Raw genomic sequence first — 121,182 nt, forward strand, 5'->3', positions numbered from 1 at the left:
ACAACAACAACCCTATGAGGTGGGTTGGGCTGAGAGAGAGTGACAGGCCCAAAGTCACCTAGCCGGCTTCCAAGCCTAAGGCAGGACTAGAACCCAGAGTCTCCTGGTATCTAGCCTGGTGCCTTAACCACTAGGCCAAACTGGCTCTAACTGATATAGCACAATATAGATTACTTGATATGGTTCAGCATGAAGCAGCAACTGTTGACAGTGTTGCATCCAATCTTAATCTGTTAATCTTCCAGCAAGGTCACTCAAAAACTCTTGATTTCATGCAGGCAATCAGGCATTTTGTCACAGAATGCAGAAGGAAAACCTTTACACTATTGCTACAGAAGCAGTGGGTTCCATGCACGCCAGGACTCTTGCATTTAGCTATAAGTATTAGATAATATTTGTCTGATCATTTGGCCTAAGGTATACCCAAAAGTATTTAAGTAATGTTGGTGGTGATGGAAAGTTACCTGGAGCGCTCACAGGTGAGCACTGCTGCTTTCCTAATGACTGGTGTCCAGGGTGTCTGGGAAGAAGGGTAAAAAATTCAAGATGGCAGCCATTATCATGTAAACAAAGCCCCACACCTTTTGCATGTGCATTGATGTTGCACACACATAGAAAAGGGCAATCATGCAGTTGCAACCTCCATCTTGACTTCTTGTATCCCCCTGCAGACGCCATTGGATTGGTGCGAATTTAAAACAGCAGCTGGACTCAGTCCCCTGGTGTGGCTCAAAGCCTTGGGCCAGGGATAAAAATTGAAGGTAGCCTATAAGAGGCATCAGCCTTTGGGGCTAGCTGGGTGCTGAGTGTCCAAGCAGCTTCAACTACCCAGAGTTGTCAAATGTCGGTCCAGTCCATATACGGCTCTGGAATGACACTATCATCTGTGAATCCAGTTTTGACTAACAAATTTCAGGTAGGATCAGTCAAACAAGCCCTTCCTTATAGGTATAAATTGTAATGCCCTTGCATCTCTAGTAAAATGAGAACTTCTTAGAAACAAAGTTGAGTAAAATTGTGGGAAGAGATAAAACTAATTATCTTCCACATTAATAATACTGATTACTTTAAGGTAGGTGTACCCAATCAGAGGTCCTCCAAAAGTTTTACAGTAGGTCCACAACCCTTAAAATTCCCATCCAGGATTGCCAGATTAACTGGAAATTTTAGAAGATACTATCTCAACACACCTGGAGGATCTCCACTGAGGATGATTGAACAAAGGCCAAATTGAATGATATCAGAAAATATATGACAAGATTTCCTACTATCTTCCTTAAAGAGAGGATTTAAAGAGACTTAAATTAGGCTTCTGGAACAAATGTGCAAAGTGCTTAGCTATTTCTCCTGCACTGATTTCTGTGTTTGAATTATTGGCCTTGTAAGATAAAACCTCAGCTGTAACACAGTTCTTTGAATTTGTAATGGCTGCAGTTAACAACCAATTGAACAAGGAGGAGAAGGAGGAGGCGGCCATGTTGGCAGCAGCTGGGCTTCGGCATTCATGAGGATCTAAAAAACCCTTTAGGTTTATTTTCATAAAAGAGGAAAAACTAGCAGTGGAATAGAATTGAAGCATCACAGAGGTTCCACATCTGAGGGAGAGAAAGATAAACTCCAGTGTCATTCATGGAACATGTACTTGAAACTAAACTGCAAGTCTGCCCCTTTATAAGTTCATATGAATGCTGGAAATATTTTATTTGTGGTCCTGGAGAAAGAGATAGAACCAACAATCCTTTGACTTCATAAATATAAATAGAAGATCCCAAGTTCAGGACTATACTTGATGGCTAAGAGAGAAAACGGAACAAAAGTTTTTTTGTTTTTTGCTTTTGTGGGGTGTTTTTGTGACAGTAGCAATGGTGCCACATAGCTAACTGCCTGGGAAGAAGCCAAACCAAATTCTGCAAGCACCTCCCAGAGCAGACGTGGCTAAGCTGAATGATCCCAGAATGAGAACACATGCTCAGAAATGAAAAGAAGCCATCAGTGACTTTGCCACACACCCTTTCACTCTGGCACACTTACTTCAGATTGCCTTTGCTGCACTCTCAGTCCTCTCAGCAAAATATCTAACTCTATTTCTGTCTATCAGAAATAGAGATGTTGGCAGCCAAAAAGAGGAGGTCTTCCTCAATTAATTCTTAGCTGAACAGAGATCTTGGTGAGAGAACCTAAATGATCCTCTGAATCAACCAATACAGTGGACTCCGTACTTCAAGTGGCAAAAAATCATTTCAAGTGTGGAAGCAGAACGTTAAACAAACAAATTAAATAGAGCCAAAATCGAATAGGTTTGCCAAATCTTGTTAGATATCAGCAGTATCACTCCTTGCACAAATGTTTGTGTAATCTCAAGTGCATCTTCAAAGTGCTATACGATTCTTTTGTTGGGTTTGTTCCAGACTACTAAGATTGACATTTGTCTGTAAATTTGTATTTGTGTGTGTGTTTGTGGTATGTTATCATAGCAAAGCCAAGAAAATTTGCTGCTGAGACTAAGGACAAAATGGTGCCTCTTTTACATTTCATATACAAAAGCTGACTGGAATGGTTATTCAATCTTTCTTCAAATCTGATAAGAAGACATCAGGTAGGTTTGGAGATGCCGAGTGGCAACACAAGACCCATTGTTTGGTCTCCAGCACAGAACCCTATTACCTCTCATTGTCTAATGCAGTGTTGTCCAAACTTGGCCACTTTAAGATGAGTGGACTTCAACTCCCAGAATTCCCCAGCCAGCCATGCTGGCTGGGGAATTCTGGGAGTTGAAGTCCACTCATCTTAAAGTGGCCAAGTTTGGACAACACTGGTCTAATGGTAGGGCTGGCTTGAGATGCTGCAGTTGCTATGACTTTCTGTTACTCCGTCATGGCACTACCACATATCTTGGGGGCTAAGCAAGGATTGGAAGAGGACATAGTATAGAAATAAATGTGCTGGCAGCAGAAGACAAAATAATTCAAAGTCTGTTATCCCATTACTGATTTTAGAACAAACAGGTACACTGTGGCAAATCTAAGCATAAAATACTCTATCTATTCAATTTGTACAGGAACTGGTCACTGACCGTGGGACTGACATATCTCACTCAAGATCTACTGAGCAAGCAATGCAACTATCACAAATCTCTATCTGAAGTTTAAAATGAAAGCCTTTTGGGGATGTTTGCTTTAAAATAAAAGACTGCTGCTAGAGACCTATCTCAGGCTGCAATTCTGTTTTAGCCTTGAAATAACATAGATATATTTAGAGTTTTAAAATGTACTTGGTTAAAATCCATGACTCAGATGTATTTCAATGAAGACTAAATAGTGATTACACTAGCCTAAGGATATGACTTTCTCAAGCCTTCTCATTTTGAAGATTTTTGTGTCTTAATGCAGCAAATTTACTCTTGAAAATAATAATACTAAAAATCTTTTGGAAGGAAAAGGAAGAAAGCTATTCCTGTGTATTATCATTTTAATGTCACCAAATCCAATTGATAGTGATAAAGTAAAGCACCCCTCCAAAGCATCTTCTGGAGAAGGCAACTGTTTTAACCTTTCCAGGATGAGTGTATTGTTTTGCAAAGCACCTGAGAATATTTTACATACTCCTCCTTATGACAGCTGAGCTGCCTATGATTTGTAGTTGGTCTGGAAAGCTTGGAGTGTCCAGCTATTAGAAGTTAAGCCAGAAAGTTGCTGATCTGAAGATGTGACAGGACAGGACACAAGAATCTCTGTCACTACCATACAATTGGTGCATTGGATTAAAAGCCTAGACTGTAAGTGTTGTGGGCTCAACAGATCTGGGGAAAGACTGTAGTAGGAGATGGAATTTAATAGCTGTGCCAATGACTTCAAGAAAAAGTGGGGCTGGTTGATCGAAGGTTGATTGACTATGTGCCATCAAGTCCATGTTGATTTTTATATAGATTTTAGACAGATAGATTTTCTCCAGGAGTTAGGAGAAGGGTACCTCTTTATTCTGTAGCTAAAAAAGATTACTAAAAAAAGTTTCAGCCTTCTCTTCTTAAGCATTAGTAACAGGAAGGCATTGCAAATAAGGAGGAAGAAGAAGTGGGAAAGCATTATTGCAGAAAATAGTTTATGCTGTTTTAAAGGAACATGTGCCTCAAGCCAGCTGTGATACCTCAAGGCAGCCCTCAAAATGGCAGTTTTCCAGGACAGAGTGAAACAAAGCCCAACCAGACAAACTTTGATTTGCTTTTGATAAAACAACATGATGCATGAAAGAAAGCTTCTAAATTAGGAAAAGATATCCCCATTTTATTGGTAAAGCTGGACATAATTTTGTATTATAATAGTTGTTTTGTGGCTATGTAGGCTATAAATCTGATTACTGGTGAGAATTGTAGATAATCTGCTGATGTTTTCACCTGGAAGTATCTGTTTTGGTATTGGGCAGTCAGACTCCAGATCAATTCTGTTGTGCAAAGGAGAAAAGATAGGAGTTCCTGCTTGCTTAAAACAGTCATGCATCAAGACATTCAAATTTTAATTATAAGTTTTCCAAATTCTCTCTTATCCTGATATGCAATGTTCTTTACTGCATAGCAGTGAACTATATTTTACAACACTGGGCCTTAAAACAGATTTTTGTGTTATCTGCATATTATAAATATAAAGGAATAGAGGAGAAATTTGCTTGATTTGAACTATTATAGCAATGTGCCTAATTCAACCACCTGATCTTATATGCAAGACAGAATGTCTTCTGCATTAAGATTCACTTTTCCATACGTTGCAGTTTGCATCTCAAAAGAAAAAAAGTGTACAACTGCATATATTAAGAAAAAATGTACACTGAAATGCATATGCTCTCCAAACATTATATTCCTGAAGAGTTGTTTGTAAGCAACATACATGCTAAGAGAATTGTGTATAAAATGAAATATTTTAATGTGTGCAAGAGTACTTATTAATTTTCATGAGAATTTTTTTCCCACAAAGATGCCAAAACAAGTTTACAGATTCCATGTTAAGGATTATTGGGAAAGATAATACAGAGCAGAAGGTAGAGCAATGTGGCTTTTTGAGGCCATCTGCCCACAGCTGTCACACCTCTACAACAGGACTCTCGAGCTAAGGACTCAAGGGAGTTACTTTTTCTATACCAAGCTGCTTACACAGCTGATGACACCAACTCATAGAGGATGTCTGTCAGTGGTTATTGGTCATGATAGCTTCTGGGTTTATACCGTTAGTTGCCACTTGAAAGGGACCATTGTAACCATCATTTCAGCTCCAGAGTATCAAACAACTCTTCCCAACTCATTTTTCTGGGCAGGTCAGTACTCTCTCCAGTCAACTAATGGAGGGCACCAACAGTGGCAGCTGGTGCCCCATCTTCTCTCTTTACCTTACCATATTACCTTTCTCCAGCAAAGGGAAGAGGGAAGAAGCAAGCTGCCTTGAAAGGAAACTCAGGCCAAAAGAGATGAGAGTTCTGCTAAACTCTTTTTGCACTGCAGCATTTTATCTGATGCAGGAGCCAAGCTGATTTGCTTGCCAAGTTTATCAGTCAAGCTTTCCGGACTCAGAAGTCTCTTGAATATGGAAAAGCCTAGAGTATTATTTCAAAGCAATGCTATCTCTTGGCTGCAGAGGTTTGTGGAGGAGCCTAAATGACAGGTATCAGCTCCAGCTACCCTTTGCCCAGTTCTGGAACTCATGTGACGACAGCTGCCATGTAGGACAGGCAGGAGCTTGGCTGTTCTCAGGATCCCTCACCTTGCTGGCACTGCTGGGAACTGTAATTCAACAGCAACTGAAGGATCATAGGTTTAAAACAACTGAAATACTCAGATATAACCATAACAGTATAATGCATCTAGACTTGAATATCAATGTATTTAGACATAAATTTTAAATTATAGGTTCAAATGTTGCAGTAGGCCTTGGAAGAGGATGGTACAGTAGAAGTTTCACTAAAAGTGAAGTTAGAAGAATAAATCTGCATCCGACATGATACAGCTGCATTGAAAATAATGTTGAACCTAAATTTGCTTTTACCTAATTTCTTGAACAGGCCAGGAACAACCCAGAATCACTGTTATGAGCAAAGAGCCAGTGTAGTGTAGTAAATAATATGTTAGTCTTACACCAGAAAGGCCCAAGTTCAAATCCTCAAGTCCTCATTCAGAGTTCACTGAATGACTTTGGGCCTGTCACTTTTTCTCAACCCAGTCTACCTCACAGGATTGTTCTTATGCTGATAAAATTAAGGTAGATCCCTATATATTTCTATCAAAGAAAAGGTGGGATAATATATAGAAGTAAAAAGAGGCTTTCCAATTCTTAATTTATTTTCTACAGTACTTCTGCCAATACCAGAAGAAATAGTTGGAACAAAGAAATTCCTTGGAACAAGGAATAAGCTAAGACTCTAGGCTAAAACATAAAGACATCCCATAGATAAAATAAAGCAGGACTTATAAACCAAAACAAACCAAGATTTCAAATTGTGACTTGTGGTGAAAAAATAAACCATGATTTTTGTCTTAATATAGGTTCACACATTATATTAAATCAAAACTAAATAAATCATATTAAGGCTTAACATTATGTGGGAGCCAGCCAACCAATCCCTGGAAAAGACACGGCCACATTAAAGAGCTGCAGAGAGGTGCCATTTTTACTTTGGTGTGTTCCAAAGGACCTTTTAAGATCAAATCTGAAGAGCTGAATTGTCCAGTTTCATTTTCAGCCTGGAGTACTTATCATTTTTCACCTACTGTAACACCATTTGCAGCTGAATTTTTGTAGCTTTATAAATGCCAGTAGGTGAAAAATGATAAGTATTTTTATTGTGTGTTTTTTTAAAATGATGTTCTCCATTAGCATTTCCTTTCCCCAATTCCTTAATTTTTTGCCAACTTCAAAACCCAGTGAACTCAAAGAGAACACCATGGCCCAATCCAGTCTTAGCCTCTTTCTCTCCAACTGACCAACAGGACAGTGCAAAAAAAAAAAAAAATGTTATCCAAACAGTGTCCTGTCCCAGTTTTATAAATCGGTCATGGGTTAGGAAAATCTTCTCCAGGACCAGGAAGCTCAATCTTTATTGGGGGAGAAAATAGCTGGTTTGAACCTAGGAGATGAAGTGAGACAAAGGTTCCCATCAATGCGGAAATGAACTGCCCACAAAGTCTGCTGAGCCTCAACACTATTAAAGTAAAATACCAGCTTTGCAACAGTTTCAAACAAATGAGACCAGAGTTAGATATATATTTTCTCAGCTCCCAAAACAGACAATGGCAGAAGAGCAGTCAGGCTCAGAGTCAATCCTTAAATCATGCAAAATATTCAAACAATGGGTTCAAACATGAGGCTGATCATGATTTGCTTTAAAACACTGTATTGAATAAAGCACAATTAGCTGCGTTCCCATATTATGCTAAATTTTAAGCTGTGTATTACAAACTACCCAGCATGAGAAGCCAAAACTGAACAAAGTACATTATGGTTTAGATCGCTGCACAAACCAATCCATAGGATGTAGGATGTTGCCGAACTAGGAACTGACCTCACCGCATTTATTTTTATTGCTATTTCTGTGTGTATATGTACATTTATTGTAATGTTTTTATATTATTACTATACACACACACATACATTACACTTAAGACTCTTCAAAACCTATTTAGTTTGTAATATTGTATATAATCTAAACATCAATATAACTACACTGTTGTTGTATAAAATATATCCTGGGACAGGCATCACTACACAGCTGTCGTTCATGACTAGCTGAGGCTGGAATCCCCACTCATTGTGAACCATGTCATAACATGTAGGGCTTTCTGAATTTGACTTTTTTTTTTTTCTTGATCTTTAATGTTAGACTTTATTAGGAACAGGAATTACTGTAGTCAGCCAAATAAATTTTTTTTCGCCTCTGCTGAATTCTTTCAGAAAGATTGTTTCCTCTTTTTTTATGCAGCTCTCTAGATTTGCAGAGGACAATATAGAAAATCAGTTTTATTACAAATTTCCTCCAGTTAACTTTTCTGATACTGTACGTTGGTTTTGCTTGAATTCCAGTGTGTAGCCAGAGAAATGTCACTTACCTAATGTGAACGTTAGAATTTATGCAGAATTTATTTTCTGGTCACTTAACTTTTCATATTCAGTCTGGGATATGAATTAGCTAATACACAATCTTTTCCATATCATTTGACTATTTTCATAATCATATGGGTTCTAGGCCACTTTTATAACATTCTGCAAGATCAATAGTAACTAGTATTTATCAGTAATTCTGATAATCATGAAATCCAGCTCTTCTCTTAAGGCAGAAGTAATAAAACAGACTGAACGAAACTGCATATGGCATAACTTTGCCTTTTAATGATATATTTAAATTTGTTTTAACCCAGTTTAGTTCCATGGCTTCATAAAGATAATTAGGAATTACAACTGTTTGGAAATGCCAAGAAAAATCCTTATTTCCAACCCCATTTACACATATTTCCTGTCCAAGGGCTGACAACAATATTAAATGAAACATCATTCAGGTTTTAAAAAAGAATAAAATATCCCTGATTTATCCAAATAAAAAACTAGAAAAGGAGATGGTCATTGATTAATTAAGATCAGCTAGCTCACTGTTTCTCAATATTAGCAATTTTAAGATGTGCGGACTTCAGCTCCCAGGATTTCCCAACCAGTATGCCGGCTGGAGAATTCTGGGAGTTGAAGTCCACACATCTTAAAGTTGCTGAGATTGAGAAACACCGAGCTAGATTAACAGAATGTTCTGTGAATTAAACACATTTTCACAAAACAAACAAACAAAATTTGGATTTCTAGAGCCAAAGGCCTCTTCTTCATAACCGCCTCTAGATCTGAATATTAAAGATTGTAGAAGAACAAAGTGAATGGATATATCTTGTTTACTGGCTATCTGATGCTCAGATGATAAAAGTGGTGTGTTGATTGGGACCAGGAATGAAATCATGTCAGATGAAATTATTGAAGGTAAATGATCCATAGGACAAATCTCACTTTTGTGACTGCAATTTAGAGAATTGAAATTTGTAAACACTTTTCAAAGGTAATTCAGCACAGAATACCTTATAGCACTCTAGCTTGCAGAGGAAGATGCATGTTCTTTCCAAGGTTCATAACTGAGATGTAAAACCATTAAAAGAAGTTTGAGACTTGGGAGCAATTTCAGACAAAAAAGCTATAACGTGTATAGTTAGAGTCCCATAAAGGATTTCCATATACTCATTTGGGATCATGCTTATCTCTCCACAGTAGGCTGCCCCAGCTGGTATACTCCAAATGTGTTGAGTACAGTTCCCATCATCCACAGTGAGAGGCATTTGGCACGGCAAAGTCAGTGGTACAGCTGGTTACATGTAATTTCATTGCATGATGATTACACTGTCTCAAGACAAACATATGAGACGCATTACTCTTTAGAAATTGCTGTCTTGCTTTTGCACCCATTCTGAGTTCATCTGTTGAACCAAAAATAGAGCTATATTAGATTTACATAAGGATGTGGACCTGTAATTGCTGTGCATCCTGGACTCTCTTGTGCATGTTTATCTGGTAGCAAATCCAGTGATCTGCAGCATTAAGAACTTAACCTGCACAATTTGTACAGTGTATTTCATTACTTGCATTAGTGGTAGCAATCTGATTTTATTGCCAGCAACTGGGAGGGAGCAGGGAAATATGAGAGCCAGGAAATGCAACCAATAAAAGTTCAGCTTGGCCAAAGCAGCCTTAAACATCATCTGGAATATGACAACTTCAATGACTTTCCAGTGTAAGTTAAGGATCCTGGAAGCAGCTGCAGAAAATGTTCTTTTCCCCCCCTATCCAGCACAAAGGAAAGAAGTAGAGACACTGGCAAGCTGAGACATTCACTCCATGCTGCAGATCTTCACTTCTTTCCCCTTCAGGCAGATCTTCCTTAATAAATCCAAATCTATGCAGAGCTAGACAAGTCTAGTTATGTTTGAATTCTCAATTTCTATACATGAACCTAGAAAGTATTCAGTTCAATCATCATAGGCAACGCTGGGGCTAAAGTAGTTTGTTTTTAAAAGATAGTAGCATTTACATATACAAATGAATCATTTCTCCCTCCCTCTTACACTTTGCCCAAAGTACAAGTCATTTTATGTGGATGCAGGCATGCAATCCAGTTATAATGCAGAACAACCCTCTTGTATGGTTGAATACATAGATTACATAGAAAATTAGATAACCATTCTGTTCTGGAGACTTTAAAAAAATTCTGTTTGAAAAGAAGTCGCTGACTGAATAATGAAACACAAGATTTGTTCTCTTTACTTCAAGTCTGGCTCGCCACGTCTGCATGTGTAACATTCCTGTATTATACTGGGCAGTATGTCAGTCATTTTGTTAACACTGTATATGAGAGGAATTTACAAGCTGCACATCACACATAAATGCAGCAGGCTAAAAAACACAATCCTGCTAATTTCACCATACCAACCTTTTTCAATCTGGTGCCTCCCAGATATGTTGGGATTATAATGTTGGGAATTCCCAACCCCCACGGACAGCAACAAGAATTCTGGAATTGCAATCCAGAATTCTACACCACAGCATCAATTTGTAACATCCTATAATCACACCAAGTACCTGAAGCATCGTATCATCAGAGCTGGAAGGCGGAGCATTCAGGCCATCAAGTTCATCCCACTTCCTGCTCCTTTTATCTTCTCATGATATCACACACTCTCTGACAATTGTACATTACATTCATTTGCTCTGTAACGTTCTGGCTTCTTATAGGTGTTAGTAACAAGGGAAGCATAATAACTCCAGATGTGTTCCTGGGGTCTAAGTCAGTATTCTTCAACCTTGGGAACTTTAAGGTGCGTGGACTTCAACTCCCAGAATTCCCCAGCCAGCCATGGTCTAAGTGAACAACTTGAACTCTGGGAGAAAATATAACAACATGAAGGATTGTCATTCATATTTGTCATGCATTGTGTGAGTGCATTCATAACCCTTTTCAATTGCCCTTGCAAGTGGGAAGGGGGAAGCTATTATTTTCATGACCTGCTTTGGCTTCCCCAAATCAACTGACTGGCTGCAATGAGACCCAGAATACTGATTAGATCTGGCTCTGTTTTTTAAATTAATCCACCCACAGGGCAAACCTCTTTTCCCCACATAGAACAACCTACTGCTTAGAAGTAGGTCATCTGAACCTCTAATCAACCTAACCTAAGGTCCACCAGGAGCCACTGTAATGCCTGATAACATAAGTGAAGAAATTAACAATTGTTTACGCATTAGGAAAAAAAAACAGAAATCCACAAATGTGCTAATAGCCATTAAGATTAAATACAAAATCTGAAACCTACCATATCAGTAGTAAAATTTAAAATAACAGCAATTCATTGAAGACCAGCAGTGAAGCTATAGCATAAAACAGTTAACATCAAACCATGATTATCAACAGTCCCCAAAAATACCAGTTCCATACTTTTCCTGTTTTTGTATCTTCACATATAATGAAGGAATCTTAATTCATTTCATCATTGCTTATGGACAGAACTCTCACATTTAACATCTTCCAGTCTTCCACACCTGAGACAGTCAGGATGAAAGCTATCCATTACTTCAAACGGATCCCGTGATAAAGCCATTGTACTCAAAGTCATACTTCTTCCAGCCCTTTCCTGTTCGTTGTTTCTGCTGCCCTAGTTGAGTTTTGTGTCTTTTGAAAGGTTGGATGGTGGTTATCTATATAGGTCTCTTAGACAAGGTTGTTTCAAACACACACAGTGTTAACAGTAATCCATGTAGGGACTGTGGCCAGGGTAGAAAAGAGATTATGGATCTGCATGCTGCAAGTTTATTTATTAATTATATTGAGTCGGATGTACATAAATGGCAAATGAAGAGAGATTCTAGCTGTTGCACCAATTAGAGGACACTAAGTTAGTTCTGGTGTAAAATACACTTGTGTTCATTAGATCTATTCATCAATAGATTTAATTTGTGCTATCCCTTTCTGATTATCAACAACATTATTTCAGGATGGCTCTTTCTCTAATTTAAATTAATTGCCAAACTTTTCTAAGTGGCAGAAAACGCCAGGGTCTCAGAGAGTTTATCCAAATTTTTCTTCTTCTGTGAGAACACCAATGGAGTCTTACTGGCATTTTGCTTTTTTGTTGGTTTGTTTGCATGTATTTGCAAATATACGGATTGATTATAGCGCAGACACCAAAAGCCAACATTCGTTGCTTCGTCATTAGCGCTCCAGGGGAGCACCTTGTAAACAGAATGCAAAGTCATGCCTCTGAGTCTGTTATCTAGTTTAATTCATCACCTCTCCTACCTCATTTATAATTAATTATATAGAAGATATATAGAAGAAGATGCTCTTTCCAAAATGAATAAACTAGCAAAAAGTACAACATTTAAAAATGTAGTAATTATTCCCAACTGAAATGACATTTATCAGTTAATTGAAAAGGCACATAATATCTGCAAGGTGATTTTTTTCCCAAGGGATCTCAGTTTCAAGCTTTTGGACATGCATTCCTCCTAAGCAGCACTGCAGGTAGTGACAGATTACTACGTGCATAGAACAGAGCATCATATGATTGACTGTCCAGGAAGCAAATTGAATGCAATTTAATCTCAAAAGCCCCTGAGGGTTCCCTCCTACAAACTAAGCCATTGACAAATTACTGCATTCTGGGACTGTTTTAATATTTTTCCTTACTACTTTCTGAATAGAGCTTCATAATGGAGTGAAGGACAAGGGATTTTTATTTTTACAAGAATGAGAAGGCACTACTAAGAAGTGAACAAATAGTCCTACTGTGGAAAAAAGATCAAACTTATAAACAATGTAAATCTTTTTAATTATTTTCAATGTTTAAACATATCCAGAAAACAAGTTATATAGAGAGGGGAAACACACATGTAATATGCTACTATATATACCTTTACCTTTATATAGTGACAAGAGGAGCTCTGCACATGCTCAAAGTACTCTATTCTTTATTGATATTTAACTCAGCTTATAATTATTGCTGTTCACTAAGCAGGGTTTCATCTGCTTGCTCTTGCTTGCTTTTTTCTTTTTCTTTTTCTTTTTCTTTTTCTTTTTCTTTTTCTTTTTCTCTTCCTTCCTTCCTTCCTTCCTTCCTTCCTTCCTTCCTTCCTTCCTTCCTTCCTTCCTTCCTCCCTCTCTCTCTCTCTCTCTCTCTCTCGTAATAAAAAATAAAGGAACTTCAGCCTGCAAGCTCCTTTCTTCCTCCCACCTCCTGCTTCTCGTGGGGTGGGGAGGATGAAGGAAAAAAGTGGCATAACAGGATCTTAGGAAAGAAGGCTGGTCAAGAGAGGGAGCCGCTGTTCTGGAGGTGGATCAGCCAACCCAAGCTTCCATCTTGACACATGCCAATGCAGCTGTCTTTCCAAGGGAGAGGCAAGTAGGAGGAGACGCCCCATCAGATGGAAGCAGGCTTGGCAAGGAGGAGTGACCACGTCAGCCACCACACAAAGCAGCAAAGGAGGGGCGATAGGAAGTGGGAAAATTGGGGCATCAGAGAGTGGCATGATAGCAAGAGAACCTTAGGAAGCTGTGGACACTCAGGAGAAATGAGGATTGACTTGCATTTAATGTTAAACATGCTTTCTTGGAAACAAGATCCCTTGGAATCAGATGAATTCAGAAGTAAGCAGAAAGCTAGTTGAGGTCTCTAAAAAAAAAAAAATGAATCCAGACTAAGAGAACAAAATTCTTTCTTAACCTTTACTACAAGCAGATTACTTCTTGGCCTCATATTTCACTACTTGTGAAATGGGAATATTATCAGCCAACTTGAGAAGATTATTCATGAAGTTAAAGGAGACCAGAACTCTAACTCTGTTTCAAATTCTTATATGCATATGCTATCTAATTAGAAGATTAGAAGAATTTAGAGCGTGGAAAGGGAGGAAAAGCCAACCAAAATATTCTCAGAAGAGACAGGAGGAGCCAGGGACTCAACTAAAATAACTACAAAACCACAGAGAGCAGAGAATGTGAAGAAATGAAGTATTATGTACACACGGGCATATGTGTGCGTGTGCTTGTATATCTACATACGCATCCCTAGATTGGGTTATTAGAGAACTGATGTGCTCAACTTGGGCTACGGATACCGTGAGTTATTTATTATTAATTGTAAAAAATAAAAAATCTGTGAAGAGGAAGAAAGCCGTTTGACGATGGTGATGGACTGTTTATGTGGGCTCCCCTCCACAGACACATTGGCATGGAAAGGCTGAAAGCAGCAAGAGAGGCTGGCTAGACAAAATTATGGTGACACCAAAGGTTGCAGGAGCAACAGCAAGTGTGGCTTCATAGAGGGAGAGAAGGGCCCATGCGGGCATCCAGGAAGAGCCAAATATCCAACTCTTCCTCACCCCTTCCCCCTTTGGACTGAAATCCCAAATTAGCTTGTCTCAGAGTTGCTCCCTCCAAATGACGGAGAGGGAGGGACAGCCAGGATGGCTTGGGTTTGCGAGGGGCCCCAGAGGAAGCACCATACAAGAAGTGGGGGGGGGGGGCGGGAGGGGGGAAGAAAGCGGGAACAAGCGCTTTTTGCGGCGTCAAAACCGTCCAGCTTTCTCCTTGGTGCTTCGGTTTGCGTCCATGCTCTCTCTCTTTCTCTCTTCTCCCGCCTTCACCTTGATGGCAGAACCTGGACAGCTCCCCCTTTGAACGCGGCGGCGGGCTCCGCCGCCTGCCCCGCAAGCCTTCAAGTCTCCCAAAGGGGCCAGAGAAGACGAGTGTGGGGAGGAAGAGGAGGAGGAACGGGGGAGGGGGGGAAAGACCCAGAATCCAGACAGCCACATTTTCCTTTATAAAGCTTCAAAATGTCCACGTCTTCAAAAAGAATGGTACCAATTTAACGTCCCCACCTCCTGCCCGCCTCCCTTCCCTCCAAGCAACCCACCCCTCTTTCCCCCTTCTCCCCCCCCCGCCCACCATCGGCGCGCGCGCGCCCTCCGCGCGTCTCCCCCTCCCCTCTCCATCTCCACCCTGCACAGATCCCAAAGTAAGGGATAGGTTGGAGGGGGCAGGTCACGTGACGAACCCGGCTCCTCGCAGCCCACCCCCATCCACAAGCCAGCTTTGCTAATCTCCCATTGGCTGCGACGCGTTCCACGGCTCTGCCGGAGCAGGGAAACTCCTGCCATATAAATAGGGCCGTCGAGGGCTTTATTATTTTAGCATCCCGGGCAGCAGGTTTCTGCTAAGTTTGGAGTTACTCGCCCCAAGACTGTATGCCTGCGTCCCTTAGGTAAAAGCTCACCATCGGCACCCAGGGACTCTGAAACACAAGGAGTCTGCATGTCTAGTAATTAGACATGCTCAGCTTTGTGGATACACGGATTTTGTTGCTGCTCGCAGTAACTTCATGCCTAGCAACCAGTCAATGTAAGTGCCTTTGGATCTTATTTGCAATCGGGAGGGGAGCGGGGAAACTGAATGAAGAAAGAAAGGCTGGCCTTGGGGTTGGAGTCTTGAGAAGACTCGCTCGAATAATTCTGGGCATATTCCACCGTTTAGAAAAACCACCATTTGCCCCATTCAGGTAGACTGCTCTGGTGTTAGTAGTTGGGATCTCTTCGTTATCCCTTTGCAGCGGTTAGAATTGACAAAGGCCTTCTTGCTTCGGTCAGACGCAGCGAAGAATTTAGATTGATTTAGGACGTATTGCATTTCCCCCCCCTGCTTTTCTTGGCTCAGGTCTAGCGATCTTGGCAAAGAGCCAAGCAGTCTCGCTGCCCCCTCCCTCCCCGCTCCTACAGACCATTTCTGGTTTCGGAAAGAGAGTTTTGGAGTTTTAAACTGAACCCAAACTCGAAGTAAGAATCGAAAGAAACGCCTTGCATTTAGATTGACACCGAGAAACAAAGAACTCCTAAAGTATCTTTAGAGAACTGTTAACGTTATTATTCATCTTAGGCATGCCCTGTAAGGAATTTAGAAAACAAGAGGTGACCAAATATTTAAGAACAATTCGCCTTCTAGGGCGTTGTACATAATCTTCGCCTGCAGTTGCTTCGGATGCTCTCAAAGCGCCCTCTGGGGGAAGGAGGCGGCAGTGCAGGGCAGGGTACGCGCACCCTCAGCAGACAGGCTTGTAAAGATAACAATTTTTTAAAGAAAATTTTGCTGGATATTATGTTCCTAAGCAAGGAGTCCTTGCCAGCGGTCCTCTCAGGATGGATTTTTTAAAAAAAATCTTGAAAAGGAAGAAAATCCTTTTTATAAAGAGCCACCAAGTAAAAGTGTGTTTCCTGATATTTTTGTCAAGAACCAAAGGTATATGCTGGATGGATATTCCAGGTCATTACACTTTATATACCCTAAAGACTGCTTTTAGCATAAGACGTTAAATGCTCAGCAGAATGGTTTTATAAAATTCTCCCAAATAATCTTAATAAAGAGTGCCTTGTTTCTAGTAAATTATGGAGTGACCATAAAATTTGATAGTAACAATTATTCTCAGATTAATTTCAGCAAATCAATATCTACTTCTTTATCTTGGTAAAGGTAAAATTATTTTGCCAAGGCCCCCAATTAAATTGCATAACTTAGCATGGGTTTAAATTTGGGTTTGCCTCGTCCAAACAAAATTTTAACAAGCTATTACCTCCTATTTTATGGGCCTCATTTCTAGTACTGTAGACAAACATCAGAGCTACCTCTGTACATTCTGCATAAGTCAAAATCTTGACAGAGCAGTCACAGTTTAGGTATGTTTTAAATCCATGCACAAATGTGATGTTCCTGTTATTCACATAGCGCATCCATTCCCCAGTTTTTGTAAAAACACTTTCCATTTTGTATAATGCAAATCCTAGCTGGCTGTCCATAGCTGACCTTAGTTGGTTTCAGACACTAAGCAAGGTCAGCCATAGATATTACTTGGGTGGTAGATTGTCTGAGAATTCCTGGGCTATAGGCTAGACTGGGAAGTTGAAAACAACATCCTGGAAAAGGAATGGCAAACCAATTCCATACGATTGCCAAGAAATTTACATGGATGCAGACTCAAGAGTAAAGCTCAGCTTTAGGTAGTCTCTTCTTTCCGATTAATTTGTGAGAGCAGACTGCCACGTTTTACATCAGACAATTAGATTTGGTGAAATCAATTGGCAGTAAGAGATTCTGCAAACTTCACAAGATAGAATTTAGCAGTAGTTTTTTGTTTTTAAAATGGCAACATTATCAGTTTGCTTCAACTGTATTAGGGATGTCTATAAGGGATGTCCTCTAGCGGCAAGGAGAAAAAGTGACTTTTTCTAACCAATTAGTATTTCTTTCTATCATTAAGTTCTCCTTCCCTTCAAGTTTCACTTCCAAGCATCGCATTTTCAAAAACAGTATGTAACTTTATTCAGTCATCTGATATGAGCCATAATTTTAATTTATCCTTTCACCAGGGTAATTACATACGTGCTTAAGATAATAAGAATTTGCTAAATTAGTTACTTCCACTATGAAGTAATGATCTGATTCAAATCAGTTATCAATTTTCAGTGCAATAGAAATGTGCCAGCATTCTTATTAAATTTTAGAACAATATCAATTTGAAGAGGGAGGAGAATTATAGCTTTTTCTTTAAAGAAGTCTGAAGTATAGATTAAGGCTGCCATCCTAAATACACTTAGAATGCAATTTTACAAGCACTATCCTGGAATTACATACTACTGAACTTAATGGGGCTTACTTCTGTGTATGACCTGCCAAGAAAGGCCCACTGAGTGCAATTCAACATATCTGACTCAGTGTGAATAAGGTTGCGCTTCTAAACAGTTTTTGAACTTCGTTACCCAGTATTGATTCTCTTTGATTAGCTAAGCAGAATTACTCCAAGTAACCTGGCATGATGAGCTCATGGTACATTAATACATATGTGTTGATATAAGTTTGGTACTTATTTGTACATAGCATTGCAAGATCCCAGGGGATCTCTGTCAGAGAAACTTCTCTTATTTTCTGCAGTAATCCAGGTTTTATCTACATCACCCAGTAGTCAGAAATGGGTGGGAAAAGCAATTATTAGAAGTGCAGCATAGGAAAAGTAGTTTCTTGTGGTTCATCATGGAACAGTTTTTGTGCAAAGCTGGTAGATTTAGTGATTTAATTATAAAAAGAAAGCCCAAACAAAGGAACCAGAATGTAGAATTTTCAAACACGTTACATGATAATGGAGTTTCAACGGTATTGCAGTTGGGACCTACTCAGAAGTTTTGTGCATGCGCAGTTGGACTTTATTTTGAAACAGCAGGCGTCTCCTTCATGCCACATCACAATCTACATGAGGAAATGTAATTTGGACAAAAGTCAAAACCAGTTGGCTTTGAGAATCTGGCTTTCATGTGCCTGGAAAATGTGGGGTGAAATCTTCTCCCAGTTTTAAAGAAGAAGAAAATAATTTGTGAATGACTCTAAGATCTTAATTCCAAAAAGTTACTATTCAGCAATCATCTTCAACTTGTTCTCATAACTGAAAGAATACTGTGAGCAGAGGAGGACTTTTCTCTGTGTTTAACAAAATTAGTTCAATGTTATGTACAGGGAAATAAAGAGAAATATCTTCAGTTTGAATTATTTCAAATACAATATTACCTGTTTGGGGCTTTCTATATCAACAAAGTGGTTCTAGCACCCAGAAGAAGAAAGGTTACATAATCAAATTCTGAATGGCCAAAAAATATGGGTGCAGATGTTCAGAAGGTTTTCCATAAATTTGGATGCATATTTTCAATGTACCTCAAGCCCCTTGGAGGATTTTCTTGAGGAATAGGCTTTTTATGTGTCCATGATTTATAATCTAAGAAAACTCAGGAGACACCTGATGCTCTACCTATGGAATTTCAAACATAGCTTTTGATGTTTTATTTATAATAAAATAAATACATATTTTATTTATACATTTTATTTATTTACCTTTTATTCAACATAGCAACTGAATCAGAATCCTGTTGTTAGAAAAAGCCCCCCCTTCATCTGCCAACAGTGTCCTGCAAGGATCAGTGTTAAATCAGCTTTTTCTAAAAGAAAAAAATGATATTTCACATTTGTATTTCCTACAATCAAGCATGTAACAGTGTAAAGTGCAGTACTTCAAATGCAGAACAATTTACAAATTAATTACCTGTTTCTTCTTGTTATTTTTTCCAGATGTAAATGAGGTCAGTATAATTATTTTAAAAATACAATACAGCATTTAACAGAAATAATAGACAGTCTTTTTTTTTTGGTATGGCCGTTTACTAACTACTGTTCTACTGTTCTCAAAACCTGCATGGGTAAACTGATTATTAAGTTTCATGGATATTGCCCCAAATGTACCCACCCCTAGTTTCCTAATGGGCTGTCCTTGTAATAAAAAAAAAAAGTACCTTCATAGGTGAATGCAAGATTAAGAGAAGAGTCACATTGCATGCATAGCTGTTTTGGATATTCCTTGCTAGCTTTTGGTCTAGGATTGTGCAGCATGAATGAATTAAGGTATGCTTTTTAATTATATCTAATTTTTTGTGAAGTAACAGATACTAACTTAATTTTTCTCCCTTTCCAAAATTTGAAATTGTTTAAGCTTGTTTGTCTTATAATAACTTGATTAATTCTAGCATCTAGAATGGAACATTGCTAATTTAATACTTTCTTTAATTTCATTTTTATTCCTTTCTAGGCAACGGAAGGACAGAGGGTAAGCAATTTTAGGAGTTTCTTATATAAAAATTATGGATTACTAATGATTTTGTAATGATTTGTTAAAGGGCAACTGGGGCAAATAAGGAGAACTGGTACAAATGAGCCTTTTTAAAGTATAAAATCAGATTCTATGTACTTTAAAGTCAATCCAAACTCAGGACCAGAATTTGGAAGTAAATATTCATTTTAAAATGCATATACTTAAAGGATACTACTGAGATTCATATTTTGTCTCAGGAAGGCTTTCTCTCAAACAATTGTGAATAATTATACTCTTCATTGGAAATATGTTTCAGCATGAAGAGTGGGATTTCTGATTTATTAGGATTCAGGTATAAGCATATGGAATTATAAGCATATACTTTAGAAGCATTTTTCTTCTAGTGATATTGTTATATCAATTATAATCAAATATCAATTTAATTTGATGATTTAAAAATATTTCTAAGGAATATACTCAACTGCTTTGGAGACTAATATATAGTAAATGAATACCAGGTGTCTAATGATTGACACCACCTAGTAAAAAGTAGATTTTTACTCATACATACATCTCCACTCATTTTTTTAAAAAATTAGAAGTAATTTACTAGCGTGTTTAATCTGATTCCTGGATTAAATCTTCTCTTGATGGATTAATAACTATCTTTTGGCAATACCCATAGAGGGGAGTTTTTAAACTATCACATATTTAGTAACAGGTAGTTTTTATTAATACCATAATCATTCTGTAAATAATTGTTTGAGGATTCATTTCCAATTAAGACTATTTGTGTTTCTTTTTCAGGGTCCAAGAGGAGATAAAGGGCCACGAGGAGAAAGGGTAAAGGATTGTTTTCATTTGGCTGGATATCATCTGAATCATTTTGATTAAAATAGGAAAAAGCATAATCATCTGCACTGTGGAAGGCAAACAAACCCCCCAGATTTCAGTATTAACACTGCATCCCATTCACAGTTATCCAAAACTGAGCTGCAGTTTAAATATCTTGGCAATCTGAAATCACAGAATTGGATCAATGCTAAGTAAATGAGGTTTCACTCCCTGTGACTGAAGATTTTTAGTGGGACTAAAATAATGATTTTTGTCTACCTAAAACATCTATCTTGGCCAAGATACATGTTCTTTATGTGCTGTAACTAGTCCCTTCCAATTAACTGTTTATTCAGAATTGTTACTTGATGTATTTGTATGACCGCATGTTTCCTTAGATAAATCATTTAAATGAAATTGTTCTGTGTAAAAGGGAATACATTTATTTGGGAAAGCAGGTATCCTTTAGGAAAGCACAAAGAGGTCTGAGGGAAATGTATAGTTTTATATCAACATTTGGACTGTAGAGGTCTTAATGTTACAGTTTGAAAAGTCAGTGGCACAACTTTATTATTCCCAATTCCTACTTAAATATCCAGGATTGTTAACTGAGTTTTCATCAAAACTGAACTTGCAAATCATTTTTACTTATGGGGGAGACTCCTGCTTGTTATAATTGAATTAATTAATAGAGATTCATGGGGTCTAAATGAAGAAAAATAAAAAGGAATTAGAGTGCTAAAAAGTGCTAAAACTATCTCTATAGAAATCATATGTTGCAATGACAAAGCCTCAACTTTCTGTAGCCCACACTCATAAAGTTCCTTAGTTCAAAAATGCATCATATACAGTGGATGGAAAGGATCCCCTGGCATCCCCATTATGACCAAAAATTAAAAAAAAACCATATATAAAACTTGACAGCAGCTTCTGCTAGTCACTGTCAACAATACTATGCTAATATTGTCGACTGTGATTAGCAACTGATTCAGCTTAAGGCAGTTGCCTTTTTTCTGTCGTTTCAATCTAGCCACAGTACCATTACTATAGATTTTACTTCTCAGAGCTAGATTTTGCTTCCCAGAGCTAGATTGTAGTTTAAACCTCAAAAGTTAGCTGACAGTTAGTTGAGATGGCCCTCCTGCTAACTGCCAGCATAGGCCTCCCTTTATAGCCTTTTTGATATAGTTAAAGATAACTAGTGTTTGCAGAAAACAGTGGCTCAAAACCTTGGGAATAGAGATCTTGGCTACAGAGATCTCTCTGAAGATTGGCCAACTGAAGAACACACATTAACAACTTAATGTATTTGCTGCACATGAGATGAGACTCTGTTCTTCTGTGATGTACTTCTTATGCCAGACCCCCAAACCTGATGCCTTTCTGATGTTATTGACTCCCATTACCTCCAGCTAGCATAATAGGAGTTGTTGTCTTAACATATATGGTTAATGACAGATGTACAGTGTACAATGTCACACTGTAAAAAGAATTAAGAAAGTAGCTGTTTGTTAGACATCGAGTCACACATATTTTAACGTATAACTCTGTGTGTGTGGTTATATTGTACACGGCTTTCCACTATACTATGATTTTGGCATATATCCAGTATAATATATACATATTGTTTGCTCCATGCAATGCTAAACATGACTGTGGCACCACATAAAAAGGTAATATGTCCCAGTGGGGCTTTCTGGACCAACCACCCCCAACCTAGTACCTTTCAGTTGTATTAGGACTGCAGCTCCCACAATTCCTAGTCAGCACAGAATTCTTAGCTATAAGTCTAGACTCACTTAAGGTTTGCTGTTACATCATAATTTTAATTAGCCAACATTGAAATAGGCACTGGTGTTTGGCATTTAGGGTATTTGTATTCACAAAATGCTATACAATCTGCCAAACATGTGATTGCCTAGAAGGAGCTTGACAATAACTCCCCTCCCTCCAAGTTTAAGAGCTGGTGTTACCAGGCTTTCTTGGAAGCTGGGATGTGACACTTGGCTAATTGGGTCACATCAAAACAGATTTAATGATGATACTGTGCTAAGGAAGTGTCTTTACTTAACAGTTTGTCAGGAATGCTTTTCCCTGACAAGTTTCTTTATTTAAATATTCACTGTAAAAGTAGATATATTTCTCATGTCTTCCAGACATCATGCTTCTGTCTGAGCTGGAACTTATCTCATCATTAGAACTAATAGTCTGATGCATTGGTGGGAGGTCTTTCACAGCAGCCCCACCCCGTGCTTGCAGTGCAGATGCTGTAAAACTGCATCTTAAATTACTAAGGATCTGAAGACACCTATCATTAAGCTGGAAGTAATTTTCAATCTATCAGACAATACAATGATGTTTGTTAAGTTCTACCTGTCCTAGGTCATGGTAATCTAATGAACCAGAATTAATTTAATAAAAATTTTGTCCACATCCAGCCTCTCCTATTGGAATAAAAGCTGGGCATCATTCATAGATATATCCTGTTATAGAACTTAACTATGATACTTTTAGGCAACATATCAAATGTACACATTTATCAGTAAATAATGCTGTAATTATTAATTGGCCAGTTTTTCAGTGTGTTAAGATACAGTCTCCATTTATTGTGGCAAGCAGACACAGCTTAAAATCATGAAAGTGAATTCAATATTTGATTAAATATTTTAATAGGTTTTTGTTAAACTCACAAGTCTGAGCAATAGTAATCAACAAATGGAATACACATGTCTATTTTGTTTGGCTATGAGCTATATCAGTGGAAAGCAATTTATGCAAGCAGATCAATCCCTATCGTGGTCTTATAGATGAATGTCTGTGATTTTGTGCGAGCAAGTCAATTTGCTCAAATACCCGTGGCTGGCTAGGGGATTCTGGGAGTTGAAGTCCATATCTCTTAAAATTGCTGAGGTTGAGAAACAGTGATTTAAGGGGCAAATTACTCTTCCCTGTCAATGACACTTAGGAGTTAATGCACATGAATTGCATGGTATTGTCCTAGGCCAGAATATATAGGACTGGATCAGGTACTTACACCATGACGGTTAAAGGCTTTTGGAATATTTCCCTCAGTATGTTCAGGCAGCATCTTCATAATTATTCCTGTTTGCAAAGTAGCAGCCTCCAAATGTGCTCAAATTACATATCTCAAATTCCTAGAAAGTTTGCCTTTTGTCATGTTGCCTGGGAATTGTGGGAAGTGCAGAGTAAATGTAACTGAAGAAGGTTGATATCACAACTTGCCCAAGATAATGGGAATAATTTTTTTCTTATGCCCTGCCGTAAGTCATTCTGAAGTTTGAGAATCCCATCTATATATTTTTTTAAAGTCATATTAAATATTTTCATAAAATTCTCCATATATTAAAGCCTCTAGGGCAGTGTCTCTCAACCTCGGCAACTTTAAGAAGTGTGGACTTCAACCCCCAGAATTCCATGCTGGCTGGGGAATTCTGGGAGTTGAAATCCACAGGTGCTGAGGATTGAGACACACTGCTCTAGGGTTTCAGTCCAACAATTACATTCATTTACATGCGAGGCAGTACCATATCATTGATTTCAGTGAGGCTTACTGCTAAATAGTCATGTCTGGGACTGCATCATTAGTCCTTCAGTTTCCTTGAAGTAATGTTTACATGAAGTTTGGATGATTCTAACTTACAAAAATTGTGATGCTAAGAGACAGACATTTTGTGCTGAGCGATATAGGATCTTCACAGTTTAAAAACTACTGTGCAGTCTACCCTAGTTATTTCAGTTTTGTTGTGTTTTGTTACTGATTGTTATCTTTTTCTTCCATAGGGTCCACCAGGTCCACCAGGCAGAGATGGTGAAGATGGTCCACAAGGCCCTCCAGGGCCCCCTGGTCCTCCTGGTCTTGGTGGAGTAAGGCTTCCACATTTTTATTTTACTGATGATGCATTTAGTATCTGAGGATAAATAATATTTATATAATACCAAAGAAGTCACAAAAGACACAGCACTTTAAAAGCAGGAAGTATACCTTTAAATGTAACTTTTCAAGTGTATCTAACATATGTCCTTCATATAACTTAGGAACATTTAAAGAGCAACTATTTAATATACTGTTTTCCATTTTCTTTCTTCACTTTCCTCATTTAATAGTTCTTTGATGAGTTGAGGTTTCAAAATCCCTGAAACTATTATAATACTGACACAAGTTAGAAACCTAATACCATTTAATAGGATGAGGTTGTCATTCTTTTTCCCATGTAATTACATTTTAGAAAAATAAGTATGAAGGACGTGAGGTACAGGTATGCAAGTTCAATGCTCAGTATTCCCAAAGAAGACCTTCTTAGTCATACTGATTTCTGTTCTTGGTCACTTACAGAACTTTGCTGCTCAATATGACATGTCCAAATCAGCTGATATTGGCCACGGACCTATGGTAAGCAAGTGTTTCATTTCATACATATCCAAATTGCATCAGTGGGCACTTCCAAGAGGCAAGATGAAACCTGCAATAAGGCTTCTCAGTATTGCGCTTCAGCTATGTGGTGTATGCCTAGCCACCCAGCATAAATTACATTACAGAACTACGAAGCCCATTCTGACTTTTCAAATACTGTTAGAACCCAGACTTAAGGCTGTGTGGAATATCAGTCAAAACTGTCTTCTACAAAGGATAATAACAAGTATTACAGAGCAAAAATTTGTATAACTGTAGTATTCAACAGCTGAATTTATAGAAATGTAGGATAGTTTGAGTGTTATCTGGAAATACTGAGAAAACATGCATATAATGCTTCTGCTCCCCTTGATTCAATAGACTCCACAGGGATAAATGCTTTCTGCATTCCTTCATTAAGAGAATGTGTTTCTCTCTTCCATTCCCACCTTCAGAAGTGCTCCAGATATTGAAGTGGTTTTGATACCTATTTCTAATATTGCATTTCTCTTCTCACATGTTACAAAACACATGAAGTTGTGAGAAAACAACACTCCTTCTTCATAATGTCAGAAAAGTGATACTTGCTTAAGAGACATGGGAACTAGGCAAAAGATCCCCAGAGCATTACAAGACAGGAACAGTTTCAGAATTCAGCAGAACTGGGTATCAGTAGTTTGTTTCCAGTTTGCACAGAATATCCACCTAGAATTAGATGCAACCTAAGAGAATTCTCAGTGTACATATCCTGCTTCTTCCAGATTAAGGAAGGGTACTATACCCAAAGGACCCTCAAACCAGGAAGCCAGCACTGCTTCAAAATATGCATCTCAGAATAGTTTGATCTCTTGGCTTAGAGTCATGTCCTAGACTTACTGGCATCTATGCCTATTTGATCAGGCAGACATCAGTAGTGATTGGCCTGTGATGGGATATTACAATACCATGCCTTCGCTGCGTCTCCATGTGGTTACAGGTGCTTGCAGTAAGTTTTTGAGCAGTTATCTCATAGTTACCAATCATCTCCATCTCCCTCATACTTGGAGATAGTCTATTTACAGATATTTTCTGTTTCCTTCCATGTGGGTGTGGTTAGAGAAATGTCGTGTTGGCAGTGGCCTCCTTAAATTAGCCAGCAAAGTTATCTCATCAAAACGTATGACATGGCATACACTCAGTGGAGATGTCACTTGCTGCATAATATCAGTCATGTCATATGGTTTGTGGTGATACCTATATTGAGTAAAATGTGGAATTGCAAACGCAGACACGATTCCTAGATGAACCCCAACCAGGTGGCCTTCATATGTATTGGGGCACTCAGAATCCCCAATTGCAAATTCTGGGACCTACAATCTCAATACATTTAGAAGGCAACAGGTAGGGAAAGCTGGATTAGTTTATGAACCTCACCCCTCCCCTTTTGACCAAATATTTTGGAATAAGGTTGTTAGAAAGAAGTCTGTTGCATATTGCATTAAAATATTTTTCTAATCCTAGTTCCATTTAATGGACAGGATTGAATTGCATATTCCATGGTATGGTCTTTTATATACTAAAATATATCAATGGACGTGACCTCTGGTCTTGGATCTCATTGAAGGCAGTGATAGTGCAATGGCGAATTAACTGTTTAAAAGTTTTTATTACCTGCTGCAGTATACTGCAGTCTCAGCTCCATCACTAGAATAAGAAGCAGAAAAGGTTGTATGGCCATCTGGGGAAAAAAGAGGGGGGAATATTAATGTCAATTGACTTAGGCTTCCTTTTTACAGACATGCAAACATTAACATAAATGAACTTAGGAAATTTCATAAAAGGAAAAAATACCCAAGGTGTCCCCTTTTCAGCTACCTGCGGCCCACAAAAAAAACATCTCTAGGGAACTGGAAACACTGGAAATTGTCATGGCAAGGACAATGTGGAAAACTTCCTTCAGTGTACTTCCTTACGTTATCTCGTCTTGGAGTCCAAGTCTTACTCTGAGCAGCTTTTCTCTTTCCTGGCATCCCACCCCACATTGTTTAAGAGAACCCACCCCAATGTCACAGAGGCATTTTGGGAAGATCTTGGGGCAAGGAGGAAGGGGAAAGATAGGAAGCTGGTTTGAGAACATTATTCTATTAATTTATGTTAAGATCCAAGACAGTTTGTGGTTGTTGGGACATGTAACCAGGGTTGCTGGGTCCAGGGAAACTGTGTGCAGGAAGTCATCTTCATACATATGATAAATGAAGGTGGGTACTCTCCTGAAGCAAGAGGGCAGGACTAGGAATGCTATGTAGGCTGCACTCATTGTTATATAAGCAGAACAGGTCTTTATTCATACAGAAGAAACTTATTTTCCGATTCTCCCCCTTTGAAGAGATTTCAAAAATGCATGTAGGAAGGAAGGAATTTTGATCTGCCAGTGGTATCTGTTATGTTGGTGGAAGAGCCCCCTCATGTTATGGTGGATCCTACAGCCTCTCAGTGTTGTCCACCCCCAATGCTGAAAATCACAAGGTGCTCAAGGAAGTAGGGCTTTCTATTTACAGCATAATTAGGATACCACTCTGTCTTCTTGTTCATACAACTAAAAACCTTAGAGGATGCTGATCAGCCAGAAAAAAAAGGGGGGGAGGGGAGTTTTATTGCATTTTTGCAAAAAGACTTTGGGCCAGTTAAAAAAATGATGGTATTTAAGCCAGACATTTGGCCAGCTGCTAAAATCTTCTGGGTAAAAACGAAATGTTCTGAATAAAAAGCAAGGATATTTTTTTCCTCAGCCCTACTGAATTATATGTGTGAGACTATAGGGCATCTCCTGGGATTGCTGTTGCATTTCAGTTTTCTGCATGCTTTTCCTCATGTTTGACAAGCACTTACCGAGCTTGACAAGAACTATCAGATAACAGTACATTATTGCTGTTGATTTGTACTCCTAGTATAGTGAGATCCACTGGGATCCACACTTATCTAATCCAGCTCAAAGTCCACAATTTCTGAAATAAAAAACTCTGCCCTCCCCCTGAAAAAGTTCTGTCCTCAAAAGCAGTAAGGGTGGCGGCAGCAGCAGCAGCAGCAACAACAAAGAAGCATGCAAAAATACCAGAACAGCAAAAAGGATTTATTGATAAATCAGAAGCCAAGCTAAAATGCAAATGTTAACTCTTCTCCAATGAGAAACAATGTAGTGCATTAGATAGACCAATGTAGGGATTAGACATTTTTGTCAATACTATATTAACAGTCTGTTGTAGGGAAAGAATAAGCCAATGTCCTATATTTTCTTTTTTGTTTTATCGGCTCAGTGATTCTAAGCAGTTAATGTAACTTACAATATTGTCCTAATCTGAAGTCTTCAGTTATTTTGGATTTCAGATCCCATAATCTCCAGACATTTGTTGTTGTTTTTAATGCCAATATTACTATCGCATCATGATTCAGTTTTAGACAAATTATTGTATATTTCTGAAAAATTATCTAGTTCCTTATTTTGATATGAATTTGACCTTTTAAATATCTTTTTCCAGGGATTAATGGGACCCAGAGGCCCACCTGGAGCCAACGGACCCCCTGTAAGTATATTCTGATCACTCCCATTGATAGGAAAGGAGTTTCATGAGATACAGCTGTCAAAAGCATGAGTTACTGGTATGAATGGCTCTCTTACCTGGAGTATAGCTGTAGTGTTCTATATTGGCAAACTGAGGAGAGTCATTGTGAGTTCCATAATATAATCCTCAGTTGATGATCTTCTATGATTTCTAAATTTTCTGCCATGGTAGAAAAGCAAATCCTCCCTTGTTTTATCCTTCTGTTTTGCCCACTTCCCAATTTAAGCTTTAATATTCCTGCTAAGAAGGGTTAGAAGTATACTAAGTATACAGTGGCTGGCTTTATACAATGTGCTCAGCCATAGTGTAGTTTATCACAGTATAAATTCAGCCACTGTGGTTTGTAAACTAGTGTTTATGCTTAGCACCATATGTGAATCACAAATTGTGGTTAAAACAAATCATGGCTTAATGCAATATGTGAACTAGTCAATCAATCTTTGAGGGCACATTTCATATACACACACATTCATACATGCCTGGTACATTTCCATGTTCCCATTGATTATGACTTTCTTTAAAAAGAATGGTCCTCTAGTTGAAATGATCATGCGTTTAAAGGATTACCCAGGCCAATTCTGATTTAAAGACAAAGAATTCTAAGAAAGGGGAACACTGCACCTGGATAGCAAGCTGAGCAGACACACAAGTTTCCTAGTCACAGTGTTCCTCACTATGATGAGATGTTTGGTATTTCAGTTAAATTATAGTAATAATTTGGAATATTGCTTCTATCCAAACAGATTAGTAGCATTCTCCTCTATTAATTCTCTTCTTTGGTCATATATTTCCCCTTATGGAGGAAGGGGGGAGCAATCTGATTCCAGTAACTCTGCTTGAACAGGAGGACCATAGCATCTGGCTGCATCACAGTTTGACCATTAGAGGTTTTCCAAACTCATCATTGTGTTACTGAGCCATTTCTTTACTGGTTGAGTCTGTTCAAGCTATTCTCCAGACACTTTTATTATTAGAAGAATGTGTATTTCACTTTTTCTCACAAAAATTGAATGACGTCTTCTTTCCATTCTAGGGTTCTCCTGGCTTCCAGGGACCTCCAGGTGAACCTGGTGAGCCTGGTCAAACAGTAAGTAAAGCAATCTTCTACTATAAGAATGATTCTAATGGTTAAATAACCATTTCAATGCAAGGCTTCATTCACAATATACACATCTTGACAGCGTGCATAACCCTAGTGCACATTGTTTTGCAAGGGACCAGGAGTTTATGAACTTAATTTTTTTCAAATCTAAATTATGTAGGATCTCCTGTGAGAATTGAGATCTTGCTAGAAAGGAAGTTAGAACAATTGTCTTGTATTAATTTTTAAATGAAGAAAAGTACTGAAAATTGAACTGTGTAATGAGGAGCTATGCTTTCATGAAATCCAGAAACCATCTTAGAGAGAATTTTGGTTTAGTTAAGTCACTATTCAAATGCAGTATGAAAGGAGTGATACCTCTTGATTCCCATCATCTTGTTTCAAAACGACTTAATTTTATCACTAGGGTCCTCATGGTGCTCGTGGTCCAATGGGTCCTCCTGGAAAATCTGGTGAAGATGTAAGTATTCATTTACACAAGCCATGCTTTTTACCAGCTGAATTTTCTAATGGGCTTGATTACTATAATATGGGGAAATATGCAGAATAATCTCAGGACAGAAAAAAAATTATCAAGTTTAATGGAAATTTTGCATGTATATTTAGAAAATAGCTTTGAAGATGTAATATCTATGCCTCTTGAGACCCAGAAACAAAAAATAACAAAAATTGGTTGGAGCAGTGCAGGGAAGTCATGGGGATCAATGGCATTTAAGGCCATCTGCCGGAGAGTAGTGGGGTTCCTGGTGCAGTTGGTTGGCTATTGTGGGAACAGATTGCTGGACTAGATGGGCCAGGGGACCAATCCAGCAGGGTACTGATTATGTTCTTATGCTTATGTTTTGAAATGTACGGGTTTAATTAATTTGTGCATTAAAAAGTCAATTGTTCTCTCCTTTACTGTTTTCTTAGGGTCATCCTGGGAAACCTGGAAGATCTGGAGAGAGAGGTGTTCCTGGAGTTCAGGTGAGTATTGTATTTGGGAGTGAAATTATTTGTTCCTGATTTTTACTGATTATTTTAGTATAACCAAATTCATCATTGCATATAATGACAGAAATTCTAGAACAGCCTTCCCAACCTGATGCCCTCCAGTTATGCTCAACTCCAGCTTCCAGAATTTCCATTCAGAATGACTAATGACCATACTGATTGGGGGATTAGGAGAGCCAAAGTCCATCAGGAAGGCATGTCTCAATATTTCAAGTCTGTAATCACAATCAGTAGCTAAAGCCTCTTACGAAGAAGAGAGGCAACAGCTCAGTGGGGGAGCACGCTTTGCCTATTGTAGGTCTTGGTTCCTTTCTTGTCATTTCCACATCAAAGTTTCAGTCACCAGGTAAAGGGGTAAAATTCCACCTTCAGGGAGTATTGGGTAAAATGGGTAAATAGTTCAATCATAATTGGATCTGGGCAGTTTTATACACATAATATTCAGGTTTGAATGGGCCAGTGACTGCCTCAATAAAACAGATTAACAGTTCATTATGTTGGCAAGAGGGGAAACTTGACCCACTTACTGTCCATCTGCCTCCTCCTCTGCATGGCCAGATTTACAGTTCTTACTGCTGTGATGCTAATCAACGTGCACACATTGGGTATAGCACTAGTACCTGTGTAGCCAGTCAACATAGTTGGAGACCTTACATGCCTGAAAAATAAGAAAAAATAAATTACATGCATAGCTATTCAGAATCTAAAAATTCAGAAGCTTGGTTACTTGTTCTGTTCACTGTCTATGCCTAAATGCAGTGTCTCAGAAGTGAGCACAGCAACAGTGTTTCACCTTCTCTCATGCGATCGATGGAAACAAAGTAGAGAGTGAATGGAATAGCATTCTGACCCACAGTCTTATACTTGCACTGTCAACCCAATAAAAGCACAAGTCGTTTTTCAACCTCATTTGTGAAGATACTCAATTTGTAAACTTGTCCCAGGATACAGAGGGTCTTACACTGCATATTCAGATAGATCGATTTCCTAACTGGTCCCTTCTTCAAATATATCTGCTTTACAGGGTTGTGAAAAATAAGTAGCCTTTTCTTTAAAAATTAAGCCTAATTTCTTGTGTTTTTTCAAGGGTACTCGTGGCTTTCCTGGAACTCCTGGTCTGCCTGGATTCAAAGGAATAAGGGTGAGCATTTTATAGAGACAGGAGCACATTAAAATGAGGATGTTTTAGAAGATAATATGTCTGCACTACTTGGTTATTTTGTACAACTGTTCCTGTGAGACCAGAGGTGCACAGTCTGTGGCCAAATGGCCACTCCAAAATTTTAGAGCACACTTGCAGAAGATGCCATCATGATGAACTGCCATCAGAGTACCAGAATTGGAAAATCATGAAATATAAGGAAAGCAATATATGAACTATAAACAGCAGCTTTGTTATTGATAAGAGGATCAGCATTTATCCTTTTCCCTGCACCTGCCAGAAACAGTAGCATTCACATACACCAGAACTGTCCATAATCATTAGTTACCTAGTCTACCATTCTTAGCTACTGTAGCAGGAGATTGCTGCTCACTAGTGTACTGATCAGCTAGCTAATGGGAACTAAAGCGCTGGCTTCCTAATAATGGCAGCAGGAGGTCAGTGAGACATCAGCAATTCATCCTGATCAGCTATCTTGGGGAGGGAGGAGGACAGGAAATGATAGTTCCAACAATTCTGTAGGACGCATCTTTAACATTTAGGGTCATCCACAATCCATAGCCCCCAAATTCCCCACCACCACTGAAGCCCCTTGTAATTCACTTCCAAAGTTGTATTTGTAAATGATTTGGGGAGTGACCTTTTCCTCCTTTGACAACAGACATTTCTTTAAAGAATTTAGTGTTGGGTTTCTGTTACCAGTCACTGCTCCTCTATTCTTTACTTTGCATCAGATTATTATTTCCTTAGCCAGGAACCTGTACTCATGTTTTCTGTAGAATTTCATGCATGCTAAACATTCGGGAGGCAGGGAGGGAGGGAGGAACAGATTATGAAACTATAAAGTTGAAGAGAGCTATCAAAGTTTGCATCTAAAGAAGTTCTGAAGTTTCCCCCAGTATCTTGTATTATATTGAATGCCTATCATTTAAAAAATATTGTTCCAGATTTTTGATTTATATTATATAAAATAAATGTTTCTCCATCCATCATAGGGACACAATGGTTTGGATGGTCGGAAAGGAGAACCTGGTGGTGCCGGTAGCAAGGTAAAGTAACTACTGTAAATAGTAGGTTCTTCTAGGGAGAGCGCGTACTGGAGACCTGTAAGGTCAAAATAAATGCACACAAGAAAAAAAACTTGCTGGTAGAGATTCTAGCACAAACACTGTCTCAAAAAATACAAGCCATCAAAAACTCTATACTTCCAGATATGATTCCCAGAAAGCACATATATAAATAAATATAGTGAGAGAGAGGCCAGCAAATATACACATTGTGTTGTAATCATATATTTACTTTCTTGAGAATAAAGCCAATTGAACTCCCTGAGTAGGCCAGTGCAGAACTGGAATTAGATACTATACTAAGAAACTAAAAAGCAAGAACAAGGCTCTTCTTTAGAAGTTATTATAAACGGGTTACCACTTGATCTTGAGATTAAAAGGCAAAAATCTTGCAAAGAGAGAATAAAATGTTTCAGGTCTCTTTTAAGATAAGTAATCATATTCATTAATTTATTCAGTTCTTTTCTCCAGTTTGTTCAGGAAACAGAGAGGGGATGGAAAATGTCGTGAAATGCCCCCTGGAAAGATAACTTGGAATGTATTGATTCCAGGGTTAACTATTGGACTAGGGTATCAGACTTAATTATACAGCCTATTATGCTTGTCTAGACGTTACTTTTAGAGTATATCCTGGTTTCTCCCCCGAATTGTATTACAATGATCCTTTGTAACTCAACTCAGTCTTCTGATTTTTTTTTCAAGTCAAAGCAAATATTTTGACTGGGAGCTAAAAAATGCAGCAGATCAAAATCATGGCCTGATCTAGAAATTACAGATATATTTGGATTATGTTGCATTATTTTGGGGAAGGTGTAGTGGTGGCCATATGCAGTATATGTATGCTATACATTTTGTTTCTCCTCTGAAATGAATAGAAGAATCCTAGTTGCAGGGAAGTTCTAGCAAGTTCTCATGCTTGTAAAATAGGCATTATCAATTCAATATCCATGACATAGAAAGATTGGATAATACCACTGTACAGTAACTTAACTGTAGAGAGCTAACCTATTCTATACAGCTATAGCAGTAGCTGTCAACTGGTAAAACATTCAAATCAAATCAAATATCCCATTTATATGAATGTGATTGATTTGGAACTTAGTTCTCCCATTGCTTGAAGACTGTAGAGTGACTACTTTGTCTGACAGCAGCCAATATTTATTGTGTCACTTTTATAGTGTTCAAAAAATAATTATAGTTAACTAGCTTAGTAAGAAGCTTTGTTTGATATTATTATTGTGGTTGGTCGCACAGTCAGCCAGGTGTTTAGATTGGATTTGGCGTTTTTGTTCACCTGTTGAGTCCTTCCCAAGGACCTGGGGTAGGCAAATGTTGTTGTTTAATAATATTAAAGGTATTGTCACAGGATGAGGATGATGAGGATGATGATGAGGATGATTTTGCATTAGATGTTAGAAGTATAGGCCTAAATTTACTAGCAATTTTAAATATATCTACAGTAATCTAATACAAATGTTCAAAAGATGTATTTGCTCTTCACAGGGTGAATCTGGTGCCCCTGGTGAAAATGGTACTCCGGGACAATCTGTGAGTATTTTCTTTTTTGTAACTTGTATAGTATTAAAGTAATACAAATTTAATCATAAATACATAAATAATCAAATATTTTAAAGTGTAATTTATTAGTCTCAATTAGATGTGATTAGAACAATAGCTGTTTTCATGTAATGCTCTAGTTGTACATGTAAATCCTATTGTACGTGATTAACTTTGCTCAATATTGCCCCCAATTATGGTACTCAAGAAAATAAAGAAACTTCATGATATTATTCTTATGTGCACACTATGGCTTATTAAATAATTTGCATGTCCTTTGCTTTCAGGGTGCTCGTGGTCTCCCTGGTGAAAGAGGAAGAGTTGGTGGTCCTGGCCCAGCTGTATGTTATTTTCTTCCTGTACAATATTGTCTTTATCTTTATTTGTGATTATTTTATTTTATCCCAGGAATTTAAAATTGACATTTATTTTCTTTAGGGTGCTCGTGGCAGTGATGGAAGCGCTGGCCCTGTTGGTCCTGCTGTAAGTCCAATTATCTTCTATCCAACATGTTCTTGCTTTGAATTATGCAATCAGTGAACTGTCATTTGGGTGTATCTCTGTAATCTGCTCCACCTCTTTTTCTGCCTTTTATTTAGTACATAGCAGGGAGTTTTCAAAAACAATTTTCAGTTGTTTCCAAATATATATCAAGGAGTATTCATTTATTTATAATATTTATTGCCTTTCCACAAATGTCACTAAGATGACATTTGTGACCAAAAACATAAAACAATGAAAGTCATTTTGAACTAATGACTAACACAGTTTAAGAGAGGTGTTATTTCTTGGCGTTTTGGAAATGAAATATCATCAAGTCTTATTCTTAGGGACTTCTGTAGACTGTTCAGCTAAAGTTAGGTGTTTTCTTCCTGGATTAGCCAAGAAGAAATTGGATTCCAACCATATCTTCATAGGAGTGTCTTAATTTTTAAACAGGTAAACTGCATTATAAGCAAAGTCCTTGCACAGAACTAGCTTTGCATGACATTCCCAATGTGGATTTTAGTTTAGTATCTTTGCTCTTTCACCTGAAACCAGATAACCCACCTAAACTGCTATATAGACACCAGAACAAACCTCACTTGAAAGTGGATTCTGTGGGGAGTTCACAACAGCTACATATTGGAGTGAATCTTGAGGTAGAATGTAGTTTCTTCATATTCCATGACCAGTAGTCTCAAACCACTGGTTTTTTTAAGCCACAAACTCTTCAAAAACCCTCAAAGGGGCTGGCAATTTTAGCTTTTCCTGACTGGTAATGTCACCACATCACTCCTGCACCTGCTTCAGAGAGATTGCCCATCAATGCTGTGGGCTGATTTCAGAGTACATTTCTTCTCTTACAACTTCCCCAACTCACATTTGTCCTCCCTGTGTTCATTGCTAGTGAATTTTCTTGTCATTTAAGTATCCCCAAAGATGCATAAAGTGCATCAAAGATGCATAAAGATGCATAGCCATTCAGCTAAATGAACCAGGCTTAATTCCTGTTTATTTTAGATAAGTTCTTCCAACTGTAGATCTCCAACCATTTCTTTGTTCCTTTTATCATACAGGGTCCTCTTGGTGCTGCTGGTCCTCCTGGATTCCCAGGTGCTCCTGGAGCCAAGGTATGAACATGTTTCAGAGTCAGGCAATAACTAAAAGCCTCTTCCTCTAGCATGGATGCTCAGATACATAGTGGCACATCAAGAACAAACAACTTTCAAACAAAGCCATCAAACAGCTATACAGTTTTGATGAAGAGAGAAGATTTCCAGCTACTAACATATGAGAAGGAAGTCTCTCTCTCAACTGTTGGTCCTATATGTTGGAAGAAAAGAGCTTTGATGAGTTTATCTCTATTTTTAAAGGATCTTTGGGGTAAAAAGCTTTTTTGGAGAGTAAATATTTTAAACAGCACTAGTTTAGATAGACTACTGGGTCGCTTCTGTATATAAAACAACTTTGTCAGTCACCATAACAACATGGTAGCCATTTCAAACATCTAAAGGCTAATTAACTCCCCAAATCTGGTAACTGCTTTCTTCGAGCTCCTTCCCCACCACTCTAGTAACATGTCCTTGAAATTTAAAATTGCAGGTAAGGTGGGGTAAAATGAAGTAGTTCCTTTTCATAGTTCCATTTCTTCTCCCCATTTCATAAAATAAGAGCTGCATAAAATTCTGTTTGTTTTTCTGCCAGTCGTTATTATGTTGTTGTATAATTATTTACCTGTGCCTTTATTTCTGTGACCATCATTCTTTAATAAAAGCCTTTTTTGGAATGCAATAGGTATTATGACCACAATATAGATGTAAGAAAATAAATAGGCTTTTAAAATGGTTGAGCCATTCTGTTTTCTAAACTAAATGTTAAAATTACTGTACTAGTTAATTTTTCATCTCATTGAGATTGCCACTACTGATTGACAGATTTAAAGGAATTCAATGCTGCCTGCTGTCTTAACGGTTTGGGCTGGCTTATAGAGATTCAGTAAAAAGAGCCAAGAAAAGTATTAAGCGCATGCTTAAACAGTATTAAAGGGTCTGGGGAAATAAATATATTTTAAAGCCGTCTCCTAAACTGTAACAAGACTGCCTCAACTCCAGCAATAGTTTCTTCGACATAAAGGCCCCACCAGGGAAGAAGCAGAAATACTGCTAGTGTTGGACAAATTCATGGTAAAATCTGCAAAAGGTGCCCCACTGAAAACACTGAGCTTGTAACAGACGTTACAGGAATAGATAGCTTCGATTTAAGCTGCATAAGGCTTTGTGCATCAAACTGAGCACCTTGAATTGGGCTTTAAAGTCAGCAGTAGAGCAGTGCAGGTAACTTGTACTAAAATAAACTACCCATATCTAACACTGCCATCCTGTCCTTGAAAAACTGATCAGTGCCTAATCTCTTTCCAACAGGGTGAAATCGGTTCTGCTGGTAATGCTGGTCCAAGTGGACCTTCTGGTCCTCGTGGTGAAATTGGACTCCCTGGTGCTGCTGGACCTGTTGGCCCTGCTGTAAGTTACACTGAGTCTCTGCCATTGATATTATAGAGCTGGCTGGGGAATTCTGGGAGTTGAAGTCCACACATCTTAATGTTGCTGACGTTGAGAAACACTGTTACAGAGCAATTTTCTCCAACTTGATACTCTTAAGATGTTTAGGAATACTACTCCAAAATTCCCAGGCAATATGAATTATGGGAGTAGCTTCAGTTGAATAAGTTGCACCCAAAGAACGTGAATGTTGATCATATATTTTTGTAAAATGTAATTACATATATTTTGCTTTTTTTTTTTTTTAGGGTAACCCTGGTGCCAATGGCATTCCTGGTGCTAAAGGTGCTGCTGTACGTATGCATGTGTTGAAATGAATGCATTTCTTATGGGGAAGATCACTCTTGGGGTTGCAGAGATGACAATAGCATTGTAATGTGGTTTTCTTTCTCTTCTTTCTTTTTGGACAGGGTCTTCCTGGTGTGGCTGGTGCTCCTGGCCTGCCTGGTCCTCGTGGTATACCTGGCCCATCTGGTCCCGCTGGTGCAAGTGGTGCGAGAGGACTTTCTGTACGTTCTGCTGTCTCAAATGCACTTTCCTTTTGGGTTTGCTATTTTCACAAAGCCTGCAGTGCCCAGTTTTAATAGTGAATGTTTTAGCTGGCCATTAGACTTACGTCTAGTCTCCAAGTCTGCACCCATCTTCTGGCTAAAAGCTATTTAATTGGTGCACAATTGACAGATTTGCAAGATTATTCATATTTAGTTAACTGTAAAACTGTTGTGACTGATAATTGTTCATCTGGATCTGGATTTAATGTTAAGTTAAAGGGGCTGCCTTCCTTCAAAAGGAAAAAGTAAACAAAAAGGAGATTTGTTGACTCTAGAATCCATGAAGTTCAAGCACTATTCTTTGTGAAGGAAAACAGTTCACAACAGTCTTGTGGCTGTTTCTCCATGTTTGATTAACCAGGATAGTCATGCTCACAACTTATCATTTGATTATGCACAATTGTGGGGTATATTGGAAACAGTCTACTATATGAGGTTATCATGGCTTAATCCAGTCCTAAATGTATAAGGATCCTATTTTCCACCAAGATTTCTACACTGTTTAACATTTTGAATCCATACTATAAGCTTAGATGGATATCATTAAATTCTGGGGAGTTTAAAGGAGTCACAAAACTATGCTGTCCAGTCCTGGCTGAAGTCACATTTAAATTCAGCACATCCTAGCTAAATTATTTGTTGTGCTATATATACAGTACAAGGTTTCTTACTTTTCCCCAACTCATCTCTTTTCCTCATCTCTTGAGTGAGTACATTATCTAAGCCAGTGCTGAAATTACCATAAACCAAATTATAAGGAAACATAATTTTGCTAAAATGGGTAGGCGAAAGCAGGAAATAGTTTGTTTAAAGTTGCCTACTTTGTCCCACTCCCTTGAAATTCAAGCAGTAATCCAAACTAGAATCAACTTGATTGGTATGGGTGAGCATCTTAGTGCATGATTTTGAAACTTAGCTTTTTCTGTTACAGTTCTTCTTGAAGAATGTGGAGCTTAAAGAGAAACTAAAGTTCTCTTCTTTGATATTTCGTTCTGTTTGGTTCTAGGGTGAACCAGGTCCTCCTGGATCCAAGGGAGAGTCTGGTAACAAGGGTGAGCCTGTGAGTATTATAAAAATATGGAAGTCCTTTAATTTTCAGAGTGGCTTTTCACCCAAGTGAAACCTCTTATCAAGCTAGTGACTCTTCTGCTCTCTTTACCACCGACAGGGTGCTGCTGGCCCAGCTGGTCCTGCTGGTCCACATGGTGAAGAAGGCAAAAAGGGTCCTAATGGCGAGCCTGGCTCTGCTGGTCCATCTGGAGCTGCAGGTTTAAGAGTAAGTCTCTTGCATACTGGAAAAATAATGCACTAAATATATTTGGGAAATCCGTAGGAAATATTCTGTAGTGTGAATCCTTTACAAAAAGCATATTCTTCAATCTCCTGGCATCTCCAGTTACAAAACTAGATAGCAGGTGATTGGAAAAACCACCCAGCGTTACACAGTGGTATGCTGCTTTGCACTGCTGGCTCTGAGCTAAAGGCACCAACAGACTAAAGCAGATTTCTTCCTTTACATTTAAAATGTGTTTCTTTTACAAGCACATGCAATTGCTGGATTTGGTCCAACAAGGTGCAGAGTTTGATATGTTTAGGCCCAGGGGTCTAATTGAAAGGTCCCAAATACCAAGGGGAAAAGAAGAGAAAATAAAATAAGAGAGTTGGGGGCAATATGCTGCAGTGTTAAATTCTTATGAATGCCACAGCACATTTATTCTTACATTTTAACTGTCTAGTACATGATCTCCAAGCCTTCACAACTTTAGAAATGTATGGTTATGATCTGCTTCTTTCCTGATTTGTTAATCTCCTGAACTAATTCTGAGAAAAGAAGCAATTCAGATGCACAAATAAAGAATGATAAAGAAGTAGTAGATATACATTCATGGCTAATGCTACCTGCTTATGTTGAAATCATATCTTCCATATCATGAGTAAGTTCTGGCTCTTTTTAAATTTTGCTCTGCCATAATCCATAAGATACTGAAAGTAAGTCTTAGAAAGATCCTCACTTTTCGGTTTCAGTCCCACTCTCACTGAATTGAAATTCGATGATAAAATGCAGGAAAACTAACGTTTTGGATCTTTCATAATGTCTCTCTTTCCACTAAACAAAGAGACATCCTTTGTGTGCTCAGGTGCCAAATATCTTCTGTGTTTGGCTGAAGCTCTTTTCCAGTTCTGACCAAAAGTTGTGGTTTCTTTCATAGGGTGTTCCTGGATCTCGTGGTCTCCCGGGATCTGATGGCAGAGCTGGTGGTATAGTAAGTTTTCGATTTTTTTATTCTCCATTTTAATCAGTTTTATAACTTTATCAACTCCCCTCTACCCTATCCCACAAAGCCAGACAGTTGATCACCGGTATTGTGTCCTAATATAAACCTAATGTGTTTCCTTTGTAGGGCCTTGCTGGCAATCGTGGTGCTACTGGTGCTGCTGGTGCTAAAGGTTCCAGTGGTGACACAGGTCGCCCCGGTGAACCTGGTCTCATGGGTGCAAGAGTAAGTAAAGATGGATGATGTTGTGAAATCAATCAGCAGTTTTAGACAGCAGCTGCATTCTGAATTTACATAGCCTTTTTTGTTTTCTTAATGGCCAGTTTTAAAAACATAACCTTTTGAAGAAAATATGTTTATCGTATCTAGTAAAGAGAAATGCTGTACATTAAAGACTTTATTTTGCCTCCCATACCTACGCTGGAAGGCAGGTTATTCCTATTCACATTTTAGAGAGATTGTTGCAAACTCATGTACATTACGTTGTAATCCTGTGCTCTCTACCCCAGCAGAAAGCCATACTGAATTGAAGAATGGGGGCAGTGTTACCTTTAAATATATTTGCAGAACACTGCACAGTTTTGGCGAATAAATCTCATTGAATTCAGTAGAGCATCTCTAGATAACATTCCTTTGATTAATAGAGAACAATGCATTTTATTATTTTTGTGCCCATGTTTAAATATGCATGTAGGGTGGAATTAGGTCTCCCATTCTAGTTTTAAGTAACTCAAAAGATATATTAAGGCTAAATACTGTATCTGTGTGTTTTTAGGGTCTCCCTGGACATTCTGGAAGCCCAGGTCCTGCTGGAAAAGAAGGTCCTGCTGTAAGTATCCTACCCTTGTTCTGCAAAGATTGATTGACAGAGAGAGAGACAAGAGAGAAAGATTAAATGCATTTTATGGATAGCATTTATATTTTTATATTGATTTTCTGTACCACTTTTTTTATTATACTAAGCTTTAATATTTGAATCCTATTTTTCTGAGATAGTTAAATGTTTTAAAATATGGAAAGTTCAAGAATTAATGGCTAAACCCTGAACTTGCATTGCATTTTTATATATATTGTACATAAGCAATAGCTTTGTAGCCAAAGCTACTGATGTAATATTTATTAAATTTTTCTAGTTGTGTAGATCCATTTCCATGTAATGAGGGGGGGGGGGGTATTTGATTTTTTTTTCTTTTTTTGGTACCAAACTAATGAACAGTGTCATAAAAACAGCCATGTGGGAAAGTGATTCGTTCTGAAATGTCTTCATGTCCATTAAAAATGTGTTGCTGTCAATGGAAGCACAATATTCACGCAGTGATACTATATACTACAATACAAGTTACGAACTTTTCTTCCTGCAGGGTGCACCTGGACCTGATGGTCGCTCTGGCCCAGTTGGGCCAGCTGGTCCACGAGGTGAACCTGGAAACATTGGCTTCCCAGGACCAAAAGGTCCAAATGTAAGTACAGTAGAATGTTATGGGCTTGACAAATAACAGAGCAGTGACTTACGTTGCTGTCCATAGCATCAGTTTCGTGGCATCCCATTTAATGGCATCTCCACAATGCATGCCAGAATGATGCTACCATAGTACTAATGTAGTGCCAAAACATCTGTCTTATTTGATACCACTTTGCTGATCCAAGATGACTTTGGATTTAGCTGGCAGTCCCATTTGTGAAGTCCTCTATTGCCCTTCATCATTTGCATTCTTAACCAAGAAAATGGCTGAGCCTCACTGTGACTTCAGTTCTCAAGGAATTTATTTTTAGCTTAGTGCTCATTTTAATTGTAAACCACTTACTGTTTTTAACTCATGGTGGGTTTCAATTATATTTTCTCTCTCTTTTTTTCTTTTTTGGGGTGTTTGTAATATTTCAGTTTTTTTCTTCTAATGCTTGGATGCAGCAATTGGGTGGGTGCAAAATTTATTTCTGTTCATTTCTTCTATGGATATGGTGAACATGTTACCTAATCTTGCCTGGGTGTGAATAAGCATATCCAGCGCCATTGAACTGGAAGAAAATGACAAATACATTTGGTTAAATGCATCCACAGCACTGAATCTAATGATAAGGTACTGTATCAGGTTAAAGCTACAGTGGAATAAACTGCTTTGTAGGGCTATATGACTAATGCCTTTGAAAGTATTTAGTAGGGCTGTAGAACTGAGGCAACATCTCCCTTGGATAAATATAACAGCTGGTTAGAGGGGTGATGATGTGTTGCTTCTCTTTCAGTTCTGCATTTATGTGATTTTGTGTATATACATTTCCATTTTATGTATTTTTTTAACTGGGAGGAGGTTCCTCAGGCAAGATGCCTGTAAGTGTAGCTCAGGTTGCTTGGTGGGGGGGAGTTCATCATTTTGACAATTGTTTGCTTGCCAGTGAAAGTATATGCAGGCTTCAGCATGTGTTGCTGTTTGTCCTTTTTATCAGAACTCCTAATTTGGTCATCCTTTCTTAGTGTGAGAATGGGTGAGCCAATAAATGGATGTTTTATGTATTTATATATATTTATGGTTTTAATGTTTGTGTGAGTCGCCCAGAGTTCCCCCATTGGGGGGAGATGGGCGGGGGAGAAATTTATTAAATAAAATAAATAGGTAGCAACCTTAAACAGGAGAAGCAGCAGATCTAGGAGGTCCATCATGATAGGCCCTCTGCTAGAGCAGAGATCTCAAGAGATGCCCAGTTGTGCCAACCATAGACAATATAAGGGAATGTAGAAGACTAGAGCTACTGAAAGTACTGTGGAGGTAGCTGTTATTAATTTTAATACAGTAACTTATTTCAATGTGTTTTATTTTACCAGGGTGAGCCTGGCAAACCTGGTGACAGAGGCAATGTTGGTCTGGCTGGCCCACGGGTAAGTGACATTAATTTATACCCTTACTTTATAACCTTCCTTTCATAAGAGAAACATGATCTATGTAGGCTAGCCAATATTTAAGAGTCTGCAAGTTAGTGTGAATAATTTATAAAACTGAAAAGGGCTGCTGTATTTATAGGTTCTCTGGCAGTAGCCAGAAGCTAATATTTTGAATGATTGTTACATGAAATGGAAACAAATACTCTCTAAGACATCATTCAGATATCTGAATGATCAGCTTTAGCTTACTTATGAAATTAAAATTTTCCACTGCCATATTGTTATCTTCCTTTAATAAAAAGCCCACCAAGGCAATATTTTGGGGGGAGCAATCTACACTAACAGAATAGATCTATACACAGATGTATTTTAAGACACACATGGCAGAAATTAACTGCTTATAGCAGGGTTCCTCAACCTCAGCAACTTGAGGAACCCTGGCTTATAGAACCAATGCTAAAAGTTTGTGTATCAGATCTCATGTGGAGAGAGTTCCATATTCATTAAAAGTAAAGTTTCCTTCAAGTTGAACTCAGTTCCTGGTAATTCCAGAGACACATTCATGGAAATAATTAAACAGGGTGTATATTTGAGAATAAGATTGTCCACACTATGAATCACTGAAGCTTTGTTGTTCTAGGGTGCTCCTGGCCCCGATGGAAACAATGGTCCTCAGGGTGCACCTGGCCTCACTGTAAGTACAAGATCAACCCTTGTTAACCTTTGATGCTTCATTGCCAATTATTGATTCCTCATCATTTCAATTTAAATATTTATTTTAGGGAAGTGCAGGTTCAAAAGGTGAAACTGGTCCAGCTGGTGCTCCTGGCTTCCAAGTAAGTGAAGATACCTTTTACCCAATATTGCCTTTCTTGATCTTTAATGCTAAAAGGGAATACAGGTAGTCCTTGACTTACAACCATAATAGGGATTGGAAAATTTGTCATTCAGTGGTGTGGTCATTAAGCAGTGCAGTCGTTAAGTGATACATCACATGACCGTGACTTGTGACCTTCCCTGCCGGCTTCCCCATTGATTGTTGGAAACCAGTTGGGAAGGTCGCAAATGGCAATCATATGACCCCAAGATACTGCAGCCATCGTAAATGTGAGATGGTTGCCAAGTGCCCGATCACGTGACCCTGGGACACTGTGATGGTCGTAAGTGCGAGGATTGGCCATAACTCACTTTTTCATCACCATCATAACTTTGAATGGTCGCTAAACGAATGGTCCTAAGTTGAGGACTACGTGTATGGGCTATTATTCAAATGCTATTAAATATCTCAACAAACCTTGATGACTGATAAATAGACAAGTATTTTATCCTACCAAATAAATTCTAAAATTCTTAGTAAGGGTGCTGACAAGGAAAGTAATTAAAGGAGGGGGGGAACTCTTTGCTGAACCTAAGTTGCTAGATCATATCTTGCAAAGTGTGCTTATTAAAAATGGGCATGCATAGAGTTCAAATCACCTAGCTTCAGTGGCTCAGGTTATAATAATTGGAGGCACTGTACTTTATGACAATAGATACATTCAGAGATGTTTGTTGTGTAGTGCTCTGCAGTGCCTCCAATTCACTTCAGAAGAGGTGTTTTGCAACATACAGGAGTGTGAACACAACCCTGGTTGGCAGCTCATTAAAGAAATCAGATCTGTTTGGAGAGTTGCAGACAGGTGCTGTGTTCACATTCCTAGACATTTTGAAGCACCTCTTTCAAGTCAGATCTGAAGTATTGCATCACCCTATGTTCATCATATGCAGGCTTAGTTTGATACAGAATCAGTAAGCATATGTTTAGTGTAAATATGTTTAAGTACATAGAAATGCAGATAATGTGAACTGAGTATTTTTAAAGGAACTTTTAAGGTGGTCTTCCAAAGCCTGCAAAGGGATTTTTAACGCCCCCCTCTAGTGTTGGATTACAACTCCTGTCAGCACCCATCAACCTACCCAGTGGTCAAGGATGCCTGGGATGGGGCCAAGTCATGGAAGGACTTGGGATGGGGAAATCAGTTGCAGAGAAACTGAGCTGTCACATACAGTGATTACTTTCATGTAGATCTGACGCCAAACAGGCAGGTTTTAAAATGGACACTTTGGTCTCCAGTTCAAAACTCAGGAATAACTTAGATTGAATAGAGCACAGTGATAGGGTCAAACAAAGGTATTTGTTTCATTGCATGGCCCATGGGTTCCCTTGTCTACAGCACATAAACAAATTACATGGGATTGTTGTCCCTTCATCTGTTCATTTTTTTTCCCACAGGGCCTTCCTGGTCCCTCTGGCCCAGTGGGTGAAGCTGGCAAACCAGGTGATAGGGTAAGTACTAAAGCAGTTCAGATTATCCCTCAGGCTCTTGGTTTAATCAGGAAAGATTCTACTTTGATGCAACACAGCTTTTAACATCCGTTGGACAAGATGCAGATTGTGTTTATTGATTTAATCTTCCCAAGTCTGGCGCCTTCCAAGTGTCTTCCATCGTCCCCAGTTGCTGGAGCGATTGGGAAAGGCTGAGTTAAGAATTATACAAAGAACAAAGCATGAGGTGGTGATTCTGCCTCTTGGGAAGATGCACTTCATCTTGTGCCTGAGGTGTGGATCTAGCAATCTTCTATTTCCCTGCTATAATCAAAGGACACTAAAATCAGTGATGATAGCATGCCTGGCAGGTGAATACTTCCCTTAGCTTCATTTGAAATTCCCCTTTTTCATATTGTTGGGAAATGAAGGGGATTTCACAGACCTGCCTGCTCCTCTTTTGACCAACTGGAGAAGCAAACTCACTGCTTGTTTATGTTCTGTGAACATGTTTAGTAACAGAAATCAAACGTTAAAATCCTGGCATATAGAAAAGTGGCTATTAAAACAAATGAACTGGCTTAGTTTATTTTGTTGTCTTATAAGTATACAGCCTTCAACAACTGACATATGTATTGGTCACCAGTATTATCTCTCCAAAAAGTTTTCCTTTCTCTTTCCTTTTAATCTTACAGTTAAAAGTAAAGTCTCCTGGTTCCTTATATTCCTTGAACCTAGCTTGACTCCTTGAACTGGTGACTTCACTGATTTGTCCATGTAATTTTCATGGCAACAATACAAACATGGGTTGCCATTGCAGCCTTCTAGGATCTTTTTCCACTTCCCAATACTGGGACTTCCTGCCAGAAAATCCAAGTACTAATCATAACCAGCATTACTTAGGTGTTCAAGATCAGCGAAGGTTGACTTAAGCGCTGCCACTTTCTTGAGCTTAAGTCATTCAAGAACTTAAAAGGAATTTGAACCTTGAGTTCCCATTCACTTGACATTCTTCAAGCCTAGCACATCTTCCCCCAACTTCCAACTGTAGGAGAATTAAAATTCCCAGAATTCCCAAACTACATGGCATTTGGCCACACTAGGTGAGAATTCTGGGAATTGTAGCCCTAATGCATCTAGAGGGCACCAGGTTAAAGAATACTGTTCTAGCAACTACACCACACAATTGTCATATTCTGCCATAAAGTCAAACGGCATCTTCTTGGTTTATGACAACTTCTACAGCATTAGAAAAAAGTGAATATTGTTCTCTTCCATCAGTAGTAAGCGGCTTTTTAGTGGCCAAGGGCTGAATTTAACATTTGGAGGTGATTGAAGGGCACAGAGTTGATGGGATGCATTGCAAATGTGGGTAAGAGTGGGTTTTCAGGGGAATTTGAGAGGTCGTCCATGTTTGTTTTTCAAATGTGTTTTCCTATTTTAGGACTAATATTACAGTTTTCATATGTTACCTATCTCAAAATGGTAGCAGGGTGTGTTGTCAGTTTCCATCAATCATAGCTAGAGGGGGTTCCAAAGACCACGAAAAGGAGACTCGAGGGCTGCCTATGCTGTTTCCCCCACCCACCCCCATCCACCCACCCCACAAACTTGCTTTGAACTATACAATGCATGTTAGTGAACTGTAACAAACACTCGGGCAGAAATGCAGAAAGGTATAATCTGGTTTTACTCCTTTTAGTGATCTCATTGTGTTTCTTTTGTTCAGAATATCTATTGCCTTTTATCCTCCTGGATGAAAATATCCCTAGATCTCAGAACGTCATATGAATTCTGAAATAATGATAAATCCTTTTAAGGAGTGCCTTAACAAATCTTTCTTTTGAGCCTAGGGTGCTCATGGTGACTTTGGTCTCCCTGGCCCTGCTGGCACAAGAGTAAGTATATACTTTTCTATATTTCACTGTATTTTTATATTTGAAATATAGCAGAATACACTACTATACTAGTATTATACTATAGTATGAGAGAGAGTGTGTGTGTGTATAAGTCCTTTATGTTGTAGAAATCAATACTTTAAGATGTCTTCCTATATAGAAAAATAGTTCCTTATATAATTAGATTTTTCTGAACATCCACTTAACTGTAATCATATTCTAAAGATTCTTATAGAATAATATAAATATTGAGATAATATTTCTATTGTTGTATTATTGAGTGTTTTTTTAAAGTGTGTAATGTACATTGTTCCAAAACAAATTAACACTGTAAACATGTCCAGATTTGGGTATATTTTCATTAAACGCTTTGAAATAGTTATGACCAATTCATATCCCACTGATAAAGCATATACACACAGAGACAGCATGTACATATTTATGCTTTAGGTTTGCACAGTAATAGGTCACACTGGAGGAATTAAAGTGTGAACTGACTAGGAAATAAATCTAGATACCTGCTGGTCTGTTACACAAAATTGGTAGTGAATCCCACTGAACTAATGGAACTTTATTTCTGGATCTGTGTCCATCAGGATTTCTAAAAAAGTAAATTGTAGAATTGCTGGAAATTGTTACATACCTAATTTGAATAAATCTTCAGGGCTTACTAAAATGCCCCCCCATCTCTAGTTTAAGCTCAATATATCTATAGATGAACACACTTAGACCTAAACCATCTTAAGTAGCTATGACATCTGTATGAATCAACCAGTATAAGAAATGCAGCTTACAACACCTTTCCAGTTTCTGCATAAATGAGACTAAGGCATCTGGACTCCAATTCACTTTATACCAATCTGCTTCCTTCAGGGTGAACGTGGTGCACCAGGTGAAAGCGGTGCTGTTGGTCCTGCAGGCGCTATGGGAAGCCGTGGCCCATCTGGTCCACCGGGGCCTGATGGTAATAAGGTAAGGCAGAAGGAAGGGTTGCTATTTTTCATGAATCCAGGAGAGGGCAGTGTGATCTTCTTGCGGGAAGAATTCAGTTGGATGCAGCAATGACATCCACGTTATTTCTAAAGCACCAAATCTTCAGTGTGAACATGATAGATTTCAGTACTCCGTCTGTAAAATGTTGCAGTGTACAGAACATGCAAGTGGGAAACATCAAACAATTAATTAGATGCTGAAACAATAAGGCTCAGGGCTTTAGCACATTTGGTTAGAAATGGAGCTTTAAAATATTACGCATGTTACATAGAGAGTTCCTTCTACATTAAAAAGTTTCTGCACATGCTTCGGAAGGTCACATTTCATTTTTGCTTAAATAACACCATGTACTGAAACAAAGTTTATTATGCCGCAGTGGTGAACTGCTCTTTGATAAAGGGGACTTGGAAGCCTTATTCTGTGTCAGCTGATCTACACAAAAATGTGCCATCTTGGCATGACACCTCTTCCTCTAGGGCTACTGCGGAGGATGAGAAGGAAACTGCAAAGTGTCACTAGCTTTACAGGAAGGGGACATTTTCACTGACGGTCTACTACATTTCTTTCAAAACATAATACAGTATACCTGCTCTGCTGAATTTGAGCTGGGAGAGGAAGACCCAACCTGCCCATACTGTAAAAGGATATTATACTGCAGGTTTCTGTAATTGCTATTTTTCTCATCTATCCTGGATTAGACCCAGATCCCTCTGGAATGGAGGACAATGTGAAGCGAATCGAATTTGTCTATTATATAAGTATAAAAGCATAGTTAAGATATATTCATCTACTTCTGACTGCTTGATGAATGCAGGATAAAAACGTCCTCTCACCTATGGTACCTTGGTTGATGATGATGATGATGATGATGATGATGGGCTAAATCCACTGCAGGTTATGGACCATAATCTACCATGCTGGTCCAGTGCAGTTTGATAGACAGATGTCTTTTTACTTTCCAGTCTTAAGGGCTGAGAGACAGTGGCTGGCCCAGAGTCTCACCCAGCTGACTTCTGGCTGCTAGTCCAGCATGTTAACCATTACATCACACTGGCTCTCTTTTTTAAAAAAAACATCCAGCAGAATTTCTTAATACTGTTTTTCTTGCAAAAGTAACAGATTGGTGAGAGTAGCAGGAGAAACCTTGTCTAGTTTTCTTTGGAGTCCTTAAATCTTTACTCTTTTCTTCCCCTGTCCTTGTTCGGCTAGGGCGAACCTGGAGTTGTTGGTGCAGCCGGTACTGCAGGCCCATCTGGTCCTAGTGGAATCCATGGTGAGAGAGGTGCTGCTGGTGGTCCAGGTGGCAAAGGTGAAAAGGTAAGAGTATAGGTGGAAAGAAACAGCTACCCCACAATTAAGTAAATATATTTTACTATAAGTCTTCCTCATGGAAATGACTATAACTCAATGGTAGTACACACAGCTTGTATTCAGAAAATCCCCAGCATGACCAGGAATGAATCCTTTCTAAAAGTCTAGTATGCTGCTGTTAAGTAGGGGGGAAAAGACTTGATCAGGAAGGCCAATAGTCCAGGTCTGAAGCACTCCCTTATGCTAGAGGAAACGGGAAGGGGAGAAAGAAGCTGAACTGGGGATATCTCCAGAATTTGGAATCCCTGATCAAAGGCAGTTTTGCTCAATTTCTGAAGCAGCCTTCCCAATAATGGCAACTTCTAGAATGTTCTATCAGCATGAGCAATGTGCTTAGAATTTATCTAGTTTGTTTTTTATAGTTCTGAGGGCTGGTACTTGTGCGAAACGTATACAGTACAGCACAATGTTATATTAAGAAAGGTTAATTAATTAATTAATTAAAGAAAGGTTTCAGACCAATTTTATGAAAAGGCTGAGAGGAAGAACAGGAGATAATCTCCTAAGACCTATAAACAGAGATTGGGCCTAGTTAGCATTGAGAAGAGCCAAATGTGGGGTGGGGGGGGAGTATTGTACCAATCTTAAAATATCTGGAAGGATGTCACACAGAAGTCGGTCAAGATCTGTTCTCTATTGTCCTAAAGTCAGGATATAAAATAATGGATTGAAGTTAAAGGAAGGCATGTTCTTCAGTGCATGTGTTCAAATGGACACCAGATAGCCATCTATCAGAGATGCTTTAATTTAACTCCTATATTAAACAGGGATTGGAGTAGATGGCTTAAACTTTAAGATGTGTGTGGACTTCAACTCCCAGCATGCTGGCTGGAGAATTCTGGGGGTTGAAGTCCACATATATAAAGTTGCTAAGTTTGAGAAACACTGCCTTAAGCTATCCTTTTCAACTCTCTGTTTCTATACGCTTGTCAGAGAACGCAACCTTAGGTAGGTGTTAAACACATCTTAATAATTGAGAACCTCAAAATCATGAACAATTTTTTTTTAAATAGCCATTTTGATTATGAGTAGATTTGAAATATTGCAGTATCTTTGGAAGGCTCACAATTATTTTCACCAAAATTAGAGGGATTGTATCATCAGTATATCAACGAATTGGCTGAAATGGCTAACCAAGATAAACCAAAAAGGTAAAAATCATCATGACTGGAAGAGAAAAGAAACAACAACGGTATCAGTCACTATCTACCTTCATTGATGTGAGCTTGTAGAATTTGAGATGAGGCTCTTCCCCAGCATTACTTTGAGAATCCTTATCACATAAAGCATCCCACACTCCTTAGATATAATCACAATTTTTGCTTTATTTCAGGGTCCATCTGGCTTCAGAGGAGATACTGGAACAACAGGAAGAGATGGTGCACGGGTAAGCATGTGTCTTTAATTTACTTTATTTCCAAAGAACTAAGTGTGTAGTTCTTTTAGCAACTGAAACATGAAAGCCAGCTAGCACTTAGTGAAAAATGTAGATTTCAACAAGTTGGCTCTTATCCTTCAGTGATCTTAACCCAAAGTCAGGGGCAAACAGCATAAAGATTGTTTAGAGATTAAATCAAAATGCATTTTAACACAGCATGACTGCATTTATTTACGTAAACTCTGAAATTAAACTGTTGAAATTACCTGGAAAGATAGGAACATTGGGGGGGAGGGCAGGGTAATAGAACTGAAAAAAATAAATTCTTTTTTTTTTCTGCACTTCTGTATACTTTAACAATATTCTCCTTATACACTGAACTCTAAAAAAAATACATTGGGAACAAATTATTCTGTTTGATTTTTAGGGAGCCCCCGGTGCTATTGGTGCCCCAGGACCTGCTGGTGCTAGTGGTGAAAGGGTAAGTCTTTTTAGATATTTCCTGGGCATATTCTAGAAAAGATGCAGAATATAGATGTGGAGTGTTGGCTGGAGTGGGTGGAGAAGTCCTTCTTAGTTAGCATTCAGAAATAGTAGGCTTCTGCACACCACATTCTTATGTATTTCTATTTAACATACTAAACTATGTTAAAAATAAAGTAGTTAAAATAAAGTATTTAAAAATAGAATAGTTGCATGTTCATGCCATGATAAAATAGTGGAATAAAATTAATCTTGACTAAAGCCCCATTTATTTCACATTATTGCAACCAAATTCCCCGGAATTTTAATTAATTTTACTTAATAGATTTTAACATTTAATTTCAGATCAGTTACAAAAAGTTTAAAATACTGTACTTAAACGTGCAATACTCAAATAAAAAAAGGTAAATAAAAATTCCACAGATGAACAGAACATTTTAACCTGATACCCTGGAATAGGTAATTACAAGTTTGCAGGGCCAGCACACTGAAACAGCCCTTGCTCTAAAGCAGTGTTTCTCAACCTCAGCAACTTTAAAATGGGTGAACTTCAACTCCCAGAACTCCCTAGCCAGTGGCTGGGGGATTCTGGGAGTTGAAATCCACCCATCTTAAAGTTGCTGAGGTTGAGAAAGCTGTTCTAAAGCATAGTAGGGTAGCCTCCAAATGTTTGTCTGCAAATGCCGTCATCTCTTTCTGTCTATCAAATGATTAAAGTTGGAGGTCAACAGCATCTGGAGGACAACATGTTGCTTATTATTGTAGTTGCTGTGAGTCTTATTTCAGACAGGAAAAGACTGCAGGCTAATGTTAGCAGCTGACTTTAGAGTGAAAGTAGAGAAATAAATGCAAATTATCAGTCCCAAGGAATACAAAAACCTGAAGGCTGATTAGGGGTTTGCCTTGTCTTGTCCAAACTTTGTAACCACTAAGTTTAGGTGGCTCACAGATCCTAATTCCTCTATATTCATTTTTTAAAAAATGGTTTCCAAAGATGTATAGCTACCCTGGAAATGAAACAGATTGGAGGAACATTCATAGAAATAGGTGGATAGGAGGCTTGAAGTAGTTTCCTACTCCTTTGCCTTCTTTTTCCAACTATAAAAGACAAAAGTTGTGAGTAGAACTCTACCAGTAGCCTAGGCAACAGAAAAGAAAGCTTTTTTATATATTAAAAAGACAGCAGAAGGAAATTATACCTTATACCTTAGTCCTGAAATTATGCCAGTCTTGGCTGAAAAATACAGCTGTCTAATTTGATTTCTTTTGAGTTCTTTGATTTAGAAAATAGGTGGCATGCACACATTTGTTCTAATTTTTTGTTCAAAAACTGATTTTAAAAGTCTGTAAACAGGAAGGGCCAAGGGAGTGCAAGTGATGAAAGATAAATTGCAACTTTACAGTGCAAATTCTGTGACCTACATACTTGTGCTTGACAGTAGGGTACAAGTAGAAAGACTAAAGTTGGCAGTATGATGTCACAAGACAATTCATAATTTTTTCATCATAGCAGTTTGTACCAAACACCTAGGTAAAACTTCCATGGGGGATTGTTAACATGGCTCTTTATAGCCTTTTCAAACTGTTCTCCAGGCCTAAAGGTTTCAGGCTAGTTTTCCAGTAAATAGAAACATATAAAAAAGACAGTTCCTGTTCTAAAAACTTCAGGGTTGTTATAATGATCAAATGGGATGAAAACAGATCAGGGAGAGAGGATGCCAGAAGAAGCTATTCTAACAGTAGCATCAGTAGAAAGGTCCCACTGCAGCAGCCTTATGGAATAGTGGTACCTGGGTAGCAGTTGAAGAAGAGCCAAAGGTAGTTGGTCACTCAGTAGAAGTGGGGGAATATGGGGATATGGCCCTATCTTTAACTAGGAACTTTGAATGGAGAACGGAGATTTGTCCTCCCCAATATGGTTCTCTACAGCCTAGCAACAGCTGATATTTTGTTTCTATTAGGGTGAAGCTGGCCCTGCTGGCCCTGCTGGATCTGCTGGACCTCGTGGAAGCCCTGTAAGTAGTAAAATAATTACTTCTTACAAAATAACATTAACATTTTAGGAATCTTTGAAGTAGAAAAGTGGCTAGAGGTGTCCTTACTTCGTTTATTTTTCTCCTTGCTGTAGGGTGAACGTGGTGAGGCTGGCCCTGCTGGTCCTCCTGGATTTGCTGGTCCTGCTGTAAGTATCAAGAAATACAGTAAGCTTTCTCCACTTTTCTAACAGTTTGGTATGATCATGGTACTTCAATAATTTAATTAATATCTCAACCTTGAATTTTTAAGGGTGCAGCTGGTCAGACAGGTGTTAAAGGAGAAAGGGGACAGAGAGGTCCTAAAGGTGATGTAGGTCCCCAAGGTGCCATTGGTGCTGTTGGTAATGCTGGTCCTGCTGTAAGTAAATGGAATCTTACATTAAATTCTTAACTTTTTGACTATGTGATGTAGTTTTGATATTTCATAGCCACATTCTTAAATCCACTGCCAAATAGCACACTTGCTAAATAATCTTCAGTGGTTAAATTCCTCAAATCTAGATTAACTCATTTGTGGGATGTCAAGAATTTCTCCCAAAGAATATCTTATGTATTAGTGGCTAAAAAATGAAGATCATTTAAGACATTACCATGGAGAAAATTGTCTGTCCATCTGTCTATCTATCTAACAACCTATTTCATAATGACTCCCAGTGGTTAACAACATTTTTCATTGCCGGAATAAATAACTGATTTTAATTAGGTGTAATTAATTGTTGCAAGTTCAAGAAATTAAGAATAATACAATGAGCTGTAATTACTCTTGAAATAATTATAAATTATATTACATACTAATGGATTTTGGTAACTGGTCATGTAAACACTATTCCAAAGTTAGAACCTTTGGGAAATCTCCAGTCAGTGTTACATCCTGAAAGGGTGGAAAACATGACAACTTTAACACATAGCATCTGCTCCTGTGAAAGAAACCACCTCTACAAACCACCTATTACAGTGACGTTGCTGTAGGGTAGTTAGGGCTACCGTATCTAGGCAGCAAAAATCCAGACAAGTCATAGAGGGCAGCAAAAGAACCTGAAACACTTTGCTTCCTACATGTAATAGCCCTAAGAGTAGTTATCGTTCCTATGGTCCCTCTCAACAAAATTGTTGTCCTATTGTCATAGGCCTGAAGGCCATTAAGAAATAGGAGCAAAGGTTGCTCCTAGTAAGTCACTAGTATAACTACCATTGATTCTAAGGGAAAAGAGGTGATCTGGAATTATGGAGTATTTCATGAGTCTTATATTAGACATGCTTTCTTCTTACATACAGGGTCCTGTTGGTCAAGCAGGTCCTGCTGGAGCCCGTGGTGATAATGGTCCTTCTGTAAGTCCAGAAACACATCCTATTTATCCCTCTCACCCATGAAAAATGTAGCTATTGATTATTATGAATCCTGATTTTTCTCTTGCTTTTTTTTAAATAGGGTCCCAGTGGTTTTCCTGGAAATGCTGGCAGACCTGGACCTCCTGGCCCTGCTGTAAGTAGTTCCTGAGGAAATCACTTTATGATTCATGCAAAGTAAACTTCGGCTTCCTCTGTCCAGGCAGTTACTTTAATTAACTGAGGTTCCTTAAAACTTTTATCAAGCCACTATAGCATGAGAAGATTATCCATCATCTCCTATCGGTTACTACCAGTTATTGTACCTAAAATGGTTGGGTCCACTTAATGCCCCAACAGGCAGAGCCAGAACCATACTGAAATGGAAAATTCAGTTACATATATTGTGCATGAGAAAACCACAAGAGCAAAATTAAAAGAGATCAAAGGTTGGAGGAGAATGGAGGTTTCTTTGCTGTTTTATTATATTATGCCTATTTTAAGGCATACTAAAGCTCTGTGGTTCTAATCTCAAAATGGCAGGAAACTGTGTGGTCAGTTTTCAGCCATCAGGATTGGTAGGGCTTTTAAGAGTCAAAAAAGGGTGGTTGGGAATTGCTTATAACCCTGGGAATGCAGGTTGCTTGTCCCTGCTATAAAGTATATTTTGCCTTAGTTTTTCAAAATCAGAAATACCTCTAATTGAACAAATCACAGCCCTATCATTATACTCTAAAGGAGGGTTTCTCAACCGTGGGAGCTTTCAGATGTGTGGACTTGGACTCCCAGAATTCCCCAGCCAGCAAGGGTAGCTGGGGAATTCTGAGAGTCGAAGTCCACACATCTTCAAGCTGCCACGGTTGAGAAACCCTGGTCTAAAGGCTATAATGAGCAAAGTGTTCATATGGCCTGCATGTAGCAGTGTCCAGGCTGAAATCCTAAGTTCTATAAAACAGAGTTGAGATGTAGTGTTATAACATAAGGCAGTTTCACTTAAGTGGCCCACAAAAACTTGGCATTTATGCAGATTTGCCTCAGTCTTGGCAATCCTACATATGCTACTGTTTGCTTATTTCACAAGTAGAACTTGTGGCTTTTTGGATATTGCGAAAGTACATTTCCCATTAACTCCAGCAAGGGCGGCCAGTGGTGAGGGATGCTTAGAGTTCAGACAGACAGACAGACTTAGGATAGGCCTGTGATATATAACAAGCCACACCAATATTCCATCTAGATGACTGAAATTCTACCCCTGAAGGACAGCAAAGACTATTTTACACTAATGTCAACCATCCTTTACATTCTCACTTGATTCTGTGCAGTTTGTTAAAGCAGCATTACATGCTTGATGTGATCCCCCTCATATCTTTGTTCATTCTTTATTTGGATTAATAATTTATTATCTTTTGAGTCATGAAGCAGAGCAATTGTAGCTGTGCAATTACATTATGATTTTGTTCCTAGGGCATCACTGGTCCCCCTGGTCCCCCTGGTGCTTCTGGCAAAGAGGGAATTCGAGGCCCACGTGGTGATACTGGACCAATTGGCCGTGCTGGTGAAACTGGCATTGTTGGACCCCCTGGTTTCGCTGGAGAGAAAGGCCCAAGTGGAGAAACTGGTGCTGCTGTAAGTAGTTCAGAACACTTTTCAGTACTTGTTAGATTTATATCCTGCTGCTCTGGGCTTTTTTCTCTTTTCTGAGAGTTCTTTCTTCAGCATTATTCTTATATTTCACAATAATATATACCTGCTAATTCCAATCATATAGATATGTATGTGTATTAGAGCTGTTTTCCCGTTAAATATGAGCAAATATAAAAAACCTCACACTGACTTGGCATCCCATGTAGTCAGTTTGGCCACCAGGTCACCATTCTTACCAATTTCATCCTATTGGGACTCATCAGATATGGGGAGCCAAATATTATTCTGGGGGTTCAAACCCTCTATTGAGAATTGAACTCACAGACCCTCACACTTTAGATGACTATTTACAGTACATTAGCCTTAGGAACTATCCAGATATTAGCATTCAGCAGCTGCAAGAAGGCATACATAGAAGCTATCAGAAAAGCATATTCAGTCCCCCTTCCTGTTAAGCTCTCAGAGCCAAGAATACAGATGTTACGTTATTAGTAAAATAATGCGAGGGGTTCTATGGCTCTGATTCTGCTGTTTTATCTGCACAGAAGTTTCACTTTGTGTGTAATATGCTAGTCTCAGCAGGACTTCCTTTAACAAGGAACTACTAAGCCATAATACTTTTTTAACTCCTTCATTTATTTATTTTAACTACTTCATTTATCCATGCTCTTAAAATGGAGCATGGATTAGAGAACTAGCTAACCATTATCATTAGGAGTACAGCTAGCATTTTCCATGCTTCTATACACAACCTGCTGTTTCCAGAGTTACCGATTATGACCTTCATTTTGGCAACGGTAGCAATTCCTTTCCTAAACTATGTAAATAAGGCCAATAACCTCAAGAGTATGAACTTAGGGATGCAATGAGAATTCTTACCTAGTCTTGACATATGGAAGCCAGCTGCATCAGCCACAGGGGGCTTCAGTGACCAGCAAGCAGTGCTTCTAGCAATGCCACCTTCTTCCACTGGAATTGCAGAACATTTTGATTCAGAGAATGCAGGCCATATTGTTTGGCAATAGTTCTCCCGGTGAAGGTGCTTACTCAAAGCTCTTGTAAAATACATTTATAAAGAAATAAGGATGTTGCATAGTTTTCCTTCTAAGGTATAATAACAAACTAGATTGACACACTGCCCGTAATACAAAATAAGGGTTACTTATAATTTGTGCCTTGTGCAGCTGAAGGTAGTCTACCAGCCAAATCGTTTTTTTGTTAGTAGAAGCGGGCGCAACATTACATTTGCCTTGTAAAATTAGAACTATTTTGATTTTATGTATTAGCAAAGCAATCAGTCCTATTCCTTCATGCACATGCTTTCATAAGTTCAAATAGAAACTGGTTCTTAAGGCAATACAGAATATGGCTGTTCTTGAATATGGCTGGATATTAACAGAGAGTACATCAGAAGATACTGAGGTCAAATTAAATAGAAAGAAAGAGAAAGGAAACAAAATTTGCCCCAAACAAAAAATGTGCTAATCTGTGTATAAGTTCTGAAAATGTTTTTCTGTTTCTTTTTTATTCAGGGTTCTCCTGGTTCCTCAGGTCCTCAAGGTATTCTTGGAGCACCTGGTATCCTTGGTCTTCCTGGCTCTAGAGGAGAACGTGGTCTTCCAGGCGTGTCTGGAGCACTTGTGAGTAAAATCTTTACCAAATTTGCAAATTGGAGACATATTTGATTGGACTAAGATAGCGCATGCAAAAATTAATATTGAAATCTAATAACACATCTGAAGATGGCAATGGCATCTCCCAATTTCACCCAAAATGCAGCTGCCAATCAAATTGACAGCTGACCCTTACTTCAACCCTGGCAATTACATTGAAGCACAAATTGTTTTATTGACAGCGCTGGCAGCAAAGACAGACCTAGGGAGAGGTTATAGTCCCACTTAATAGATTTGTGCAAAATTAGAGTATACAAGTGATTGGGAAGAACAGCAGTGCATTTGACTGGATATAGCACATCATTTATCTAATAATGTCAGTGAGGTAATTAGGGCATAAATAGTTGATTGGATTAAGGGCATAACTGTGAGGTAATGGAGCAGAACTCCATTGGTGGGGTTGAAAGAACAAAGAGGATGTATTTTATAAACATGGTTTCTTTATAGAGAGTTACTTTTATGGTGATTTTCAAATTGTCCCTGGTTCCCAGAGTCTGTATTCACCTTCTGGTATCTTTTCCCCAGCCTATCAGCGTTCCTTGGTCTTCAAAATGTTTTATGGCTGAGCTGATGGTTTACTTTCCCTGGGAAAATATATTTGGGAGGGTTTAATTTTAATGTATTGTCGAAGTCTTTCACAGCCGGCATACAATGGCTGGTGTGGGTCTTCCAGGCTGTGTGGCCATGTTCTGGAAGTTTTGTTTCCTAACGTTTCGCCAGCATCTGTGACCGGCATCTTCAGAGTGCAGGAGCACAGACAGGAGCAGTTCTCTCTGTGCCCAGGATGATGTGACCCTTTTGTGGGTATTTCTAGAGATCTAAACGGGGGGTTGGGGGGTTAGGGGGGTTGGGGGGTTGGGGAGTTTGGGTTAACCAATGGCTGCCAAGCAGCCATTGGTTAACCCAAACTCCCCCAACCCCCCCTAACCCCCCCAACCCCCCCTTTAGATCTCTAGAAATACCCACAAAAGGGTCACATCATCCTGGGCACAGAGAGAACTGCTCCTGTCTGTGCTCCTGCACTCTGAAGATGCCGGTCACAGGTACTGGCGAAACGTTAGGAAACAAAACTTCCAGAACACAGCCACACAGCCCGGAAGACCCACACCGGTTTAATTTTACTTGCCTAATTTGATGCCATATAGCTCAGGTAGCGCTTTGTTGGGTTAGGAGTTTTTTACTTGACCCTGCCTCCCAAATCTTCCTTCAAATATTTATTCTCCATTTCTCTTTTATCCTGTAGCCCTGGAGCCTATGAATGAAATATATTAAGCTTTTGTATTTATCCTAGAGGGAAAGTACAATATAAAGATGAAATGATTCACCTAAAGTCATTCATTTCAGATGCAGTTCAATTCAATTAACTACTGCATTGTGAGCACATGTGATGTTTTGTGATATTAGATTTCAATGCAGGAGTAAGATTCTAGCTAGTAGCTTCCTGCTAATAGTGTCTCCTTCTTGCCTCTTCCCATTTTGAAAGGAGATGTGCTAGATGGTTGTGAAGGAAAGATAAGGTTTGGGAAATACTCAGCAAATTAAAAGGTTCTGTCTTGCTTGCAGGCCAATCAATTATGTTTTGATGTAATGGTGCAGGTTGTTGCTTATACTACCCAGGTTAGGGCCAATAAAGAAGCTGAGCCCGCACTTGTACCTTTTGTACTTTGTGTTACCTTTTGTGCTAATGTAATATATTGAACACAGTGATGTATCTCACAAGGATTAATGCCATTGACTAAGCATTTAATAGCAATCAGTTCAGTAACAGATATAAAACGTACAGAGCATTTTGCAAAGCTCATGTATGAATAAAAATAAAACATATCCCAACTATTGTTCTCTTCTTAGGGTGAGCCTGGACCTCTTGGTATTGCTGGTCCCCCAGGTGCCCGTGGCCCATCTGGTCCTATTGGTGCCCCTGGTGTAAATGGTGCCTCTGGTGAAGCTGGACGTGATGTAAGTAATTCTTTTTGGTCATAACAGTGGGGAAAACATAAAGTAAAATATCTAAATATGCAGCACCATTTGATATAGCAGCCAGTGGCTGTTTGATACAGCTTTCTCCCACACTAAAGTTTTTAAGGGTTTTATTTCAGTTCAGCTATATGAATTGGGATAAACAAATGAGGCTGAAGTTGTAAAGCATTTTATTTACTTTGTGTATTGAAAAATGCATAGAAAATTATTGACAGACTTGGAGTTGATTTAACAAAACAATGCACTTTAAATCTTATTACAGCAGAAAAAGCTAGACGCATACTTTTCAAGTGAAATCATTAAGATTTAGAAGTTCTAAGTACCTTGTCTAAGATCCTTCTTAAAACCTCTTTAATCCTTAATGGAAGTGACTGTTAAGAAAACATGTGAAGGATTGCAGCACATACCTTATATTAAAAAAAAAAATCTAATCTAGTAGCTCCATATGGGTTCAACCAAATTCCATAATCTCCTAGTATGGTGGCAGAAGATTATAGGAGCTCCAACACAGTGTCAAGGACATCTAGTTGGAGATAGCTAATGTATAGTTGCCTGCACAAAATTTTCATTAGCTTGGGTGCCGTTAAATGTTGATCCTTTGCTTTCTTTAGGTTCCTTTTTCTAAAATATCATACTGCTCAAACACAGTATCTAAAAATAAATTACTGGACTCAGCAGATTCTTATACTACTCCAATATTTTATGGCCAACAGTAAAGCTAGGAACTTGGAACAAAAAGGGAAAACTATCATACTGGAAGCAGAGAGTATCAGTCCACTTAAGATTTCAGCTTATTCTACAGTTTAAGTATGATGAGGACTTCCTATAGTTAGTAGAATGTTTTTTTAAATTCTATGTGTTACTAAGCAGACATTTTTATTCCTAGGGAAATCCAGGTAGTGATGGTCCTCCTGGCCGTGATGGTGCTCCTGGTTACAAGGTAATCCTGGCCTTCTTCTGTAAGCAAAATGTGCTTCTTGCGAGCCAACTTCAGCATGTACATCTAAATCAAACATTTTTCTTCTACATTCTTATTAGGGTGAACGTGGTGCTGCTGGCAACCCTGGTCCTGCTGGTGCTGTTGGTGCTCCTGGTAACCATGGCGCTGTTGGTCCTGCTGGCAAACCTGGAAATCGTGGTGAACGTGTATGTGGCTTTCAACCATTGTCTAAACATTAAAATGCTTCTAATTGTGTCAAATATAAAATATCAAGGCCCTGTGCTAAACCATGCACTCTTGAGGAAGCTGGTGTACCTTTAAGATTTTGTCTGTCTGAAAGGCTGGCAAACTCAGGAAACAAGAACCACTTGGATTCCCAGAATGATTTTTTATTGCTAGTAGGATAATGTAACAGATTCTCAAGCACCTGTTGAAGCAATTCTCCTGCTCAATCTGTACCTAGAGTAATTAAGGGACAGTTGCCCTAAAGTTTATTTGTACTTCAGCATATAGTTCCCCTGAATGGAGTGGTCCCTGCCCCTTGCTTAGCTACAATCTTGTCAAAACTTTCTCCAGTTGAGTTTGTTACTAGAAGGACTGATATTTTTTTCACCATTGTGAATCTTGAAGTCCCATCAGTTCATAGGGAAAGAGATAAAATGCTAATGATGATGACGATGCTTGGATATCATCCAGCTTCTGACTTATAACCAAATCTTCTCATCATGCTTCCAATAAAGGATACTCTTAATTAATCAAATTAATTAAGGATTAATTAATAAAGGATTCTCTTAATTAATCAAAATATATAAAATCATTACATTCACTTTTTATGACAGTTATGTATGTCTTGAAATGGATAACAAGCAACATCTCCACTGTGCTATCATTTCAGGGTCCTGTTGGAACTACTGGCCCTAGTGGTCCTGCTGGTGTAAGAGGTCCTGCTGTAAGTATAGTTTAAATTATTGGATAGTTATTGGCTTTTAAGGATCTGTATGTATATCAAGTGTTTTTAAGAAGGACACTCCTTTTTGGACTAGGAATGGAGACCTAAGTTTTGGAAATAATTCAGAGGGATGTATAAATCACTAAGAAATGGCTGAGTGAGTAGGAGATGTGGAGTCCAGGCAAGGATGTTCCAAGGCATTTCAGTGTCCAGGTCAAAAGACAGTATGGGAGTCCCACTTTCATGCAGAAGCCATCTAGGCTGGCAATTATTTGAGTATTAACAATACGGTAGTTTAGAGAGTCCATATGCATCCTGTCTTCCTCACAAAAAAGAGATGGTGACATCAGGAAGAATAGCTAGTCGACTGCCACTGCTTCTCCTTAGGATCTCCAGCTGAGGTTACCTTACTCTGCTTAAGAGGTAGAGAAAACCTAGGAGAGGGAAGGATAGTAGTCATTCCCTGTAGGTGGAAAGAGTTAGGATTGGAAGGGCATAAGAATGTTCTTGGACACTTAACATAATCCTATTTTATCATACTGCAGATTTGTATGGCATGATGAGCCTTTGGAGGATGCTAAGATAGAAAAGCAAGGATCATATTTAATCCTATTTAATGCAAGTTCAAATGCACATAACCAGCCCTACAACTTAAGTCTAGAATAGGGTCTATGCAAAATTCTCAATTTCCAAGCCAAGATCTTGATTTCTTTCTGTTAGTGCAAAGCAGCCTTTCCCAAATTTCTGTTTTCAGGGTAGGTTTGGTCCCAATTTCCATCTTCCACCTGGTCATGGAAAGTGTAGTCATGTAAACCACCCAGATTGAGGAAGAGTAATTAAATTATTAATAGAAGCTTGAACCAAGATATAAATAAATTAAAAGAGGGAGATTCAAAATGGTGCAAACCAGTGTCTCTGGAAATGTTGCAAACTGAAAGAATCTACAAGCATTTTAGTTCTTGCTTAATGGGATTGTTCTTGGACAGAGGTTGTGTCTCTGAAAGCTCTCCCAAACATTCTGGGGTGGGTGGAATGCTTCCATTTGTAACTTTTCTCTATTTATGCCTCCCTTAGGGCCCACAAGGTGCACGTGGTGAGAAAGGTGTTGCTGGTGACAAGGGACCCAGAGGTTTGCCAGGTTTCAAAGGACATAATGGACTTCAGGGACTGCCTGGTATTGCTGTAAGTGCAATTATCTGAACCATGGACTAAACAGGAATAAATCCACCCTTTAGAACAGGTGTAGGTTGCTCCTGTGAGGAAGAACAGGCATTCCCCTTCCCAGAATATAATATTCCATTTTCCCATCCTGAACCCTTCTGCCGAATGGTCACTAATTCCATGTCCATTGAACATGCGCAGTCCTCATTTGGTGGTTTTAATGTTTCCTCTTTTAAAAAGTGTGGCTTTGTTTTGGGTCTTTAGTTCAGTTCTGCAAGTTTTTTTCTCTTTTCCTAAGCCTACCAAAACTTTCCCACTCAAGCCTGTCATTTTGGTAGCAAAAGGAAGAGCACCGAGAGAATTGGTTTGTTGTTCATACATTTACAATAACATATAGGAATACTGGAACATGTCAAAGTGACTCATGGCTCAGTATAGTGACTGAGTATAATTAAGCTCCAGCTCATTTGATCTATATAGTTCAACAAGTTTACTCAAGATTCTTTGATTTCCCATGATAACTGAACAACAACAAATAGAATCATAGGTGCTGTCAGTTCAGTCAAGCCCACTGAGAAGCAAACTGCCTAACTAGAAATCCTGCTCCTGCCATCTTTTCATGATGAGGAAAGAAAAAGCTATATGTTCAGTGGTATTTATATCTTAGTGCTGTGTTCCCCAGTTAAAACAATTCTTGGTCAAAATAATTCCTCCATTCACCAGTTATTCAAGGGCAAAAACTCTGCAAGAAGGCAGAAGGAAATTAAGGTAAATTAAGGTAAATTAAGGTAAGAGGTAAATTATTTCCCCTCTTGTCTCATATTAACAGGGTCATCATGGAGAACAAGGTTCCTCTGGTGTTACTGGTCCTGCTGGCCCAAGGGTAAGTTCACATGAATATCCTTTGTGTGGGATGTTGAAATGTCCCATTATATCACAATGCATGTGATATCATATTTTTATCGTTTAATTGCATCAGAAGCATACTGAGTGCTGGGTTTATTCTTTGTTCCTGTTTTAGGGTCCTTCTGGTCCTTCTGGTCCTCCTGGAAAAGATGGTCGCAATGGTCTGCCTGGACCTGTTGGGCCTGCTGGTGTGCGTGGATCTCAGGGTAGCCAAGGACCATCAGTAAGTTTAAGTTTGAAGGATTGTTAGAGTAACAAAAACTACTTTTTAAAAATTAAGCATAATGCTCTGCATGGTTATTTCAAAGTAAACCCCACTGCATTCATTAAACCTGACTCCCAAATAAGTGTATATAAGTTTGCAACCTCATTCCTGTACACATATTACTGGGACTAAGTTCCCTTGGCTGTACTGGGATCCTTAATAAACATGTGACTAGGTTCTTAGTGTACCTCAGCTACCAGAACTCCAAGGGAGAATTTTAGGAACTCTAGCCCCAACATATCTGGAGGATACCAAGAAAGGGAAGATTGTTTTATGCCATATGCCTAAATAAGCAATCCTCCTGAAGTTTTCAGGAAGATTGATTTCTACAATATGCTTAATATTGAAGCATAAGTACAAATTTTAGTGACATATGCCACTATTAGATTGCTGCCATTCCAATTATTTAAATCAGCATTTCAAATGAAGCCAAATAATGCAACCTTCACTAAATACATTCTTCCTGTTTCTGCAAGATGGTGCTCTTGCTGAGCCAAATAAAGAACTCACTCTCTAATTAGTAAACTTTTAATTAAGAATATATTATGTTCATTGTACATCCATAGCATCATTCCCCAATTTAGTTAATACTGACCACTTCTAAACTCAGGCATGAGCAGGTATATTATTATTTACAGTGGGGCAAAAAAGTATTTAGTCAGCCACCAATTGTGCAAGTTCTCCCACTTAAAAAGATGAGAGAGGCCTGTAATTTTCATCATAGGTATACCTCAACTATGACAGACAAAATGGGGGAAAAAATCCAGAAAATCACATTGTCTGATTTTTAAAGAATTTATTTGCAAATCATGGTGGAAAATAAGTATTTGGTCAATATCAAAAGTTCATCTCAATACTTTGTTATATATCCTTTGTTGGCAATGACAGAGGTCAAACGTTTTCTGTAAGTCTTCACAAGCTTTTCACACACTGTTGCTGGTATTTTGGCCCATTCCTCCATGCAGATCTCCTCTAGAGCAGTGATGTTTTGGGGCTGTCGCTGGGCAACACGGACTTTCAACTCCCTCCAAAGGTTTTCCATGGGGTTGAGATCTGGAGACTGGCTAGGCCACTCCAGGACCTTGAAATGCTTCTTACGAAGCCACTCCTTCGTTGCCCAGGCGGTGTGTTTGGGATCATTGTCATGCTGAAAGAGCCAGCCACGTTTCATCTTCAATGCCCTTGCTGATGGAAGGAGGTGTTCACTCAAAATCTCACGATACATGGCCCCATTCATTCTTTCCTTTACACGGATCAGTCGTCCTGGTCCCTTTGCAGAAAAACAGCTCCAAAGCATGATGTTTCCACCCCCATGCTTCACAGTAGGTACGGTGTTCTTTGGATGCAACTCAGCATTCTCTCTCCTCCAAACACGATGAGTTGAGTTTAGACCATAACGTTCTACTTTGGTTTCATCTGACCATATGACATTCTCCCAATCCTCTTCTGGATCATCCAAATGCTCTCTAGCAAACTTCAGACAGGCCCGGACATGTACTGGCTTAAGCAGGGGGACACATCTGGCACTGCAGGATTTGAGTCCCTGGCGGCGTAGTGTGTTACTGATGGTAGCCTTTGTTACTTTGGTCCCAGCTCTCTGCAGGTCATTCATAGGTCCCCCCATGTGGTTCTGGGATTTTTGCTCAGCGTTCTTGTGATCATTTTGACCCCATGGGGTGAGATCTTGCATGGAGCCCCAGATCAAGGGAGATTATCAGTGGTCTTGTATGTTTTCCATTTTCTAATTATTGCTCCCACAGTTGATTTCTTCACCCCAAGCTGCTTGCCTATTGCAGATTCAGTCTTCCCAGCCTGGTGCAGGTCTACAATTTTGTTTCTGGTGTCCTTCAACAGCTCTTTGGCCATAGTGGAGTTTGGAGTGTGACTGTTTGAGGTTGTGGACAGGTGTCTTTTATACTGATAACAAGGTCAAACAGGTGCCATTACTACAGGTAACAAGTGGAGGACAGAAGACCCTCTTAAAGAAGTAGTTACAGGTCTGTGAGAGCCAGACATCTTGCTTGTTTGTAGGTGACCAAATACTTATTTTCCACCATGATTTGCAAATAAATTCTTTAAAAATCAGACAATGTGATTTTCTGGATTTTTTTTCTCATTTTGTCTCTCATAGTTGAGGTATACCTATGATGAAAATTACAGGCCTCTCTCATCTTTTTAAGTGGGAGAACTTGCACAATTGGTGGCTGACTAAATACTTTTTTGCCCCACTGTATTCAATTTATATACCTTTCTATCCAAAGCTTGTAACCCTGATTATGTTTAAGCCGTTCAGATAAATTTGGGATAGGGCCTTCTGCATGACCACTGTGAACTGAGTTTAAACAAGCTTATTTCTTTCTTTCTACTTTACATTTTAGGGTCCACCAGGCTCACCTGGTCTTCCTGGCCCACCTGGTCCCAATGGTGGTGGCTATGAAATTGGCTATGATGTAGAATACTATCGTGCAGATCAGCCATCTCTTAGACCCAAGGATTATGAAGTTGATGCCACTCTGAAAACTCTGAACAACCAGATTGAGACCCTCCTGTCACCAGAAGGCTCTAAGAAGAATCCAGCCCGCACATGCCGCGACATAATACTCAGCCATCCTAAATGGACCAGTGGTATGTTAGCACTAAATACTTAACACAAAAACAACCGGTTAAGTTCTTGATTTTTATGGTCATCACATAAGAGATGTGACTTGCATACTTGCAACAGACATCATGATATTCTTGCGTATTGAGCCATTTGAGCGCATTGTCCATATCTGTGTTATTCCAACAGTTGAACCAATATGGGTCTCTATACATGCCCATTGGGGGAGATGGGCAGCATACAAAATAAATAAATAAATAAATAAATAAATAAATAAACAAACCCATTTCTTTTCTTTTTTTTAATGACAGGTTACTACTGGATTGATCCTAATCAAGGCTGCTCAATGGATGCTATTCGTGTATATTGCGACTTCTCCACTGGTGAGACTTGCATCCGTTGTAATCCTGGAAGCTTTTCAATCAAGAACTGGTACACTAGCAAAAATAATGCTGAGAAGAAACATACCTGGTATGGAGAAACTATGAATGGTGGTACCCAGGTAGGATTCATTCTGTATACCTTCTGATATGCATGGAATTATAGATGGGGGGAAATATTGTTTTTTAACTCATACATCATATCCTTTATATTAGTTAGGTTATGCTACATGTAATACATTAATGTAATATAACACATTAAAGCTTGATGTTGGATTAGTAAGCCATCTATGGTTGCTTGCTGTCCCTGCACCTCCATTTTTTCCCCTAAAAAAAATTTGTACTTTGCAAACTACAGGTTTCTGTTGAGGATATTGATACCGCTTTCTTGTGAAGGTTGTTGCCATATTGGCTACATAAGCAACAAAACTTTCATGACCAAACACAAAAATATGAATATGATTACCTTAAGCAGACCTGTTCTTTCCGTATGCCAGCCTTTATGGCAACAGCCATGCTGTTGGGGAATTTTGAGTCATAATCTAACAAGTCCGTAAAGCACCAGATTGGGGAAAACTCATCTATCTCTTAAATCTTGTTTAAAACTGTCTGAACTAGTTGGTTGCCAGAACCATATGTTCTTACACTGATTGCAGCTGTTAAACTCAATTACACATTGTGATTATTTTCTTTTTGCATCAATAAAAAAAAAAAATTAGCTTCAGAAGTGATCATTAAGTTCTAGAAGTAGATAGTCTCTCTTTCCATGCCATTCATGTTCTTTATAAATGCATCAATCATCTCTTTGGAATGATTAGTAAACTTATAACAAACAGCATGCTTCTGCATAGGATAAAAGTTGGGATAATTGGAATGCAGTTTCTATCATCAGTTTAGTACATCCTAAACTAACCATCAGTTCTGATTATTTCTTGTTCTGTAATGAAAATTATCCCCCCCCCATTATATTAACTTTTGCATGCCATTTAGGCACAGAGTACATGATAGTTTATTTCCATGATTTCATCTGAAGGGCCCCCTTTTTTTTCAGTTTGAATATAATGAGGAAGGCGTGACTCCCAAGGACATGGCCACCCAACTTGCTTTCATGAGGCTACTGGCTAACCATGCTTCCCAGAACATTACTTACCACTGCAAGAACAGCGTTGCTTACATGGATGAGGAAACAGGCAACCTTAAAAAGGCTGTGGTGCTGCAGGGATCCAACGATGTTGAATTGCGAGCTGAAGGCAACAACCGATTTACTTTCCATGTTATTGAAGATGGCTGCTCTGTAAGTTCTAAATTACTTCCTGCTTGTAACTGTCTTTGATTATAATTTTGCTAATGCTAAATTATTGATGGACTTGATAGAAAAGTGGGCCTTAAAAGGCCCACTTTTCTATCGTCCATCAGTAATTCAGCTTTAAATTACTGAAGACCACTTTGGTTCTGGCCCCACCCACTTTGAGAATGTGGAGTCAAAACATCAAAAAAGGTTGGTGTGGCCCTCAAGCCAACAGAAATGGAAATGTCATCAGAGGACAGATGCAAAAGCCCAGCGGTGGGAGTTTGAAGAGAATGGTGAGAAGGGACATGATTGGGCTGGAGGTTGAGGTCTCCAGAAGGGTGACTGTGTGGCATGTGCCTGAAAGTTGGAAAACTGCAATGCAGGTGGTGATGTTATAGAAGTCTTTACTGACTTAACAGCAGATCAGTGGATGCCTTAATGTTTTTAACTATTCACTTATCATTATCTTACAGAGAAAGACCAATGAGTGGGGCAAAACAGTTATTGAATACAGAACAAACAAGCCTTCTCGTTTGCCCTTCCTTGACATTGCACCTTTGGACATTGGTGACGCGGACCAAGAATTCCGTGTGGACGTTGGCCCAGTCTGTTTCAAATAAATGAACTAAAACTAACTTAAAAACAAAACAAAAAAAAATATTCTCTCTTTGCCATTTCTTTTTTTATACTGAAAGCTGACTCCTTCCATTTCTTCTGTTCATCTACTTGCTTAAACTCTGGGCGAAAGAGAAGGAAAAGGATTTTTTGGAACGTTGTGCAATGCAATTTAATACAGCCCCAAAGGAATCAGAAGTTTTTCAAGATTTTATCACCTTGTTGTGGAAAATGTCAGCCTTTGTGTAAAAACAAAAAAACAAAAATATTAAAAAATCAAATAAAAAAATCCTGAAAGTTTGCACCACTTGTGGCCTTTGAATATCTTCCACAGAGGAAGTTTAAAACCACAACTTCCAAAGGTTTGAACTACCTCATACACTTTTAAGCCAAGTGTGATCCACATTCTTATACATATGTTCTGAGGTGCTTTTGGACCCATTCATAACAGAAAGGTGCTGATTCAATATTACAGAGTATATTACTGATACTTGAACTTTAATGGTGCTAGAGTCATTTGGGGAAAACAAAAAAATAAAAAATCCCTGCTTTTCTGTATTAAGTTGTATTGTTTCTTTGCAATCTGTCTTAGAATAAAATCAGAATGTCCCCTCTCACCACCAGATTAAGCATGTGGATCATTTCTTCCCACACCCCATCTTCATGCTCTTCTTCAACATCAGGTGTCCATGCTTTTAAATCTCATTTTCTTCCTCTCCAATGGGCCAAAAGGAATCATCATTTCTCAACAACAAAAATTGTACCTATTTTGTATATGTGAGATGTTTAAATAAATTGTGAAAAATTGAAATAAAGCATGTCCAGTGTTCCAAAAGAAACCACTGATGAGTAAAGTTCCTTGCTTTAGTATATCTATTGATATTTTTGCACCTAATGTTTACTTTCCAACCCTACTTCTTGCCTATTGAAACTTTAAAAGATAGTAAGATTTGTCTTTGCTTCTAGTGTGTATGACTGTACTTGCAGCTATATTTTGGGTTTTCTTATTCATCTGATAAGTAGAAACTACAAGAAATTAAATCAATTCCATCCAAACACTGAAGAATGAAACAAGCTGTTTTTTTACTTTAAAAAAGGACACTTACTGATTGGCCCAAGATCCATTACATCCTCAAAGATCCATGGCATTGGAATGCATGTTAGAAAACACATGCTATAAAGTTCCTTGCATTAAAAGCTTCCTGCCCATGGAAAGCTAACATAATAAGAGAACACGTGTAATATTCTCTTGTTAATATGTTAACTTTCTATGTAAAAATAGTTTTTAGAGTAAAGAAGCATTGAAATATAAAAGTATAAAAGTGCCCTTAACTCTGAAGTGACGCAATGCAATATGTTTACACCGTATCATTTTTCAGAATGCATGTATTAGTTCTCAACTGGTCTCAACAGAATTGTTTCAGAATAAGAGTGAATTTATTCTCAGATACATTATTTCATCATTAGGTTTAACTGGAGAACTAACTTGTAAATGAACCAATATATTTGGGAACATTATAACAGAGACCTTTACTGATCCTGAAAATGCTAAGCAAGGACAGACCTGTTTCATACTTGGATAGGAAACCAACAGGAAATCCCCAAACTCGACTATATACTAGACTGAAAAGTAAAATCTTTAATGGGGGCAATGGCAATCCATTTCCATATTCGCAGAAGAAAACAAAATATATGTGTCCATATAATCACCAGGAGTTAACTCATAGCATCCGGTGTCTGCATGTTGGTATTATTAAAGAAGCTTATTTTTTACTGAAAAGTGTCTCTGCACAGCAATAAGCTGTCAATTTTGTCTAATTCCATAGAGGTGAGCCCTACATTCTCATATACCTACAGATAGGTGAAACTGAAGCAAAATGGTCTATTGTGCAACATACTATCATCTCTTGACCAGATTTTTTATATTTGTGTGTGTGTGTGTTGTGTGTGTGTATTATTTTTTTAAAATTTCATCTTGAAGTGGTGTAAACGCCTAGAAGAGGTGCCATGTCACTAAGAACATTATCATAATGGGTTGACCATTAATTGTGGAAAATGCAATACAATCTCTATGGAAAGCACAACATGCCCTCAATAGATAGAAAAAAAACCTGTCCTGAACAATTGTCTTCTGCTTGGAAAGGTGCCAGAGAAATAATACATTTAGAAAAAAAAAAAGAGCAGCTGATTCTTCCATCAAGACTTCAGATCCTTTAACTATTATACCTATCATACAACATTAAAGATACAGAAGTCTGGAAAGAAACAATAAAATACATTATTTTGATTATTAGATGTTATCTTTAAGTTAGACATGAACAGACAGGATAACTGGGAGGGGGAAATGGCATTACCCATAACCCATAAGATCACCGACTCGGGTGGGGGAAGGTGGTGGGGAAGTTGAGGATGAAGATTAATGGAATGGATTGCTTGCTTGGGAGTTCTAAGCAAGAATGATCTGTGTGGCATTATTTTGTTCTAGAAATATTCTCCACAAAAATGAATTCTAAGATCTATTCCTGTTCCTCACAGTGCAATTTTAGACATCACTGAGGGCTTGCCCACAGCATACAAACTGCATGCAATTGCAATCTCCTTTTTGCAGTCCCCCAGAGTTCCTTCTAAAGTTATGCCATGGAACAGCAACATGATTTTTCCCTTAAAAGAAAAAAAAAGCAGTAAAGATATGTTGAGCCTCCTGCTTCTATTTTATCTTTCAAAAATATCCTTAAAAGTTGCAAAAAGGGAAAGGGAGAAAAATTATAAGGCCATCCCCCTCCAGTGACATTACCCCATCGTTACTATGATTCTCCCTAACAAAAAATGGTAATAACAATTTTTTAAATATTGGGAAATTGGGAACTGGAGAGACAATACATATATTGTCTTAGCACTTGGCAGCATCTGGCTGATCTTGCAAAGCTCAAAAGCTAAGCAAAATCAGACCCATTTAGTACTTGGATGGCAGAGATCACCAGAGAATTCCAGGGCTGTAGGCTAGATGGAGAAGTTGAAAAAAACACCATGGAAAAAAGGAATGGAGATCTACTTCCACCGTATACAGTAGTTAGGATAACTATGTGTACATGTCCATGAAGATATCAAGAGGTGAGCTCAGCCTGAAGAAGACTATCTCTTTATCCTGCAGGTATGCTGATAGATAAGTCCTTGCAGTTCAGTGGAGTTTTCTCTGAAGTAAATGTTAGGAATATGGCATGTACTGTATTAATCAAACAAACCATTAAAAAAGAAAAAAAAGAAACTAAAGTTTAAACTTCCCTAGACTGAATGGATGGATGCAGACTGCCACCTGTTGTCTCAGAAAGAAATTGTAGAACTACAGAAATTTGGGGGATCTGACATTTTTATACTGTACAAACAACTCTATGCGATTGTATGTAATATGTATTATTGTTACTAATATGTATTACTGTTAAAGAGTTTGGAGACAGATTTTGGACTTCAGGGGCTAAAAATCTTCGAAAGAGTTATGTGGGCACCAAGTCAGTACATGAGCAATAACTTTATTCTTCCAGTTCTGTAGCTCATGTGCAATGCTCTCTCTTGTATAATTCTGGGATTCCAAGGGAATCATATAAGAAAAATGTTCTGTATACAAAGTGGTTCTACATACACAAGACCCTAAGCCAAGGAACACCAGCTTCTCCAGGTCACAGGCTGTAATTGGTTTTTGCTAAACATCTGGCAGGCTGCAGGAGGCTGTCCAGTGATGAGATGGCATCACTGAAAGGGGTAGGGCTGATTTGTTTGACCAGTTTTTTAATTGTTTGGGGGAGGTTTGAGGTTTGAGGTTGGAATGAGAATGTGGGGGACCTTTTACCACTCTTAACCTGCCCTCGGAACAAAATTATATCATCAAAATTCCACCATTTTATTATGGAGTATCAGCTGACTTTGGACCATTTAGTGGATTGGAGATAAGGATGGGAATGGGAGTACTCCAAAAGAGAGAGAGAGAGAGAGAAATTGTAGGCCTGTGTCAACTACAGTAAAAACACCTGAGTTAGGTAGGTGCTTTATCTCATAGAAACACTGCACTAAACCATTAATCATGGTTTACAAATCACTAAACTGCAGACAAGTAAGCCCTGTTTTGGCTTGGCATGTTGTACGAAACAACGGGATCCATGCTATGGTGTTCAGCACCACTAGGCAATGAACCAGGAGTGCTGAAAGGGAGGCCATCTCCACCTGATTAATGAAAGAACCAACTAGTAATCAAAGACTATTCAGAATCCTATTGGTGTTGGGAATCAGGTGCCATAGGAGGACCAATCTCAGGTTACTGCTTATATTAAAACTCCCAGACTTTTTGGGGGGTGGGGTGGGGGGTATTACTTAGTGCTGTCTCATGTCTGTATCACTTTTGGAGCTCAACACTTGGATCCCAGTGAGCCTCCTTCCTAGAGCAGAGCCCAGCTGGCGACCGCAGGAGGCGGGGTTTCCGTTGCTTCGCGCCCTTTTCGGGCGCACACGGTTTTTCGCGCTTACCGGCAACTGCTCCCAACTCCTTTTTGCAAGGCACCGCCAGCATTTTTCCTCCCACCGGAGTGAGAGTACCCATTTATCTACTCACGTGAGTTTTCGACCTGTTGGATTGACAGGAACTGGGGAGGAAACAGGTGCTCACCCTGTTTAACGCGAAGGCTGGACTTGAACCGCTGAAGCGTCGACCATATCTGGCCGGCAACTTTCAGCGTCATTAAGCCGCTGCGCCACCGCGTCCCCCTATATATATATATATATAGGATAAACTAAACAGAAATGTTTAAAACATGTTTTAAACCCTGATTTTTGCCCGGTGCTGAAAAGGTTTGCCAGGCATGATGTTCACAGGGATAAAATTATACAGATGGAATTGAGGAGGGAGAGTTCCCAGAGCCCAGAGGAACATTCATATTACAACCCAGAAAATGGTAAATAGTGATATTCTGGAAAAGGTGAGCAAATTGATGGAGGGACTGTGGCAAAGGAATCATGCCTGATGGCTGACCCTGGGGTATGGGACTTGGCAATAACTCCAAACCCAGGGGTTGGGGGGCCAAATTGTGAAGCAAAGCAAGCTGAAAACACCTGCAGTCAAGAACACTTTTTGCTCAAAGGTCCAGCTCAAAACTGAAGCTTTCATAGCCATTTTGCAGAGGACCAATTTCCAGACTTCCTGCATAAGCCAGAACAGAGTCTGAGCATATTTCAATGTTTCAGGAGTATGTTCATATATTCTGGGAAGAATGCTATGTCAAACTATTTTCATGTTACCAAGAAAGAAAGCTATCTATCATCTCCTGGAATTTCATGATGGTCTCCCATCCAAGTAGTTCCCAAGCCCAACCCAGCTTAGCTTTTTCAAGATCAGTCAGGCTTGGCTAGGTACTGCTCCTGACCTGGGCATTTTGGATCTCAAGCTACAATTCTCTGAAAAGTTACAAGGAATATGCTCTACCTTGTGCTCTTACGATATGCTTACCAGCTTGAAACAATTATCTGGCTTCAGTTAATACACTAAATCAAAAGTTAATGGTTTTGGGTTTGGACAACCACTAATATATAAAACAACTAGCTAAGCTGAACACTAACAAACCTTACAATGTTGCATGAATGCATCTTCTAGAACTTTTCCTGCCCAAGTGAATAATTGCTAATAGGCCTGCAGTTATTCAGTCACAGTGCAATCCAATGAGAAAATAAATTGCTTATACAGTTTTCCCAACACTGAGAAAAATCTTTCACTTCTACAGCTTCTGCAGCATTATGTGGAATGACACATCTTACTGATATGCTTGTTAACTCATACTAGACAACTTGTGACCCATTGGGTCATTGTTTCAGAGATATTTCCTTACCTAAATAGAGAAACAGAATGGTCAAGGGCAAAAAAGCAGTGGGAGCATGAGCAACTTATGACTTGCTGCTGACTTCCCCATTGACTTTGCTTGTGGGAAGCTGACAGGAGTGTCAGAAATCTCCCTCCCTCCCTCCCTCTTCCTTCCTTCTTTCCTCCCTCTTTTCCTTCCTCCCTCCCTCCTTCCCTCCCTCCTCCTCCTCCCTCCCTTACTTCCTCCCTCCCCCTTTCATTTTTCCTCCTTCTCTCTACCTACCTACCTACCTTCCCTCCCTCTCTTCCTGCCTTTCTACCTTTCAACATATAATATAGGCTTGCGCCATTTGGCATCCCCTCGCAACCCTTACAGAATTGTAGGTGGAAATGCCATACAGGAGGGTCTGTTTAAACAGCAATTGCCTTCCTTTCTTTCCAATTAAAAAAAGAAAAACAACCAGCCTTTTAGTAATGCAAAAAGAAGAAATAACCTTGCTGGTGGCAACTCCTTAAGCAGCCAGATTGTTTGGCTGCTTCTGATACTCTTGGCCAGAATGCAGCTGGCATAGGGAGAATGCCATATGTATATTCAGAATAAGATGCAGTTTTCTACATGTTTAGAACTAACACAAATGTTGAGTGCTCCACCTCCAGTTGGTCTTTCAAGATTTTTTTTTCTCCTTCTCCATGATCTTTCTCTCACTGGATCTGCACCATTTCTCTTTCCTCAGCACCATTTCTCTTTCCTCACCATCCTCTCTTTCCTCAAAATCAGCAGAATTTTGTCATAGAAAAACTGGTTTTGAGAAGGGATTTGTGAGTGTTCTGGAAGGCAGTACCAAAATTAATGGGAAGAAGATTATCTACTGAGTTAACATGAGATCTTTGAACAATGAACATTTAAGAAATTTAAGATCACAGCCAGATAGAGGAAGATGGATAGAGAGACAGGGGAAGATAAAACAGCGTTATGTATCTATTATATATTCAAGAACTGATGTATCTATTATTTATTCAAGAACTAAAATTACAAGTAATTGCTTTCAGACAATTTCACAGGCTATCCTGGTTACTTGCCAAAACAATTGAGGGTAATATGTATGCCTATGCTTGGGGCCAATTAGAAATACATTTAGTTACTGAACCTATTCCTATAAGGTTTCCCAGGGGAAAAGGAAATCCAGAGGGAAAGCAGGGGAGGGAGAGAACTCTCAGCTTTCGTCTCCAAAGAGAAGCTGTTGTCCAAGCTGACAGAGATTCATCAAGTTAAATTCAAAGGTTCCCATCCTCCAGAGGAGGAAGCTTTTTTCCTGCCAGTTACCAAGCAGTCTGTAGTATCAAATACTCTTTTTCTAAATATTACCTTGCACATGTATACAGCCCTTTGGACAACATAGTATCCAACTGGTAAAAGTTGTTAACTGAATAGAATATGCCCTAAATGGGAACCTAAGAAAGAGAGAGATTTTAGAATACATAGTATTGCAAAAGAAGATTCCCACCCAGTTGAGAGATTCCAAGACTAGTCACAAATAGTAAGAAAAGTAGTTATTTTTACTGATAGATTTGTAGCCTTCATTCTTTGCAAAGAAGCACATCAGGCCGGGTACACCACCATGGGTGAATCCCAATGCCCATACATTTGGGTAAAATTTTATAAGTTGACTGTGACCCATTGGGTACCATTTCAGAGATATTTCCTTACTTAAACAGAGAAACAGAATGACCAAGGGCAAAAAAGCAGTGGGAGTGTGAGCAACTTGTCTTGCTGTTGGCTTCCCCATTGACTTTGTTTATGGGAAGCTGGCAGGGAGCGTCAGAAATCTTCCTTCCTTCTTCCTTCTCTCCCTCTGTCCCTTCATTTCCAGATATAATACAGGCTTACGCTATTGGCCCTCCCCTCATGACTCTCAGGAGAGCCCCTGTGAAGACTCCTCTTCCTCCTCAGCTGACCAGTGGAATTGCCTGCCACTTTGCTGAGTGGAGGTGGAACAAAGGGAGCCACGGACCATGAAGAAAATGCACCCCCACTCCCCATTCTGGCATGTCCCCAAGGGACTCCTCCCTCAATGAAGAGGGCTTGCCCATCGCCCACTGGCGCCCCCCAGCCAGCCCAATCTCACCAGCAGGCATCCAATCACTCCCTCATCCTTCCCTCAATGCCCACAACCATTAAGAGATTTCCAATTTCGGCCTAGGCTCCAAAGCAGCCAATCGCCACTCATCTGTCAGGCCTTGCCGCCAGGTGATTGGGTGCAGGTGACAGAGGGAAGTGAAAAAGAGGTTGGGGATACACCCATGATGATCACATGACCTGGGCTGACCACAGCAGCACAGCAGTGCTGAAGCAGCCACATATTTCCTAAATGTCAATCCCATGGGAGTCATGGATCCTGGATTTTGGATACATTCTGTAAGTTAACCCATTTGAGGTATCTTGGTTCAAAAATTGTTGCCCTATGATGCACTGTTTCATCCAGTTGAAGGTTACAGACACAAGAGTTTCAGTAGTATATAGGTCACACTGAGACTATGTGAACCAAAACCATGCTCTTCACATACAAGTCCTATTTACAAGGCATGATTACCGGTCTTACACATGTAGATTCTGTGATGGTCATTCATTAGTTGTGCCAGAGTGGGTCACACTCTGGGAGGGAGTGTTCCTGGAAGGGATGAGCAAAGAACATTGGGAGTGTATGTATATATTTTCCGCAGGCATGAAAGTCATCCCAGTTGTCCAGCTAAAGCAAGCAGGCACCTATATTGGGCAGTAGTGATATAGAAAGATGCTGGAGGCAGATGATCACTTCAGTGACAATGGCAAAGGCATCAATTCATACTGCGCAGAAGAAGGCAATGGTAAACCACTCCTGTATTTTTAACCAAGAAAACCACATGGATAGAAAATATAAACTGATTGACAATACAGTGCCAGATGATGGGCCCCTCAGGTCAAATGGCACTTAACATGCTACTGGGGAAGAACTGAGGACCTTTCAGAGTACTAATGGTGTTTATGACATGGCTAAAGCCTTTGGGATGTCTAGCTGCTGATGTTGCCATACAGGAAAAGAAAATCCTAAGCTGCAAAGACAGAATTACAGTAGGAACATGGAATGTAAGAAGTATGATCATCGGAAAGCTCAACACAGTGAAAGATGAAATGAAACAACTACAAAGTTATATACCGTATTTTTCCGCGTATAAGACGATACTTTTTTCTAAAATCGTTACACTAAAAATGGAAGGTCTTATGCAAGGAAGTAAGCCGAGGAGAGAACTGCATGGTTGCAAAACTGCCCATACTTTGTCTCTGCAAACAGGCTTCCTCCAATCACGAGCCTTATGTAACTGACGTCAGCTGATGCTGAACAAACCAATTGGAACACATCCCGTTGGAGGTGGAGAGCGTGTAGGCAGCCAAAGAATACCAAAAAGAAGTCACTACGTGCTTCATTGATTATAGAAAGGCCTTTGTGTTCAACGTGTCAAGCTATGGAATGTGCTAAGAAAAATGGGAATCCTAGAATATCTCATTCTCATGAGAAACTTATATATAGGTCAGGAAGCAACAGAAGATGGTGAAACAGACTGGTTCCAGGTTGACCAAGGAATGCGACAAGGCTGTATATTCTTCCCTTATTTATTCAACCTATATGTTAAGGGAAGCTGGATTGGAAGATAAACATGGTTTTAAAATTGGAGGAAGAAACATTAATAACCTGTGCTATGCTAATGACACTAGCCTGACAGCTGAAATTGCAAAAGATCTGCAAGCTCAAATAATAAAAGTGGAGCACAGGGAAAAAAATGGGACTAAAATTAAATATAAACTGTTTTCTATAACACTTTGTTTTAGCTAGGTTTATAAAATATATTTATTATTACAGTATATTAATAACCTTGAGCATGATTTCCTGATGAGAACCAAAACCAGGAAGTAAAGTGCTGATTGATTTGTATGCTTCATACTTTATAGTACAGATAGTTTTCATTTATAGATGTTCAAAAATAAATACAATTAACATAAAATAAGAACAGGGTTAGGTCAGAGACTTCTGATTTTCATAAGGGTTGTAGTGGTAAAAGCAATTCCTAAAAGCCTTTAATACAGGGCCCAGAGGTACCACAAAGTTAATACCTTTTGTAATTTTTGAAGTAACTTTAGGAGGAAAACATTAAATGGGTGATTGCAGGCTACTCTTATTAACTGTAGTAAATTTAGATTAAAGGTAAGTAAAGTTCGGTTTTTCTCCTGCCCCCACTTACTGCTCTTCTGTTCTGCAGCGTCCATGGCACACAATTCAGAAGTGTAGACCTTCACCTAGGAAAAGTTGTGCGATCCTGACTTTATGCTGAATTTTGATTCTTCATATCCCTTACCATTATATCATTGTGCCGTTACACCACTGTATCATTTTGTATTTCAGAGCACCGTAAAACACTAATAAATAGTGCATGCCTCCTCTGTTGCAATGCCTGCCTTGTGAAACAATATCCCGCCAGAGATCCATACAGCTCTCACTCTGAAGATGTTCCATAAGGCAGCTGAAAACATGGGTATTTTCCCAGCTCTTGGAACAGAGCAATATGTGAATCCCTGTAAAATTTCCTTTGGTATGATTTGCTTTGTTATACAGGTATTTGGTCTTTCTGGACCCATATCATGTTTCTCTTTCCTTGTTCCACCTTTTTATTATGTAAAGCACTCAGAGCTTTCTGGAGTCAGGCATTCTTTAAATGGATGTCAACAAACATGTGAATAAAAATGAAAGGAAACAGGATTCTGAGGTCCCTACCCAATAAAAGGACCAACTATGGCAAAGCATGTTGCCTGGAACTGGTGCAAGGCATTCTGTGGGATGAGTTGCCCCACAATAGCATAACTTTACTATTCAGGACAGCAGATACTATCTACTTTATTCCTCTCTGCTCTTTCATAACCTTCCAAAGCAGCTTAAAGGTATGTGGGAATGACGTTGGGAAACAGGAGGAAGAGCCATAGCCGTCTTAAAAACGAAAGTTGAGTCCGAGGGAGGACGGATGGAGAAAGCATCTCAGAAGGGAACCTTCCTAGTTTTCGGGAGAGTAACAACAAGGGACGGGAGAGATACTTTCAGACTTGCAAGATTCTGTTAAAGTAACCCTACAATAAAGACAGAGTGAGTACTCATGGTTGTGTTTCTTGCCTGGACTACCTCGAAGGGCTGACAAGCAGCTGCTCCCTGACCACCTCCTTCTGCCTCAGAGTAGCGCCGGCCCTTGTCTCCCTCGTGGATTGCCGTCCTTGGCAGGTCAGGCGGGTAAAGAAATAAGGCGCTATTATTTCCTCATTCACCATAAGCCCGAATGCCACTGAGAGAGCGGCGAAACTGGCTAAAGTAAACAAAAAGGTTTGCTCCTTGCAGTCTCCCTCTGCCCTCGCAGCTCTCCCGACGGAGCCCCGCGTTGGCTCCCACGGGACGGTGGCAGCGAAACCTCTTCCGCAGCGGGAGAAGAGCGCGGACGGCTCTCGGGAGCAATGGCAGCCCCGAGGCTGTCGCCCCAGGAGAGGCAGACCCGGCGTGCGTTTCCCCGTCTGCTGAGGTGAAAAAGCTACGACCAGCAGGAGGAGGAGAAAGCAGGGGAGGGGTCTGCGCCACTTAGTGAGGCAGCGGGAGACGGAGTGCGGAGACCCAAAGGGACGGCAGTAACGCCTTCCCAGGCGGGGCCGTCCGCCTCCTCGTCTTTCCACCGCTGGTGTCGGCGTCGGTAGCAGCTGCTCGCGTCTTCACCTTCCCTCCTGGGAGCCCTGCGCTGCCCGTGTGCGCCCGCCCGCTCGCCCGCTTCTTCGCGCACGGTTGTCATGGAGGAGCCAAGATGGCGGCCCTGGCCTACAGCTTGGGCAAGCGGGAGATCAACCACTACTTCAGCGTGAGGAGCGCCAAAGCGCTGGCACTGGGCGCTGTTCTGCTGTTCGCCGCCTGCCACGCCGTCTCCCGTCGGTATCAAGGTGAGTAAGGGAGAGAGCGGCGGCGGGAGCCCCCCCGCCCCGGAACGACCGTGACCGGAGGCGGGGACTGGCTCAGGAGAGGAACCGATTCGGGGACATCGCTGCGGAACGGACGCGTCGTCTCGCTCGCGAGGAGGGCGTCGGGGGCTTTCTCGGATCCGAAGGGGTGGTCAATAGGGGGCAGGGCCGTTGGTCTCCTGAGCCGGCTCGGTCGCGTAATTTCTTCCCAGAGGGGATGGAAGACCGGCCAGGTGGCTGAGGAGGGGGTTGGCACCTGCTCCGGACGAGCATCCTGCTTTCCTTCGCCTCTTCTCCATGACTAAGACGTAGGTTGGGACAGAGAAAAAAGCACAGGCGACAATATTTCCATGCTTGGCTCGTTTCGCTTACAAAGAAGCGCCCTATCACCTGTCCAAATTAAACAGCCCCGGGTTAAGCCAAGCCCTTTCTCTTTTTATTACTTATGCAGGAGGTGTAACGATTAAGAGTTGTTATTTAAAGAAATTCCCTGCCCTGAGATGTACGCCAACTAATTAGGGCTGCTCATTATAAACAATGGCGGAGAGTGGGAGTGAGGAGTATAAATCATGCAATTTGACAGGCTTGCAGGAAGTGGCTTGACAAGCGAAGTAGATCCTGGAAGATAAGGAGACATACGTAGTAATATATTTGAACAACATGGCTTTTAAATTTCATACAGATTATAAGATTCAAATCCCTCTTCACCATGACTATGCTTTATATTGCATTGCTATTGGTTCAGTAAATACAAATGGTTTGCCTTTTGGAACAGCTGTGATGACAAAGCTGAGGACCAGAAAAAAAGCAGAACCCAGTGTAACAGCCAGGGAAGCAGCATCTGATTCAGCACACATTGATTTGATACATTGGTGCCCTGTCTTCTTTTTCTATGAAGATAGATTAGCCAGCCAGTGAACGTCTAGTATTTGTGTGGGGGGTTTATATCTGGGTTATTCACATTTCATATCAACACTAAATCCATTATATCATTCTCTGGTTAATATACATAAGAAGAACCATATAGCCAAATGGGTTTGAATAATAGCTTTTAAATCATAGGAGTAGGAATGTAAAGGAGCAACAGTGTCATTGCTTCTCTGTGCATTCTGAATTTCTCATGAGCAGGTAGGAATTGCTACATACAATGCATAAAGTCAAATGGCTGTAGAAATTGGTACACTGTGAAGATATGCAAGTATTGAAATAAAGCTCCGTATGAAACACCTGTGCTTCCAAAGCAGTTAATGTGCTTTCCTATTCAGCATCAAGTGGAATGCACTACATGTAGTCCCCCCTTGACAACCATTTGTTTAGCGACCATTCAAATTTACAACGGAGCTAAAATGACTTATGGCCAGTCCTTGCACTTATGGCCATTGCAGTGTCCCTGCAGTCACGTGTTCATGATTCAGGCACTATGCAACCATAGCACATTTATGATGGTCACAGTGTCCCACGGTCACGTGATCACCATTTGGGACCTTCCTAGCCAGCTTCTGACAAGCGGAGTAAATGAGGAAGCTGGCAGATTGCAAGTCGCAGTCACGTGATATCTCGCTTAATGACCATGGGTAGTTCAGTTAATGATGCAACTGGGACTGCTGTAACTGCCATTGCTAAGCAGGCAGTCATGCAGTGTTTTGCTTAACAACCACTTCGCTTACCAATAGAGTTGCCGGTCCCAATTAGGGTTGTTCAGCAAGGACTACCTGTATATTCCCCAAGAAGCATTTTTTTTTTCTTTTCGATTTCACTGGAGTTTTCAAGGGATCCCAGTATGTTGTTAGCCTTAATACATTTTTTAGCATATTTCCATGACTAAAATTCTGGGGTTGGATAATGTTCTTAATTCAATCAGTATTGGGCCATCTCTCTACTTTCAGAGAAGTAGAGACTCTCACACTTTAAAAAACTAACATATTTACTATGGCATGAGTTTTCTGAACCAGAAGTATGGATTGTTATAACCTTTTGGAAGATTGGTATAAAAGAAAATTATACCATAGGCTCAATGGGAACAGAGTAAAAGAAACAGAGATAATTATATTAAAGTTCTTCCAAATGTGGCTACTATGCATCATTAAGAGAATGTACAGATATGGTGTGAAATAATGTTATCTTCCTTGTAACTCTCTGATGTTTTTCCAGCATTTTCTCCAACTTTTTTCATTTCAGAAAAATCAGGGAACGAAAGACAGAATGCCTTTAACTGGTAATGCTGGACACGTTGCATTTGACAGTATCTTAATGCTTAAATGGATGCACAGTAAGCTAAGTGTCTAGTTATTATGATAGCAATTGATGATAATATCCTAGGTATATTAATTATTCTTTCTAGTGGCATAGAAGTCTATTACTTTGATGTAGTCCAAAATATTTTTAACCTAAGTTAAAATTCAGGAGTTTCTCTTTTTCACATTCTTTATTTGATAATAGTAGCATTCTGAATTACATTTTCTTTTTAAAATGCAAAAGTCCATTGCTAGCAAAAGAGTAGGGGAATCAACTTGAAATTATATTTCCTGAGAATATATGGAGTAGAACTGGCATCTGAATTTGATTCCTGTATCTGTGCTGTGAAAGTTTTCTCACCCAAGACTTGTAGGAGCGAAGAATTGTCCAGGATTGCTGTGGATCAGAAGTAAACGATTCATAGGTTGTAGGAGGCTTGAACCCCTTTGCCCCCCCAGCCCCCTCTATATTGATCAACAAATATCTTTTAGTAAAGTTGCAAAAAAAAAAAAATTGCATGGTTTTGAACCATTTTCAGGTGGATACATGTAAAAACTGTAGTTTAAGGCCTAATGTCTGTAACATCCTTTAAAAACAGAAAAGGGGACTATCCAATACCCATTTACATGCCATAGTACAATTTACTCTGCATCAGCGCCCCACCCATTATAACTCTTAGTGCTCTCACAATCACTAAGTGTAGTTTCTATCCACCAAAAGATTGCTTTTTGTTCTATAATTAATAAATATTTTAGAATGATTTTTTTGCTCTGTTTCTCTTCTAGGTCTGTGCGCTTTAAAATATTATATCTGGATAGTCTGGCTTTGGTTATCTGCTTTTTGTGTCATTGAGTAGATGAGGTATAAGAAAAGCCTGATATCACTCCTAAAGTCCTATGTTATTCTGGCAAAATAGAACACATTAAATGGTTCAATGTGTAGATTCTAAATAACATTTAATATTACCAACTATTATCTCAAGATTTTAATTCAATTAGTAAGGGACTAATTAATTGCTATGCAAAAGAACTTTAATTATGTCCCACTATCATTTAATTAAAAATACTGGGATTGGTTGCACATGTAGTAATAGAGTTCAGAAGGCAAGGAGAGAAATAAGCTGCCTCTGCTTCCCTATTCTGTCCCTCTGTTTCTTTTTCTCTTTTATACTCATAGTGTTATGGTTACATATCTGTTATTTCCAATTGTTAACCAGTATATGTTTTTAGGCTTTTTCACCCCGGTTTCTAACAATAACTGATTTAAAACTGTAAAAGATTAAACTGAAAACAAGGATTTGTTAGAGCAGGAACTAAATTACTGAACTACAAAAGTGTAATGAATTATAGTGTTCTGATTATTTTAAAGCTATGAACATGCATGCTTACCTAGTGATTACCATTGAGTTCAATGAGATTTGCTGTGTTGGGTTATAGCATTCTGTGTCAAACAGTAAAATTTCCGTTTGAGAAACCTCAAATCTTCATACTGAAAACATTTAGAACTTTGTATTTCAAGGTACCTGAGTATATTTTAGTGTCTCCAAGTTGGTGAATTGCAGGCAACCATATGTTATCAGGCAAGGTAGCTTTTAGATTAGAGCCCCTAGCATGCACAAAATAGCATGAGCACACTTGTGTTAAAATTGGGCTTTGGTTGCTGTGCCTATAGTATGGCATGCTTCATGTGGCTTTGATACAATTAAGGGTGGTAACTTAGTCTTTACTTTCTCTGTATGCTGAAAAGTAGGAAAATGCTGAGCTTCTGATCTGAAGCTAAAAAGGAAGAGATGACTTGTGAGTCATGCATGCCTGTGCCTGCTCTAAAGCATCTTTTTGGCTTCATATCCACACATCCCTATTAAAAATATTATGTGAAAGCAATGATGAACCAAAACCATGATGAGTGACAAAATTCAGTATCTGTGGGTCCATCTACTTGACACCCATAGCATTTGGAAGACTGACTTGGAATATGAGAGGAATAAATATTGGAAGAATGTGAATTAAAGAAGTAAGGAAAGAAAAATAGTTATATTGTATATCTGAAACTAAGAGAAAGGGAAGAATGTAGTAGGAGTGAGGGAATGTTGGAAGAACTATTTTTGAGATTTGTATGGTAATGATAATGATTTGTTAAAAAGTGAATTAAAATGAATGCTATCAGTGATAGCATCCAAGAAAAGAAAAGGAAAAGGAAATCATAAATGCTGTGGGAATGTTGAAAAATTGTAAGTCTGCATATGTTAATGGTATAATTGGAAAACTTTGATTATGTAGTGGCTGTCCAACTTGTTTAACGTGTGCAAAACCTGTCCTTCTGCTTGTCAGTTGTAAGAATGCCATTATTGTTTCCTTATACTGAGTAAAAGCTAACAACAGTGAATCAAAAATAACAAGGGGATTAAGTGTTACGTATTCTTGGAAAGATGCTTGACAGAATTTGATTGAAATGAAATAAATACAAAATTTGGAAGGTGCAAGGAAGTTTTATGCAGGTGTGGAGACCAGATTTTTGTCCTTTAGTGGCTGAAAGTGGTTGCATTTTGTTGCCATCTTGTTAATGCCTCCCTAACCCAAACACATATATTCCTGAGCCCAGCAGGCACAACAAAAAATTGATAAAAAAATAAATGAGAATCCCAATTTCAGATCTGAAGTTCTTTTGTCTGTTTTCAGTTCAAATATTGCACACCTCTAATATGCTTGTATGCACCTTTTTGAGAACATGAATTGACGCTATGCTATGGACATTATTTAAAAAAAAATTACAGATCCCATTTCAACTGCTTTCCAACCAGATAGCACTATTTACCCAGTAGAAGGTCTTTTTATTTTATTAAGATTTTATTTTATTAAGATTTATTATTAATCAGACTGATAAATGAATACACAATTACTGTATTTTTCCGTGTATAAGACAATACTTTTTTCTAAAATCGTTACACTAAAAATTGATGGTTGTCTTATACAAGGAAGTAAGCCAAGGAGAGAACCGCGCGGTTGTGAAACTGCCCATACTTTGTCTCTGCAAACAGGCTTCCTCCAATCATGAGCCTTATGTAACTGACATCAGCTGATGCTGAACAAACCAATTGGAGCACATCCCGTTGGAGGTGGAGAGCGTGTAGGCAGTGCACAGATACAACAGGGACCGGTAATGTCAGAGCATTCTGAGCCCATAAAGATGTCGGAAAATTAAAAAATAAATAAGCGAATGTCTTACTCTGCAAAATTCAAACTGAATGTAATCAGTTATGCAAAAAAGCATGGAAATAGAGCTGCAGAGAGACAGTTTGGACCTCCTCCTACTGAGTGTATCATGTAAATGTTATCTAATTACTAAATAAAAATGTGTTCTGCTTTATCTTTAAAATATAGATTTCTTTATTTTGGGTTGGAAAAGTGGGGTTGTCTTATACATGGGGGTGTCTTATTAACGGAAAAATGTGGTAGTTTTGAAAACTTGCACCTGCTGCTGCAGATGCATGCTATTGAGACTGACTGATACTTACTTTCTGGATGTGCAGAATTTGTTGAAGGCTTAATCTCAGATTTCTTCTGATGAAGTAAGCTAATATCAAAGTTCCACATTTGATTTTTTATTTTTGGTTTGCAAATTTTAAAATGCTTTCTAAATGTTTTAGACTAGAATATGGTATATTTATTTGAAGCATTTTAACCCATTCTTCAGCCAAAAAAGTCTTGCAGGGTAACTTATAGAACAAATAAAGACAACTTATTTTCAGCCTTAGGCCTACAGTCGAAAAAACACCACCACACATGGAACAAAGGTTGAGAAGAGAGGAAGAAAGAACATCAAAGCCAGGCTTTCTGGAAAAAAAGCAATTTGGAGATAAAATGGGTCCTAAATTTATGTAACTAATCCATTTAAATAAATCTAGTTAGAGAAGCCTGGGTTAGAAACCTTGGGCCGGGGGAGGGGGAGTTCTCAGGTGTTAAGAATTTGACAAGTTTATGGGAAAATAAATATATTTTTCAACCTGAAACAGTGTTGTAGAGGTTTGGCCAAATCATTTTGGGCCCCACAGTTCAGCAAAACAGAAACCCAGAATGCTTTGTTTGTTCCAGGTTTTGGATGAAACATAATCCATACAGGGTAAGTAGGATAACTCTGATGCATGTCGCCCCTCCTCCCTTCAGCAGCTTCCAGTGTGGCATAACTCACCAATCTGCCTGTCCCCCAACTTCCCAGCACCTTCTCTTCCCTCAGCCTCTGTCACACCACTGTCCCAAGCTTCTGCCTGGAACAAAACAGCCCTGTGTTCTACGCTCAGGACGGAACAGCCCTGTTTTGTTCTGTGCATGGAATGGACCAAAACTCCCAAAACATGCATGCTTCAGTTTGGACACAGACTATTTGAAACTAGCTGTTCTGTGCATAGAACAATTAATGAACAGAACATTTTACATATTCCTAGAGAAGAAATTACAAGCAAGGTAATTCAGTTAAAAATACTTTTTATACTACACCTAATTGTTGTTCTTCCCATATTGGCAGTGTACCACACTGGAAAACAAAAACAAAACAAACTCTCTGAGGAGTAGCTTTAGATTCCATTTCCATCAAGGAGACTTTCTATAACCACCTATTCTTAAAGTGATCACAATCTTAATAATGGCCAAATTTATTTATTTATTGTTTGTTTGTTTAAAAGATTTGTATGGCCACTCATCTTACAACACAGTTCTAGTGGATATAGCTCAGGAACCTAAGGAACCAAAAGGATCTAGGTAGCTCTACTTCCAATTTCTCCCCAGCATGGTTACTTTTATGTGTTACCAAAGGAGACAATGCATTTGTATTTCTAAATGCAGAATAGAAAAACTGCATCTGACTCTAGTTGGGAGGGAGAGGAGAGTAAGCTGTATTTATATCTCTGCTTATATGAACATTATGTTGCCAAGGGGTGATTTCAAAGCCCTTGTTGACATGTCTAATGTTTTAAATCAGTCTTTGACTGATTATCCATTTACATAAAGCACTGTATTTTGTAAAATAAACAAATACAGTGGGGCAAAAAAGTATTTAGTCAGCCACCAATTGTGCAAGTTCTCCCACTTAAAAAGATGAGAGAGGCCTGTAATTTTCATCATAGGTATACCTCAACTATGAGAGACAAAATGGGGGAAAAAATCCAGAAAATCACATTGTCTGATTTTTAAAGAATTTATTTGCAAATCATGGTGGAAAATAAGTATTTGGTCACCTACAAACAAGCAAGATGTCTGGCTCTCACAGACCTGTAACTACTTCTTTAAGAGGCTCCTCTGTCCTCCACTCGTTACCTGTAGTAATGGCACCTGTTTGACCTTGTTATCAGTATAAAAGACACCTGTCCACAACCTCAAACAGTCACACTCCAAACTCCACTATGGCCAAGACCAAAGAGCTGTTGAAGGACACCAGAAGCAAAATTGTAGACCTGTACCAGGCTGGGAAGACTGAATCTGCAATAGGCAAGCAGCTTGGTGTGAAGAAATCAACTGTGGGAGCAATAATTAGGAAATGGAAGACATACAAGACCACTGATAATCTCCCTTGATCTGGGGCTCCATGCAAGATCTCACCCTGTGGGGTCAAAATGATCACAAGAATGGTGAGCAAATATCCCAGAACCACACAGGGGGACCTAGTGAATGACCTGCAGAGAGCTGGGACCAAAGTAACAAAGGCTACCATCAGTAACACACTATGCCGCCAGGGACTCAAATCCTGCAGTGCCAGATGTGTCCCCCTGCTTAAGCCAGTACATGTCCGGGCCTGTCTGAAGTTTGCTAGAGAGCATTTGGATGATCCAGAAGAGGATTGGGAGAATGTCATATGGTCAGATGAAACCAAAGTAGAACGTTTTGGTCTAAACTCAACTCGTCGTGTTTGGAGGAGAGAGAGAATGCTGAGTTGCATCCAAAGAACACCATACCTACTGGGAAGCATGGGGGTGGAAACATCATGCTTTGGAGCTGTTTTTCTGCAAAGGGACCAGGACGACTGATCCGTGTAAAGGAAAGAATGAATGGGGCCATGTATCGTGAGATTTTGAGTGAACACCTCCTTCCATCAGCAAGGGCACTGAAGATGAAACGTGGCTGGGTCTTTCAACATGACAATGATCCCAAACACACTGCCCAGGCAACAAAGGAGTGGTTTCGTAAGAAGCATTTCAAGGTCCTGGAGTGGCCTAGCCAGTCTCCAGATCTCAACCCCATGGAAAACCTTTGGAGGGAGTTGAAAGTCCGTGTTGCCCAGCGACAGCCCCAAAACATCACTGCTCTAGAGGAGATCTGCATGGAGGAATGGGCCAAAATACCAGCAACAGTGTGTGAAAAGCTTGTGAAGACTTACAGAAAACGTTTGACCTCTGTCATTGCCAACAAAGGATATATAACAAAGTATTGAGATGAACTTTTGATATTGACCAAATACTTATTTTCCACCATGATTTGCAAATAAATTCTTTAAAAATTAGACAATGTGATTTTCTGGATTTTTTCCCCCATTTTTTCTCTCATAGTTGAGGTATACCTATGATGAAAATTACAGACCTCTCTCATCTTTTTAAGTGGGAGAACTTGCACAATTGGTGGCTGACTAAATACTTTTTTGCCCCACTGTACATGTTTCATATCTTTTACTCTGATACTTAGGAGTTTGTGATAGTTGAGGAAATATGCCTGAACATTGTGGGTTGAAATTCAATTTAGTTAGGAATGCATGGGTCATATATTTATTTACCATTTTTAGTAGCTTCATTTATGAACCTGTTTTTCAGTGAAGTACTTTCTACCTTCTAAGTTTATTATTTCTTTCATTTTTTTACTGTTTAACCACAATGGGAAGTGAGGGGCTACAATAGATGGAAGTTAAATGAAATATCATAGAAGCATAAATATTCTTCAATAAAATATTGAGCTAACATTTTATTATAAGGCACCAATTGAAGACCATTTTTTTCTCAATGATGTCATTTTCTTGTGATTTATATGGATGCATATTAAAATACCTTTTCTTTCTCTGTGCTACAACTAAAATTTAAAAATTTTAGGGGTTAGTTTGAGACAAAATTAATCATATTTTAGCAATAATCTTTTTTTTTCCAAAGATTTAAATAGGTCTAAAATAGGTGGGAAATCTGCAGCTGTCCAGAAGATATAGGACTCCTCCATCATCAATGGCCAAAAATAATGGAAGTTTGAATTATCAGCTAATTTTTAATTTGTATTTTTACTTAAGGCAAATTAGTGCTGTTGGTTTAGTTTTAAATATGTGATATTTTAGATTATTGCATTATTTGCTTCATTTAGTCATGAATTCCAGTTAACATTCATAAAATACTTCTAGATTCAGGAGGATTTGTTTTAAAATAATGCTACCCCTTCAAAGAACAGTTGTTTCCAAATACATTTTATTATCAAAACAAAATATGATACCATTAAAAAGCTATTTTTGAAATGGATGTTGATGGTATTATTAAATGCTGTAGGAGTGCTTGATTTTAACCATAAATCCTAGGGCACATACAGAAACCTTTATATAGATAAAGTGCTATGTATACAAGTATGCAATGACTGCCCTATTTGTGTCAATGTTGGATAATTTTTAATATCATAGGTGCCAAAGCCCTTCATATGATCCCATTTCCTCCTGAAATAGAACAGAAGAGTGCATCTTTTTGCTCATTTTGTAATCATGTTCCTTTACCAGATAATTGCTATTATTCAGATGAATCCTGTACCAGACTTTTTTTTTACTTTATATACTATATAAAGTATTTTTTTTACTATATACATCCTAGACTTATCCAGTTTCAGTTGGGTTAGAAACTGGCCAGGTCTAGGATGTATATATCAAAGTTGTTTTTAAGTCCTTATGTTTTATATGGTTGCCAAGCAAAATCACATGAAACATGTCAGCTCCACATCACAGAACAGAATGATATAACTAACTGTTTTTATTTGGATTCTCTGTATAGTGTCATTCTAGCCTTGTTGCACCTAAGAACATAAGAACAGCTCTACTGGATTTGGCCAACACCCAGTATTTTGTTTCTAACAATGGTCAACCAGATCCCTCTGAGGGGCTCACAAAAATGAGATGTAAACATATCCTTCTGTCTTTCCCCCCCCCTACAATTGGTACTTGGAAGTATACTGCCCCCAACCCAGAGGTTAACTGAGTCTTCAGGACTAAATAACCTTCGTTGGACATGTTGTCCATGAATTTACCCAATCCTTTCTTCAAAGCTAACCATGTTAATGACCATCACCATGTCTTGTGGTAATGAATTCCAGAGGTTAATTATGCTCTTTCTGAAGAAATGCATTTTTTGCCTGTTCAGTATCTTATACTGAAAATGTTAACTTTTCTGTCACTGAAGTGTTATATTTATTGGTCAAACTATACACTGTACTCTATAAGACAGTAAAGCAGCATTATTTTATGCTTCAACCAGACTGTGTTTTGATTAAATAAAACAATTTCACTTGTGAGTTTCGAAAACTTCTTACGCAACTTTAAACTTGAGGGAAAAAATATTTATAGGGAGAAATGAAAGACTAATGGAGATCAGTAATGGCAAGAATCCTATGACTTCCTAAAGACTAAAAGTGTCAAAAGACTCTTGATGGTTCTTGTCACAACTGACTGAAATGTTAATTCCTTTGCCTTTCAAATGCTGATTTCCTACAAGAATCTGGAGAAAGGTTTGTCATACTTCATGTATGAAATCTATTGAAGGCACACAAATTCATAGAAAATAAACACTTGATCTTCCTCAAATATTATAGGGTACAGGTAGTCCTCAGGTTAAGAACATCCAGTTTAAGGACAACCCATAGTTAAGAACAGAGCCTATTGTAGCAAAATTTGAGTTAAGTACACAATGATTCGAGTTAAATACCCAATGGTTTGAGTTAATTACACAATACTACTTACATACAAATTCAATTTAAGGACAGACCTTGGGAACGGAACTCATTCTTAAACTGGGGACTACCTGTATGCAAGAGGTAGTCCCCAGAATATGTGCTTGGCAGCCAGTTTCTTGGATAATCTCACAGATCCCGTGATATCTCTGAAATCAGAGAACCAAGTTTCTGTTTTTTCCTTTTTGCTCAAAAATTAGAAAAAATCTGGTAGCATCTTTTCCAACTTAGTCAAAAAAGTGCTACTAAAAAAAAAGAGACTCCTGTTTTTTGGCTACCATAGATTAATATAGCTCTCCTCCTACAATGTGGAGGATCTGTATACTGCCTAGAGTTAGTGGACTGGAATGGCCTATAAACCTGTAAATAAATAATAAAAATAACTATGATTATGGGGTTTTGGATATGTTTCTACATGAAGCCAGATCTTTGAATCAGGCTGCCATATAGCTAACTGAATGTCTTTACAGAATGTTTTGTCATGTATTGACTCAGCAGACAATAGAAGATAATAAATCCCATGTTTATATATATTCCAGTATTTTCTTTGCCATTGTTGTTCTTTTGATTGTGCTGTTTTTGCATTTTTGTATTGTTCTTTGTTTTAAAATGTTTTTAACAACTGTAAACTGCCCAGAGTCACTGAGAGTTGGGAGGCATATAAATTTAATATATTATTGTTGATCGCACAGTCAGCCAGATGTTTAGATTGGATTTGGTATTTTTATCCACCTATTGAATCATTCCCAAGGACCTGGGATAGGCAGATGTTGTTTGATTGTGTTAAAGGTATCATCACAGACTGTAAGCTGTTCCAAGTAAAGCTGCCTTTTGCAATTGACTGATGGTGATTTTGTCAATGCCAGTGGTGTTCCAGTGGTGCTCAGATTTTTTGGGCTTGTACCTAAGGTGCCTATAACTATTGGTACTATCCTTGCTTTCTTTTGCCATAGTCGTTCTACTTCTATTTGCAGGTCTTTGTATTATTATTATGACTCTTGTTATTGCTGCTGTTGTTGCTGCGGTTGGTCACAATCAGTCAGATGTTTAGACTGGATTTGGCATTTTTATCCACCTATCAAGTCCTTCCCAAGAACCTGGGATAGGTAGATGTTATTGTTTGATGTTGTTGTTGTTGTTATACCTCTCTCTCTCTCTCTCTCTCTCTCTCTAGGTAATGATACTTGTGAATATCTTCTCTCTACTGGAAGATTCCTTGGGGACAAAATATGGCAGCCTTATAGTTGTATGATGCATAGATACAAACAGAGGTAAAACATTGTTGTAAAAGTATATTTAAGGCAGGGCACAAACTAAACTTAATTTACACTTAATTAAAATCAATCATGTTTAGTAGAATATTTACTGTGATTACTTTCCCAGTCATGGATTTAGTATTTTATACCTTCTGCTAGATTAAAAATAGCAATTTGGTAACAATATTTTGATGTTGGATGCTACAGTCAGTTTTTAGAGACTGCATGAGATTCTTTGGGCTCAGATTGTGCATCTTGGTTTTGTACACTTATTGTGAAATGCTGAATTTGAGAACACAAAACATTTAGCTATAAGCATATGTATAACTCCAAATTAATCTTTAAGGGAATGTTGGAAAAAAGGTTCAGATCAGCCCTGTCTACCTTAATTTCCTCCCTTCAGCCTTTATGTATTAAAAATGTAGCTGTTCAGTACTGTCCTGTGCTTTATTAATACTAAAGCAATAGAAGAAAAAAAGAGGTGATAAAACTGATTATATCCCCCATCTCTATCACTTCTGATCACGTTCTTTATCACAACAGCTAGGTATTGTGTAAAGAGAAGGTAACTTCTCATTTGATTTAAAATAGCAGTCACCTTGGGTGTTGAATATGCCAGAGAAAGATGTTTGTGACCCTTTCTCTTTTGCTGCAGCATTTCTTTTTATTATGCAATTAACAAGTTATACATAATTGATTTGGTTAGAGACCTAGCATAATTTTCATATTCTCCAAACTATCAATTGTGTGGAAGAAATTTATGTTACCTAAAATGAATGTAAAAATAGAAGGAAGGTGTATTCCAACAAATTATTCAATGTACATAATTGAAACATTTTCCTACTGAACAATATGTTAACATAAGGGCAAAAATTATTGTATTAATTGTCAGGATTTGGATAGGAAGGAAGTTTTATTTTTACTATAGTTAAATAATCATTAAATAATAATTCAGATTAAAAAAAAATAAGCATTATTCTCAGAACACTTAAATCCTTTCATGAGATTGAAGTTTCTGTTACGTGAGCTGCATTGGTTGCCAGTTTGCTTCCAGGTCCAATTCAGGTTGTTGGTCATCACCTTTAAAGCCTTTCATGGCACAGGACCAGGTTATCTGAGGAGCCGTCTCACCTCGGTTACAGTGGAACCTCGGTTTACGAACTTAATTCGTTCTGTGACTCTGGTCGCACCCTGAATTGGTCGCAACCCGAAGGAAATTTCCCTATAAGGTTCAATGTAATTACCGTTAATCCGTTCTGGCGTGGAGGACAGGGAGGCGGCTATTGCTTGGAGGGAGAGTCCCCCTCCCTACGACCACGTGTCAGGGGCGGAAAATGGCCATGGACCACGTGTCAGGGGCGGAAAAATGGCCACGGACTGTGTCACGGGAGGGAAAATGGCTGCGTATCCTGTTCGTACCCCAAGGCGGAGTTCGCAAACCGAGGTAAATTTTTGCAGCCGGAGCTGGTCATAACCCGAAAAGTTTGTTAACAGAGGTGTTCGTAACCCGAGGTACACTGTACTTCAGCCTGCCCCACTTGGTCCAGCAGAAGGGGCATGTTGCAGATCCCATCGGTCAAGGAATTTCAACTGGTGGGTCTAGGCAGAGGGCCTTTTCTGCTGTGGCCCCACCCTATGGAACAATCTGCCTCCTGAGGTCTGGTGTGCCCCCACTCTCGTGACCTTCAGGAAAGGGGTGAAATCCTGGCTGTGCCAGAAGGCCTGGGTGCTCACACCAGTAGAGCCCACCACCCTGGGCTCACACCAGTAGAGGTGGCTTGTGAGGTGATTGACCTTGCTCCCCCGTCATCTTGAATGTTTTCAGTTTTTATGTACAGGATTTGTTGTTTAGATTTGATTTTTAATGGATTATTTATTTTAACTATTTATGGGGGATTTTTAATTGTTGATGGGGTTTCTGATTTTAACTGTGAGCTGCCCAGAGTCATCCATTGGGGGAGATGGGCAGCATACAAATTTAATAATAAAAAACAAACAAACAAACAAGGCTTCTTGGACACTGGGATGGCAATTGTGAACACAGCTGTTTGGATTTTCAGATTGTTTGGAATATTTCATTCTATAAGCCTCTCAGGAATAAATAGAATTTGCCTAGCAGTATATTCTTCTATTAAATATTTGCAAACATTATTGTTATTCTGTCATACTTGAAGCCAATTAATATTAATGTTTGTTTTTACAGTGAAGCAAAATCATGCCTCAAACACAAATATGTTGCATTTATAGGCGATTCTAGGATTCGTCAACTATTCTACTCGTTTGTAAAACTCATAAACCCTCAAATTAAGGAGGAAGGAAACAAGGTATAACTTTTCAGTATTTTTGTCCTCACTGTTTTTATAGCTATAGAACTGTAAATAATTACAGAATCGTTATTACTGTCCTTTCTGTCTACTACTATGCTAGGTGTTCCTAAGTCAGTTGCATATTTTCACTATCACAAAAGCCTCGTGTATACAAAAAATAAAACCTTCAATTTTTTTTTTAAAGTTTTCATAAAATTTGCAAGGATTTAAAAAAAACTGGAAAAAGAGAAAAGGGAAAGTTATGGAAGAACTCTTGCAGGATGATGAAAAAAAAAAAAAGAAGAAAACTCTTTTCCATCTTCCTCCTCCTGCTACATATTTTATAATAAGCATTATATCAGAAGTGGGAATCTGACAGTATGCAATCCTTGAATATTTTTTCCTGTGGTTTGCAGCACTTGTATATTGCTCCCCTCCCTAGTTCCCTGACATTAACTGGGAGAAGATAATTCTCAGTGTATGTCCTGCTTTGCTCAGGATCAGATTCCTTACAGCCTGCAAAATAGCTGTCAAATGGGCAATTATAAGTATGGTTGTGCTGGGCAATTTTCCTTGCACAGTCTTATGCAAGGAATTACAGACATTGGTCTGTAATTATAACTGGTCATAAGGGCAAACTGATTGCCAAGGGTCCAGATCGCCATAACTTTGGGTACAGGTTGTAAGTCCCTTCATTCAGCACCGTCGTAACTTTGAACAGTCACTGAATGAATGGTTGTTAAGCAAGGACTACCTGTAGTTACTAGCTAAATAGATTAAAAATAGCTGACTGATAGCAAAAGTCATGCTCCATTGTGTTTCTCCTTTGTCTTAGCTATGGTCTGATATATCTTGAAATGGCTTCTTGAAGAGATCAGCCCAAAAGTGGAAAGGGCAGTAAATAATGGGATTGAATTGTTCAGTACTCCATTCTAATTATAGTTATAAGGAAGACTGTCTCAGAAGGAAGAAAATGGATGAACCCAGTACCTCAAGATGGCCTCACAGGCCAATAAGATTTAACTCCAGCAATAAAGCCCTCATTTTATACTCCCATACTAGAATGTCCCATGGAACAACTTGCCCATGAATATGTTATTGGGTGTTATACTAGAAGTTTGGTATACTTATTGAAATATTTTGAAATGCACCTTCCGTAGCCAGACACTGAGCAAGGGCCAGATTACACATTTAATCTTTACTTTAAAAAAAAAAAAAAAAGCTCTAGGAGCCTTTTAGATTTGAGACCACAGTGAATGGAGAATGTTTTTAAGAAATCTGCCAAGTGCTATTTCTGTTGGATTAGAAATTTCCATTGATAGAAAAAGCAACTTCCTTTCTGACATAAATAGCAGTTTCAAAGGGGAGTGATTTTAATCAAGATTGTGAAGTGAGAGAAAAGCATTAAAACCCTCTTTGCCTACACCATAGTCTTATCCCTGATTATATATTCCTCTTACCATCTTCTATTTAAAGATTAAAAAATCATAATACACATAAAACACCAAGTTAAGGTTTTAGCATTGGATACGGAGCCTGTAAACCTTCAGATGTTGCTGAATAACAATCCCCAGCATACTTCAACATTGATATGCTGACTGGGCTGCTTGGAGTTTCAGTACAGCACCATTAGGAGGACAGTAGGATTCCCCACTGCTGATTTACGTGGTGTTTGTAAACCCACAAGTTTATGGAAAATGTTATAATGTGCTTGTTTTATTTCAACAGCATGAAAACATTCCTTTTGAAGACAAATCATCTTCACTTAAAGTGGTAAGCAGTGCTGATTTTCTGAATGCTAATAAAGAGAAAGAGTTGGTTCTATTGCTGGAAGTAGTACTTGGAAACTGTATATACACATCCAACAATGGAAGAATTATATTAATTCAGATTGTTTTTATGAGAAGCAACTTTTACCTTATATTCCCTTTAGTAGCAGAACAATTGTGAAGGGAAATGCTTTAAAAAATTAGGACAACTGAGGGACACAGAAACATAGGCAAGAACCATTAGAATAAAAATGATAACATGTTCTTTAGTTGAAAATGATTATAGATGTCCTAAGGATACTAATTGCTATGCAACATTCCAATTTTTAACTTTTCAGTTAGATGCCCTCTTTAAGCAGTTCATCAGTTTTATTCTTATCAAATAATATAAATGCAACAATATTTTCTTCATGAAAGGCATACAGTATGGAAGAATGAAATGAATGAACTTGTATGGGAGCATATTTGACAATATTTCTCAAATGTTGCAATTTTATGACTGAAGATAATAATATCCTAGCAGAATAATCAGTAGGATTTAAACCAGGAAGATCCATTGTAGACCTGTCAATGATATTACAACAGTGGAGTCCTTGGTGCTTCTCTTCTATTGGATATTACAACACTTAGTAGAGAAATATATTGGGGGATCTAAAAGCCCACTTTACACAAATTTTATAGAGCTCAAACTTGCTTTTGATATGTATCTAGAGGAATTTTATGGAAGAAACTTCTAGTTACCAATACTGATAAAAAATTACTACCAGTTTAATACAATAACACCACTTTAAGGGTTAGATGTGGTTCCCATGGGTAGATAATGGATTCATTCAGCAGGGCATGGGGAGAAAAACAAGGAGGTATCCTTCATCTCTACTACTCAATTTTCATATAAACCCAGTTACACAGTATCTTAACAAAAGTAACCCCATCCACCAAAACTTGTTCTCTGTTTCTGACAGACATATCCCAGTACTCCCAGTACTCCTGTATGATGATGACATGGTTATTCTTTCACTATTGGTTATAGCCATGAGAAAAACCCTAAAATCCTTCACTCAATACTGCAAAGATGAAACATTGCTGTTTAATTATTCCAAAACAAATATAATGACCTTTGGTAAGAGACCTAAAGTTAACAGTTGATTTATCAATGGCCACAAAATAGAACAAGTTAAATGTTTTAATTACTTGGGAATCTCTCTTCATTCATCTGGATGCAGAGATCCATATCTGGTCCCTGTATTCAAGGTGGCCCAGAGGGGTGCCATGACTATTTTATCTTTCTGTTTCTCTAAAAGTGGACATTACATTCCAGCTGCCTTAAAACTATTTGAAGCAAACATAATGACTTAGTTATTATATGGTGCTTAATTAGGGCCTTAGAATACAATCTAGGTATTCAAGATAATGCTAAAACGGGATTTTTAAACTTAGTTTGCATATAACCCGTAAACCATAATATGAGTGGATCATACATCATGCTAGGCCAAAAATGTGTCAATTGGGTTATTGAGATCATGGCATAGGCAGCAGCTGTGTTTAGATATAATATTAAATCATGCTGTGGTATAATGAGAATTAGGCTACCCTGCTGCAGGAAATGCATGTTCCTTTACTTGTTCTCTGTTATTATTTTGAGAAGAGACTGGAAGCTTTATATTCATTTTGCATTAAGTGCATTTGAGTACTGATAATGCTAACTATTGGTGTTGCTTTTTAAACTAACAACTATGATTTAAAGTTGGTTGGTTTCACATAACTATAATTAAAATTATTCACACTTTGTCTGGGTTCAGATTACATGGCAACCTGCATTCAACTTAAATGGAAGTGAAAACTTCCTAATTCCTTGTGGGCATGTTGCCAAGGGAGGAGAAAGTACTAGGATTTGAGCCCAGGAACATGTCCTAGTTCATTCTTGTAAGGGCTAAGCTATATTTTAATGTTGTATTTATATAAGGTCAGTATGCAGCCCAAGAGCTTGCTAGCTCATAATCCTGTTTTTAATTTTACCAATTCCCATTGTGCATTCTTTTCTTTTTTTCTTCCTGTGAAATGGATTGGTTACAGTGTAGCTCAGGCATGGATATGCGAAAGAGCAAAATTTCTACTTTAAACCACTCATTGGTCCTTCAGTGGTCCATGGTAAAATGCAACACATAAGCAGTTTCAAGATTCCTTACACTTACAGCAAGTATGTCCTTTTCTTCTCAGGATTTTCTGTGGTATCCAGAAGTCAATGGTTCTATGAAGCAATGTATCAAGTCTTGGACTGAAGTGAGTTGTATAGAGAAATGTATTTATTATAATAATTCCAACAAATCAGTGATTTCAGGAATTCCTAGTTCTGAAATTAATTTCAGTACAATATAAACATAATTCTGATGCATAAATGTGTTTTACAAATGCTTATTCTCCTAATTAAGAACTCAGTCAGTAACTAAATGATTATGATTTATATTGGGATTAATGTGCCTTTCATTATGTCATAGGGTTCTTCATCAAAGCCTCATATAATTGTAGCAGGAGCTGCTACGGTAAGCTGTTTGTATAGTAATTACTGCAGTGACCAGATAAAATTATGATAGTCTCTGATGTCAGCTGTTTCAGATTCTGTATGAACCTCTGACATTTCTTGTTTTTTTTATTCTCATTATTTCAAGCTGACATATCATTATCAGCTGACATATAACTATCAATACAGTATATTGTTCCTTCCTTACAATGCGTAAGTTGCCAACTTGAGCTTCCCACTCATTCTGTTTTCTCTTTGCTATTATTTCTAGTTTGACAGCCAAAGTATAGTTAATTCTTGGTAGACAACTTTGACATCAGAATATTGTTTACTAATGCTATCTCCTTATGGACTGCGAATACAGTATGCAGACTCATTACAGATAGTCCTCAGTTAACAACCGTAGTTGGGACTGGCAATTCTGTTGCTAAGCAATGCAGTCATAAGGTGAAAAATCACATGAATGCACTGACTTACAATGGCAGTTATGGTTGTGGGTGTTAAGCAAATTGTGCACAGTTGTTAAGCGCAGTGTCATGTGACCGCAATCAGACAGCAATTGAAACCAGCAACTCTGTCACTCAGTGATGCAGTCATAAAGCGGGACATCATGTGACCCACCAACTTATGACGGTAATTATGGCAGTTCCAGTTGCCATCATTAAGCAAATTCTGTGCAGTCGTTAGGTGCATTGTCATGTGATCGCCATTTGTGACCTCCTGCCAGCTTCCTCACTGACTTTGCTTGCTGGAAGCCAGCAATGAAGGTTGCAAATGGTGATCACGTGACCAGAGCCACAACTTCAAGGTTCAGGCACAGGTCTCCTCCTTCAGTGCCATTGTAACTTTGAACAGTTGCAGAACAACTTAAACTGTGAAAGAAATGGTTTAAAGAAGAGTAGATTTGAATATTGTGATAGTATTATCAGTCTGATCAGTATTACCAGTCTTATTAATAATTTAGATAGAATTTTTGTTAGAAATGTCTGAACGCTGCTTAGTTTCATAACTTGCAATATTCTATACAGTACTACATACATGAGTATATTGAATGTAGAATTTTGCTGTATGTATTTGGTTCAACTATTCTTTTGATTTATTTTATTAGTTATAAAAATGTCAACCTGTTGCTTTATAAGATTTCTGAAACAGCAACAATTCTAATTCTTTCTCCTTTAATATATTTTTCAGTGGTCTATAAAAATTCATAATGGCAGCAATGAAGCACTCACACAGTATAGAATCAATTTCACATCAATTGCACCTCTTCTGGAAAAATTGGCAAAGAGCAGTGATGTTTACTGGGTCCTACAAGGTAAAATAATGTATATTGTATTGCATGTTAGTGTATTGCTGTTGTTACTTGTGGCAAGCTAAATTAATTAGTTGAGGCTGATGTCATCTGAAATGCTTGTAATTCTCAGTTGGAATCTGAGTATCAAATTTTTTTCTAGGATATTTTCCAAGAACAGCTGCTGAAAGTTGCCCCATATTGTGGATCATTAGTGCTGCATTACTAAATTTCTGGGAAATCATATTCTGTACTGGAAATAACTCTTAACATGATATCTGAACAAATACTGAACAAAACATTTTCAACTTCTTTTGGAACAGATGATTTACTAAGTTGCAGTAGAGGAGTTGATTGGAAAGATTTCCAAAGTGCAAATTCAAACAATAGCCTAGAATTTTCCTGATCAACTTTGAGAAAAATGCTTAAAATGTCAGTTAAAAGAATAGGCTTTACTGTTAGACCTCCTTGCCTTATGGAATTCCAGAGTAAAGTAACTATCAGAATAATGGTCTAAAGTTAAAGAAAGGTAGATTTCTGTTTAAAATTAAGAAAATCTTCCTAAAAGTGAACAGTTCAATGACAGAAATCATTATCTATAGAAGTGGGACCCCATTCTGTAGGATAAGTTCAGGCAGAGGTTATATAGCCACCTCTCAAGGATGCTTTAATTTGGATATCTGGAATAAGCACTGAGCTGTATGTATATCATAAATCCTTTTGTGCTATTATATTACCCTAATTGGGGATGTTATTGTCAGGTTTATTTTAGGTATATTTGATATACTGGGAACAAGGATAATTTGAAGCATGGCTTGTAGTCTTTTTGCAGCACTTTTTCAATTGCAGTTATAGGGGTGGAATTGCAATAGGAACTCAGTCCATTTTTTTACCCATTTGTGTGAAGAAATATATTTTAACATTAGTTTATCACAACTATTTCATTTGGCACCAGAAACAGTAGGTACTGTATCTGCACTGTTATTAAATGGCAGTCTGTTTCACTGAAATTTTATTTATTATTAAATTTATATGCTGCCCATCTCCCCCAGAGGGTGACTCTGGGCGGCTTACAATTAAAATCCAAGATGATAAAAACAATAAAAATATAAACACCCCCAATTAAAATCACAAGTAACAAATCTATAAAAACAGTATTCAATTCAAGAAGATGGGGAAACCAGTATCAATCATCCCACCAGCCGGTTCCAACAACGTATTACCCCATCAGGCTCCTAGGCCATCTAGCATGGCCATGTTTTTACACCTTTTCGGAAGGCCAGGAGAGTGGGGGCAGCCTGCACCTCAGGTGGCAAGCTGTTCCACAGGGTGAGAGCCACGGCAGAAAAGGCCCTCTTCTTAGATCCTGCCAGCTGGAATTCCTTGACTGGTGAGGTCCGCAACATGCCCCTTCTGCCGGACCGAGTGGGGTGGGCGGATGTAATGGGGGTGAGGCAGTTCCTCAGATAACCTGGTCCTGTGCCATGAAGGGCTGAAATTTGGTGATTTCAGGTTTGCTAAAAGGGCGCAGACTACCGATTTCCTACTCCTGCCCTTGGGGTTGAATATTTATTTGTTGCTTTGCTTTATAAAAATAGTAATTTAGATATTCTTCTCAATACAGATCCAGTTTATGAAGATATGTTAAGCGAAAGCAGAAAAATGATCACTAATGAGAAAATAGACGCTTACAATGAAGCAGCAGTCAGTATTCTGAACAGCAGCTCAAAAAATTCAAAAGCTAAAGTAAAAGTTTTCAGTGCATCTAGACTGATAGCAGAAGAAACTATAATTCAGTCATCAGACGGCTTACATCTTCCTGAATCAAGCAGAGAAACAGTGAGTAATCTCTAAAATACAGCCATTAGAATTGATAATGACAAAAAATAGTAGTGGACCTCAAAATCATATGACTAATTGTATGAACTTTATTACTATTTTAAAAATGTATTGAAGACTTTCTCAAAACCACTTACAATTATATACAGTGCAAAATGTTTTGCAAATGCAACGTTTAATTAGGACACCCTACCAATTACATAAGATACAAGATTAGAAAAATCTGAATTAAATTCCTTAATGTACTTAATTTCAGGGTTTTTCTTTCCCTGCAGAAATAATTTCCAATTAATTCAGATCATTCAATTGAATGCTTATGTCCTCCAAGTATAAAAAAGCTGGTGTTGTGCAACAGTTAGATTGACCTGAAAAAAATTAATGCAGTTTTTCCATTAACTCATTTAATTAGCTCTATAAAAGTTGCTGCCTGTCAACTTTAAAAGTATACCTGTGATATAACAAAGGAATTACTCTGATGCATTTTGTGGTTGTTCTGTGGATTGTTAAAATATAGAAAGTTCCTGTATCATCTTGGATTTCTCAGCCTTTCATCTTGATTAGCCCTGTAAATTAAGTTTAAAAAAGGATTGAGATATGCCAACTGTTCCATGATTTAACATAATCAGAGATACTTTATCATGGATCTCCACCCTCCAATTTGCTGATCAGTTGAAGAATTAGTTATTTTTGTTATGTCCTATTTTTATTATTTTTACCGGTGAAAAATTAACTTTTGCAAATTAACTTTATACAAACGCATGAAGAGATTGCGTTTGGTTTAATAAAGTCCACTTTAAAAATGACTGAGATAAATTTAGTTCAGGAACAAAATTCCACTGACAAAGATTACGTTTTCAATTTTTTTTCAATAGGGTGCAATGATTCTGATAAATGTCCACTGCAACAAGATTGTGAAACCTATTGATGGCTCATGCTGCCAACCTCAGCCTCCCGTCACTTTGATACAAAAGCTGGCTTTTTGCTTTTTTGCTTCATCTGTAATTGGATATTTGATTCTTGTTCTCATTCGGCGTAACAATAACCAGAAGAACAAGCCATGCGCCGATATGGAGAGTGGAGAAGAGAAAAAACCTACCGCTAATTCTCCAACAGTTTCTACTCTAGAGACACTTTTCCAGTCCTTATGCAAACTTGGTTTGATCATGGGCTACTTCTACCTGTGTGACAGAGCAAACCTATTCATGAAAGAGAACAAGTTTTATACTCATTCATCTTTTTTTATACCAATAATTTATATCCTGGTGTTAGGAGTATTTTACACTGAAAATACTAAAGAGGTATTTTTTTTTCTTTGTCTTAAATGAATAACTTAGATTAAACATTCTTAAACAAACAGTAATGGCAAACAGCAGTGACCTATGTACTGTTTCATTGTTACTGCTTCTAGATACTATAACCTTCCTTGAACAAAATGGGAAGTAGAAATTGAGAATTGAGTCCCGTACATTCCCTCGGAAGCCAGTCCCATTGGATTCAGTGGGACTTGAATCAGAATGATAAACTAGAGAGGATTTTGTTGTAAATACACTAAAAAGAAAACTGTACTCTATAAACAATTCTATAAATGTAGTTTACTATTTAATTCTATTTTTATTATTTTTATCTAATGCTGTTGACAATGTTGTTTCAGTTGACAGCATTTACTCAGCCAGTGGCCTTAAGCAAGGAAGTACCTAAAATGCCTGTAGCCATTCTTCCTCTAAAAGTACTTTGTCATACTGCCTAGACATCACTTTTTGCTGAGTTTCAAAAGCTAACTGGCAAGAAGTATATAATGTTTGTTAGCTGAAAACCAAAAGGTTCAGTAGCCTTGTGGCTTACTCAGAGTGTCTGTTCAGTCCTTTATCTTGCAGTCTCTGTCAAATACTTCAGCATACATACACTTACAGATTAATTGTTGTTGTAATTATCAGTATGATAGTTTCAGATTTATTTAGTGTGTAATAGTGTTGTGGGTTCCTTATTGTTTTCTAGAGTGACTGTACTTTTTCCTTTATTTTGCACAGACCAAGGTGTTAAATAGGGAGCAGACTGACGAATGGAAAGGATGGATGCAGCTTGTCATTTTAATCTATCATATCTCTGGAGCAAGCACAGTAAGTAGGTTCTTAAAATATAATTATTCTTCAGGAAAATAGTCCTTTGGACTACAGCACTGATTTTAAAATAGGTTTTTAAAACATTTATTTCATAGGGGATAGTTCAGGATTGTTTGGAAAGATGTATTTTTCTCACAGTTTTCTTGTTTTTCTTGTGGTATGAAGTGATGCAATGTGAATGAAAATATCAATTACTGAAAATGACATGGATAATTTGAAAGTAACATTAAATATATTTTATGATGCCATCTTTATTTTGCTTCCTTCATCTTACCTTTATGGTTCTCAAACTGGAGTGCATCCACTTGTGGAAGAGGGCATTGATTTTCTAATCAGGAGATAGGTGATAATTTTATCTCACTGAGACTAAATGATCCAAATGAACTGTGGTAGTATTTATCCCCTCACTGGTGTGACCACTGTTTAGAAGACCCATTTTAATTATGACTCTTTGTGCGTGGTTTTAAGAAGAGTCAGATTCTTCAAATGGAGTAGTTGAAACAGTGCCCCAGCCTACATATCCATACCATTTTATTATTTTATTTATTTATTACAAATGCTTCTATGTTGCTTCAGTTATATGACTCTAAGTGGCATCCTGCATGCATACAGTTTAGTATAAAAGGAACTGTCTTTTTCATCATGAAACAGATGGTTAGTTGGGGATGTATTGAAAAGACCTGTAAGGCAAAATAAGTTAGGAATGGAGCCTGCATGTCTATTAATAAGGAAGTTTAATGAAGCAAAACTAAAATCAACTGGAATGCTCATCTCATTTCATATATCATTATTTTTAAGTTGGAATTTAATCAGTGAAAATTACTTGATTTTTTTTTAAAATGCTCTTATGTTTTTGTTCATAGTTCTTGCCAGTGTACATGCACATCCGTGTTTTGGTTGCTGCATATCTATTCCAAACAGGCTATGGACATTTCTCATACTTTTGGATTAAAGGAGATTTTGGCATTTATAGAGTGTGTCAGGTAAGAAATGTATATATGATGATCAAGACTGACTACAATCATGTAATTCAATTATTTTCTGCTACTGTTAGGTACTGTTCCATATTTGGTACATTCTTGAATATCTGTTGAAGCTGGGCAAAGGATCAAGTCTTCCTCTCTGGACCAGTTATCCCTGTGTGGTAGCAAGGTTTCAGGCTTAGATTCAAATTCACAATTAGTGCTGACTTAGCTTGCATGGGTGGGTGGGTGTATCTATTCTTAGTCACTCAAGTTAAAGTTGACAAGAAAGGGTTTACTCCATCACTTCTAATTAGAAGGTAGGGCCTAGACTTTTGCATCCAGTGGAGGAAATTTCCACTCAGTCTGAGCTCTGCCTTCTAGAGAAGGACTTTCCCTCAGTTCCATATTGGGATGAGAAATGATGATAATGGAAAGTCTTGGTTCTCAGACCAATAAAGTTTTAAGCAACTGCTTTATAAAACAGATAGCTGCAGACTCTCTCTTTTTCAGAAAGAGACCTGCCTCCTCTCCAAGCACTATAAAGTGTGAAAAAAAAGACCCTAGTTCCCAACCTAAAGTACAGATAAATAAATGTAAAATTATCTGCTAGAATTCTTGAATCACTATTATTTTCATCTAAATAAAAAGTGCTACCAAATGTCTGACAGTAAATAACAACAACAACAATAACAGAGATAACAACAATATAGTAATACTACCTATGCATCTGGACCAAAAAAGGGGTGGAAGAGAAAAAAATAAATAAGATATACTATTTTGGATCTTGTGGCTTACCAAGGTGCCACTGGAAACAAGGTGACAAAATTGGCAGAACTACACAGCGGTATCAAAGATGGGGTCCTCTGGAGGCCCTTTTTTGTTTGGGGATTGGCTCCAAAACTACTGGAGAGCCATGAGCAATGGTTAAGATTGCGCTGGAAGATTTTCTTCTGTTTTTTCCAACTTCTTTTCCTCCTGAGTGAGGACATGCCAAGTGGAGGAAGCCTGCAGGATGATGAGTTTGTAGAGAAAGCTGACAGTGGGCAAGATGAGATGGGCAAGATGTGGTCTATTGGGATGTTGTGTGGCTTGCATCAAGCTGCTTTTTCAGCCTTAAGGATAATGACAGAGGGGATAAAGATTGAGGACCAAGCAGGCCAATGGTGGTGACCCAATCTGGTGACTGCCCTCTTCCTCCCAACAAGAAGAGCCATGGAGAAGCTCCTTCTACTTATTTCTCTCTAGACTCCAGGACAGGTAAGGCAAACTCCTCCCCCTCTCTTGCACTAGAAAGGCGTGGGAAGTGTGAGGAGCAATGAGGTGTAAGGATCTTTTGTCACATGAAGAGGTACTGAGCCCAAGCAGAACATAAGAGATTCTGTCACACCTCTGTAGCCTGGAAAAGTCGCACAGGAACCCCAGATGAGTCTGCAAAGTTTACCCAGAGACATGGTAAACTTTGCAGTTGAGATAGAATGGCTAGTCATACCTCATGGTCAGCAGAAAGGTCTGGTTGGTAATGTATTCCATTCTCAAATTATCTTCTGATTGATGAAATAAAAGCTAGCATAGGGATTTTCAATTTTTTTTTCAGGCCACAAAACCTGCTATTGAGGAACCCCTTCCCCAATCCTTGCCCAACCAAGTCTCAGTAATAAATGCCAGGTCTACTTTCTCCTTCCCAAACAAGTCATGGAAGAGTAAGCTCTCCTTGCCAATGGACCTGGTATACAATAGCAGCAGCCTGAGGTCAGGACTCCAAGCAATTTGACATCCAGGGCCACAGGAAAAGACTGTTGGACCAAAAGTGGGACTGCACCTTATAATGGCTTGCCCAGTATATTCCATCATACTTTCAAGCCCTTAAAAAGCTGTTTACAACCAAAAAGCTAGAGTCTTTAACCAGATTTATTTAAAAGCAAACAGTATTAGGTTATAGAAAGTTGGCAGTAAGATATTTATTTTAGCATCCAGTTTATCTCTGAATCCATTAGGGCAGAGATTTCTTGATTCTCTTGCTAACTCCTTGTTGGTACAATCTTTACTTGACCCCAAAGAGGCTAAGTTGGAGGACTTGGAAATTGTTCTGTGGGCATAAGTCAGAGTCCTAAGCTACCATCACAATTTCAGTTTATATTCCAGTGTAGACATTTCAGTTATTAAAATGGAAATGAATCTTTCAGATGATATGACATACACCTTTAATAACAAGATCTTGTTTCTGCTTTTCTTTACTGTCCACATCTCTTAATCATATTACCTATATCAAGGACTATAATTTTAGATAACACAAACTGATTCTGATCAATTTGTTTCTAAATCTCTAATCATCAGTTGACTCTACTAATTAATGGCAATATGTTCCCCTCTCAAGTAGAATATACTGTTTTCGTGTAATAAAATGATTTTCAGTAGCAGTGAAAAGAGAGCTTGCTCTCTGTGAGTTGTCTCATTTTGCTCTACAGTCCTTCACCAAAAATAAGTGAGCTGGCATATTAGTTTTTGTTCAAATATTTTACTATTCAAATTTTATCAGTCAGTTAATATGTTTTAATTTTAGAGTCCCTGCATAGCAGTACAAACTGTGGGATATACTTTCAGCACTAGCAGTATAACTAACTAACCTTAATTCATTGTGCTGAACTGGAATTCTGCAAACCTGCTTTTAGACCATCTGAGTGGCTCCACAGAAGTGAAAGGGAAGTATTTTGCCTAGATTAAAAAATCTTTTGTGAATATAGCATCCTGTTGGCTAAACAAGAAAATATTCTGTTAGGGAGAGATGATTAGAAACTAAGGTCAAATTTGGTGCATGCAATAATACATTCCCTCCCTCCCTCTTCTACAGATATGTATTAATTGTGTGGAACAACCCAGATTATGAACTTAGCTTTTGTAAGCTGTTTTTGAGATTTTTAAAAACATTTAGAGCCTGAGTTACAAAATTGTTAAGCATCTAGATTGTAGCAGAAGTAATCTAAACTAGAAATGTGCTTAAAGTAGTCTGACACTTCTGGTGAAATTGCAGTCAGATTAAGATTCTGATATTAAAATGTACAAGTAAAATTATCTAATATTTCATTGTCATATGCTTAAGCATTTTTCTCAATACTTAACAGGTTTTATTTCGACTGAACTTCCTGGTTGTGGTGCTGTGCATTGTAATGGATCGGTCTTACCAGTTCTATTATTTCGTTCCTCTAGTCACTTTCTGGTTTTTGGTCATATACATTACATTAGCTCTGTGGCCTCAAATTATCCTGAAGAAAGCCAATGGTAAGTACTTCATTTTGCATTAAAAAAAAATCCTGTATATTAACATAGCTGAACACTTTACCACATAATACTCACTACCTTTCTACCAGCATTTGAGTATCTTGCAAATTCTCCATTCATTTTTCCATCTTTAGTAAATACTAAGTAGAAATATACTAGAAGTTATATGTGTGACCTGTTTTGTGCACAAAACAACTGTTTTCGGGTGGTCTGTGCCCAAATCAAAATATGTGAATTTCTGTTGCTCTGTACATGGACTAAAACGGGCTGCTTTCTTTTAGATATGGTTATTGTGGAGAGAACTAGTTCAAGGGTGTAGAAAGAATGAGAAAATTCCAAGGTTAAAAGGTTTTCTTGGAGATGGCATGACCAGATGTTGTTGATGGTTGTGATGATGGCTGAAGGGAGGGCCTGGAGGGAAAGTGCTGGGAGGACTGGAGATGGGCGGGCTGGCGCACATATCTTGCATGGCAGAGAGGAGGCAACATGCACATGATACTGTCTGGCAAGTCAATACATGGTTGTCTAAATCCCACCAATAAGGAGTTATATCCAGGGCACTGACTACCCATAGGATTTACTTACACATTCTATTGCACTTAACATAAAGTGTTTATTAAAAATAATAAAGAAATCTTTCTCTAAAAAATGAATAATGAGATCTTTCTCTTCATTGTTGCTCTTTTCTACAGGCAGTTTCTTCTGGCATTCTGGCTTACTGATAAAATTAGCATTCCTGTTTGTCTGCATATATTTTCTAGCATATTCTGAGGTTTGTATTGTACTTTTGTGTTGTTGTTGTTCAGTCATTAAGTTATGTCCGACTCTTTGTGACCCCATGAACCATATTGCGCCAGGCTTTCCTGTAATACAAATTCTAGTTAGAATTAAACAGTTAATAGAAAGCATTCACAGTTTTGGAAAGGCAGGGTAATAATCTAGTGTGTCTGAAAGGAACAGGGTGTGTTGTTTGTGGAAAACAACTGACATGCTTTTAGCTCTGTGGTAATCTGTTAACCATTTCCCTAAAAATGGGTGTTGAAATGCCTGACACTCCAAAGACTTGAGGATGGTGCATCTGTTTTCACAAAGCACATTAGCCCATGCTCTTTGGTTATGGGGAGAGGGAGTTAGATACTTAGGTTTAAGGGTTTTTTTGTTTTCATTTTTGTGTATTTACTATTGGTAAACATGGTAGCAGAACACTAGAAACAAAAAAGCTATCTAAGAGAAGTCAAGGAAAGGAATATTAGAAGATAGCTATCTCCTCTATTAGCAGATTAAAAGCAAATCTAATAATATGATTTCTTCTACTGCAGTTTGTTGTCTGCATTAAATATATGAAACATTACAGTGTAAATTATTTATAAATGAAAAGTAGATTATTTTTGCTTTCTTGTATTTGAAGAAAATATTTGAAATATGTGGCTCTGAAATATGTGGATGCTTTATACACACACATACACAAAACAAAACAGAGCACATTTTGAAACAACCACAAGAACTGCCAAACCACTGCAGAGAAAAGCATACAGTGGTGCTTAAACGTTTGTGAAGCCTTTTGAATTTTCAGTATTTCTTCATAAATATGACTTCAGACATGATCTATCCTCCACGCAAGTCCTAAATAAACAAGTATAATTTTTTTGACTCATTTGTTTAATTGGGTTCTCTTTATCTAGTTTTAGGACTTGTATGGAGAACAGATCACGTTTCAGGTCATATTTATGCAGAAATATTAAAAATTCAAAAGGGCTCACAAGCTTTTAAGTTTTCCATTTCATGGTTAGCTTTTTAATGAATCACCCTGAAGACTTTAGTACAGTAAATTTTGTGCTCTAGAGCCAGCAGTGTACAGGTCCAGAGCCTAATAAAGACTTGGGGAATTCAGCCTTATATGTATACATGAGATTAATCTTAAAATACTGTTTCCTTTTCAAAGAACCAATTTATGTGCTTCTCGTTTTGCCTAAGCAGCTAGGGAAGTGAATGTGCTAATAATTTGGGCATTATATTGAAATATAAAATTACTCCATTTTCCAATTAGGAGTAAAATGCACTAAAAGTGTTTTTTTCCAGCATAAGATCTTAATTGGGCATAATGTTTCATGAATGTAATCTCCCATTTATTTATTTATTTATTTATCTTGTCCCCGCCTATCTCCCCCAATGGGGGACTCTGGGCTGCTCACAACATATTAAAACAATAAATAGACATACAATTAAAATTTATAACAGTACACATTTACAGAAATAAAAGGGGGAAAAATCCAGGAGGCCGATGGTTCAAGGCAGCAACACCAGGCCTCTAGGGGGCTAGCCAACCCCACATCTGATGACCTCCCTCTCCACCCCAGGCCAGATGGCAGAGCCAGGTCTTCAAGTCCCGCCGGGAGTGAGGGGGCCTGTCTCACCTCGGGGGGCAAGATGTTCCAAAGGTTGGGGGCTACAACAGAGAAGGCCCGCCTTTGGGACCCCGCTAGTTGGAGTTCTTTTGCTAAAGAAGTGTTAAGATAGGACAGTTGGAGTCTGATGTGAAATAATAGACCCTTTTGCCTATCACTACATCCTAGGATTAATTGTAGTTTCAGGATGTTTGCCTTTTATGTATGATGAAATATGGAGTCTTGTATTTTCATCTAAATATATTTGTACTCACAGAAATTGAGTATTTGTGTCAGATGACCTAATAGTGTAATATAGCTATTGTATACATATATGTTTGTTTCTTACAGGATCTATTTGAAAAGGTTTTTTCTATATGGCCATTATCCAAGTTTTTTGAACTAAATGGGAGCATCTATGAATGGTGGTTTAGGTGGAAATTAGATCGATATGTATGTATTTTTTAAATGTTTATAAATATTTTTGTATGACCTGACTGTAATTATGGCTGTCAGCATTATTGAAAATTATGCTGAATTATGATTTCAGTTTAAAATGAAAATAAAATTTAAAAAATGTTGAGCAAAAATTTAATAAGTTTTTCCAATTAGTCAGAAAGCTGCTATTTTTGTTTGTGGAATAGTATATGCACCTCAAAAAAAAAATTATGAAACTGTTGAATTCTTAAAATTTAGTTGTTGTAGGTGAATATAAAAATTTACAGAAGAGTTTTTAAAGAGATAAATGTAATGTTAAATTAATGTTTGCTAAATGCTGAGATAAAGCAGTATTCCTTTCTCTTACAGGTTGTTTTCCATGGAATGTTGTTTGCTTTTATTTATTTAACTTTTCAGAAACGGCAGGTCCTCTCAGAAGGAAAGGGAGAGCCACTCTTTCCTACCAAAGTTTCGAATATTTTGTTATTTATTTCAGTAGTGTTTTTTCTGGTGAGTTTTCAAACTGCCTTGGGTAAATATTGTGCTTATTAAATTGGAGGCTTAAGTGACTTCTGTGATCAAGAATGTCTACTACTAGACATTTATATTGACTCTGCTCTTTCCTGGAAAGGGACAATTGAGCATGTTAATTTAGAATTATCACATGAATCTATCTCTTATTGGTGAATGCCATATCTGATTTCATAAATAACCTTGAAAATGTAGTTGCTTTATTTGGCTCATAACTCTGTTTTATATTTGTAGACATATTCCATCTGGGCAAGTAGCTGTAAAAACAAAACTGAATGCAATAAAATGCATCCTTCTGTTTCAGTTGTGCAGGTAATTATATTCTCTGCCATACCTATGATTAGAATGTTAGTGTTCTCTTCACACTTACAGTTAATAAAGCATATAGTGTTATGGTTTGCAAAGCAGCTACCTGATCTGATATTCACAAATAATGGCAGTAGAATTAATTAATGCAGCAATTAAGTGTTTTGTTGATCAGCATAGTATACAGCTGTTCTACATATTTGTAATAGATACTTCCTGGTTTAAGTTTACTTAAATCTAACCTGAGCTAAATTATGGATCCTACCAGAGATTGAATGCTTCCTATCAGAGATGTGCAAAATGTGGCACTTGTCAGTGGAATATTCAGTTTTTCTCCTGAAATGTTGTATCTGTCCCCCAGAATGTGTCAGTTTGGGCATTTTGGACATAGTTTGTGTTGCTCTGCCAAATAGTCATCTGGAATACCATGGACCACACTCTCCAAACAGTATACATCTGAAAAAGCACCAGTCACGCCCAGAATGCCCATATCAGTGTATTCCAGGGGATAAATGGAACATTTTAGGAGTAAAATGAAACAGTGCAATCATGGACTACACTGTTTTGCACATCCCTGCTTTCAGTCTCCTTGCATCTGTACAGAAAGAAGGTTTGAATTGAAGACGTTTTTTATAGAATTAAGCCAGGAGTAGACATTGGACACATGGGATTCTCTAGGTCTCTAGTGGATCTTTGCTCCAAATTTCTTCTTTCTATCATATGACAGCTTCATATATTCTCTCTTCCCTAGCATGAGAAGCATACGTATCTATACATGTAGACACTTGCAGTCACCCAATATTTAGCAATATATGTGGCCCTCAGGGCAGAAATTGCTGTTCACTGTGTGCTGAAGGCTCAGCATTGGAACCCAACTTGTGGCTAATAGACAATCATTTTTCAGGAAAGTATTTCTAAAGACATTCAAGTGTAGATTGTCATTCTTGTATATGATAAAGTTTAGCAGTTTGCTTATTCCTATGGTAATTTTCATGTTACAGTAATAGAATTTGAATTTCTTGTTGCACCATCAGTTGGCTGTGTAGCCTAAATGCATAGCATTAATTGAGTATATTTTTTACATGTCACTTTGTTTTTGTCTTTCAGATTTTAGCTTTCATCCTAATTAGGAACACCCCTGGCTATGCTCGTTCTGTATACAGTTCATTTTTTGCCTGGTTTGGTAGAATTTCTCTTGAGGCAAGTAGCATCATTTAGTTCTAGTTTTAAACAACTAGATTGTGTGTAATAAGACCTGATTAATTTGTAAAATATCATATAGTAGGCAAAGTCTAGATTGTGGCCTACATTGACATTAAAATATTCCTGAATTGTAATGTTTAATGTGATACAAGGGGAAATAAATAGAATTGAATGAAAATTCATGTTTTACTTGGCCGTGACCATATCTTTATCTTGGCCTCTCATCCCATTGTTTTGACTTTGGCCCCTGGTATGTTTTCCAAAGATCAAGTGTAGCCATTGGACTTTGTATCCCACACGGACAGTTGTGCAAAGATGGACAATTTTGAGAGCCAGTGTAACATAGTGGTTAAAATCTTTGATTAGAACTGAGGATACCCAAGTTAAAATCCACCCTCAGCCATGGAAACCTTCTGAATGACTTTGGGCTGATGTCTCACTCTTATCTTTACAACCAACCTCACCAGGTGATTTATGTGGGGGAAAATTGCCGAAGGGAATGCTATTTGGTTGCCTTGATACAATTAACATGTGAAATTAATTATGGATAATTTTTCCCCATTTGTGCAGAGGTTTAGATTTGTTATTCAATGTGGGTAAAGAAAGCAACTTGTACTCCAGCCCTCACTTCTGAGGAATAAAACTCACCAACCCTTACTAGAGGGAGTTTATGCTTTTTCACCAGTTGGTGGTGTAGAGATGGTGCTTTGCTGCTCTAGACATAACTTATTTCACTAAGCTTACAGTATGCAGTAACAGTGTATGTGTTCAAATGTGTTACAGTGTTACATAGTTCTAATTTTTGTTCTATTTTCTTTCCAGCTCTTTATCTGTCAGTACCACATCTGGCTGTCAGCAGATACAAAGGGAATTTTGGTCCTTATTCCAGGAAACCCCATGCTCAATATTATTGTCAGCACTTTTATATTTGTGTGTGTGGCTCATGAAATTTTCCAGATCACAAACGATCTTGCACAGATTGTTATTCCAAAAGATAATGTAATGCTGCTGAAAAGGCTAATATGGGTATGTGTATTTTTCTCCGGATTTCTCTTTTTATCATCATTTCAGAAACAGTGAAGATGTTAACTTCCAGTAAATCCTTAAATCATTTCTTCAGCTTCATTTTATACCTCCTGAATCAATAAATGAAAATCATCTGGGATTACATACTCCCTCAACTTTGTTTCTGTTCCCGGGGAGCACAAGAAAGATACACTTACGAAATACACTGAACATTTATATGTTGCCTGAAGATGAAATCCATTCAAGAAAATAGAAATGCATTGTATACAACTGTATGTGGCGAAGAATGCATTTTTCTACTGGAGGATTATTTCTGTTTACAAACCTTTCTAAAATTAATGTAAAAATTGAGCAAAATGAGCTCAGCCAGAGGCATTTAAAGACTTTCCTGGAAGCATTTCTTAAATTGTTAATAATTATTCACATCCACTGTTTGAAGAAGAAAAAACTGCTTTTGCTGCAACAGATTACATAACCCACCTCTTGATGGCATTTTAAATTCCTGGGATCACATAGAGAAGTCATTGAAGAGCATAAAGGCTGCAGATCTTAACAGAGAATTCACAGAGAATATGTGAACAAAATGTCTGTAGTGATTTATTTTAAGCTTCTGGGTATATGTATCATATCTGGGGAGTTTCTCAAGCACTGAGGGATAAAAAGTCACTGAAATATAACCTTAATGTTTACAAACTGCATTGCATTACATTTCAGTACAGCAGATTTTCAGCAATTTCATGAATTATATTAATTTTGAATATTTTGAGCAGTCTTATTTTTATTCTATTTGTTTTTATCAGTATTTTCAAGTCTATCTTATGATATTAGTTTCAAAAATTTATTGGAACATTTCCTGTGATTTCCCTCTAAATTCTCCCTTCTGGCATACCACTGTGGTTATTTTTTACTTCTGTTTTTCTTTCTTTTGTGCCTGAAAATAATTTCATCGGAACCAGAGACCTTATCTCACACACTTCTGCAAAGAAGTCAGGCACTTAGCTGTGACTGCTTTGTGATTTCTGTAACAATATCTTTTTGGTTTGAGAGAAAGTTTTTTCATTTGAAATTTGCATGGACTGCATGAGAAGTGAGGAGAAAAATTACCCACCTCCTCAAATATAGAATTTCAAAGTTATTTTACCAATCATTGTTTTAAAAGGGCTGTGAAGCTCTTGTAATTTCTTTTTGAAATTAATCATGCGCAAGCCCATGAAGAATGGGTAGTTTAGGAACAGCATTAAAAGGCTTTAAAATCTAAATGCTAACATTATGTTTTATATATGCCTTTCAAATTTCATCACTATTTAGTTATATTCTCATGGTAGTTTTTCTTTTCATATTCCTAAGCATGAGGTGCAGATGTGAAATATATAGTAACTGAATTTCAAGGAAATAGTGTGACTTAATCTGAAGAATTTAAATGGAATATATCAATTCTGAAATTTTAATTCTGGCATTTTGGAATATAGAACTGGGCAATTTGTAGTCATAATAAGATTATAAGTATTAACCAGCTTCCTAATGTTTGTGTGGAATATGCAGTTCTTGATTCTAAGATGCATATTCACATTAAAATTTCATACTGAATGTTTAAACCTATCCCCCAGTATGCTTTCTAGCAATATCAGCTTCAATGTTAAGTTTGGGGACTGGAGGTTTGTGGTGAAATGGTATGTATGATCTAAAAACTTTTTTTTTCCATTGAAAACCATTTTAAAGAGCATTTTGAGTTGCTTGGGGTAGGTTGCTTTGGCAAAGAAATGTCTGCTTTTTTAAAAAATGTGACACCCTTGGGAGGTATGTTTATGCCATGTTAATTGGGAACCCAGGTTTGGGCGTCAATTGCAGTGTGTCCCTACTACGTCTGCATGTTGCATCCAGTTTTAGCACTTGAAGAATGAATAGACAGTATTGTTTTCTATGCCTATGTGCAATTATATGGCTTTTTATTTATTAGTGTGTTTTGAAGTATGGAAATAGGAACTCCTGTTGTAAAAGATTATACTGAATAATGGGGAAGGAGAGGAGGAAATCCCACTAAATAATAATAGATTTCAAATTGCTTTAATGTAATGTTTGTTACATTATCTTGCTTCTTGTGTAAGTCCTGTGTTTAGCTGACCATTTATTTCAAAGGTGTGAAAAGTTCTACTTTGCCATTAATGATTTGCATTTTTTCTTCAATTTTGATTAACATGGATGTAATGGCTGGCAAGTCAGGGGTTGAATGTACAAATGAGATCCACTGAGAATTTTTGTTAGGGTGGGAGTCTTTTGTTACATTTATAAACCAAGTATTATAGATATTTTATTTATCTGTTGTACAGATTTGGTTAAAGATTATTTTTTAAGTTTGAAATATTGCACTTGTTTGCTATATATTTTTAAAAGAATATATTTTAAAGTTATGTGAAAAATATGAAGTAATTTAAGGTTTAAATAAATGTGCTGTGGATACTTATTTTTGTACTAAAGGAGCATCAATTAAGTAAAAGTGGTGTGTGTGTGTGTGTGTGTGTGTCTTTTTAAAAATAAGTTTCTGAAGTCTGTTAAAAATGCTTGGCTTATCCTCTCACATAAAGACGTGAGAGTACTACAATATTGCATGTAAAATTCTTATGTAAAATATTGCAAATAAATTGTTAGAAATGGATCCTTTGATAAAGGGTTGCAGTAAAAATAGGACTCCTATTGTTTTGCTCTGTATAATTTAGAATTGCAGTGTATCGAATTTACCTGAAAGGAAAATGACCTTGAATTACAGTCCCTCGGTAAGAAGGCTAGGAAAAAAAAGGTTATAAGAAGATGCATTCTGATGCAATGTTTCAACTTGGTTGTGTTCTGACAGAAAACTTGAAATGGTTTGAATATTCTATTGGAACAAAGCTTGAAATGTTTTGAGCGTTTCATCTCTAGAAAACAGTGGCTCCCTTGTTCTTTCCTCACGGCTACAACAGTAAGAATGGTAATTCATACAAAGTGTTATCCAAACCCAAATTGCTCAAAATTTGGTTGCTTAAATTTTGGATAAAGAATTAAACGGCTTTTAAAATGTTTATGTAAACATTAAAATAAATGCCCATAGGAATCTGGAAAAATAACTCTGCTTTCACCCACTGAGAAATCTGTTCTAGAGTCTGAACCCCTTCCTTAACAGAGAGAATGGTCTTTGCACATTCTTCAGTAAACCCTTAGACAACTTGGCCAGATCATAGGACAAAGCAAAGGTTGTTTTTTTTTATCACAAGTTTTCTAATGTCCCAATCAGTCAATTCTGTGTGGTTGTTAGCAATAAAACAAAATCCATAGTAAAATTCATCACACTCAACTGAGGGTAAAATAGCTAAAATGGCTGCCTGGTCACTATCAGCTCAGATTAAATGCCTGCTTAAACAGACTTCAGGTATTCTGGAATACCAAGAGCCAGGAGGCCAGGCTTATCTCTGGAGGTAGGGCTTTGGTGGAAAAGGCCTGCCTTCTAGGTCCCTTTTACCTCATGCAATTACTGGGCCTTAAGCAAGCCTCTTCAGTTAGCACATCTTCCAGCTTTAAGATAAGGAAGCCAAGCAGGAGAAAATGTATTTCCATCTATTCCTATCATTTTTATACAAGCTTCTGCTTCTATAAAAATCATTTCTGCTCCCCCCCCCGATACACTCCTTGCGATAGGCCCAAACGATTCCCTTTCTACCAATATTTGCAAATCTTGTATTTTTTTTCCATCCCTCTTTTTCCATCTTTATCAAAAATGCTATCAAGGTGCACAAATTCATCTAATTTTTCATCATTTATGTATAATTTATAATTCACTCAATTTTCCCTGTTCAACACAACCACCTTAGTCTTTAATATATAATTTTCAGACCCATTTTTTTCTTTGCATGTTTTAATCAGAAGTTGGCTGCAAATCATTTTTTTGTCAGCCAACAAAGCATTGTTTTCATACAAAGTACACATTGCTAGTGAAGTAAGGCACTCCATTAGTAAAATCGATTCCCATCTGTATATACAAGCCATTCTTTCACGCATAAACTATTTCATGCACAAAAGTAGCAGAAAACTCGGTTCAGCAAATATAAATCAATGTGTATTTACTCTGTAGGAAATCCCATTCAGTTCAATGGATGTTCCTATCTGATAAGCTAATTATACGTTAGGGATGGCTGTGTTCAGCCCAACTTGGCCCATGGAAGAGCTTTTCCTTGCAGCAAAAAATAAATTTCATGGGGAAGATATTCTTGGGATATTGAGCTGATATTGCCTTGTTTTGAACAAGGAAACAGGTTGATAGCTTTTATGCTGGACCATAAGCACAAACGGGGGGACGTGGTGGCACAGCGGCTTAATGACGCTGAAAGTTGCCAGCCAGAAATGGTCGACGCTTCAGTGGTTCGAGTCCAGCCTTCGCGTTAACAGGGTGAGCTCCTGTTTCCTCCCCAGTTCCTGTCAACCCAACAGTTCGAAAACTCACGTGAGTAGATAAATGGGTACTCTCACTCCGGTGGGAGGAAAAATACTGGCGGCACCTTGCAAAAGGAGCTGGGAGCAGTTGCCGGGTAGCGCAACCCCGCTCGCCCGAAAAGGGCACGAAGCAACAGAAACCCCGCCTCCTGCGCTCACCAGCTGGGCTCTGCTCTAGGAAGGAGGCTCTGGCAAACCACTTCCGAAACACCTTGCCTTGAAAACTGCAAGGACTCGTCCAAGCAGTCACTGCAGTGTCGGTAACGACTGAGAACAGATTAAAACAAAAAAAAATAAGCACAAACATGCATGCTTATGCAGTACAAAATTCTGGGAATTCAGTGATTATTAATTTCCAGCTAAGTTTAGCTAGGTTGTCTAGTCCTATTCATCAGTGTGCTACCTTCATTCTGCTCTTCTCCCTTCATGTGTAGAGAATTATCCAGCCATACATCCAGATTGTGGATCCTGATTTCCTCATCCATCCCCTTGAATCAATAGTGGTATCCTCTGCCTCCATTTCATTATTTGCATCTCCCTTCTACTTACCCATTTTCAATACCACCTTCTTTTATCACTGCATTCTGAAGGAATGTAAGAGAGTTCTCCCTCACCATTCACTGGTAATTTTTGGAATAATAATTCACCCATCCCAGGGTCCTTCACGCAGCAGAACAAATTCTGGTAGCATTTGGATGCTTGTTTGCTTCAGTTACTATTTATTTTGGCAAAAGGTAACACAATCAGTATGAAAAGATATCTTTAAAAGTTGAGGGCGAAACCATGAGAATAAGACTAGTTTCTGAGAATGCATTATACAAAAACATTTCTTAGTCACTAGGATGTCATTAGGCTTGGGGGGAAGGACCTCATTGTTCGTGTGTATGCGTGTGTGTGTATAAAAAAAAATTGGCCAGGGGCATTACCATTAGCATCTTATTGGACAAAGTCAATCCGTCCAATTTATTTAGAATCTGTAACAGAAAAATACGTAATATATTTGAATTTGGGGAGATGTCATTAAGAACCAGAAATATTTAATGAATTGCAATTAAAAAATAACTTCATTTC

The 121,182-nt window shown here is 38.3% G+C and overlaps 2 protein-coding genes across 8 annotated transcripts; both read left to right on the top strand.

The window, feature by feature from the left end:
* Positions 1–19,625: 19,625 nt before the first annotated feature.
* On the top strand, positions 19,626–70,226 carry COL1A2 (collagen type I alpha 2 chain). The gene is made up of 50 exons (XM_025164705.2): positions 19,626–19,744; positions 20,537–20,572; positions 24,365–24,448; positions 24,918–24,974; positions 28,490–28,534; positions 29,607–29,660; positions 30,082–30,135; positions 30,588–30,641; positions 31,756–31,809; positions 32,826–32,879; positions 34,401–34,445; positions 34,742–34,795; positions 34,893–34,937; positions 36,014–36,067; positions 37,358–37,456; positions 37,744–37,788; positions 37,906–38,004; positions 39,053–39,106; positions 39,215–39,322; positions 40,257–40,310; positions 40,449–40,547; positions 41,098–41,151; positions 41,684–41,782; positions 43,141–43,194; positions 43,838–43,891; positions 43,980–44,033; positions 45,470–45,523; positions 47,356–47,400; positions 48,274–48,372; positions 49,603–49,710; positions 51,098–51,151; positions 51,570–51,623; positions 53,587–53,640; positions 53,754–53,807; positions 53,912–54,019; positions 54,937–54,990; positions 55,091–55,144; positions 56,452–56,613; positions 58,164–58,271; positions 60,153–60,260; positions 61,168–61,221; positions 61,320–61,427; positions 62,117–62,170; positions 63,245–63,352; positions 64,161–64,214; positions 64,353–64,460; positions 66,881–67,127; positions 67,413–67,603; positions 68,533–68,775; positions 69,246–70,226. The coding sequence occupies exons 4-50, from the start codon at positions 24,939–24,941 to the stop codon at positions 69,390–69,392; spliced, it is 3,852 nt and encodes a 1,283-aa protein (XP_025020473.2). The 5' UTR covers positions 19,626–19,744; positions 20,537–20,572; positions 24,365–24,448; positions 24,918–24,938; the 3' UTR covers positions 69,393–70,226.
* Positions 70,227–80,247: 10,021 nt separating this feature from the next.
* CASD1 (CAS1 domain sialic acid O acetyltransferase 1) lies at positions 80,248–118,315 on the top strand. Of its 7 annotated transcripts, none has more exons than XM_025164703.2 (19): positions 81,087–81,224; positions 87,569–87,596; positions 93,597–93,693; positions 95,882–96,002; positions 97,713–97,757; positions 99,971–100,033; positions 100,249–100,293; positions 101,463–101,586; positions 103,187–103,401; positions 104,274–104,699; positions 105,429–105,518; positions 106,385–106,504; positions 109,606–109,762; positions 110,455–110,534; positions 112,498–112,599; positions 112,954–113,094; positions 113,350–113,427; positions 114,529–114,621; positions 115,447–118,314. In XM_025164703.2, exons 3-19 carry the CDS (start codon positions 93,671–93,673, stop codon positions 115,702–115,704), a joined length of 2,181 nt encoding a protein of 726 aa, XP_025020471.1. In that variant the 5' UTR covers positions 81,087–81,224; positions 87,569–87,596; positions 93,597–93,670; the 3' UTR covers positions 115,705–118,314. The 7 variants fall into 7 exon arrangements, with proteins under 7 accessions (XP_025020472.1, XP_007425175.1, XP_025020471.1 ...); XM_088150596.1 differs by having other exon boundaries at positions 95,926–96,002; XM_025164702.2 differs by lacking the exon at positions 87,569–87,596 and adding an exon at positions 83,421–83,457 and having other exon boundaries at positions 81,099–81,224.
* The last annotated feature ends 2,867 nt before the right edge of the window (positions 118,316–121,182 follow it).

Source organism: Python bivittatus, unplaced genomic scaffold (genome assembly GCF_059951505.1).
Source record: "Python bivittatus isolate LINGU-HERP-01145 unplaced genomic scaffold, Pbiv_v1 ctg000610_np1212, whole genome shotgun sequence".
In the NCBI taxonomy this organism is placed as follows: Eukaryota; Metazoa; Chordata; class Lepidosauria; order Squamata; family Pythonidae; genus Python; species Python bivittatus.

Coding starts and splice junctions, on each gene's coding strand:
- CASD1 (XM_007425113.3), top strand. CDS start 81,092: ATGGCGGCCCTGGCCTACAGCTTGGGCAAGCGGGAGATCAACCACTAC. Junction 93,694..95,881: donor ATGCATAGATACAAACAGAG/GTAAAACATTGT, acceptor TTGTTTTTACAG/TGAAGCAAAATCATGCCTCA. Junction 96,003..97,712: donor TTAAGGAGGAAGGAAACAAG/GTATAACTTTTC, acceptor TTATTTCAACAG/CATGAAAACATTCCTTTTGA.
- COL1A2 (XM_025164705.2), top strand. CDS start 24,939: ATGTCCAAATCAGCTGATATTGGCCACGGACCTATG. Junction 39,107..39,214: donor CTGGTAACAAGGGTGAGCCT/GTGAGTATTATA, acceptor TACCACCGACAG/GGTGCTGCTGGCCCAGCTGG. Junction 67,604..68,532: donor CTATGAATGGTGGTACCCAG/GTAGGATTCATT, acceptor CTTTTTTTTCAG/TTTGAATATAATGAGGAAGG.